A 144,179-nucleotide genomic window follows, 5' to 3' on the forward strand; every position below is an offset into this window, starting at 1 on the left:
GTTGAAAACGGTTGGAAATCATACATATGCAATATCTCAAGATAAGATTTAGGAGGTCCGATTCTTCAAACAACCCTTGATTTAGGCTTTACTGTTTTTCTAGGTTTCAACAAGGTGAGCTTTGACTAGACTTCAGGCTCTTCCCAATCATGTGGCCTATTAGAGGAGTTCTTAGTGGAGCAGGACTTATCAATCAATTCTATGCTCTTGGATGAATCAGAGGAGAGTGCAATAACACTCATATCTTTGATGTACCACCACACTAATATTGGGATATGGTCTATGTATTTATAGTTGTACACATAGCCTTACAACCAAGCAAGAAGGGATAAATTTTATAAAGCACTTTGATGGATTTAATTTTCTAATAAAAAACCAGATTGAGTCAACATCCAGCTAGCAACATGATTATAAAATGCAAGATTAGTGCTTACAAGAACTCATCTCAAGGTTTATATCATTTGAGATGTAAGATTTGGATTTTTTAATAATTAAAGAGATCCACCAAGGGTAAGAACTTTGAAATGGAGATTTCAAACCTTCAACTAGCTTTGGAGAAGACCAATCCGTGATTAGAATCACTGTTAGTGCTCATACATTGAAAATTTTGAGGAATGAAAAAATCTTGAAGCTTCTTGGCTAGAATTGCCAGGAAATAGACAGTTAGGGTTTGGTTGATTGTAGCCACCCCTGGAACTTCACACTACCCAAAACTTTTCCATTTTCAAGAAATGAGCAATGCTACCCTCCATGTTGACTAATCCATGTGTTTAATGTGCCATGATGAAGTGCATTGTGTTGGGAAAGAAGTCCTCAGTTGAAGTCAGGAGCTGAAATGCTCTCCTTTGGCTTCCCTAGGTCCTCCAAGGTCAGGGGGTCAATCTATCTATGGAGGTTGAAGGTCCAAGATGACAGAATGAAGATTTTCTTGTGCACTTAGTGAAGTTGAGGTTAGAGGAACTTGAAAGGATCTGAGGAGGCTCTGATACCATGTGGAAAATGAGATTGTAGCAAGAAGAATGTGCACAAGAGGGAGATGAGAGCTCAAAGTACAAGAACAAAATCTTGCTTACTAAGTTGCTCAAAGTACACTTGGGTACACTCTATCTCACACTTGATAGTGACCCATACGCTATTTATATAGCCTTTGCCAAGCTAGGGTTAGGGTTTCCCCTAACCCTTAAGGCCATTCACATCCATCTTCCCTCATATACCTTTGCTTAGGGTGAATCCCCATGCCTATATTGTAACACCCTATACCAGCAAGGAGTATAGATTATGTTTATTGTCAATTCATTATATTTGATGAATTTTCATTCATCTTGGAAGAGTGTCATGACTGCACTTGGGGAGGGCTTTTTGTTGGATGATTGACTACTACGTGGAAAGCCCTAAGAGCTAAATATTGGTGGTTTTCCATCTTCTAGGATGCATTTACATATGAAAATAGATGTGATATATTCTAGAGACATGATAGTAAAGAGAATTAGAAGTGCCCACTGACTCCTATTATGGATTTATTACCATTCAAAAAGTGGAGCATTGACTTTATAACTCCAATTACCTTGTTGTCCTCTACACATAAGAGGTATATCGTACTAGCGACTGACTATTTTACAAAATGGTTAGAAACACAAGCGACGATGTTGTGATGCTGTGCATCCACCACTACAAACCTGAGGGCATAATGTTTTACCAAGAATTTAAACTCATTAGACAGAATCATTAGGAATTTGTTTTTCGTTGTGTGTGTCTTTTCGTTTGTCATTTGGTTTGAACTGTCAATTTGAAAATTTTGATTGCTTGGCTCCATTCTAAATTTTTTGTATTCGTTGAGTAGTACTCAAGCACAAATAGCCATGTGTATGTCTATGTGTGTGGTAGCTCATATGAATGCTTGGGACCCTTAGGGAAGGGTATTCATTCACCCTTAGAATTGTGTGCATTGGGAAACATTTGGAGGAGAGATAGTCTTAACCCCAAATCCATGCTTTTTGTGTATGTCACCAAGCTTCTCAAAACGAGGAAGACTATTATTAGATTGATAAGAGGGGAAGACATCTACATGCTTTTTGTGGTGAAAGGAGGCTATTATTGTAAGTGGAACTGGACTAAGGTGATAGATTTTTGAGGTGTGATAGGGAAGGGAAGCAAAGGCTAATTAGAGCCTTACTTGGATTAGGATGACAAAACTACTACAGCCGACTGTGAAGACGAGGAAAGTAGTATGCCATGAGACATGACTGGAAGGTCTTGTGGCTCTCAGGGCTGCATGATTACATGGGTTTAGGGGGGAAGAACAAATGGATAACACAGGAATGGGACAATGATGGCATCCTAGCTCTTGCAAGTTGCTTGATAGGAATTCTACGAATAATCAAGATTTTGATGCTAGAAAGGAGGGCGAAAGAAGATGGGAGCAGCACTAATTGAGAAAAAGTCTTCTCAATACTTGTGGCATCATCAATTACAACAAACGTTTCCCTGTCAACTCTGTGTGGAGCTAGAGACTACATAAGATGGTCACAAAAGCCTTGTGGAGCTCTTTTTGGGGTGCTATTTGCTAAAGTTTTTGGTGGGAAGCAACAGATTCAATGTAGGTTGGCAGGGATGCATGCATTAGGCTTGTGTTTTCCATTGATGAGTGATGAGGTGAGGAAATAGCATGATCTTCCAAGACCAAGAGTAATTATCAAGTGTTTTTTGGGTTTCTTGGCATGCTGTAGCCATCATGTTGTAAGGAAAACTATAGTGTGAATGTAGGGAGGGCCACTATATCAATGTGAATGATGAAAGAGGCCACTTTTTTGTGTGCCAAAGTTGTGTGTTTGATGCTGACCATGAACACTTCCCCTAATCGACAAAGCTGAAGGGTTAGCCAACACGTGCATAGTAGCATTGTGATCATGGCCTATCATGTTCGCAAGAACTCTAACTTCATGCTAGAGAGCCGAGTGCAAGGGCAAGGTGGCGATATTTGAAAGTATGGGAGCTCATTGAGTGGGCTCATTGTTTTGCTCTTAGTTTTGGAGATTCGTCTTGTTCATATCTAAAAGGTATGCTTTATGTTTACTACTATGGGTGTACATCAGGAAAGAATCTTGAATTCATAATAGCTACAGTGATGAGGCCATTAAGATGGGATGCCAAAGGCATAAAGGAGCTACTAAAGAGAGCTTTGAAGTCTAGATTATCAAGGAAACTATAATGAAACATAGATAGATCAATAGCATGATTGATGTTGTGTGTATTGTGAAGCCAACAAAATATATTTGCAAGGGTATGTGCTTAATAAATAACTGTGCTAGTTACTTTTTTTTAAAAAGGGAAAATTTCTTAACATGAGCTTATATCTTAGAACAATGATCAAGACACTATCATTTTACTTCCCTTTGGCTTTGGATTTGTACTTGCAATACATGAAACCTTTGACATCAAATCTGTTGTCTTGAATCGATCTTGATCTTGCTTCCATCTCACATAGTGTCCCTATGATGAGTGACTTTCGCAAACTCTCGTGTGTATTCTATGCGACATCTAGTGAACTTGATGTGAAAGCATCGCTTGTGATCATTGAGATGGGAGACCCTTTGAATAATCCACCTTCATCATTGATTATTTCTTCCTTTTCGACCATTGGGATGAAGACTTTGTTGCAGACTCTATCTTTAGCCATTATGATGCAAAATTAATGGTTACAATTATCTATGCAGTAACCGATAGCAGTTGCATGAGTAGCAGTTGGATCAACAATGACTATTGCATCAAGAACATGAGCATACACTTGGTGTGACCAAGGCAATTGAGGCTATGGTTAGTGAGAAAAAATTATTTGATGGCCAGAATGTTTTAGCCTACATTAAGGTCTTTGAAAGCCAGGTGCGCTTCTTCGCAGTTTTGACCAACTTAAGCAAATATTTCTAAAAGCTTGTCATGCTTACTTTGCGGGTTAGAGTAACATATTTGTTTGTATAGGACTTTAACTGGGATGATTTCAAGAAAATGCTCAAATATTAATATTTTTTGGAGGATCACAGTATTGCTACAAGAAAGACATTCAAAAATGGGTTTATCAACCCAAAGAAGGACTTGTTGCCTCTGAATTGTTGCGGGAGTTTGAAGAGCGATACAACCAGTTGGATGCAGTAGAGAAAAGAGCTATGAACTTAGAGAAAGTGGTGTTATTCTTACACACGGTTGACCCTACACTTTAGGATGAGTTGGAAGAGCTGTAGAGGAGTGCACACAATCTATGGGATTGAAGACAAATTGGTAGGATGCTATCGATGCATTTTCTACACTGATGAAGAGGTGGAGATGGAAGGCTTGCTTGCAGAAAGGGATGCAATCACCAACAGCGATGTCTTCTCCCACCACAACTTCTCTCCTACTTCTCCTATTGTGCCATCCACTACTTCTTCTATTTCTTAGCCTATGTCTATGCCTATCCCTATTCCTGCTTTGGTTGTTAGACCAACTAAAAAACCAACTGTTGAAGGTATGGTGGAGGAGATATCAAAGAACTTAAAAGAACTACAAATCAAGATGACTAGAATGGAATAGCAGTCACTTAGTCCAGCTCCAGTTTCAGCCCCAACTTCTTCTACTCTTGCGAATTCTTCTAAGAGTAATCGTGTCCATCATTTCATGTGGTGTGATAGTCCAAATCATGAGAGGAAGAATTGTCAAGGTTTTGAAGAGGGGAGACGGCTAAAGTTGGTAGTTTAGAAGGACAAGATGATATGTTTTGGAGATTCAAAGTATCCGATCAAACCAAATTTTGGTAAGGGTGGTTAGAGGAGTCTCTTTTGCACTCTTCTTATGTGATGCAAGAGGTGGCAAGAGAAGTTGCTACCTATGGCCTTAAGTTAGAGCAGTTGCCAAAGGACAAATCTCCTTTATGGTCCTATGCACTACATGCAGAGAAAAAGGGGAAAGCTTCAACATCCGAAATTTTAGTCATAGGTGATGAGATGAGGAAAGGGACTAGATGGGATGATCGAGTTGATGTATTTTCTACCTATGCCTATATAAGTGCTTGTTGAGGACAGGCGGAAAAGATATGATGATTAGCCTGAAGATTCAAAGAGGGTGGCTAGGAGGAGTGATCTAGTTTCTCAACCTTCTTCTTCAGGACCAGAGCAGAGTATGGTTGATGTTCACAAGCTGAAAGTACACAAAGATCAAAAAGTCCCCCAAGACAAAGGATCCAAAGAGCCAAAAAAGTAACATGGTTTCAAGCTGTTTTCTAACATTGAGATGACTACGAACTTGAAGAAGGTGCTTGAGGATCGAATTCTTAATTGCAAAAGTAAATTCACTCTTAGATAAGTCTTGGGAATTGCCAAAATATAATTTCATGATGTTATCATCGACATCATCAAAAGAAAATGACAAATTATTGAAGAGCTGACACAGGATATGATCCATCAAGAGGCTTTAGTAGTTGTTGCTAAGGCTATTATCTATGGCTTGCAGATTGAGGAGATTGATGCGAATGAGGAGATTATTGAGGAGTCTGATGGAGCTTTATATATGCAGTTTGAGAAGACTCTTCAACCTTTACTTCAGCTTGTACAGTATGCGGAGAGTAATGACACGCCTAGATTGATGCCTCCTAGTAGCCATTTTTCTTGTAGTCATTGGGCTTGTGTGACTACAGAGACAGTAGTCAAGCTTGGTGAGACGAAGACCCCTTATGTTTCTCTTTTGGATCACGACTCTGAGGTTAATGTCATAGTGCATGGATTGTATGATACCGGTAGATGTCCAGTTGATGTGGATAATGGTTGGCGCATGTCTCGAGGAAGTTACTATATGTATATCCTCTACATCACGTGCGTTCAAGGCCTATTTATAAATATCTTTATCCATGAATTTTTCTTGAATAAAACATAACCCTTTTCTATTCAATTTGTAAATAACCTCTTTATATTACACCCTTCTATTTGTAAAAAATGTATAAAAATGGTATTTTAAATATATCTTATTTTGAACCTACGTGATGCACACATATATGCATGAGTAACTTACCTGAGGCGCATGTGTGCAGCCAAAAACAATTCATGAGATTTGTATGCTCCTTGTCCAAACTTGAAGATTTCTATTGGAGATGTGGATGAGACTTATCATTTCTTTATGCAGAACTCTTGTTCCTATCCTATTATTTTGGGGCAATCATTCATTGCTGACTCTTGAATGGAGACTAAGGTTCTAGAAGATGGGTCTACCTATGTGCGAATCCGAAGCAATGATGGAAAGAGGGCTATCTAGTTCATGATAGTTTGTGTCAACCATCAGTGGAATAAGGATTCTTTAAGGGATTCACCTCTTCCAGCAAGAAAGTTGGATTTTTTTTAGGTAACACGATCTTGTGAGATGATAGTGGTACAAGACAAGGAAAGCTCTCGCCTTAGTGGAAACAGTGGTAGTTTTTCCTCAAAAGTTTATGGTGTGTCTGTGCTAAAATTGCTTTGTGTTTTCAACATATTACAGACATGCCTAGAGCTTCCAGGCAGTACTTGAAGAGAAAAGAAAAATAATTAAAGCTTGCATGTCTTTTACAGAATGAAGATAGGGTAGATGGTCTCTATGATGGGTTGTCATGCTCGGATACTATGGAGGATCTTTCAATATTGCTGAAAACTAAACGTCAAGAGCTGTCATATGTCTTACAGGTCCATTCTCTGGGGATGTATTGTGAAATTGCTAATTTCATGCTGCAAGAAAATTTGGGTGCTGAGAATTCTTAGCAAAAAGTGTTCTTTGCTAAAATATTTCAATAAAAAGATTTACAAGGTGTTGATTTACTGCAGCCAACAAACAGGACTTACAATTGAAGTAAGTTGTGAGCCTTAGTATTGGGCTATTCATATGCTTTCCAAAAATGATATCGCTGATTTTTGTTAGTCAAAAGAGTTGGGTGTTGTTTATACATAGCAAAATTTGTGTTTATCAAGGTGTTTGTAGCAAGGGCTGAAAATTGCAAGTGGTAGAAAAGAAGCCAGAGTACAGACAAAATATAAGATAGTTGACAAGAAGGTCAGACCAATTGTGGCAGGACCACTACCTTTGGGTAGTGATGAGATGATTAAGAGAGTAGGTATGCAATCTTCTCTACAAGATCCTGTAGGTATTGGACATTCAATCGAGAATCTAAAAGAGATGAAAGATTGCGACTAAAGATTTTTTACTTCCAGCAGAGGTAAAATGTTTTGAGGAGATGTTGAGTAGACATGGAAGATCCTTCACTTTTTTTCCGCATGAGATAGGATGCATTGATCCTAGAGTTGTGATGCCTATGGTTATTTGTACCATTTTGCATGTCCCTTGGAATCTATGGCATATTTCTGTGCCTAGGGTTCACTTGCCTAAATTGCTGGAGCTTTTGAATGAGCGGATCAAGATGGGGATTCTAGAATCATCATTAGCTCTGTATTCTAATGGATGGTTCATAGTTCCCAAGAAGAATGGGACACTCAGATTCACACATGACTTACAATTGGTGAACATGGTCACTATATGGAATGTTGGTGCATGACCTATTGTGGATGAGTTCACAGTAGCGCTTTTGATGAATGTGTTATCTATTCACTTGGTGATCTTTATTCTAGAGGCTATGACTAGTTTTAGCTTGCCCTTGAAAGTAGAGATTTGACTATGATGAAGACATATTTAGGCGAGATGTGTACACTTCCATAGGGACCTACTAATTTGGTTGCTCATATGATGAATGGGATGAACGAGGTCTTATAGGATTTTATTCCAGAGCTTACAATGCCTTTCATTGATGATGTTCCTATCAAGGGTCGTTTGGAGAAAGAGAAGGATGAGACTTTAGATGATCATGGATGCAAGTACTTTGTGGCCCCACATATCAAGATATTGAGAGAATTCTTTGTAGGCTAGAGGAAGTGAATTTGACCTTGTCGGGACCGAAGTCTATTTTTTATGCCAAAGAGGTTTTGATTCTTAGACATATATGTTGTTATTATGGCAGGAAACCTTCCTTTGCGAAGGTTGATGCCATATATAAGATTACAGAGAATTGCTCTTCTACTTCAAAGGTTCATAGGTTTCTTGGAGATTGTGTGCTTTATCTTATTTGGATTTCTCATTTCGCTCATATTGCAGATTATCTCTACCAGCTCTTGAGGAAAGGGCATCATTTTTCTCGGGATATGAGATAGACTAGAGCTATGCAGAAGCTGAAGAGATTGTTGAGAGCTGCTTTGACTCTTCGAAAAGTAGATTATGAGTGTGGGAGACCTATTGCACTCACTATTGATACTAGTCTTATTGGCATTGGATGGGATGTTGGCCAAGACAATGCAAATGGGAATAGGTATGCCATTCGATTTTTGGGGTGAAAGTCCTAAATAAGCAGCAACACATGTATCCACATATTAAGAGGGAACTCTTGGGAGTTGTCAGGGCTCTCAAGAATGATAAAGAGTACTTCATTGGTGCCGTTGTGGTGGTTGAGACTGATTGCTTGCCTCTTCTAGGTATGATCAGGAGTTGTTCTACTCCAAATATTGCCATGCTTAGGTGGATTGGGTACATAAAATCCATGAATCTTGAGTTTAGGCACATAGTAGGTAAATACAATCCAGTAGTCGATATGCTTTTATGAGTGAGGTATGATGATATAGATTCTTCTTGCACTGATGATGTTGATGATGGGGCTGATATTTCACCCGTGCATACTGATCACACTTGTCATGTATGTACTTTAGAGAGCTTTGATGAGACTTTTTATATAGGATAGTATTTGCAGATTGGCTGTTATTTGAGTACCATGTCTAGACAGGATGGATGGACTCATGTGGACTTCAAGAAGATCAGGAGGAAAGCTTATGGTTTCTTCTTGTGGAGTGGCATGCTTTGGAAGCATCCTTTATAGCCATTGAGAGTTGTATGTGACAAAGCTTCACAAGTGTGAATCATGTGGGAGTTTCTTCAAAGTCTTTGGGCAGGACATAGAGCTGTTTGGGTGACCTATGAGAAGATTAGAGAGAACTACTAGTGGAGAGGCATGTACAAAGATATCTCACAGTTTGTTGAGACATGCACTGATTGTCAGTTGTTTTCTTCAATGAGGCATAGAGATGAGCTTCACCCTACTTACCTGCTAAATATTAACTACAAGTGGGTTCTTGATTTGATTACTATGCCTCTTAGATTGTGGAAGATGAGTTCCATTGTTTTGGAATGAGAGGATCTCATGAATCAGGTGGAAGGAAGAGCATTGAGGACGAAGACTACTTCTGTGGTCTGTAAGTTTCTATTGGATGATGTTATTTGCAGGTATGGCTGCATTGGGAAAATTATAGTAGATAAGAGGTGAGTTGGATGCTAAGGAGACTAGAGATTTTTTCTCTTGCCTTGGCATTAAACTTGCTTTGAATTTAGCATATAATCCAAAAGGCAACGGGAAAAGCGAGAGAGGTCATCCGCCAATTGTGAAAACCTTGGCCAAAGCAAGCAGTGGACAATAGCCTAGATTATTACATTATGCCTTATGGGTTGATTGCACTACCCACAGTGTGACCACAGGCTATATGCCAGATTTCAATTGATGTATGGATAGAAATGAGTCATGCCTAAAGAGACTTGCACACTCGGAGTGCTTTAGCATGGCAGTAGGAGGAGATGACTAGAGAAGAACTTTTGGCTCTTCGTATTCGTCAGTTGTTGGAGAGGAGATTTGTGGGTATTGAAAGAGCTGTCTAGAAGCTCAAAGAGGCCAGAATTTGCAGCAAAGACCAATTTGATACCAGACACAAATTAAGACCTAGAGAGATTGAGGAGGAGATTGGGTGTTGGTCTATGGCAGTAGTCTAGACAACCAGCATAGTGTTCTCCCCAAGGTTTCAAGATGATGGTTTGAGCCTAGTATTTGGTGTAGCATGTCCATGACAATGCTATGTATTCCTTATCAGAGCTTGATGGTATGGCCTTGGAGATATCGATTGTAGAAAAGAGAATCAAACTATTCAAGAGGAGAGATGATGAAGCCTATGGAGTTGAGGAGTTAGATGATGAGTTTTATCATGGACTTGAGATAGAAGTTGATATAGATGAGAATGTGGATATTGCAGATGATTTTGCAAAAGATGAAGAGATCATGTTGATCGTCAATCTTGGCCATGATGCGGATGGGTAGCTGTGGCCCATCTGGAGGATCTGCAGGTTAGGAGGGGGCAGATGTCGTGACACTACTCATCCACCACTATGAACCTGAGGGAAGAGTTTTTCGCCAAGAATTTGAACTCATCAATCAGCATCATTAGGAATTTGTTTTATGTTGTGTGTGTCTTTTTGTTTGTCATTCAATTTGGAATTTTAGTTTGAAAATTTTGATTATTTGGTTCCGTTCTAAAGTTTTTGTATTCACTGAGTCGTACTCAAGTGCAAATAGTCGTGTAAATGTCTGTGTGTATGGTAGCTCATATGAATGCTTGGGACCCTTAGGAAAGGATATTCATTCACCCTTAGACTTGTGTGCATTGGGGAACATTTGGAGGAGAGATAGTCTTAATCCCAAATCCATGCTTTTGTGTATGTCACCAAGCTTCTAAAAAAGAGGAAGACTATTACTAGATTGATAAGAGGAGGAGACATCTACATGTTTTTTTTGGTGAATGGAGGATATTATTGTATGTGGAGGACTAAGGTGACACCTTTTTGAGGTGCGACAAGGAAGGGAAGCGAAGGCTAATTAGAGCTTTACTTGGATTAGGATGATGAAACTATTGCAGCAGACTGTGAAGAGGAGGAAAGCACGATGTTAGGTGACATGATTGGAAGGTCTTGTGGCTCTTAGGCTGCATGATTGCATGAGTTTAGGGAGGAGAACAGAGGGATAACATAGGAATGGGACGATGATGGCATCCTGGCTCTTGCAAGTTGGCAAACAAGAATTCTGCCAATAATCAACCTTTTGATGCTAGAAAGTAGGGTGGAAGAAGATGTGAGCAACATTAATTGAGAAAAAGTCTTCTCAGTACTTGTGGCATCATCAATGACAACATACGTTTCCTTGTCAACTATGTGTGGAGTTAGAGACTACATAAGATGGTCAGATAAGCCTTGTGTGGCTCTTTTTGGGGTGCTATCTGCTAAAGTTTCTGGTGGCAAGCAATAGATTCAACATACATTAAGAGGGATGCATGTATTACGCATGTGTTTGCCATGATGGGGTGAGGAAATAGCATGATCTTCCAAGACTAAGAGTAATTATCGAGTATTTTTTGGGTTTCTTGGCATGCTGAAGCCATCATGTTGTAAGGAAAACTATAGTGTGATTGTAGGGAGGGCCAGTGTGTCAATGTGAATGATGAAAGAGGTTTCTTTTCTGCGTGCTAAAGCTGTGTGTTCAATGCTAACCAATTTGATTTGAACCCTTCCCCTAATCAACAAAGCCTAAGGGTCAGCAGTCACATGCACACTAGCATTGTGATCATGGCCTATCATGTTCACAAGAACTATAACTTAATGCCAGAGAGCCGAGTGCATGGACAAGGTGGCGATACTTGAAAGTATGGGAGCTCATCAAATGAGCTCATTGTTTTGCTCTTAGTTTCGGAGATTCATCTTGTTCATATCTAAAAGGCACGCTTTATGTTTACTACTATGGATGTACATCAAGAAAGAATCTTGAATTCATAATAGCTACATCGATGAGGCCGTTAAGATGGGAGGCCAAAGGTATCAAGGAGCTACTAAAGAGAGCTTTGAAGGCTAGATCATCAAGGCAACTACAAGGGAACATATATGGATCAATAGCAAGATTGATGTCGTGTGTATTGTGAAGCTATTTCAACAAAATATATTTGCAAGGGTGTGTGCTTAATAAGTAATTGTGCTGGTTACTTTTTTAAAAAAAAGGAAAACTTCTTTACATGAGCTTATTTCTTAGAGCAATGATCAACACATTTTCAGTTTACTTCCCTTTGGCTTTGGATTTGTACGTGCAATACGTGAAACCTTTGACATAAAATATTTTGTCTTATACGTGGTTGTATGGGCATACAATATGACCTCTAAATGAGCTAGTGGCCACCTCTCATTCAAATTTGTCTATGGATGGGAGTGTGTATTATCCCTTGAGATCGAGTTAGCTACAATAAGATTCAGAGTTTATTACATCAGGAGGTAGCATTGTATATCTTCATTGTAAAACATTTCAAAAAGTATATCTTCATGCCCTGGATAATGATTGATATCTTCATGCTAATTCGTAAATCATTATCCAGGGCATGAAGATATACTTTTTGAAATGTTTTACGAATTAGCATATCATCTTGATGAGCTCAAAATTCAGAGTTTATTACATCAGGAGGTAGCATTGTATGAAACAACTTCATGGCATGAAAGCAAATATGTATACCTTTAAAAAATGACAACTAGTTGGGCATTATGATACTTGTAGGGATTTTTTTCCTAGAAAACTAGAGCCTATGTGGAAAGCTCCCTACAATATAGTTAGAATAGGCTTTAAAAAATGGCCACTACATTATTACCAAAATTACAGGGATGGACTTCAAGAATAAGGTTAATCTTAATAAGATTAAGCCTTATTATATATAAACATACTAATGAGATGAATGCCCTTGTAGGTTTATGCCATGTTGATTTGAGACCTTCAAGAGAGGTTAAACCGGTTAATGGAGTAGCAAATCCCCTATTTGGAGCACCCATATGTAGAACAAAGATACTATCAGGAAATGCTTTTTTGGTGGAGAAAAAGGTATATAGTGATTGAGAAAGAAGATGAGACATTTGTTTGGGAAATTAAGGTATTTTTCCATCACTACTTGAGTATTTGACAAGCATCCTTGTAGATTTCAATGAAAAGGGTGGGATGGAGCCCTTAGTTTACCCTTTGAATATGCTGAACTTTGACTATCATAGTTATGAATAGAGGCATTGAGAATGGCCAACTATGTAAACCCTTTATGGACCTATACATTATATTTTGATGGAGCATCTAGGGGTCCCAATAAAAAAGGGCATATCAGGATAGTCATTAGAGATCCCCAATGTAGGGTTACCATGAAATTAGCTACCTATCTTAGGGTAGGATTTACTAAACAATATGGCATAATATAGAGCTTTCATAATGGGACTATGATGTTGCTAAGAGAGGTTGTATTTTTCCTTTATTAAGAAAGGGGGATTCCCTATTGATATTGAATCAACTCAATGAGATGTACACTGTACAGAATCCCATCTTTATATGTATTATCACACTACTGTAGACCTAATCACTAAGTTTGAAAGAGTGTCAGTTCAGCTGGTTCTATGACATTAGAACCAATTTTCTGATTCCTTAGTAAATTATGCTTATGAAGCATGCCTCTTTTTCAACTATGCTCCTAGCTCAAATATATCTCTTGATGATGAGACATGACCTAGTTGATTATGGGGACTCTTATCTAAACATGCTTTATATAGAAAGTGGTGGTTAGTTTGGGTAATGCAAAAAGTAGCTAAGATCCATCTAACATTATTGTCCTTGACCCATAGGCTTGTTACATGACATGTTATGCATATGCCTCTTGCTATGTATACAAGAGATATGGGCCATACTTAGTTTAGGACTAGGAGCCCTATTTTCTCCTTGGAATGGAGCATCTTGTTGCATGCCCAGTACTACTCCAAGGGGGATGTAGTATAGGCTATATTAATCTATTAGTTTAGGCCAAGAGGGCAGATTTTTTTGGATATAAATGTTATATTTCATTAGGTAGGAGGGCTATTTCTTTTGCAATGAAATGATTTGCTCTGCTAAGCTAAAAGGGCCATATGTCTAGTTGGTATAGGTGCATTTGATGGTTCTTTGTTATAGTGCTTCACTAAATAGGTTTGAAGAAGCACCTAGAGGGAGCCGATTGTTGTGTAGAAGCTTCTTGTGGTTGGCTAATCCAAGTGGTGCCTTTCGTTTTCAAGTTCTTTCCCCTTAAGCAAAATTTGTATGTGTATTTGCGGATGTTTCTTTCTTTGTTGGGGACCTATAGCCAAGGCATGAAGCTCAAGATTAGGCTAGATATGTCTAGGGAGGTTTTAGAAGTTTTTCACCTCTTGCAAATACATTGTGGGTGTATAAAGATCTCTCTTAGAGGTAGGCATAGTGACCCCATTCTCCTAGCCTATTAGGAAGTTGGTTCTGGAAACTCTTATTTTCCCTAGTTACGAGGCAACAAAGGAAGTCTAATGAATAATAGAAGCAAACAATAAATGTATCTAAAATACATACAATATAGAGGTGCGTACCCCTGAAGTAAGAACATCAAGAAGAAAATAAAAAGAGTAGATGTTCATCACCTTGCAAAGACCTAAGTTTCTTGGGGATGAGTCTTGATGCCTTGTCTTCCTAGGGGTAGCATCTAGCCAAAAGAAAATAAGGATAGTTGGAGTGAAAATAAAAGTGCATGAGAAAAAAGGATTTAGTGTTTCCTCATGAAAGCTTGGTAGGTTCTTGGGTACCGAGATTAGAACTAAGGCCGATGCCCTATTCTCCTTAGGTCACTATATGAAAAGCTCCCTCCTATTTACACATCCAAGTACCAAATAATGAATAATAAAAATTGAGAAAAATAAAAAATATATATGAATTTAAGTGGACCAAGTTATAGGAGTACTCGTGTAGTAGAAGTTCCTCGTATAGTTAGTGTCCTAGGTTAGGTGGGCAGGTCAGACCACCACTTAAGATGACCTATTTGATAGATTGTTTTTCGCAAATCTCTATTGGAGAAATTGGTGTAATGTCCCACAGAGGAACCACCCCCTTAAAATTAAACAAATGTTCCCCCTGTCACTTGTCATCACCAATGACAAGTGGCGGGGGGGAAGGGAATAGAGATGATGATGATGCCATGAATGGTGGGAAAAGGAGCCAACGATGACGAAGTGGAAGAAGAGGACGATAATGCCGAGACCACCACCCCTCCAAAACACCTATCCCAGTCCATTGTGGCACCACCATCACTACTCCACCATGCCCCTCCAATAATACCAACTCTCCCCCCCATTATATAAACCCCCCCTCCCCAATCGTAAGGGAGAAGGATATATGAAGCCTTAGAGGAGGGGCAAGGACATTGTAAGGAAGAGAGAGGGAGAGAGAGAGAAGAAGAATAATAATAGGGACTGAGAGAGGAAGAAGGAGAGAGAGGTAGAGAGAGAGAAGAAGAAGAAGAAAAAGAAGAGGAAGTGAGAGGGAGAAGAAGAGAGAGGGAGAACGAGGGGAGAAGCAGAGAGAGGGAGAGAGAGAGGAGAAGAAGAAGAAGAAGAAGAAGAAGAAGAAGAAGAAGAAGAAGAAGAAGACGAGGGAGACAGAGAGAGAGAGAGAGACTCTCTAAGGGTTCTCTTTCCCTTCTCCTACCAAAGAGGGTGGCCACACACATCTCTTTCCCCTGTAGCCGCGAACCTATACCCATCTCGTAGGATTATCCCCCAATCGCAAACTCAACTCTCTCCCAGACTACCCCACTAATCAAGCACAAGGTGAAAAAGTATTGTGTGACTTGCAAAGAACAATGATGGCTCTGAAGCAGAGAATGATGCATGTGGTTGGAAACCCCACAACGAGTAAGGAAGCCTCGGGCCAGGACATCACTACCCATCCAACTACAGTACCAATTTTAAGTAATGTATTTCCAAATTGAGAGATGCTTGCTTTGATTTCCGCACGAGATGCATTAGGCCATACTTTGCCACCCGTGAATAGGTTAACTAAAAGGATAAAGTTCATCCCAAATATTCAATAGATACAATTTGTAAAATGCTCGTATCAAGAGATGTAAAACCCCGACTAGATGGTATGTGATAAAATCCATGCATAGCATAAATATCGTATAAAGTTCCAAGGTATTTTTTATTTTCCCTTATTGCAAATTAGTAGTGATGATGTTGTAGTTTGCATGTTTGACGGATTGCTGGTAGGCAGTCTTGCCTAAAGGAAATCCATTCCCGAAAAGTTTAAGATATTTTCCCAAGCCCTTGCTAATATTGTGAACTATTAGTTCATAAGGATCTTGTTGTTGTGCATAGTTAACATAAATAACGATCATAAGGATTAAAGTTCGAATGCCTTGAAGTTTGTCCAATAGCTATTATGTTTACCAATCATAGTCGGAGTTAGGCTAGATGCAACAACAACTCTAGGGCAAGTGAAGAGATCAAGGATTGGGGAACCCTTAGTCGTCGCAGGAAAGACAGATGCTTTTGTACCTATTGGGAAGAAGGTTGGGTTATCAATCAATATAAGAGATTAATAGAATTTATGTTTTGTACAGTGTTAGAAACCTTAGTCGAAAGAAGGGAGTGTCAAGAAATTCTTATGTAGAATCTCTCCTTTGATCCCAAGGGGGAGAGAAAGCACGCAATGGAAATGTTATCGCAACTATTCTCAAAATGTTTGGAAAAGGATACCATTATTTTTGTTGATTGATCAAATAATGTCCTAAATGCTTTTACATTAAATCGATTGTTGGGATGTGATTTGGATGATTATTCCAAGTGCTTGTATTTGATGGTAAATGCATGGTAGAGTCTATGATGACAATTTTCATGGAAAATAAAGGAATATTTCCTTGGAAGATGATATTAGCCTGATTGCCTTGATTCTTAGTTGGATTAATTAAGGAAGGATATTTGCACGGGTGGATCATCTCCAAGATCGCACCATGGATTACCCCGAGAGGGCACTGATTGATTCACGGGCCGAAGATCAAGTGGTGAAAAGGGCAACCACGGAAAGTGTATTGCTCTCCCAGGTCGCTTCGGATTAGTGGAGCTCTGGACACCCCTTGCCAGGAGTTATAGATTAATGTGAGCGCAACATCTAGGGCATTGGAAGATCCTATTCTAGATGATGGATAGAAATTATGGTGTGATGTGATTTGGACCTGTTGGATAGAAGGGATACATAATTTCTCCTATATGGGAAGGAGACAAAGATTAACTAGAAGATAAGTTAAAGAACTTGTTTGTTTCAAGAACCGCTTGTTTTGTTTTCGTGTTAGTGCTGTAAATTACAAAAACAGACCCTCTTCCCTAAAAGGCCTAATTAAGGAAGCTGATTTTGAATGTCACACATAAATATGATAGGACATAATTAGAAAACTAAAGCTATCAAGGGAAGCAGGTGCCCCGACAGGTTTGTCCTATGGCAGGATGGTCCCAGAGAACTGGGAGACTTCTCACAAGGTTTTACTGTCGTTTGACCCTTAGGTATGGCTAGGTTAGAACCTGATTCATGTCATTTTAGAGGATTAGAATGGGACTATGCCTTATGGGCAAAGATGTTGAGTGGCACATCCCTCTCGTTCCCATTCTCTTTGAACCAAGTGCAGCATGGGTTTGCTTCAGAATAGGTATCTCTACGTAAAGTAGGATGTCCAAAACCCGATGTTAGAATGGTGTCAAGAGACCTTGACAACTAGGAACTAAGATTTCAGGTCGATCCTAGTGGTTTTGACCGCAAATGTTTGGTTGCAAGAAAGAATCAGGGAAGCCTAGGCGACAAACCCCAGCACAATCCATGGGAGAGCCAAGCAGCGATGCTTAGATTCGTTTCTCAATGGACCACTATACGTGCTTGGACAGCCAATAGGTGGGCACATCACAATTGGTTAGTACTTAGGTCTTAATCTCTTTGTCAGATTATGCTATGTTCTGTGTTATGTAGTATATTTTATTTGAAGCAACTTGATGCTTGTTATATTTCATTTGTGCATAGATCAAGATGTGGGTTCAACGGCTTGAGTTGCCCTGTCCCATGGTCACTAATGAGAGGTGCGACTAGATACCAAAACTAAAGAAAAAAATGAAGGGGTGTCAAAGTTTTCTTAGCAAACCCAGGTTGCCATGAACTCATTCAAAGTGTTTTTTTGGTCAATCTTAGAGCATGTTAGATAGGGCATTTAAAGAGACATAACTTTAATGTTACAAAGCAGCTACCTAATCCGAAAATAGCATTTAGGAGACTTAGTAGAGAACGATGCTAGAAACACATGTATATCTTCTAATCTCTAATTTGAGCTTCTTTGCCCTCCAATTTTAGCGAAACCACTTGATGATATTGGAAATGTAAAGGGTGTGACCTAGATATTTATTAATAAGTGATTAAGGGAGCTTACAACTCCAAAATTTCTCTCTTCTCTTTCTCTCTCACCATAGTAGGTGTTCATACGGACTAAGAGGGAGAGGGGAAAGGTGTACCAAACTATGATATAATGCAAGAAATGGAGCAAGGGAACATGAAGGTGATTGTTAGCATTTGCATAGAGGAGCATCACCGGGCTACCTACGGGATCCTAAAATAATAATAAATAATGTGTTTTTATGAAATATTTTATGCTAAGTATGAGTTTATTTAAAAATGAAGAGAACTAAATGATCTACATGCATATAAAGCATTCTTGTAGCAAAAATTGAAAAAATGATTTCTAAGTACTTAATCAATGTGCTTTCAATAATAATAATTGGTTTTTAAATAGTGTCATATGAGTAAACTTGGGAAAAGTTAGAAAAATCAAGATTTACATGAGATTTGAATGATTAGATGGATCTCAAAAATATATATTTGTGTAATGTTTGTACGAGTTCCACTCCATGAGATTGCTTCAGCGTAGCCTCACATTGTGTGTTAAGATGCCTTCTTATGTAGTGATCCGAGAAAATCACAAAAAAATATTTGTCTAACACTTTGTTGATTTTTTGTATATTTGGGGCTTTGAAATAAAGAAGAGAGTGGGAACAACCTCTTGGGAAATCCAAGAAATCACTAGATGGAAATATTTCATGGACTGGTTTACCAAGGGGGGGTGAAGAGTAAAGATCAATGGAGGAAGGTGAAGGGAAAATGTATAGTGTGAAAAGAAAAAATATGAAATGGATTTGGAGCCATCCAAAGGGCATGTGAGGCTCATAATGTCATGACTTTGGAGCCTTATGATAATTCAACCAAATGGGACCCTTCTTGGAAGCATTAGTGGAAGAAAAATCAGGCACATGATTTTGTAAGATTTTTTAAAAATACTTCCACTCTGATCCAAAAAAAACTTTTCAATATAAAAGTTGTAGCGCATGAGCTGAAGTTTCATTTGGTATTTTTTTGTAATTTTTTGGAGCTACGAGTCGAGAGATATGGCCAAAATGGTGGATGCCAACTTTTTCCAACCGTGGTGGAGACCACCTCCCAATTTTATACACACCCATACTTTCTTTCCCACACTTAACACTTCCATAAAACATTATTCATTAGACTCCCAACCCTTTCCCCTCACTTCTCCTCTCTCTCAAGCTAATAAACCATTAGAATTCCCCTCCTAAATCACCCTCAAATCATCCTTAATTGTAGTAGTAAAGTATGAACTCTCGCTACTCTCTCTCTATTATTGCTAGATATGATATTATTTTATGAAGATTCTCTATATTTTTTTATAGGAGAGCTCTTGGACTCAAGCTATGGGGGGGAGAATGGAGACAAATCACCTATGATGGAGCCTGATTAAGTACAAATTGGTCAACAAAACATCTAGATGGAGCTTCCACATTGGTGGAACCGCCTTAATGTAGCTTTGGTGGTATTAAGTCCTATTATATCTTAACCTTCTCCCTAAACACCCTCAAAGCCCAAATAAAGAGGCATTCTCCTTTGTAATTTGCAAGAAGAGAGAGAGCCAAGAGGCCTTCTTCAGCCCTATTGAGCCTTCTCCATTCTCTCTCATGAGCTTATGCAATTCCTTCCCTTACTATAGCTTATGTATGCTCTACAATGTAATAAGCCCATGATATTGGTGTCCATATTGTGTATATTGGTTATGTCCCGAGGGTTCTCCATCTCTTAAGTTTATTGATTCATCTATTTTTTTGTAGTTCTCTCTCTCACACACACTCTCTCTCTCCCTCTCTTAGTTTTCATCTCTTCTCCCTCGCAATCTCCTCTCCCTCTTGCATAGCGTCCTAGTCCGCTCTTCCATGACTGCCCTTACCTCATTCACTTTGTGGCAGAAGGGAGTTTGGCATAGTATAGAGGCTACCATACCAAATTTCCTTCGTTATAAATTGGTGCCCCCGTTGAGGACATTCTCATCCATGCGGGACGATACAACACATGGTGGTGCATCCTCTACAACAAGTGCTCCAAGTGGCTCTTCTCCAACGCCTTCACCAACTCTTTGTGAAGCTAGTCGAAGTCCACGAATCCCACAATGGTCTCCCAAGGAAGCTCAAGAAAGGAAGTATGCCTATCGGATGACGGCACGTATGCAGGTAAAAGGTGTTCACCTTAGAAATTCCATTCTCTCACAACGGAGAAGGTGTTCACCTTAGAAATTCCATTCTCTCACAATGGAAAAAATCATGTTGCCATCAATTGCTAGGTTCTCATAATTGTGGTGAGTGTTTTGCAAACAAAGTGAAGGCCCTTCCGGGAGGTCCTCGTCTCCAAATCATCAAATCCCTCTCTCTCTAGCCTAATCCACATCAAAGGAGGAAAACTATACATGAACGGTGTGGAGTTTTGTAGATGTGCAAAGTATGGAGACTACCTTCAACTGTTGTTAGCTCGAAGGTTGGGTGTAGTTGAAAAGGTGGCCATCACACCTTATGAAATATATGTCGCCGATGATGGACACACTAAGGCAAGAACAATCACTGGTGAGCAAGTTCTCTATATAGCAAAGTTGGTGGGTTCCAGAAAGAAACACTCTGGGAAAAATCCTTCATAATTCAAGAAAGTGTATTCCCTCTACTCTCTTAAGTAGTCTCCACTCATGAATAATAATAATGGCCTGAATTTCTACACCTTCCACTCTGTACAAAACATCCAAGTTTATGTATGCATCAGTAGGAAGATTTTCTTCCAACAGCATCTTGTCATGTACTTTGGGGCTGAAAGATTAAGGGAGATTCTTGTATCACCAGAACCTATAATCTTCCCAATGCTAGACTACAATTCATCCTTCAATGTACGTCTTTATCTTATTATAATAGTTTCTCATAAATCACCACGAGTTGCACTACAAGGGACTGGGGCAATAGCGACGCCGATTAGCGACGGCGTTTATCGGCGTCGCTATTGGCGTCGCTAGCGACGCAAATAGCGACGCCGTAGGGAAAAAAAGCGCGGCCGAAACCAGAGCGCCGTTTTCATTTTGTTTTCTTCGCCTTTTGAGAGCGAGAGCGAGGGAGAGAGCGAGGGAGAGAGCCAAGGCTTTGTGAGAGAAGAGGAGGAAGAGACTTGCTGCCGCCGCCGCCGCCGCCACCGCCACCGCCACCGCCACCGTCGTTGTTCGCGAAGGAGAGGAGGAGCCCTCGTTGCAAAGAGAAGCCGCCCACGCTCGCCATATCTCATTGGTGAGTCTCCCTCTCTCTTTCTTTTACTTGTTGAAGGTTTAAATCGTTCTCTTTTGTTTATTTAGGAGAGGAAAAGAAAGAGAAGGAGAGGGAGAAGGAGAGAGAGGGAGAGAAAGAGAGGGAGAGGGAGAGAAAGAGAGTGAGAGTGCATTCTCTCTCTCTCTCTCCCTTTTGCTTGTTTAATGTTTAAATTACTTTCTTCTTTGCTTGTTTAGGAGAGGAAACAAGAGAGTAAGAGAGAAAGAGAGGGAGAGGGAGAGGGAAAGGGAAATAAAGAGAAAGAAAGAGAAAGAGAAATAGAGGGAGAGGGAGAGGGAGGGGGAGGAAATAGGAGAGGGAGAGAAAGAGAAAGAGAGGGAGAAGGAGGGAGAGTGCATTCTCTCTCTCCCTCCCTCTCCCTTTTGCTTGTTTAATGTTTGAATCACTTTATTTTTTGCTTGTTTAGGAGAGGAAATGAGAGAGAAAGAGAGAGAGGGAGAGGAAGGGGAAGGAAATGAGAGAGGGATAGAAAGAGAAAGAGAGGGAGAGTGCATTGTATCTCTCCCTCTCCCTTTTGCTTGGAGGATGTTTAAATCACTTTATTTTTTGCTTGTTTAGGAAATGAGAGAGAAAGAGAGATAGAGAGGGAGAGGGAGAAAAAGAGAAAGAGAGGGAGATGGAGATGGAGATGGAGAGGGAGAGGGAGAGGGAGAGGGAGGGGGAGGGGAAGGAAATGAGAGAGGGAGAGAAAGAGGGAGGGGGAGGGAGAGGGAGCGAGGGAGAGGGAGAGGGAGAGGGAGAAAGAGGGAGAAAGAGGGAGGGAGAGGGAGAGGGAGGAGGAGGGAGGAAATGAGAGAGGGAGAGAAAGAGAACGAGAGGGTGAGGGAGAGGGTGAGAGAAAGAGAGGAAGAGAGGGAGAGGGAGAGGGAGAGGGAAGGGAATGAAATTTAAGATAATATACGTATCGATAATGGTATGCAATGTGCTTTGCATATGGCCACGTACTTCATCAAAATTAACCCAAAATTATTGTTATAGAAGTGGAGATCCCTTAAATTGAGTATAGGATAATTTCTCTCATGTCTTATGACTATGAGTAGAATTGATTGAAATAAATTTTATTACTATAGTTGTAAAATTTCATAGATGGCGCGCATTAATTTTAAAATGGATTACTTATACTCAAAGCCAAGATATAACAAAAAATTATCTACCGGGACAAACAAATCGTTGAGCATGATACAAGGCCGAGATATAACATCGGAAAATCTCTCGACTACTATATACAATGCAAGGTTTATGGTCAACTTGCAAGTTGACGTACATCTCCAAAAAGCTATTCATTTAAGCCTCATTTGCTGTAATGTAGATAAGATGGCAAACGAAGAAGGTCCTATTGTTCAAGACCGCGAGTCCTATCTTAATCAGCGTGTCCCATGTCCTTGCTCTCAATGCAAGTTGGCAATTAGACGAAAACACCGATTGTCTATAGAACACGTACGACGATTTGGCGAGTTTCAACCTGAGATTATTGATCAGGCGATTGCAGATTTTCAGCAAACGGTATTTTCAAGTTAGCATTTTTCATGCATTGTACTCTCAAGCTAATTGAAAACCATACACAATAAGATTGGGTCTTGTTGGCAAATTTTGTGTCCAGGGGGGTGATGTCTCGACCCAAGGGGGAGTGCACCCTTTGCGGCCAATTAGAAGAGTTCGTGGACGTGCGATGGATGGATGGCAGGAGCCAATAGACCACTCGCAAGGCCCATCTATATCGTCAATGCCAGAGGAGACAGACAACCTTCCCGACTTGCCTACAATCTTGGAGCCTGAGATGGAGGCAATGATCGATGCATTGATTCCCATGGATGTTGAGACATCTGACCCGCTTAGAGAGGAAGCATCCATACCATTATATGATGGGTACCGAGTATCTCGGTTGAAGACATTGCTTGCACTCTTAAGTGTGCAAGCAAAATACGGTTGGAGCGATACGAGTGTGACTGAGTTATTCAGGTACCTTGCATACAGACTTCATTGTTTTTTTTTAAAACAGTATTATTGTAAATATGGATGGATTTTTCAAGGTGTTTTATGATTTTTTCAGGTTATTGAAATATCATATATTGCCACCTGCAAACACCATGCCTGAGTCTCGTGATGATGCACGACATGTTTTACGGAAGCTTGGCATGGACTACAATAACATCCATGCATGTATCAACGATTGCATATTGTTTCGAGATGAATACGAGACTATGGAGACATGTCCAAAGTGTGGTGCTCACAGGTATCGACAGGACTTGCAAGGGCAGACCATCCCTCAAAAAGTCCTCAGACACTTTCCGCTCATCCCCCGCATAAACCACATGTTTCGCACGTCTGCCATGGCAAGCTTGACAACGTGGCATGTGCAGAATAGGTCTATGGATGGAGTGCAACGAATATCAGCAGATTCGCGCGCATGGAGCCACATTGACTCTACCTTCCCAGGCTTTGCGCGAGAGCCAAGGAATCTTCGGCTCGGTCTCGCCATGGATGGTGTGAACCCATTCGGTCTGCGCTCGACTTCTTACAGTGTGTGGCCTATAGTGCTTGTCAACTACAACATTCCTCCATGGCTTTCTACGAAGAAAGGACATCTCATCCTTAGCTTGCTCGTCCCGGGCCGCTACAAAGTAAAAAATATGGACGTGTATCTTCGTCCATTAGTCGATGAGCTTAAGATTTTGTGGGAGGAGGGGGTCACGGTGCAAGATATGAGCAGGCGCGATGGTCGGCGGTCAGCCAACATTCGAGCCATTCTCATGTGGACGATGCATGACTTTCCGGGATTGGGAGAGTGCTCAGGTGAGCAGACCTTTGTTCACGCCGGTAATATCTATATTTTATTTCATTCAATCAAGTATTCACTAGGTCGTGGATCGCCTTGCAGGTCTCGTTACCTCAGGTTATCATGCATGTCCATTGTGTGGGCCACAGTTAGACTCCCGAAGGTCACGAACCATGAAGAAGATGGTATATCAAGGACACGCCACTTTCTTGCCGAAGGATCATGAACTCAGGGAAGGTTTTCTTGGACGACCTCCAGCACGTATGAACGCTGCAAGCTGGTACGAGCTGAAAATGGTAAACCCGGAATCACATCCAAATGGAATGCGACGGTTCTCAATTTTCTACGAGTTGCCATATTGGACCCACTTACAGGTCAACCACTTGTTGGATCCCATGCATATTTTCAAAAATGTGGGCAGCTTGCTATGGGACCACATCACAGGAAAGAGAGACACTATAGGGTCACGAATGGATTTAAAGGAGGTAGGTAAGATGGAGGCGCTTTGGCTGCAGTCGAGTGCTGAAGGGGGAGTGCAGCTTCCTCGCGCTCCCTGGGTTTTGTCTACCAAAGAAGAGCGCATTGTGAAGCAAGTAATCAAGTCTATCCGCACTCCGACGGGTATGATGCGTTCTCTCAGGTCCGCATTTTCTAAAGATGACCAAATGTCTGGGCTAAAATCCCATGATTGGCATAAGATATGTCAGGTTTGTGAACAGAATGGATTTTAATTAGCGTGGACATTTTGAAATTTGAAAAGTGACCATTATTCTTAATGCTTTCTCATTTGTGGCAGTTTGTCCTACCGATCGCGATCGCGGGATGCCTAACTCCAGAAATTCGTGGGGCCATTTACAAGCTGTCGACTTTGGTGCAATGGATCTCACAGAAAGAGATTAAGACGTCCTCTATTGAATCCGCAAGGCGGGGAGCAGTTGAGACGGTCTGTCTCTTTGAGAAATACCTGCCCACTAGCATGCTCACGATACAAGTTCACCTTCTTGTGCATCTTGTGGACGAAGTGGAGATTGCCGGACCTGTCCATACGCGATGGATGTTCTTCCTGGAGCGCTTCATGAAAACCCTGAAAGGCTTTGTGCGACAACGAGCTCGTCCAGAAGGTAGCATGGCGGAGGGTTGGTTGGTGTCAGAGGCATTAGTGCATATCTCACAATGGCTACCAACGGTGGAACCAGACAATGAAATGCTATGGACGCTCAAGGACGATGACAGGCTGACTGGAGATGTGGTGGTTGGAAATGGGGTAGAAAAAAGAATGGATGCCTCAATGGAAGAGAAGGTGAATCGCTTTTGTATGTTGCACCATGCCTCCATGGAGACGTGGCTCGCCAAGTACCAAATTGCAAGGCAAGATCGAGAGGAAGCGCGAGCTGAATTCCGACGCAGTACGCGTCACCGACCGATTCGATATCCCGAAGGCATGGAGGAGATGCCGCGGTTTATGTCAACACGATGGTTGCATGGAGCCTTGATCGCAGCATCCAGCGAAGGGGCAGAGGTCTCAATGGAGGAGTGGGAGTTCTCGAGGGGATGTAGTCCAAAGGTAATGAGGGGTTTAGAATGTGTCGTATCTGAATTTGTTTGCTACATCTAATTTGAGTGTTTCAATGTGCAGTACAAAATATATAGTGCAGCGTGGTCGCGCGGACGACATTTTCGGGTGGAGCGTATTGACAAAATGCGCTCCACAATGGACTGTGGTGTCATGGCAAGGTTTGAGCAAGAGAGCCGGCGACGAGCAACGGATTCGAACACGGTTGTGGATGAGATGGAGTATTTTGGGAATTTGCAAAGTATTATTACGGTGGATTACCGTAGCTTCTCCATGATAATATTCGATGTGCAGTGGTTCAAAGTGGTACTTGGAGGAGCTGGCGCAACGGTTCGACGAGGTCCATCTGGATTTCTCGAAATAGATTCCGAAAAAAAATGGATGGATTTGCGCGACACCTTTGTGTTGCCGGCACATTGTGAACAGGTAATCTTCTAGTCATTTGCTTGCTAATTGTAATACGACATGCTTTATGTCACAATGGTTTGAAGACGGTTTGTAAGTGTTTGTGAACAGGTAATCTTCTATCCAAATCCCCGACAACCTCGATGGTGGTATGTTATACCTTCAACTCCTCGAGGTGCGAGAGTATACGATCAAAGCGATGTTCCAGGCATAGATGAAGAATATATGCAAATAGAGGGATCGAAATTACAAGGGGTGGAGGCCACCGCAAGCTTGGAGCCCGCATCGGCTAACAATGATGGAAATACAGAAGTCGTAGAATTTTTTGAGAACGAGGCAGACTCGTTCTTTTGTGGTGACATGTCTATCGACCTTCCAGTGTATGCAGAGTTATGTCAGGAGATTAACATGGGACCATAGAATACTTCATTCTTGGAGAATTGTATTACTCAATTCGTTGTTTAGATCTTCCATAAAGGTAGATAAGATATGCATTTTAAGATGGATTTTTCAAAAATGATTTATATTAATGCGCTTTGTATAGTTTCAATTGATTATTCTAACATTAATTTTTATCTCTGCAGGTATCGATATTTTCAGGATGAGTCGAGGGATGAGCGATGAGGAGTTTCAGGAGATGATGGCACGTATGTCTCCAGATCAGCTCACGAGATTCAGAGAGATAGCAGATCAGGAGCTGTCTCGTTCTTCGTCAGGGCGCTCTGCTAGATCAGCTTCAATGCGATCAGATGCTTCAGCTTCGAGCAGACGATCTCGACGCTCGCGACTTGGGCCAGAGGGAGGGACTGCGACTGCAGGAGGATCAGGGGGGTGCTGCTGTGGAGACACGGACGTGGTGTCTCCGTCTCGTCGTTCAGCTAGAGCTCGGTCACCTCCAGGATTTGTCACACCTGTGGGGACGTCCACTCCAGTTACTCCGGCTTTTGCGCAGCCGTCGGCAGATGTCACGCCTTTTGGTGGCACTCCTTTTGGTGGCACCCCCTCTGGTGGCACTCCTTTTGGTGGCACCCCCTCTGGTGGCACCCCTTTCAGTGGCACTCCGGGAGAGGGTACCCCCGTCGGTACACCGGATGTTCAGGGGTCTCCTGGATATGCCCAGGAGCGTGGACGGAGATGGGAGAGGGCCCATACGAGGCACACTCCTAGGGATTATGGATACCTAGTGGATGGCAGGTCAGGAGCTATCATCATGAATGATGAGGGGAGGAGGGTGATGGCTCGCATGAGGGAGTTGTGCCAACAAGTTTTTCGGCACAACGTCTTGGATCATTGGAGGAACATACCGGAGGGGAGCAAGGAGTACATAGTAGCATCCTTGCACGAGGAGTTCCCGGTGCCAGCCGCAGTGGATAGATTCTCTACGGGCTGGATGATGGATTGCATGCGTGCATACATGTCACATAGACGATCCGACGCACGCAAGGCAATCAAGAGTGGGGCTCCAAAGCCTGAGTGGTTAGATGCAGAGGACTGGCGCCGACTGAGGGAGGAGGCTACAAATTCGCCAGGACTTTGGAGTCAGTAGCGGGAGGCGGCGAGGGCACGAATCGAGGCCGGATCAGTACATCATCTTGGGAGTGGCGGCCACACGACATATTTGGAGGACTTTGTAAGTTTCTCTTTTGTTTTGCTTATTTGTTTTTTTGAGATGTTATTTGTACTGACAATCATGTTTCTAACAGTTAGCATTTTGTTTTCTTTGCAGCACTCCATTACAAATTGTGATCCGCAAGGCCTTGAGACTCAATATGCAGAGAGGCACGGTCTCAGATCATTGATCGACCGATTGTACAGACGCGGCGGCCCAGTAAGTCTCTCATCTTTCATGTCCGTAGTTACCATGAGATATTTGAATGCATTATTGTATGGTGGATTGATATGTTGTTTCTTTTTCTGCAGAATCCGTTTGATGCTCCTTTGCAGAGGGACGAGCTTTCGGGGGACGACGATTTGTAGCTCGCCCTCGGATCCTTAGCGCTCACATACCTTTAGTTTTTAGTCGCCCGATCTATGTAGACATTTTCTATGTATTAGTGATATTGTTTTATGATTGTACCAATCGCATTTTATGCGATATCATGTATTTATTTCATCTATCAGTTTTATGATTTCAGTATAGATTCTTTTTGTTTGCAAACGCTTTGTATGCAGCAGTGCAGAAACTATTTTGTATGGCTCTCATACAGCACACAGTGCTATATGTGGCAGGGCAGCTTGCTGCCCTGCCACAAAATTTTTTTTTTCTCTGTTACCATCGCTATTTGCGTCGCAAATTTACTGCAGGCGTCGCTATCAGCGTCGCAAAATCTCTGCAATCGTCGCTATATGCGTCGCTATATGCGTCGCTAGCGACGCAAATAGCGACGATTCTATGGCGTCGTCAATAACGACGCTTTTTGCGACGACGGGGGCAAATTTTGTTGTTTGTATTTTCGTCGCTTTAGACGTCGCTATAAGGTCTATATCTTGTAGTGTTGTATGGACCTACCCGTCCACTTGCTATGCAAATTGTGCATATTATAGCCAGCACAAAGCTTAGATTCCAAGGCATTATTAGAAGCATACTGGGGCCTAGATGTATTGCTGAAATCAATGCATCTGTGAATCCATTCATCCTTCCTCTCATAAAATACAACTTAAGTCTAGACGTGTTCATCTTTGTACTCTACTAAGGCAACATGGAATTTCCAAGCTTCTTTGGGCGCAATGGGAAAAATGCAGTGGATTTTTTGGACAACCTTGAGATGGCCTTCCTTGTCTCTAGGAGGGATCATGAAGCATTAAAGTTGAGGGCTTTTCCTTTGGTGCTCAAGGAAGAAGCTAGAATGTGGTTCCAAACTCTAAATCCGACCCAAAGAGCTGAATGGGAGGGATTGAAGGTAGCTTTCTTGCAGAGATTTCAACAAACTAACTCAGCTGAAGAGTTATGGCAACGGCTTTTGGTCCTCCTTCAAAGTGATCCTTATGGTTATGCAACTTATAAGGAAGGGTTTTTGAAGCTTTGGGAGCAGTGGTCAGATTCACTGAACCCTGGAGAGAGAGCTCCAAACTGTCTTCAAAAGGATCGATTTATTTCAGGTTTGTATCCCTTGCTCAGGGAGAAGGTAAAGGTGAAATTTTCAAACACTTTTGAAGATGCTTTGAGAATCACTAGGGAAAAGAATCTAAAGATTCTCTACTAAGCCCATGCTAGCCAAGCAGTTTTAGGAAACAACATCACAACTATGGAGGCCTCTCAAGTTCCCCCAAATGTATCTAATGCACCAAGCCTTGTTAGAGGTCAAGAAGACATGATCCAACAAATAAACAATCTTACTAATCAACTAGAGGGTTTGAGAGTGAATCTTGTGCAAGGTGCAAGAAGACCTATCGAGGGGAATGGTGGGAATTGACCACAAATGCGGCTACAAGAAAGGGAGATGTTGTGTTATAACTGTGGAGAAAATGGACATGGCATGTACAATTGTCCTCACCCTAGAAGATATGATCACCCTGCCAGAGGTCCTCAACAACAAGTAAGCCCTCCTTGTGCTAGGACTCAAGAGCAAGAGCAGTCACGACCTGCAATTTTACAACCACCTTATGTTCAAGCTGAAACCCTTTCTATTCAACCAAATGTTAATGTCATAAAAATAGAGGAGGTGTTCAAGGATAGAAGGCTCCAAGAAGAAATAGTGAGAGGTAAGATGAAGATAGATGTATTAGAGACCATGCCTATCAAGCGGGTACATGTCCAAACTGATGCAAGCAAGGAAGCAATCAATGAGGCAAGTACATCACGGGTACCTAGAGATGAAGGGAAGAAGAGAAAGACTCGAGCTAGGTCTAAAATTGATATCTCCGACTTCCCTTTGGGTTCTCGGACACAACCTTATGATCTAGTAGCAGATGTGAGCTCTCAAGGGCCAGCAATTACTTGGCCACAACTACTTCATCGCTCTCCAAAGCTATGACGACAATGGTAAAAAATAGTAAGCACAAGGGCAAGGCAATGTAAAATGGTTAGTGCAATCAAGGCATATGGACTCAAAGATATAGTGCCTATAGTGGAGGCTCAAATCAAAGATCAACAGATTCGAAAAACATACATCGATAGTGGAGCAGAGGTTTGTGTCATGACAGAAAAGCTTATGCATCAATTAGGTTTAGAAGTAATGGAATCCTCAACCTTTAGGGCAAAGATGGCCAACAATGATGCGATCACATGTGTGGGTGTAGTGAAAGCTTTGAGAGTTTCTATTTTTGGAATCACTGTAGCAGTGGATATTTATGTGATGCCAGTAAAGAGAGAAGGATATCCCCTCATCCTAGGGAGACCTTGGCTTATGGGCATCGGAGATAGGAAAGATTGGGCAATAGGAGATCTAGAGTTGAGGCCACGTAAGGTGGGTGGCCATGATCAAAAGACGGTTTACAACTTGAAGAGTGGGCGTCAAGAGAACCTTGAACTAGAAATGTCTGCCGATGAGTGGAGATCAAGTGGATGTTTCTCATTGGTAGAAGAGGAAGAGAGTTCAAGTGGAGAGAGTCATAGCACTATCGAAGTTATGGGTGTCACCTTAAAGGAACCTACCTCATCAGAAGACAACCCAAGAATCCAAGGAGAAGATGTGTGGGATGCTAGCCTAGAGAAGATGATATCCAAGGATATAAAGGATGAAGAAAAGGAGGGTTATGTGAATGTTCTCGAGAAGCATGCATCATTGTTTATTTCTGATTATACTCACATTACACGTGTCACTGCAGTGAAGCATCACATCCAACTCAAAGAAGGAAGCAAACCTATAATACAAAGATTGAGAAGACTAGGAGTTGTGCAACAGGATACACTGTTGACAGAGGTGAAGAGACTCTTGAATGCTACAACAAACAGGGACCACTTCCCTCTCCAATTTCAAGATGAAATTTTGAATGAAGTAGCGGGACATGAGCGGTATACGGTGTGTGATGGCTACTCTGGCTACTTCGAGATTCGCATTGTAGAGGAGGATCAAAAGAAGATCACTTTCATCACACCATGGGGCTGTTTTGCCTTTCGGGTCATGTCCTTTGGTCTCACAAATGCCCCAACAACCTTTCAACAATTCATGAATATGGTATTCCAACCTTACTTTGGTAAGTCCATAAGGGTTTTCATAGATGAATTTTGTATTTACAGCTCAAGGAACATATATCTACGCAAGGTTGATGAAGGATTTACTCGCTTAGCTAGGTTGGGTGGACAACTAAATAAGGATAAATGTCATATTGGGGAAAGCAAGGTTACACTACTAGGGCATGTAGTGTCAATTTAAGGAATTGAGGTAGATCCAAATAAGGTAGAAACATTGCTAGCTCTACCTTCCCCAACCTCCATTAAACAATTAGTCTCCTTCTTACAAAAGCTAAGATATTTTGGTAGATTTATACACTTACTCTCTCAGGCCATATATCCCCTGTAGCACAACTGACACGCCAAGAAACACTTGTATGGAGTGAACAAAGTGAAGGACATTTTAACGAGATAAAGAAAATGTTGGGGTCACTTCCTATAATCCTCTAGCCTTGTTGGGAAGAAACATTCTTTGTAAACCCTAGTGTGGGAGAAGAGGCCATTGGTGCTACTCTCCTATAAAAAGATCCAAAAACAACCTTCATGAGGCATGTGTATTTTGCCAGCCGCCTCATGAAAGCCTCAGAGAAGGCTTACACCTCCATGAAACAACTAGTGTTGGCCCTCATGTTTGCAGTAACCAAATTTCGGCCATATTTGCTTCCAAAGAGGTTTGTGATCATCACTGTGGAGAATATGTTTCCCTATGAACTACAACATATGGAAATCTCTGACAAAATAGCAAAGTGGGTGGTTCAACTTCAAGAGTTTGATTATACAGTGTAGGTTGAAAAAACAACTCGGGCATGCTTGGCTGATATTTTGACAAACAGGTGCTATGAGAAAAATCTCATGGTGAAAAGAAAGAACCTTCCACCACCCCCATCCATTAAAAACTCTTGTAGTTGCTTATAGCCTCTACTTTGATGGTGCATACAAGAGAACTAAGGATAAGGCATCCACAGGCATCGTTGTTTTCTCTCCTTTAGGAGAGAAAATCTATGGTGAAGGAATCATCGTGGAAGGTGTCCACTCTAACAATGAGGCAGAATATCAAGCTTTAATTCATGGTCTTTGTTGGTGTCTTAGTAATTCAATTGAGAGGTTGAATGCTTTTGGAGACTCCATGCTATTGGTAAGGCAGATGCAAGGTGTATAGGCATGCAAAAATACAAACCTCTCTAGTAAAATGAGAGAGGCAAAATCTCTTATGAGAAGATTTAGGGAGGCACAAGTACATCATGTGCCAAGAGACCAGAACAAAGATGCCGACCATCTAGCATCATCAAAGCTGAATGAGTCAATGGTGGGAGCAGTGGCTATCAATGTCAAGATTGTGGGAGAGAAGGAAGGAGTCTCACTTGTAGCTTTCTTGCTTGCACAATGAGGGAATACACACAAAGGTGGAGGTTGAAAACAGTTTTTCTCTTCTTAGTTGTGTAAGCCAAAAAGAACTCTCATACAAAGAGATAGAAGAACCCTATATATGGGTCTCAAACCAAACTCAACTAACTAAGGTGGCATACTAACTGAGCCACGAACTAGAGTAGATAAGGATAGCTATCATGTGGCTATTATTCATGGGCGGTGTACCAACCGCGTCTGCAACAACTGACAAGTCGGTGACATAAATACACAACGGTCACCCTAGTGTATCACAAGTGGAGCTCGATATCTCAACACTCCCCCTCGAGCTCAATCCCAATTCCTGCACACCAAGCAGGTCTCTGAACTTGCACAGCTTCTCTGAGCCCAATGCCTTCGTGAATATGTCAGCTACCTGATCCTCTGTGCTGACATAAACTAGATCAATAAGACCTAGTAAAACCCTCTCTCGCACATAGTGATAATGCACCTCAATGTGCTTTGTTCTAGCATGATAGACTGGGCTATTTGCCAAGTGTATACTACTCATGTTATCACAATAAATGACAACTGGCCCATTTGTAGACTGATGCATATCATAAAGTAGCTTATGCAACCAAGCTACCTCACATGCAGCCATTGCTGCGCCCCTGTACTCAGCCTCTGTGCTCGACAAGGCAATTGTAGGCTGTTTCTTGCTGCTCCAAGTGACTGCAGCACTCCCAAAAGAAAACACATATCCACTGGTAGAACATCTATCAGAAATACTACCAGCCCAATCAGCATCAGTGTATCCATGCAACTGTATCTGAACCCCAGTCTCATAAAATAGTCCATACTGCAATGTGGACTTCACTGTAATATTTCTGCAACTGCGTACCGTAAATATTGACGTCCCGCACACGACGTAAACCTTGTGCAAAGGTTATCTCTTGCATTGAAATTATTGGCAGTGTAATGTGTGACCCGCACGCGTGAAATGGGATCCTCCGCATTGGTAAATCAAAACCGGGAGTTCAAAACCGCAAGTCTCACAAAAACACCCTCTTGGGAGGGGCATTTTGAGTAATTCAAGGCAAATTTTTTTTTATTTTTCCCCTTTTTCTCCAGCCGATGCATGGCTGGAGAAGGGGGAGTGTGGGGGGGATGGGGATATGGCAGACGTGGCCTGCATGGGGGGGGGAAACCCATGCAAGGGGGCCCCGTGGTGGATGCCCTCTTCCCCACCCCCCAATGCCTATAAAAACCCCCCCAAGGCTGTGTGAAGGGAGGAGGACGGGCCGTGAGGAGGGAGGTGAGGTCGCCGTGGAGAGGAGGTCGCCGACGCCGCCAAGCTGCAGTCTGCCCTGTCCGCCAGCCGCCATAGCTGCCGCCCCAGTCCCACCAGGCCATCTCAGCCGCCGCCGCCACGCTGGAATTCGACTCCTTTTCCCCCCCTTGACGTCACAGCTGAAGCTCAGAAGCTTCTTGAAGCTTCTTTAGAAGCTTCTAAGGGGGGGGCCTCCTTAAGCCCCCTTCCCACCACATTCCCCAAAAGACCCATTCATACCCCTTCCCGGAAATTGAAGAGGAGAGGGTGAAGGCCGTAAAGACTCCCACAAGACCCTTCGAAAAAGGCTTTCGCAAAAAGGACTTTAAAGCCGCAAGCCATCCAAGAATCAACTCCGTGCCAACACGGGGTTTTCCCTAAAGATCTCCTAAAGCCCTTTTCGGCAAGCGCCATTCCGCAAAGGAATCTTCCGCATACGAGGAAAAGGCCAAAGGTCGGGAGGTTGCATTCCGAGGCAAGTAAATCCGTAGACCACAAAGGCAAATCAGAAGCCGACTCTACACCTACGATGGCCCCAAAAAGGACACAAGATGCGACTGCGGGAGGTTCATCTCCGAGTATACAAGTGGATATCTCCCCGACCCCTCAAGTCCAGGTTCTTTCGAGTTATTTTCGCATAAAGAAATGATTAGGCGCGCTTAGTTCATAAGGGAGATTGCATCTTTACGCTTAATTTTAATGCATGTGGAAATTGGAAAAAAAATACATTTGGTAAAGTATCTCTTGAAACATTAGGCAAGATTGAAATATGTCATAAATTTGAACGAGTTATCCACCTTAGAAGACTAGTTGCATGTAGTTTCTTTGGTACATTATCAAAGTAATGAGTCTAAACTTAGGGCAAAGAAATGGAATTTATAAGTGCATTCTCTTTCGTCCCAGACATGGTAGGAATAAGCGTGTGCCGCATGTTAGGCAACATCCTCCTCGTAATGATTTCATGAGGCAAGGTTAACACCATAAGATATTATCCGAAAAGAAATAATAGAGTACGGAAATGATTTTATGGACTTGCAAATAGCATATAAAATGGAATGAATTAACACTAGCTTAGTTTGGTATAAACTTCGTCAACTACATTGTAGCTAGGAGAATGTTGCGTATTGCATAGTCATCATGCGGAAACGTCATTCATTAGAAGCCGCATTTAGGAAAGGTTGCATGGTTCGTCAAAGCATAAGATTCTAAAGTATAGACTACAAGATTGTAGGCATGATTAATAGGTCTTAGGAAAAGTTAGTATCCAGATTATCACGCATTTTTGCTACACCAAGGAAAGATAAAATTATCATAAACCATGTGATGCGTAAAAGCAATAAATCGCATGTTTACGCGTATTGGTGTAGTTGTAACTATTGTTCTCCATTAGATGTAGTTTATTACCTTTAGAAGGTTCATCCTTGTTGCAATACAAGAATATTGAGTTGTCTAAGTAACCTAAAACACAAGGGATTCATATGGGCATGGCTCAGTCGATATGATAGGTATCCCAAGTGCCAAGTGCAATAAGATTTCGACCTAGTTTTACACTTGTTGCCAAGTCAAAAACCGCAAACCCAAAGATCTTACACACGTTCACGAAATGTCGAATCAATTGGATGTTCATGCATAAAATGATCTAAGGTTTTATCCTAAGGATCATTCGTTCTAATGATGAAACTCCGACGGAGTTGCAAATTTCTAGGACCATGGGCCAACATAATTAGGAATGGGTTGGAGGATACCCTAAACCCTGCTACTCGGCTAGAGGTAATTCCGTGGCCGGAGGACGCCATTCAATGGGTGGAATGATCCCGTGGAATGATCCAACGCATGTGCAAAAAGGTTGCAACATCGTATAGACTTGAGATTTGTCCACAAGAGAGTTTTGTCATCTCTCGAAATGAGGTTGGCAAGTTATTGAAAGAATTTAACTTACAAGAGGATGAGTAATCATCCTGTTACTCACTTTTCTTGGGAAATAATTGCCAAGGAAAAGGAAAGTTAGGTATTTGCCTTGAAGCAAATGACCAGACAATAAACTAAAGCGACATGGTCGCTGGAATCTACCACAACAAGACCTAAAGTATTGGTAGGGTATGACCCTAACCCAAGAATGATAGGAATCTTGCCAAGTTGCAATTGATTCCGGATCGAATGCGGGTTGCATTCGGAGAAAAGGAGTCACTCCTTAACAGTTTGCCAGCTAAACGACCATTGGAAATTGATTGTGCTTGTAACAGTTTGGGAAGCACTGTTTGCATTGTTTGCTCAATGAACTAAAGGACGAAAATATATCTAAATACTTCAGGTTGAAGCCTGAAGGGAGAGGCAGCTTCAGTTACCCCCGACTGCCTGCCTGACCCTAACCAAGGGGGTTGTTAGCCGCGCCGGGAACGTGGACCGAACCCGCCGCGAGAGGTCTCTCCGTTGAGTTCTACTTGGAGCAGGAGGACGCTTGGGTGCCAGAGGGGGCTCTGGCCGTAAATCCCTCGCCTTCCGGGCCCTGCACAAGAGGCAAACGTGACTCGGGATTGGATCTCGAGGCCCGCATACTAGTCTACGGGCGGAAACTTGGATTAGTGATCCCTGGTGGATTACTGGATAGCCTTCGGGCGGATTATGAATACGCCTACAAGGCGGGAACTCCTTGTATTTCAAAGATAAAAGGATAAAATGATAATAAAGAAGTTGTTTGGCATTGTTTTCTTTATGTCCTGTGATAAGATTACGTGAAGGAACCGGTGCATAACAGGGTTAATTCAAAGAAGCTGTTTGTATATGTCAAACTAATGTGGTAGGTAATTACATAACTAAAACAAACCGAGGAAAGTGCGGAGGATGGACCATGGGTCCGTCCTACGGATGGGTGGTCCCGGTTAGCCGGGAACTTTTCTCAAAGTCTTCGACGAACAGAAGGATGATCAACATCACCGAAATAAGTAATGAGAACGATGACTTGGAATTACCGATTACCCGATTCACGCTGTTTTAGGGGAACGGAATGGGACTATGCCTTTTGGCAGAGAGGTCGAGCCTTGCATCCCTCTCGTTTCCCATTCTCCTTGAACCAAGTGCAGCATGAATCCGCTTCAGACCAGGCGTTTCTGCGTAAAGTAGTTCGATCAGGTCTGATGCTAGTCGCTGTTAGTAAATGACCAAACAATTCCGGTCGATCCTAAGTGGGAACGGCCAGGACACTTCCGTTACGTGGCAGACGCGGAAAGTCCTAGATTGCAAAACCCGCAACATTCCATGGGAGTGCCGGGTGGAGTTTTCTAGACAACCTTTCCGATGGGCTGCTAAGACGTGTTCTAGAGGACTCTAGTGGACACGTTACATTCACATACCTGAGTATGCGTCTAGCCGCATCCAAATGTGGTTTCCTTGGAGCCTTCATAAACTGACTTACCAATCCAACAGCATAGCTCAAATCTGGCCTGGTAATAGTCATATAAATCAAACTTCCTACTATGCGTCTGTACATAGTAGGGTCTTCTAGAAGCTCACCTGCATCTGTGCTTAGCTTCACATTCTGCTCAAACGGAACTGAAATAGGTTTACGGCCTGTCATCCCATATTTGGACAGCATGTCCAATCCATATTGCCTTTGCAAGAGCTGTATCCCACTTGGTGATCTAATCACCTCAATGCCCAAGAAATAACGCAGCTCTCGCAAATCCTTCATCTCAAATTTTTGCTTCAATAGCATTTTCACATGAAGGATATCTTCATCACTGTCACCTGTGATAATCAAATCATCAACATAAATGACAAGCAGCATAATACATTTCTCTATTTTTCTCACATAAAGTGAGAAATCTGCCTTGGAAATCTGAAAGCCAATAGTGACAAGATACTGTCCTATCTTGTCAGACCATGCTCTAGGTGCTTGCTTCAAGCCATACAAGGCTTTCTTCAACCTGCAAACAAACTCAGGATGAACAACATGCACATAACCTGGTGGCTGCTCCATATAGACCTCTTCTTGCAAATCACCATTCAAGAAGGCATTCTTTACATCCATCTGATGTAAAGACCATCCCTTTGATGCAGCCATAGCAATGACTGCTCTTACGGTTGCCATCCTTGCAACCGGACTGAATGTTTCTTCATAGTCAATGCCATATGTTTGTGCATACCCCTTGACTACTAATCTTGCCTTGTATCTGTTCACAGAACCATCTGCATTGTGCTTCACCTTATAAACCCACTTACAGCCAATTGCATTTTTACCTTTAGGCAAAGGTACCAATTCCCATGTAGCATTTGCTTCCAAGGCATCCATTTCTTCATCCATGGCTTTCTCCCATTTTTTTTTTCCCATGGCTTGCTCAAAAGAAGTGGGTTCTGGTTCTGTATCACTTTGACCATATAAGCATAGTGAATGGCTGTAAATCCATCATATTTCAGCCTATCCACAGGATACCTAGCTCTTGTAGACCTGCGCAAAATAGGTTCACTCCCAGGTGCTCTCATAACATCCCTTGTCTTCTTTACTCCATGTGTAACAATAGAAGGAATACCCAACTCATCATCAATGCTATGTTCTGAGCCACTGGATTCACCATCCACATAAGAGTGACCTGCATTCACATCAAACATGGGCTGATCAACCTTCTCTTTTCCTTTTCGTGATACCTGCATACCATTATCTGCATTGCTTTGAGAAGATTCTCCTGATCTCAATCTGCCTGTCCATGGCAAAGAATGTGAACCACTGCTAGAGGATGCTCTAGGTCCACTAACATTTTGTGACTGCTGCTGTGAATTCTGTGCAGCATTACCATTTTGTGCATCTACATCATCAATCACATTTACTGGTTTATACCAGCTACTCATCTCATTGAAAACAACATCTTTGCTCACTGTAAACTTACGAGTAGAAGGGTTATAGCATCTATACCCTTTTTGCTGTAGAGAGTAACCAATAAAGATGCACTTCTTAGCTTTTGGATCCAACTTGGATCTCAACTCATCTGGCACATGTACGTAGGCAATGCAACCAAAAATTTTCAAATGAGAAATATCTGGTTTCCTACCAGTATACTTCTCCTCTAGAGTCATCCCATGTATTGCTGCAGTGGGAGTCCTATTCATTATGTAGACTGCTGTAACAACTGCCTCAGCCCAATAAAAATCTGGCAGGTCTTTTTCATTGAGCATGGCATGAGACACCTCTCCAATATGCCTGTTTTTTCTTTTTGCAATTCCATTTTGCTGTGGGCTATGACTGCATGAATATTGCTGCTTTATGCCATGCTCCTGCAAGAACCTTGCAAACTCATTTGAGAGGTACTCTCCCCCTCCATCTGACCTTAGGCATTTTATCTACAGACCTGTTTCTTTTTCAACCATAGCTTTAAGAGTTTTGAAATGCCCAAAAACTTCACTTTTTTTTTTCATAAAATACACCCAAACTTTTCTGCTATAGTCATCGATAAAAGTGACAAAATAATGACAGCCTCCAAGAGATGCAGCTTTAGTAGTCCACACATCAGAGTGGATTAATTCCAATGGCTTCTTACTCTCTTGAATATGTCTAGGAAATAGTTTCCTTGCCTGTTTTCCAAACTGACAGGCTTCACATACCTTATGCATTTCTGCAACCTTGAATTTAGGCAATCCTTCAACAATGTTTTGGGCCTACATTGATTTAAGTTGCTGTACATTAACATGACCAATGTGTTTATGCCAGATATCAATATCTGCAACTACACCGGTCCCATGTGCAAACATTGCTGCACTCAATTCAGGCATGTCTGCATCCAATGTAAACATTCTGCCCTTCTTCTTTCCTTTTGTTATCAAGCGACCTTTATTTTTCATATCCTCAACAAAGCATCCATGAGGATTAAATCTGACCTGCAAGCCCTGCTCAACCATTTGACCAACAGAAACCAGATTCTTGGTGATATTCGGGACATGAAATACATCAGACAGGTATTTCTTTTTCCCATCCTGCATAGACAAGGGAATTTTTCCAATCTGCACAATAGGATGTGCAGTATCATCACCAATCTCCACAAATCCTGGTTTTTCCATTTTCCTTTCATCCTCCATCCATTCTGCATGACCTGTCATGTGGTTCGATGCACCTGAGTCAACATACCATACATCATTGCTTTCTTTTGCACTTGTCACAGAATTGTTCATGTGCTGCACCATGAACAAATGCTCATTTCTGTCATCACCCTGTCTACTAGAAGATGCATAATTCCCTTGTTGCAGTTTTCCATTCATGATGTCATTCTACTTTTTATAGCAGTCTTTAGCCATATGACCCATTTTACCACAGTAGTAGCATTCAACATTACTGTTTGCATTTTGACCTCTTTGCCATCCACCACGACCTCTTTGGCTCCCCCTGCCTCTAGAGTTACCATTTCCTCCTCCATAGGACTGGTTTTCTTGAGTTTGCTGCATACTCTGATTTCTACCACGGCCTCCAAATCGGCCTCCTCTACCTCTGCCTCTACCTCTTCCAGCATTTGAGTAGAAGACAGCTTCTTTTGAAGTTCCTTCTGAAGAAGATGCACCACCATTTCTCTGCTCCTCAGAAATTAGAAGAGCGATCAACTCCTCAAAATCATGAAATCTTCCACTAGCGACCCAATGGAAGCAAGTGCATCTGCAATCTTCTTCACCTTTATGTGGTAGTCATTGATGCTCATATTTTCTCTTTGCACATTATGCAACTCTTGCTTGACCTGCATTTTCCTGGCTTGCGTATTTATGCTATACATTTTTGACAAAGTATCCCATGCCTCCTTTGGCGTACTTGCATCCTCAATATGCACAATCATAGAGTCTGAAATACTGATAGACAGCCAGTACATAACTTTTCTGGCTCTCTCATGCCATGCTTTGAATGCCTGCATTTGCTATTGATTGGGAACATCAGGAAGAACTGGTTCTTCTTCATTTTCTGCAACAAATTCCCAATATCATTTTCCCATAAGGAAATTCGTCATTCTAAACTTCCATGCCTGGAAGTTGTTCTTGTCAAGCTTTTCAGTGACAATCTGTGAAAGAGAACCAGATGCCATTACAAAATATTGCAAAAAATTCTGTCACTGCAAAAAACACAGCTTCACTCTCACAAGGGCAAATCTGCAAAACTGGCGAAATTGGTATTTGACCACACAGTCACTTCCTAGTGATGATTTTGCATAAACAGGAACCAAGGATGATTCTAAAACTCCCAATGTCTTTGCGCACAAGCATACGATGCAATTTCTACAGTAACTTTTCATTGACCTGTAGAATAGTGGCTGCACAGCATAAAATTGAGCCTTTTCCTGAGTGCGTACAGAAAACTTCCGCCTCCAAAACAGGCCTGGAAATGGCCTCAAATCAAAAAAACAAGGTCGCTCTTGCTTCACCGCGAAGGGCGTCTCAACCTGAGACAATGCACTCTTGCAATTTCCGGCTGTGCTACCTGCAGAGATCTGCTCCCAAAACAGAAAAATGAAAGCAATACTGCTCCTCTTACCAGAACACCGCGAGCTTGGCTTGCTTTCTTGAGCTCCTTACCACGAAAAAGGCTCTGATACCATGTCAAGATTGTGGGAGAGAAGGAAGGAGTCTCACTTGTAGCTTTCTTGCTTGCACAATGAGGGAATACACACAAAGGTGGAGGCTGAAAACAGTTTTTCTCTTCTTAGTTGTGTAAGCCAAAAAGAACTCTCATACAAAGAGATAGAAGAACCCTATATATGGGTCTCAAACCAAACTCAACTAACTAAGGTGGCATACTAACTGAGCCACGAACTAGAGTAGATAAGGATAGCTGTCATGTAGCTATTATTCATGGGCGGTGTACCAACCGCGTCTGCAACAACTGACAAGTCGGTGACATAAATACACAACGGTCACCCTGGTGTATCATGAGTGGACCTCGATATCTCAACAATCAAACCCCCACTTCGACAAGGCAAAGAAGAATTAGAAGATATTCTACATCTCTTAGAGCAAGGAGAAGCTCCCAAACACCTGATTAAGAGAGAAAGACAGTGGCTAGCTCGAAAGGCTACAAGATATCGCATGGTAAATTATAGTTTGTATTGACTTGGTAAGGATGGTGTGATTAGGAAAGTGCCTTCAAAATGGGAAATTGAAGAAATCTTAAAAGCTTGCCATGATGATGTGTGTAGAGGCCACTTTGCACACGACGTCACAAGTAGAAAGGTTCTACAAGCCGGCTTTACTCGGCCTAGTCTACACCGAGATGTCAAATATTGATGTCAAACATGTGAAGAATGTCAGAAATCAAGACCACAATGGCTCATAGCAGAACCCCAAACCCCAATCAAGGTCTATGGACCCTTTGAGAAGTGGGGAGTTGATGCCATAGGGCCTCTACCACGCACTCCATTAGGAAAAGACTATATTATTATGGGGGTAGATTACATGACTAGATGGACCGAGGCTATGCCAACTAGAAGAATCACTGCTAAGGAAGTGAGTAAATTCATATTTGACCACATTTGTTGTAGGTTTGGTACCCCGATTGAAATACTATCAGATAGAGGACAAGGGTTTAGAGCTAATGTGGTGGGTGAACTCATGCAAAAGCTAAATATTCAACGATGACACTCTACCCCTTACTACCCTCAATGCAATGGATTGGTGGAAAAGGTAAATGGAATGATTTGTAAAATCATCAGCAAACAGGTACATTCAAGGCCTCGGGATTGGGACAAGCACCTTAGTGGAGCTCTATGGGCTTACAGAACCTCCTTCAAAACCATGTTAGGGTTCACATCTTTTCATCTAGTTTATGGACAAGAGGCTCTTTTGCCTATTGAGGTGAAATTAGCTAGCCTTCGGGTATTAGGTGGCACAGTAGGCTCTTAAAAGGAGAAGTTACATCAAAGATTACTCGACCTAGAGAGGCTACAATTGGATCGTGAAGAAGCCATCAACCACTACTCCCAGGAAGCTAAGAAGCGTAGAGAAAATTTCAACAAGAAGTAACAGATAAAAATATCAAGGAGGGATCTTTAGTGCTTCGATATGACAATCGCTTTGATAAAAGAAAGGATGGAAAGTTTCTCTACCGGTGGGAGGGACCGTTTTGGGTTACAAAAAATTTCAAAAATGGCTCCTACAAACTTCAAGACATTAAGGGAAAAGTGCACAAGACCAGGGTAAATGGATGGCACTTAAAACCCTATCATATTAGGGTGGGGTCAGCTCAAGATACGAAAGAGTGTCTAGAGGCATAAATATCTCTAGCCAGGATGGGGGGGCTATATGATCCGAGAAGATCACAAAAAAATATTTGTCTAACACTTTGTTGATTTTTTGTATATTTGGAGCTTTGAAATAAAGAAGAGGGTGGGAAAAACCTCTTTGGAAAATCAAAGAAATCACTGGATGGAAATATTTCATGGACCGGTTTACCAAGGGGGGTGAAGAGTAAAGATCAATGGAGGAAGGTGAAGGGAAAATGTATAATGTGAAAAGAAAAGATATGAAATGGATTTGGAGCCATCCAAAGGGCATGTGAGGCTCATAATGTCATGACTTTGGATCCTTATGATAATTCAACCAAATGGGACCCTTCTTGGAAGCATTAGTGGAAGAAAAATTAGGCACATGGTTTTGTAAGATTTTTTAAACATACTTCCACTCCGATCCAAAAAAACTTTTCAATATGAAAGTTGTAGCGCGTGAGCTGAAGTCTTGGTTGGTATTTTTTTATAATTTTTTGAAGCTACGAGTTGAGAGATATGGCCAAAATAGTGGATGCCAACTTTTCTCAACTGCGGTGGAGACAACCTCCCAATTTTATACACACCCATACTTTCTTCCCTACACTTAACACTTCCATAAAACATTATTCATTAGACTCCCAACCCTTTCCCCTCTCTTTTCCTCTCTCTCAAGCTAATAAACCATTAGAATTCCCCTCCTAAATCACCCTCAAATCATCCTTAATTGTAGTAGTAAAGTATGAACTCTCGCTACTCTCTCTCTATTATTGCTAGATATGATATTATTTTATGAAGATTCTCTATATTTTTTTATAGGAGAGCTCTTGGACTCAAGCTATGGGGGGGAGAATGGAGACAAATCACCTATGATGGAGCCTGATTAAGTACAAATTGGTCAACAAAACATCTAGATGGAGCTTTCACATTGGTGGAACCACCTTAATGCAGCTTTGGTGGTATTAATTCCTATTATATCTTAACCTCCTCCCTAAACACCCTCAAAGCCCAAATGAAGAGGCCTTCTCCTTTGTAATTTGCAAGAAGAGAGAGAGCCAAGAGGCCTTCTTCAGCCCTATTGAGCCTTCCCCATTCTCTCTCATGAGCTTATGCAATTCCTTCCCTTACTATAGCTTATGTATGCTCTACAATGTAATAAGCCCATGATATTGGTATCCATATTGTGTATATTGGTTATGTCCCGAGGATTCTCCATCTCTTAAGTTTATTGATTCATCTATTTTTTTGTAGTTCTCTCTCTCACACACACACTCTCTCTCCCTCTCTTAGTTTTCCTCTCTTCTCCCTCGCAATCTCCTCTCCCTCTTACATAGCATCCTAGTCCGCTCTTCCATGACTAGGTGGTGTCCTTACCTCATTCACTTTGTGGCAGAAGGGAGTTTGGCATAGTATAGAGGCTGCCATATCGAATTTCCTTCGTCAGTAGTTTTCCTCATTACTAATGAAAAAAGGTTCATACCGAGCAACAAAGCTTAATGGTGAAGGATTTCATACCTAGAGAAAACCATGTACCATCTCATGAGGAAAGACCTCTGGGATCTCTTTGAGGAAGATGATGCAAATGACAAGAAAGAAGATGCTAAAGAGGAAGATGCTGCAAAAGACCAGCCTAAAACAAAGGCATAGAAGAAGATGAACAACAAAGCTCTAGGTATTATTGCCTGGGGTCTATCTGATGATGTATTACATCATATTTCTAGCATTAGGGATGCAAATAAGGCATGGGAAGATCTTGATAGAATCTTTGGCACCCAAGCAAATAACTCAAACGTAAAATTACTCATGCAATTTTATAAGTTGGATGTTAAAAACTGTTCATCTATGACTTTACACATCAATAAGTTTAAGAGCCTTAAAACTTAGCTAGCAACTCTTAAAAAGAACATTGATGAGGATGAGGAAATAGTAGTGCTACTTGCCAATGTTAATCATGAACCATATGTGAACCTTGTTTCAACACTAAGTAATGTTCCGAGTCTCTCACTCAAAGACATTGAGCACTCATCGCTTAATGGAGAAAGAAAATTTAAAAGAAATGATGTAAAAGAAACCAGCTCAAAGGATAACCTTTTGTACACCAAGGGTACTTAGCTAAATTGTGTTCAAGCCTCCATAGCTAAATTGTATTCAAGATCCATGTTTCTCAACAAAAGAGAGAAAAGAGAATGCACTTACCTCAAATCTTGAAGAAGAATCCTTTCACGCTTCTCTCCTTCTTCTTCTTCTCCTTCATGGGTTCCCTCCTTCTCCTTTGTAGTTGTCCCCTCTCTTTTAGTAGATACGGTGGCAATGGCAGTGGCAGTGACACACACACACACACACACACTCTCTCTCTCTCTCTCTCTCTCTCTCTCTCTCTCTCTCTCTCTCTCTCTCACATTGATCTCTCTCCCTTCTTCTCTCTATACATCTCTTCATCAACAAAAAGAAAGAGAGAAGTAAAGAAAAGAGAAAAACAAAGAGAAAAGAGAGAATGCACTTACCTCAAAGCTTGAAGAAGAATCCTTTCATGTTTCTCTCCTTGCTCTTTTTCTTCTCCTTCACATGTTCCCTTCTTCTTCTTTGCAGTTGCCCCCTCTCTTTTTGTAGTGGATTGGCAGTGGCAGTGGCCTCTCTCTTTCTCTCTCTCAATCTCCCTTGCGTTGATCTCTCTCACTTCTTCTCTCTATACATCTCTTCATCAACAACAAGAAAGAGAGAAGTAAAGAAAAGAGAAAAACAAAGAGAGAAGAGATAATGCACTTACCTCAAAGCTTGAAGAAGAATCCCTTCGTACTTCCCTCATTTTTCTTCTCCTTCCCCAAGTTCCTTCCTTCTCCTTTACACTTTTCTCCTCCCTCTTCATAGATGGTGGTGGTGGTGACGGCCTCTCTCTCTCTCTCTCTCTCTCTCTCTCTCTCTCTCTCTCTCTCTCTCTCTCTCTCTCTCTCTCTCTCTCTCTCTCTCTCTCGTTTACAAACCTGTGAAATGCCATGCTCAGGTTTCAACACTTTTTTATGAAGTCCCTCTCTCTCCCCTTTTTTATTTCTCCACAAGACTCTCTTTCTTCCGTCTCCCTAATTCCCTCTCCACTCTCACTCAGCGTATCTCATTGCAAGGGCAATCAAATATAGAAAATAAAAATCTTAAAAAACAAAGATATTGAAAGAAATGTCACCCCACCTCTCTTTATCTCTCTCTCCCGCCTCTCCCTTTACTTTTCTTTCTTAACCTTCTCTCTCATTCTCTCATTGTTTTTCTATTTCTATCTCCCTCTCTCTCGCTTTCTATTTTTTTCTCTCTATCTTTCTTTCTTCCTCCCTCTCTCTTATTTTCACTCTCCATCCGATTTTTACCTCACCCTTCTTTTCTACCTCCTCCTCCTCTTTACCTTCCCTCTCCCTCTCTCTATTTCTCCCTCCCTCTCTCTCTCTCTATTTCCCTTTCTTTGTTTCTCCCCCCTCTCTCTCGTTTTTTCTCTCACTCATCCTTCTCTCTCCCTCCCATCATCTCTCATTTCTCTCTTTCTCTTTCTCTTTGTTTACTTTCTCTCCTTTCTCTCCCTCTTTCTCTCTTCATCTCCCTTCCTTCATCTCCCTCCCTCTCTCCCTCCCTCTCTTTCCATGCATCTCTTTGCAAAGAAAAACAAAAAAAGATAAGAAGAGAACACAAAAATAAAGCAAAAAGAGGCAATGTACTTACCTCAAAGGCTTGAAGATGAAGCTCTTTTTACCTTCTCTTTGCACCTTCCCTCCCTTCTCCCTCGCACACTTCTCTTTCTTCTTTGGGTATAGTAGCATTGGCGTTGACGATGGTGATGAGCTCCCCCCCTCTCTCTCTCCCTCTTCCTCTCCCTCTCTCTCTCAAAAATTTAAGCTCTCTCACTCTCTCTTTCATTCTTTCTCGCAAATTTTTTCTCAAAAAATGTCACGCTTGGGTTTTGGAAACTTTTTTATCAGACCAACGTCATTATTAGCATTGCTATTTGCGGCACTAAAATTGTTGCTATATGAGTCGTTGTTAGCGTCACTATATGAGTCACTATTAGCGTCCCTATTTTCATCGCTAATAGAATTAGTGATGCATATAGCGATGCCACTTTTTTGCGTCACAAATGGCCGTCGCTATTGTCCCATTTCCTTGTAGTGGGTATTAATCTCTCTCTATCTGTTTTTTATTTTATTATAGAGATCATTTTGGATGACATTGCATAAGTGCTAATCTCTCTCTCCCTCTCTCTTTCTCTCTCTTTGTCTCATCTTTTCTATTGTGTTTTTAGTATACCTTCATGTAAATACTAACTCTTGCTATTATCTTTTGGAGAGATTAATTTGGAATATATTGGATAGGTGCTCATTTATTTCTCTCTCCAGCAAACACACACACACTCTCCTTCTTCCTCTCTGCATTTATCCTTTTCTACTAACTTTACAATAGGGCTTGATGCTAGTTCCAACTTAAGGATCAATTGTTGTTGCATCACTTAACACAAGGTAGAGCAAAGATTCTGTAGGCTGATTTATAGATAAATCTTTCTTATTTTGTGGTACCAAAATTTATTCATTTGATTAGTGACTTTTATGTTTGATGGTATTGATGTTTTCTCTTGTCCATCATTTGCAATGGGTTTTGATTAGCAATGATTCAATCTTATCTTCAACAAATCAGCTTATAGGTAAATTGGCCCTATTTTATGTTGCTTCTATTCATGTAGTTATCTAGATATTTTTTGTTAAAAGGGATTCATGCAAGTATCATAAAAGGTTTAGGTGAAGCACATAATTCTCGATTGACTATTTTGTTGTGGTGAGTGGATCCTCTGTGCTGGATGATATGGATTTGCTAGAAGTCGATGGTTCAAAAATCCTCTACTTTATTTGGTCCTATGTGTCCATTTGGATCTCCATGCCAATCGGCAATGATCCATGAAACTCTTATATTATATCATCCATATAACGCACAATGTGTTGAGTCATAGAATATCTCAGGTGTCAATCCAATGTGCCTATTAAGATTTGCATGCCATATGGCTGCTATCCTTGTAACAAATACTCTATAATACCCATGTTTCATACAATGTATTGAGTCAAATCAAACTCCTATTCATTATAATGAAATTCATCTTGGCAAAATTCTCTGAGTATTCTTGTGCTATTCTTTTCATTATATTTCATGTAAATGGTATGATTGAAGTGATGCCTTGAAATTGAATCTATACTTTGTGTCGATGTACATATCTACATCTATTTTGATATCAATGTTTGTGTATGTTTACAAAAGTATAAATATCTCTTAATGCCATGTTGATTTGTATGGCATATTTGTGATTACTAGACATACTTAAAATGCTTATTTTTTAGGGGTTAATACATACCTATTTATATCTAATGCTTAGGTTATAATGCCTAAGAGAAAAACAAGCATTCTCTCTATAGAAGTACATAATAGAAAAGATGAAGAAGGGAATTGGATCACCGATACATATTATTGCTCGTCTTGGGTACATATGCGTCCAAGTATGAAGGGAGCTTTCAAGGTGAAAGTATCTACAATTGCAGATGTATCAAAGTGTTGGAAGGGTAAATATTCAGCTCTCAAATAAAGAAATGTTGATTCTCATCCTGTAACAGAGGCATTGCTACAATATGTATTCATGCAAAAACAAATACATATTGTGCCCACTATGCCCTTTCAACAAAACATTGCAAATAGTACGTATTTGCAACTCATTGAGAATGAGAAATTTCAGAATATTTATGTAACTACTTGTCTTGTATTTACAGAAGTATACCCTTTAAATTTCTATGAGTGACAAAATGTCAAGAGTTTCATAGGTTCTTTTAAGTGTTAGCACTTGGAAATTGGTAGATTACTCTTTGAGAGGCATAAAACTAAGTAGCTCATAGAGGACCTTGATTTTTTCTATAACTCCAAGTGCATATTTCCCAAGGGGGGTCGAGAATATGGAACCCTTGAGTCTATGCACATACCAAATCTCAATAGCATAGAATGGCCATTGTGTAGTAGCGACATTTTGCACATGTGTAGCACAAAAATTACTAGAAAATTACAATGTTAATGCAGAATCCACCTGCTAGCTTCTATTTTAAACTAGATGGTATGAAAATGATGCCAGGAGGCATATTTCACGGTGGATTCCGTGCCACGGTGGATTCCGTGAGGTTTTACGGTGAATTCTATAAACTTTGTTGACCGGGGCTCATACACAAAGTGGATTCTTTGTGCGAGAAGTTGATGGGGATGCCTATCCTTTTCAGGCGTTTCATTAATTTAGTGTGTACATGGGTGATTCCATAGTGGGTGATTCCGCAAAATACATATTAAATTAATAAATGTTTATGAGTTTAGAATGCGCACTCGTGATAAATTAAGGTTAGGATTGATTTCTAACTAGTTGATTTATTTATGTAGCTGAAGACTGCTAGGTATTCACTTTTGTAGATTTAATTGTATTATTTTACTAACGATTGTGAATGCTTCAGTTGATGTGTAAAGATAGCAGCAGTGGCGGAGGAAAGCGTTGGAGGATAGCGTGTATTTGAGTTATCACTTATATTTTGATGGGCACAGACCTTAGGCATGGCGCCTATATTTTGTTGCGCCTATTTATTGAGGCATTGGATATTTATTTATTATATTTGTATGTGCATGGGCGTACAATTATGATATTTGTATTTGGACATTGTATTGGGTATGCCTGACTCTTTGGGCACCCGCCCATTAGCTTTATTTCTATTTTGTGCTAAAGCAAACTCAAAAGCCAAAAGCGTTCTATTTTGTAATTTAGGCTATTATTTGAGCTTGAAGATGATTAATACAAAAAAATACATGCTTTGTGGAGCGCTCACACAAGGCATGGGGGGAGATTACACCCAATTGGTCTCTTGTTCATGTCGTGCATGCTTTCTACCTTGAGTTTTGTGCAAAAAGTAGAGTTCTTTTGTTCTTGGGGACCTTCTGGCATTCACTACGTGAGTATACAGCATCTGATCTGCGCACCAGAAAATTCAAAGCCAAGCTAAGGATACTATTACCAGTGGAAAGTATGTGACTTCACATATTTTAGAAATTTTAGAGTCTCCCTAAAAATCCCAACACCACAAGTTGTAATATCCAACACTTGTAAATTTTTAGATTTTTTTGGCTAATAGAATTTTGTCGCTTGTAAACTTGCAATATTTTATAATTATGTTATTTATGCAAAAGCATACAGTTACTATACACTTTCCACATCAACACATTTACATATGCATGTGGACTTTACGAAGATGTTAAGTAAAGCCATAACTAAATATCATATGTGAATAGCCCTTAATGGTTTAAAACTTAAGGTTTTTAAGGTAGAACTAGTTTAGTTCTTGTTTCATTATTTCATTTCACACTTTCTCTCTTCATCTCTTTATATCCACCACATCCCTCCTACCTGCTACGATGGATGCTTACATACACTTTGACAAGTGGATCCACAAGACTATCTTTGCCAGCCAGGGTAAAGAGATATTTTAGGTTTTCTCTAAGAACTTCAACCTTGAAAGAGTGCTCTCATCAATGGATCCCCCCATCAGGTTTTGGAAGACTTTCTGAGCACCATTGCTATGAGCACATACTCCATCAAGGGATTCAACATGACTTGGGTGCCTTTGAAACAACTCATGATATTTCAGGCAAGGAAGAATCACAAAAAAGTGGTGAATCGGTGTCTCGCCCGCATGGATCCTTCGCACAGAGTATGCACTGTTCTTATGGGTAGTGCACCAGGTATAACGTCTTTGGATCTCGTAAAGTGTGATTGTGCATTTGAAATTTACATGCTTTCATTGGATACACCCTTAGAGGAGGAGAGCGATGAAGATACAACTCCACAAGTTGTTGTTATCACATACATGAGAGAAGAGCCGATTGAAGAGCTCATAAATATTGAAGAGGAATGTCCGGTGGTAGCAGAGCAAGGGTTTGATCTCATGGTGCCATCTTCTTCAGAAGAACCATAAGTTGACAAACCCAACCTTGCCGCCTTGACACCCATGGAAGTAGATTGTGTACAATACGTGCTTTTATCATATGTGTTGCAATACTTGGAAATGAAGTAAGAAGATTTATTTTTTGTCCTAGTCAAGGATTCATGGAAGATTTGATCGATAATGATTACATGTATGTACATCTGACAATGGTAGAGATTGAAAGATATGATGGTATATGCTTAGATGTAGTGAGTGCCATCATAGTAGCACAGGAGTAGATTGCCTCGGTTGAAGAAGATAACCTTGTGTTGAATGCTGAATTTAAAGCACTACAGCATGATCTGTCGGACCAAGGCCCCAACTTCCTACCAAGGAGTTTGTATATCTCTTTGCCCAAAGAGGTGCCTCGCTAACACACGAAGAATTGAAGATATAAGATGATCTAGAGAAGGTGAGATTTCTAACTACCATATATTTTTATGTGACGAAACTTGACACCAGGGTGCATTAGGTCCCTGGAGTCTACCGATGAAATCTTGGCCAAAAATGATGCCTGTAGTTGCATTGTCCAAAGTCTGGCATCTAAGGCCACTTTCATGCAAAAAATGATGCCTGCAGTTGCCCTATCTAAAGTCTCGCATCTTGGCAAGAATGTGACCCCAAAGGCAATTGCAGGCATCATTTTTTTCCAAGATTTTACTCGTGTACTCTGAGGAACCCGATGCATCCTACCGTCAAGTTTCCTCGCTTTCTGATAACTCTATGTTAGTTGCTAATTATATTTTTTATTTGAATTTTTTATTCAGGACATACTATATATAGATGAGTTTGCATCAAGGCAAGGAGGAGCTTGGCATGCGGATCGATGAAAGGATTCAACTCTCAGGGAGTACATTGGCAACCTTAGTGCAAACTTGGTGGTCTTCCATAAGAAGTGCTCACCATGAGGACAAGAAACAATCATGAAAATTCAAGCTTTGACCAAGTTGGACCTTTTCGAGTGATACATGTATCATCTAGCTTGGAGAAGGTGGTGCTAGTCAAGTGATCAAAGCTTCTTTACTTGTTTGACCAAATGTGTGGTGGAGCAATATGTGTGCTTGCTACATTAGGTGACCTTACTAAAGTGTGAGATCTACTTCTCTCAGAGAAAGAGCTAAAGGAGGAGCATGTCATTTTTAAAGCAAAGAAGGAACTTCTATTTTCATCGGAAGAGCTGGCCTCTCCTCTTCACCGATGAAAAAGCCAAGGAACGAATGAGAGTTCTTGTTGACTATCGAATTTTTGTATCTTCCATCACTATCAGCCATTGCATGTATTTTTCTTGATAAATATAAGATATTTTACTTTGTTTTTATAAATAAATATTTATTGAATAAATGTGTAGTTCATGTAAGTGTGATGATAATGTGTGGTATGGGAATGATGCATTTGCATACGTTAACATAATCCAATTTAATTATATTGATGTGTAGTACTGCACTTCTGATTGTGCATAGGCAATAATGTAACTCATATCTGTACATATTACTACTTTCGATACGTGTGTACGTTAAACAACAATTAAGAGTCGTGTGTTTCAAGAAACAAAATAAAACAACTTTACTCAATTATTTGAATTTAGTAAACATCGCATGATATATATATATATATATATATATTCCAATGTGATAGCGTATACAAAATGTTTTGGCCTTCTAAGATGTTATGGTGCTATAACACTCATTACAAAACCTTGTATCATTAATCTCATAACCTATGGAGGAGTCCCCTTGTTGTGTTGAAAGCCAAACGATAAATTTCATGTCTTTACATGTGATTGTGATGTGCTTTGCATGGATGGCCGCTAGATGTGTATCGTCAAACAAGTCGATGAGAAAGGGATTGTCTAGAATCTGTTGGAGCTGTTTGTAGGGCCTTCATAACTACAGTAATCCACCTTCCTACTAGTGGGCCATCCCGCAGTCGCACCCAAAATATTCCCATCCCTTTCAACTCGGTGTCTTGCATAACTTCTCAAACAACCTTATGAAAAGATCTTTTTAGGATAAGAAGCTCGTATGTGTGTTGGATTCTTATTATCTCCCGAAGGGTGACAATGCATGGTTTCCATCTCCTCTTCTTCTATGGTGGTTGTTGTGCTCTATGGGGAGCACCTATTGCTACACTAAAGGAGGCTCCACCTTGTGCTCCAGGTGGTGGGCCTTGGTGTGAGGCCTTCCCATGGCCGAAACGACAACATGCTTACTTGGTGCGTGCCATGCAAGCTCCAGGAGGGCAAGATGGAGAAGAGATAGAGGTTGGGAGTGCAAGAATGGAGGAAGCAAAGAAAGAAAGATGTGAAAATGAGAAGAGTAATAAATTTTTAATCCATTTAAATCCCAAAATCAAATTAATGCAGCTTCATACGCACTGTTTATCATGTGATCATAATTCCATAACCTTTTATCGCAATAATGCAACAAAACTTCACATATGCACTTGTTAGGTAGCCAAGAGCCCAAATTATTTTTAGAAAAGTGTCTCTAGATGCCAAACTTCGGATCAGAGATGTGTAGGCATTTTTTTCGAAAAAATAATAATTTAGACTCTTGGCCACCTAACGAGTGTGCGTGTGAAGTTTTGTCACATTTTGATACAGTTTAGCATAAATTTATCCCACACCAAAATTATGGATGGATTGATAATCGAGAAATCAACATTGCGACTACTGGCCCTTAGAAACTTTGCACCACATAGACTATATAGATGCATCAAGAGTAAAGTCTACAACAAGAAATGGCAAATTTTTGTATGTTTTTCCTATTGAAATTGACAGTGCTAGCAGAAACTGTATGTAAGAGTTAAAAATACAGCAAACATGCACAGTCAAAGTTGAGAGCGAAAGACAAGAGTAAAAATCTAATTCATATTTTAAGAGCTCATACAATAGTTTTACAGTGGGACATAGTCATATGTCCAATGCACGAGGAGAACACTATACCAAAAAAGATAACATTACAAACCGTGTTCATTCCATTGGAACGAATGCATCCTTCACTACTTGAAGAAATCTTACAAGTTGGAAGTCCTTGGGAGTTATAGTGATGCCCTTTGCATGTATTGCACAACACTAAGCATCAATCGTCATCAAGTCAACTAAAAAGGCCTCTGGAGCACACTATAGAGCATGAAGACATTCTTTTGTGACACAATCAGATCTATCATGACCTTGTGCCAAAAACCACATTTTGCTTTTTATGCGGTAGAGGTCTTGTACAATCTCGTGAACAAGTTTCGACAAGCTCGCCTTTAGAATGATGAGATCAAAAGAGCATTGATACCTCCTGATTTCTCTCAGGGCCACTATACTTGGCTTCCACTTGTGTTTCTTGTGGGGATGCTGAGGAAGACCCTTGTGAGGGAAGCTTGAGGAAGCTGCGTTAGGTTGAGAAGGGGGTGCATCTGAGCTAGTAGATGCTCCATGGGGTTGAACATGATATGGGGCTTTGAGTAGAAGCTTATTTGCAAACTACCTTAGGCCTAGCCATCTTTCCTACACAAGAGATGTCAGAACTCAATGAATAAGATAGAAAGTAAAACCCTCTTTTATATAACCCTAAACTATAAGACTCATTCACATAGATGCACACACTCTCTTTCTCTCTTAAACTATGAATTGCATTCAGAACTAAACACATTGTTCATCTTACTATCTTAGCCCTCTTTGAACCCATCTACTACCTTGTTGAAGCCTTGTTTCTAGCCACTTGGCATGGTTTTCTTTGGCACTTGAGGCTTCATAATGCACTCTTTTAGTGACACGACGTGATTCCATCATGTCTGAAACCAATTCATCACGACATTTCCTTCCTCATTGATAGGTGCTAAGAGAAACTTCTTAGCCTTTGCTCCTCCAAAGCAAGGCTTTTTTGGTAAGTTACCAGATTTTCATGATCTCTTCTCATCTTTTTCAATCGTCACTTGATGCTTGTGTAGCCCAATTTTTGATAGCATTCGCTCCACATTTCTACACGTTGCAATGGCTTCTTTTTCTGGTTGCATCCTATAAGCAAAGAAAATGTATTCATATACAAGTCTCTCCATGATTCTGACAAAAGCATGCAATGAACAAATCTAAATATGATCCAATGGAATGTTAAAGATGGGCTTCCAAGTGGAATCTTCTCTATTGCGCATCGATCAGCACTCATTACCCTTTGCCAATCCTTCTCTCCATCCTTTCCTTCCACCCTCTCTATTAAGCAATATAGGCATGGATTATTTGTATTTGGAGATTCCACACATGCATTTTAAAGTTTTCAAGTCTCCCGCAAGATGCCATTCAACCAAGTATTGACTATACGGAATGCTTGTGTGTGTAAAGAAAAACTGCAGTACCTCAAATATTTCTTTAGGAACTTCAAATGCAACAAGTCACCACACATGGCACTTTGATTGAACACTAAAGTTCCCTGGGTTGTTCTTGTTAAATTGTAAAGCTCTATTCATCAAAGTTACATTAACTCTTTCAAGATTTACTCCTTTGACGACCTCACTTTCATCCAATTTTATAACAAATTGCAATTTACCATTACATTCCTCAACATATATATTGTAACCATTTGTGACTGCACCTTGTACAAATCTAAATAGTAATTTTTGAGTTTGGTGAACTTCACCTCATATTCATTTTTGGTCCCAATCTTTAGTGTTTCCATGCATTGAACATACATACATGGGATCTCCTATCAGCTACAAAACCTTTGTGTTTAGTTGCCATCGGGCCTGTGTTAACTTTGAAGGTTGAGGAAGAGGCACGATTCTATTTCTCTTTAACACACGACCAAACACAGCCTTCACACCTTTGAATATATTTAAGTCATTGTGCTAATATTGACCCTGTCACAAATGGATTGTGCATCCACAGCTGAGAACTCATTTGACACATCTTTTAATGTGTAGTCAATCACCTTTTCCTTCATAGCCTTAAACTTAGGATTGCTCAAAGTGTTTTTGAAGCCCCAAGAAAGACTCTGAGGAAAAGGGTTTTCTACTGCAAGAAAATATATCTTGTAACATCAACAAGCTTTTGTTTCATTCTTTTGAGAACCACAACAAGGAAAAGAACAAATCTTCACACAACATCATAGTAGATATCTCCCACGGATTTGATAGAATCAACCATAATCTTCAACATCTTCATAGAATCCATAAATATTACAAGAAACACAAAATAATACACCATTTTTTAATGGAAATAATCACATAATATTAATCTTCATTGTCTTCATAGCTCTCTCTCTCTCTATCTCCGATAGATAGATACATTGTTTTGATAGAATTGACTATCTCTGGCTCTCTCCTTCTTTCTTAATCAATAGTACATCATCTCCTCACTACAATAATCAATAATTACTCTCAATAATCCTTCTTAGGTCGTGGATGCACCTCCTAAAAGGTATGGGAGGTATGAAAGGGCACCAGAGCCACTACAGTGTCTCTTCATAGCTCACTACTGCCACTTCACTTCAATCTTCTCTTTAGTCTTCAATAGCTGCTTCTTCCATTTGTTTTAGCTCTTTTGAACTTAGATTCATCATTTCCAAAAGTTTAAAAAATTTCCCAAAGTACACCCTCATATCATAGAACACTTATAGAAGATCTATAAAGGATTTATAGAACAAAACAGAGCAACAACAGAGGCTCTACAAAGGGTTAACAGAAGGTCATCAAAAAACATCAAAACCTCATAAGTCATACTAAAACCATTCCAAACTATCAAAAACTGTTCAATAAACTTTCAAAACATCTCAACCTTCATCAATCATCAATCCATACTTCATACAGAAGAAAATTAGAACAAAACAGAAGCTGAACAGAATGTATTAGAACCAATCAGAACCTCAACAGAATCTATCAGAACATCATAGAGCCTCATATTTCTACTAAGAATCATCATGAACTTCCAAAACATAATCAATATCATCCAAAACACTATCAAACACTTCCAAAAAAAAAAATCATCACTCCAGATCCATAAAAAATCAACCATTCAGGCCTCAAAAATCAATAAAAATCAACCAAAAAATCTAGTTATTTTAGCATTCAACATATCCCCACACTTAGAAAGAAAGAATTCTTGCGATCTAAGAAAAAGAAGAATATAATTTCAGTAAAGAGCTCAATTCAACCTTCTTTAATATCTTCAATAATCACCCAACCATGACCCGAACAAGTAACCTATATATCTGATAATACTACAACGAAAGGAAAACACCCTTGTGGATATTATGTCCACTTTTGTAAAAATTTGATAGCAACACAAACTCAGAAAGGATATAAGAGTTTTCTCTAAATCAACATAATCTTCTACTAGCTTTTAATCCAATATCGTCTTCATCAATCCAGCTTCAACTTCAGCTCCATTCAACAAAGATAAACAAGGTACACATACCACAACTCACACCACTTACACAAACAATATCTGAATGACACCTCTTTTAAAAAGGAAAAAGGTAGAGAGATGTATTCTAATCAAGCTTCAAAGTTACAAAGGATAATGGATCAATGAAGATGATCCCTTTTAAAGGATTGATGATTTTTAAATCTTTCTAGGGATAAAGATTCATCCACAAAGGTTTTTGGAGGATTTTGCAAGAACTGTAAACAACACATTCTTTCCAGTAGGATTACAAATCTACTTGGCAAGCACAAAGCATGAAAATAAAGCACATCCATCTGATGGGTATCCACATCAATATTGACATCCAAACATAACTTTGGCACTTGCTTTTGATCACCATGAGAGTGATGGTGCATAAAGGATAGATACCATGAAAAATAAGCAGTCAGTCTCACTGATGGATCCAAAGATCAAGAATGAAGTTGAGCAAAACATAAATAGTTGTGAAAGGCTTGATTTGCAGTCTTCCATTCTCTTGTAATCACCAACTAGTTAATTTGGGGTCTCATCAAAGAATCTCCAGCACTCCAACTTCTTCTTCTACTAACAATTGTTTGATCAAAACCTTCATATTCTGTAACCAACTGAGGGGGAGTCTGAATAAAAGATGAAAGAGACGAGAATGGAATAAGGGATAAAGGATGAAGAGAGGGATAAGCAAAATCATAAAACAAAGAATACGATAAGGTAGGATAATCTGGCAATTTAGCAGTATCAGAAAGAAAGTGAATAAGAAAATGTGGTGGGAACGTGGACATTAAATGAAAAGATGGAGAAGGACAAGGAAAAAGGGGAGAAAATACCCGATCAATGATGAAAGGACATTCCATAAAAATAGGAATATGGGTGCATCCTTAGGTTGAAATAGAAGGGGTAAAATGACATGTGGGGTATTCTGGAAAAGAGACAAATAAGTGTCATACCTATGAGCCATTTGTTGAAAGTAAGTCAAGGATGGAACTGATGGTCCTAAGGCAGAACATCTAGCATAGGCCTCAAAAAATAAAGGATCAAAAGGAGGTTGCTTGGAAAGATAGGACAACAAATCCACCCTCAGTTGGTTGACATTTTGCACATGAGACAAAGCCTTTAACTGCCTTTTTTTTTAAATCACAGAATCCAACATAGGATGCCAAGAATCCTCTAGACAGTCAGCTACTCTAGCAAAATACTTTTGAAACATTTCATCAATCCTAAGCTCCAACTGGTGTACATAGAGTATTGCTTGCAAGACTACATCTCCAACATACCAAGAGAGGTCTTCATCATCTGGAATTAACAAGTCACCTCTGAGGTACATATAGGACATCAACATTGAATCTGGGACTACCGAGTCCTTAAACACCATCCTGGCCACTTTAGACATCAGATCCGCAGGTCATGTTCCACTCTAGCCATCCTCTGGAGGAGATAAATCCATGGTTGAAAGTTTAACATGAAAGGCCAACTTCTGTTGTTGATAATGAACAAAGAAAGAGTGGGAGGGAGGAACAAACTCCATAAACTGCTCAAAAGTAGTCCATAAGATATCCATTCTAGGCTGCAATCTCTCAACCTTGGCCTGAAATAAAGGATATAAAGTGTCATTCCGTTGAAGAGCAGCCAAATCCTGCTAAGACATAGAATGAATCATGGGGACACTGGGACTTGGAGGAATGGATCGTGACTGCGCCAATTGGTTCTTCAACTATTTAATTTGGGAGGCTTGGGATTCCACTGTATTGTGAGAAATTTACAAGTTTGACAGTTTTGTATCCAGAAGAGTCTTAAACTCTTGAGCTTCTTTGGACATTTTCTCTTTCTCTTCAGAAACCCTAGTGACCTTCACTGAGCTTTTGCTAACTTATTTTTCGAAGAAGATATTTCTTCTCTCTAGGTCTCAATCATTTTGGTCTGATGCTCTATCTACTTAAACAAATCAGAAAGAGTATCTTTGATAGAGGCTAGCTCTATGGTTGCCTTATTCATCTGGTCTTTGGATTGCATCAATTCTTCATAAAAAGAAGAATATAACTATTGAGCACAAGCTGTTATTGAGAGTTTAATAGAACTCTAGATGTCTTTTTAAAGGAAAGGAATGGCATCCCTTGTCATTAAGTGGTTCAGTGAAGGAACTGATATATACAAAGAACCCTCTTGATGTGCCCAGAATAAATTATTGCATGTAAGGTAGGCAAGGAGTTCACTTCCAAAGGTAGCAGGAATTGACACTGGAGGAATGACTGGTGGAATTGTATCTGCTACCCACTTCAAGTGCTTCTGTTGAATGACCACTGGAGGAGGGAAATCAGTATCCTCTATATCAATGGGTTTTGAATCTTTTGAAGGTGGAGGGGGAGGGACAAGATCAAATGGAGGAGGAGGTAAAACACCCTTCTTAAGGCCTGAATATGTCAGAAAAGCATATAAATATGAACCAAAGGTTACATTGGTAACATTCCCTCCAGTCACCTTGACAAAATGCTGGTCCATCTTTGTAAGAAGGTAAGTGCTCTAGTCAATGTGGCAACCCCTTTTAAAACCATCTCGGAAGCTGTGAAGAGCTCCTTGGACAAGTAGTGAGATGGTGTCTTGGCAGGCATAAACCTGTCCTGAAGGAATGAATAGCTTCTGGAGAGGATCATTGATCATTGAGAAAGACACTCCTGAAGTATTAATCACCTTCTTGACATCGAGGACCTCTTTATTCTACTTCTGTAACAACTTGAGGATGTCTTCATTGGAGAATAATTGTTTGGCAGTGACAAAGGGTTCCTATTTGTAGGGAAGGGACAAAGCCTTCCCTAACCCTCTAGGTGTCAGGACCATGGAAGTACCATGAACCAAGCCCGATTTCTTACTGTATGACGCGAGAAACTCATCACAAAGGGCTGGATCATCTGGAATCAGAGGGAGAGGAGTAGCCACAAAAGATGCAATGCCAACTTTCGCAATAGGCTCAAAAGTCAGTAGAGGGAAGAATAATCCCTACTGATCAATGGGACATACTGAACAGGAGAAGGCGTACCAAGTGCCATTTAGATAGTAAACACACAATACAACTCACAAAAAAATAAATGCCTGCAAAACAAGCACAAAAGATCAAAGATAAAATATCAAACAAGGTTTTGAAACGAGACTCGACCAACTATCCCCAAGCAAGGCACATCCTAGAAAAAATTCAACATGACCTCTAGACATATGCGACTGAAAGCTTCATGATATGCAACAGACATGCACCCGAGACCTCGTATCAGGTAGATAAAATGAAAAATAAATTCAAATCATACCCTTAACTGTATAAATCAACCAAATCAAGCCACACACGTCATAACCAAAACACCGTTGACCGTCAGTGAGACGAGAAAGACCATTCTGAAGACTACACGTGCCCATCCCATGAAGTGTATTTATTGAAAAATGGGAATACAAAAGTGCGGTGAGGGAACTCATTTTAGTGAAGGGTTCGTTTTATTAAATTATTAAAAATGGGTGAAATTTTATTAGGTTGTAAACCTTAATAAGAAAACGATGATTCATTTTTAAATGGTTATTTACAATTTATTAAGGTGAAACGACGCTTTTAAGGAATCCCTGACCTCGATACCTAGACTGGGTCTCTAAAGGCAGATTCATTAATTAAGAATTTAATGTGTCTAAAGTGCTCTTCGTTTTCAGCGTGTGCATTTTTATGACAGCTGGTTCATTTTTATTTAAAATTAAGTTGCCTATGAAGTGCATGTAGCACATGTGGAGTGAATGGCTAGTTGAGTTTTATTTAATTAAAAAGAAGGTGTGTTTAGCGTGGATGCGCATGCCATTATGGTGATTAAGGTTCATTTTAGAAATTAATATGTGAATTTTGGGGTAGCAAAACAAAATGAAAAGGGGGAAAAGAATTACCTGAGAGTATGTGTGTGTGCAAGGATATACTGAATGCGCACGTATCAGTCCCCAATGCAAATGAATCTCAAAAGAGAAAAGCAAACCAGCTAAAAAAGATTTAAACATTGTAAGATCTGAAAAAAGCAAACCAACACCTCATTTAAAAAAACAAAAAAAACATGTGGTGTTGGGTGAGGTTTTGGAAAGAAATACTAGATTTCCCAACATTTTTCCATTTATGTTTGGCATTTAACATGCGTTTTTTCAAGAATTTGCCCAACAATAAAAATTTGGCCATGTTGTAAAGCATGTTTTGCTTTGAAAAAAAATCAAAATTAAAGAAAAATGTAGATTGAATCTTTTGAAAAAAATATAATTTTTTTTAATTTTTATTTATTTTTGAACAATTTTTGACCAATTTTTAATGGATTTTAAATAATTTTTTAATTGTTTGAAAATTTTACAATTTATTTGTGACATGTAAGCTTTGAAAAATAATTCAAAAAGTATCTATTTTGGTCAAATGAATATTCTTCTATTTTTGGGAATTGTTTATGAATTTTTAGGTATTATTATTTAAAAATTTCAATTTTAATGTGTTTTTTAGGGTGCTTTACAGTTTTTAAATGAAAAATGGGGTACTAGTTGCATGTGAATAGCAGCTTGTTCTCGAACATGCACGCACCATTGTACGGACAAGTCCACATGCACGTCCTCACGCATGAACATGTACAAGGAACTCTCGGACACGACACGATGACTCTTGCGCACGCACGACCTCCGGAACACCCTTAACCATTTGTGGGGTAAAGGGGGGCTAAGTACGAGATGGGAAACTAGTTAGGGGGGAGAGTGGGAAAGGGGGAGAGGGAAAAGAGGGTGGTTCTGCAGGGTGTAAGGGTGGTAAGGTGGGAAGGGGGGCTTAGGGGGAGGTGGGTTTATGAGGGAAAGGGGGGATTAGTAAGGGGGTGTGGAGAGGGTGGGACTGATGGGAGGAAGGAGGGCTCAGGAGGGGTGGGGGGAGCGGTGGGAATGGGGGTTGGTGGGTGTGTGATGGAAATACAATGCATAATGGCCATGCAGGTCTAATGCGTGAAGATGCAAGAAGGATGGGAGTAGCGGCATTTGTGTGGGACAAGTTGAAACATTTGGGGAATTCAAAGAAAAGATGAGGAGGTGAGAACCGAGAAAGTAAGGCAACATGAAAGCAACCAAAGGGTGAGCCCAGTTGGGAAGTTTAGGCAGGGAATCGGAGGTCAGCATGACCTGGCCGTGGAGATGATGTGTCCCCATGTGTTGTCAAAGGGCAAACAAAAATAAGGTGCCCAAGGCGTTGCGTTGGTAGTGAATTGAAAAGGTGTTGGAGGGCTTGAAAATGACCCCCACCCATGGGAGTGGATATGTGCCCATGTGGTGGTGACCCCCCCCCGGTTGGCAAAACCGGCCGACTTGATGGATAAGCTAGGAAGAAGCACTTCAAAGTAATGTACCCAAGCGTAGGCTCGTGTCGGAGAGGCAAACACATCAATAAGGGAATGCCCATGCCGCGGAGGGTATCGACTGAAAGAAAATGCGGCTCGGGTTTATGTGGTTGTGTTGATGTGGTGGTGTATGTGGTTGTTTGGTTTAATGGGGGGTAAGTGTGTGGCTTTGTGGGTGGTTGTGTGTTTGTTGTTGTGGTTTTGATGGTTGGTTTTTTGTGTTTGTGGGATTGTTGTTTTTTTGTTTTGTTTGAAAAGTTAAGTTGTGATGTGGGGACGCTATTTGGTTGGTAATGTGGGAATGGGGGAGAAAGTAAAAGAGGGGGCCAGTGGGCATGCGGTGTGTAATTATGAGTATTAATGTGTGTGTGGTTTTGTTTGTTGTGTGTTGAATTTGTGGTTGTTTGTGTGTGTGTTTTTGTGTTGTGGGTGTTTTTGTTTTTGTAAATCGGTGTGTGAGGTGGAATCTGGCGTTGGTTGTAAGGTGGGCGTGTGGTTATGTACAGGGTGGGGTGTGTTTGTAAAAGAAAAAAAAAATAGTTTTGGTTTGTTTGGTTCTTTTATTTATTGTTGATTTTTGAAAAAAAAAAGTAACAAGGAGGGGGATGTGGGCGGAGCACCTGAGAGGGGCGGGATAGGGGAGGAGAGGAGGTGGTGAAAGGAGTGGAGCAGGAGGAGGGGGAGGCAGTGGAGGAGTAGTGACGAGGGGAGAGCACGGTAGAGCAGGGGCACTCGCAACCAGCAACTTGAACGGGCGTCGAAGAAGCGACGGGCAGTCAATAAGTGACGGCCCGTGGCATTGGGAGCGGCAACGACAACGTTTGCGATGACAACAATAGCTCCCAACGATTCAGTGGTGGGCGGTGGAGGCAGACCTTCATGACAGTTCACGACCGACAGCAGGTGGCGGCTCTCCGGTGCTCCCAACAGTCTCGGGAGGAGGAAGAGGGAAGATAAGGAGAAGAAGAGGGTGGGGAGGAGGAGGGAGAGAAGGTGGGTAGGGGGGGGAGGGGGAGGTGGAGAGGGATGGGAACAATTAAGGGAAGGGGGGGTGGGAAGGGTCACGAGGGTGGAAGGGTGAAAAAAAAACAAGAAGTGGGAAATTAGGAGTAGGGGGGGTAGGACTTAGGGTAAGGGGGAAAAGCAAGGGGTGTAAGGGCTTTGTAGCTATACCATGTCGTTGCTATCGATTGCACCTATATAGGGAGTAGTAGTGACTCAAAGCCCTACCTTGTTTCCACTCTACGTGTGATTCCCTATACCTAGTAGTGAACCCTCTTATGTGCGGCGTCACAAGGGTGTAGTCCTGGGATGTGTCTATGTTGTCCCGCTTCTGGATTGAATAATACAAGAGTATACCTTGAGCTCATATCGTGTTACCTTTCTGTGCCATGTTGAGTGCGTAACGAGTGCAGGTTTATCACACTTGGTATCAGAGCAACTCTTGCTCGGAGTGAAGGAGTGCTCACGGAAGCAGGAGGAAAGATCCAGTGCCCCGAAGAGATCGAAGTCGTAATGACCCACGTCGCGACGCCCCACGTCGCGACGACCCACGCCGCGTCGCCCCACGTCGCATTGCCCCATGTCGCAATGCCCCCCCGACGTGTTGCCCCGGTGTGACGCCCCAACCTCGACATCCCACCGTCTGAAGACGTGACGCGGCTTCCCCGCGTCACGACCCACACCACCACAGGCGAAACACGGCTTCCCCGCGTCGACACCACCACCAACCACATGGAGGAAGAAAGGGAGAACATCACCCTCCCGACATTGGAGGAGAGGAAGAAGAGTAGGGGACAAGAATGGAGAGTGGCCCAAGAGGAGAAGGTGGCCGGACTAGAAAGAAATTTAGATGGTATGTCAGGCATGCTAGAATCAATATGGAGGAACATGCAGATGAAAGAGGAAGAGGAAGAAAGGAGGAAAAAACTAGAAGTAGAGCAGGGCTATAGAGAATGGGTGAGTCAACAACAAGAAGAGGAGAGGAGACACCGAATGCAAGAGGAGATGGATAGAACGGGTAGAGAGGAGTCATCTAGGAGGGCGCAAGATACAAGGAAGGAGAAGGAGAAAGTAGTAGAATTAGGAAGCAAAAAGAAAGACAAGAAGAAGGAGAAGAAACACCATCGCAAAGAAGAGGAAGATAGTAGTAGTTCAGAAGATGATTATGGAAAATTCAAGATGCTCCAACCCGCCAAGTACAAGGGAAGAGAGATGGGTTGGTTTTGAAGAAATGGATGGCAGAGGTGGATAGGTACTTAAAATATTCAAGATTCACCGAAGACAGGAAGGCGGAAGTGGCAGCCATTTACTTGGAGGAGGACGCTGCCAATTGGTACTTGTTAGAACAAGAGCAGGGCCACACAATCTGTTCGTGGGAAGAACTCCAGGAAGAACTGAAGGACTACTTTATTCCAAAGCTGGAGAAATTCAAAGTGAGAGATGAATGGAGGAAACTCAAGCAAGCACAGGGAAAGATGAAAGAGTATGTCAGCAAATATAGGCAAATCATGCTGCAGCTACCAAGCATGGATACCGACAATAAGCTACATGGATTTTTGTTTGGAATGCAAGAATGGGCTAGAAGAGATGTGGAGAGACAGGAGCCAACAAGCTTAGTAGAAGCCATGAGAATGGCCGGAACGACTGGTGGACCTGGAAGGTAGAAGAACAACACAAGGGAATCAAAACAGGTTCAACAACACCTTCAACAACAGCAACTCCTGGAACTAGAGGCCCAATGCTCCTAGAGGGGCATTCACAGATACAAGGAGTCAAAATACCACTAACACCACGGCTGTATCCCAAACCGCATTAGTACCAAGAGGAGCAGCAGGGAGATGGGGAAACAATCACTACAGGCCAACCCCTAGCACATCATATGGGCCCGCAGGATCAAACACATCATGGTGGAGACCCCCAGGCCCTTCCACCGGCATCAGATGCTTCAAATGCGGGGGTCCACACTACCAAAACAGATGCCCAATAGAAGACACAACTTCATCGAGTGGATCAAGGGTGAATGCAGCTTGTGCATATGGAGGAGAAGAACCACAACCACTGTGTATCCAGGAAATTCCAATCGCAAGTGAAGAGAGTATGGACCACCCAAGGGTAGGGTGAGTTAGTGCTCAACCCCAATGCATGGCAGCCAGAGTAGCGGCAGTCCACCATCTATACATCAAAGGTCGAGTGGGCGAAGGAAACCAACCTATCATGGTGGACACAGGAGCAACCCATAACTTCATGACACCACAGTGTGCAACAAAGCATGGACTGAAACTATCCAAAGCCTCAGAAGGATTAACAGTAACATTCGCACAAGGAGAAGCCAAAGAAGTAAAACAAGTCTTTGCAGTCCAAGTGGAAGCCGACAAGTGGAAAGCAAAACTCAACTTCTTAGTAATCCCTATGGAAGATTTTGAAGTGATATTAGGCTTAGAATTCTATGACAAGTATGTCATTACAATGTTTGGTAAGGGTGTGAATGAAATGATGCTAGATATGCAAGGAGAAGGCGTCAAAGTACCATGCGAAAGAATGCAGCTACATGGTAGGACCCCAATCAAGGTGCAAATGAAGGAGAACAAGCCAGGAGTATCATGCCAAATAGTAAAACCAGCTGCAAACCAACCAAAGGGCCAGACCCAAAAAGCACCGGTCCAAGGGACTGTCATCAGGCCACGTATCATGACATCCAGTGCAAAGCAAGTCGAGAAATCAGTCAAACAAGGAGATATGGTCTATCTATGTATGATCCAACCAATTGAAAAAGAAGAAGATGGCAAGAAACCCAAACAACAGAAGAGGAACACAGAAGTGACAAAAATACTTGAAGAATTCAAAGATGTAATGCCAGCCGAACTACCCAACGGGCTACCACCCAGATGAGATGTGGATCACAAGATTGAGTTGATTCCAGGGTCTTCTCCACCGGCCCGAGCTCCCTATCGCATGAACCACACTGAGCTCATGGAATTGAAGAAGCAACTATATGAACTAGAAGAACAAGGATTCATCCGCCCTAGCAAATCCCCCTTTGGTGCTCCAGTGTTGTTTGTAAAGAAGAAGGATGGGGGACTTAGACTCTGTGTAGATTATAGGGCTCTTAACAAAATCACCATAAAGAAAAAATACCCGATGCCCCTAGTGGAAGACCTCTTAGATAGACTGCATGGGGCCAAGCACTTTAGTCGGATTGACCTTAGATGAGGATACCACCAAATCCGCATAGCCGAAGAAGATATCCCAAAGACAACCTTCCGCACCCGATATGGTAGTTTTGAGTGGTTAGTATTAGGGTTCGGCCTAAGCAATGGGCCAGGCACATTTTGTGGCCTCATGGATGGAATTTTTAGACCGGAGATAGATATCTTTGTCATTATCTATATAGATGACCTCCTAGTCTACAGCAAGACCTTAGAAGAGCACAAGCAACACTTACGCCAAGTTTTTGAGAAACTGCGGCAACATCAGTTTTACGCCAAGCCAGAAAAATGTGAATTCGCAGTGAAAGAATTGGAGTTCCTAGGCTTTATTGTAGGAGCAGATGGAATCAAAGTGGACCCTAAGAAAGTGAAAGCTGTCCAAAAATGGCCTACACTGAAAACTGTAAGAGAAGTGCGGAAGTTCCTAGGCTTCACAGTATTTTGTCGAAGATTCATCAAAGATTACAGCCTCATCACTGCCCCCCTCTCCCACCTCACCAAAGAAGACCACTTGTTTACATGGGGGAATGTGCAACAGGAAGCCTTTGAGCAGATGAAGAAGTGCATGAGCCAAACTCCCATCCTAAGGGTGCCGAACTTCACCAAACCCTTTGAAATCTCTACAGATGCATCTGACTATGGCATAGGGGGTGTACTGGTCCAAGAGGGGCACCCCATTGCGTATGAGTCAAAGAAATTTACTGATGCTGAAACAAGGTGGAGCACACATGAGAAGGAAATGTTGGCAGTCATCCACTGCCTTAGAAAATGGAAGCACTATGTTCAAGACAAGCATACAATAGTCTTCACCGACAATATCTCCCTCAAATACTTCCAATCCCAACCCAAGTTATCAGCAAAGCAAGCCCGCTGGCTAGACTTCCTAACCGAATTTGACTTGGAAATGAAGCACAAGCCCGGCTCTACTAACAAAATAGCAGATGCCTTGAGCCGAAAAGCTGACCTAAAAGCTGTCAGTGTTGTCAGTAGCAACTTCATAGAACTTGTCAAAGAGGCCCTAGAACAAGATCAAGACATGCGCAAGATAATCAAAGATGTAGAAGCAGAGAAGACCCCCCATAATCAAAGATGTAGAAGCAGAGAAGACCCCCCATGGAATGTACACTTTAGAAGAGGGTATTCTATTTTTAGGAAAAAGATTGTATATCCCCAACAATGTGGAATTAAAGAAACTCATCCTACATGAGATACACGACGGCAAGATTGGAGGCCACAAAGGGCAAAGCAAAACCTTGGAGGCCCTTAGGAAGTAGTTCTTTTGGCCGAACATGAAGGAAGAAGTGATAGACTACATCAAAACTTGCCCCACTTGCCAAATGGTCAAAGCACCCAGATCAAGACCAGCCGGACTACTACAACCATTACCAGTACCTAACCGCCCATGGGATGTCATCAGCATGGACTTCATTGTGGAACTACCGGAGTCCCATGGGTACACAATCATCTTTGTAGTTTGGTGGACTATTTTTCCAAACAGGCCCACTTCATCCCGGCCAAACCACCACTGAATGCCAAGGAGGTAGCACGCCTCTTCTTCACACATGTATTCAAATTGCATGTCTTACCACTGGCCATTGTATCAAATAGAGATGGAAGATTCATGAGCGACATGTGGAAGGAACTCTTCAAGACTCTGGAAACCCAACTGAGATTCTCATCATCCTTCCACCCGGAGACAGATGGACAGACAGAACGAGTCAACCAAGGCATCGAAGATTATCTCCGCAGCTATGCTAGAGTGGATCAGAAAGATTGGGCCTTGTACCTTGATGTCTTGGAATTTCACTATAACAGCTCCATCCACTCGGCTACAGGGTACACTCCCTTTGAGTTAGCCACAGGAAAAGAAGTCATCACACCACTGGCCTTAGCATCCGGAGTGGCCAAAGCGGAGGATCAAGATGCAGAAGAATTCTTGAAGAAATGGAGAGATCGCAATGCAGCAGCTAACGAGCGGAGCAAGATAACAATGACAGAGCAAGCAAACAAGAAGAGAAAGGCTGTACTATTCGCCAAAGGAGACATGGTCCTAGTGAGCTCTAAGAATATGTCACTTCCCAAAAACATGACCCCAAAGTTCAATCACCGCTACTATGGACCCTACCGAATCACTCAAGTGCTGAACGAAGTCACTTACAAGCTGGACCTGCCAGAGGGTTCTATCCCGACAACCAATGGGGACGGTGCATACCAATGCTCCATTCCAATGGTCCCTTCGAAGTAGAAGCACTCCTTCGACGCCGGGAACAAAGAGGCTTCCCCGAATACCTCACCAAGTGGCGCGGGCGTCCACTCAAGGAGGCCACTTGGATCTCAGAAGCGGAGGCCCGTGAACGCGGAAAGGATGCCTTCGCCCTTTGGCTCGAGGAGAAACCCCCTGCTCCTTCTACCGACCCTTGAGCCGCCCCAACACTCCAACAAATAATGCAGTTCTTAATCATAGACCTCAAATGTGCCTCCACTCCTCAAATGTAATCGAGTCGAGGGTGGACTCACATGGTAGCAATCATCACAAATAACTCCATCAAAAAAGAAAAAGCCCCAATGTCTTAGAGCGGCAGACACTGGCCAGTCTGATAGTATAGACTGTGTTAAGACCCGGGGGTCCCTTTAGAATGGCAGACATTGACCAGCTTGCTAGGAAAAGCTGCGTTAAGACCCCAGTAACAAACACTACCCTTAGATTGCTGAGGTCAGCAATCCAGTAAGCGGGGGTGAGTGTAAGGGCTTTGTAGCTATACCATGCCGTTGCGACTGATTGCACCTATATAGGGAGTAGTAGTGACTCAAAGCCTTGCCTTGTTTCCACTCTACGTGTGATTCCCTATACCCAGTGGTGAACCCTCTTATGTGCGGCGTCATGAGGGTGTAGTCCTGGGATGTGTCTATGTTGTCCCGCTTTTGGATTGAATAATACAAGAGTATACCTAGAGCTCATATCGTGTTACCTTTCTGTGCCATGTTGAGTGCGTAATGAGTGCAGGTTTATCACAAGGGGGGGGGGGGGGGGGGGGGGAAGGGGGATGAAGGTTGGGGTTTGTTGGTGGTCTTTTTTTTTGTTGGGTTAAGTGTTTGTGTTTTCTTTTTTTTTGAAGTGTTTTGTTGTTTGTTGTTTCATTTTGTTGTTTATTTTTTTAAAATTTGTTTGTTTGTATGGGTGTGTATGTGTGTATGTGTGTGTTTTTGTATTTTTTTTGTGTTTGGTTGGGGAAATAAAGGATCGTGAACGTCCTTGGCCCGCATGAGTGTGTAGGGTGAGGGTTTTTAAAAAAAATATAGTGACAAGGGTCGGAGATGGCCGAGACACCACCATGGGGGCGAACGATGCAATGGACACATCAGAAGTCGTTTAGTTGAAAAAGGAGAATGGTCACGTGCAACGCGGGAGGCACATACACACATAAAAACACAAAAGTAGTAGTAGTAGTAATAATAATAATAATACGCAAACCATGCATCAAAATGAAAGGCCATAAAAATGAAAAATGGGCCAAAGGCAGGGAAAGACTATGGAAAAATGCAACAAGGGGTTCAGGGAGAATGTAGGCTGTTCACATGGAAAAAATGTGAAAAATGAGCCCAAAAATATATACGGTGATTAATATCAAAAAATCCGCTGCTCAAAATGAAGTGTGGAAAGAAGGAGAAATGTGAAAAATAATGTGCCCGATAAACTTATCATGTCAAAACACGGGTTCGACTGAGATAGGATGCATGCACATAGGGAAAAACCCAAAAAAGTCACGAAAATGGACGCAAAAATTAATACGGGAATAACCGAGTATAGGAACAAAGGGTAGTAAAAATAAAAAATGTCTAGGGGAAGGGGATTCACACGGCTAGCACATCAAAACTCATATCCACGGGAATGAGTAGGGGTGCACATGCAAAAAACACAAAAAAGATGCTCGAAAATACAATGAAAAATTAATAACTAAAAATCCAACGGGAAAAATAGAGGGAGGAAAAAACAAAAGGAAAATGTGGAGAAAGGTTGGCTGGATAGGGATGTCAAATTGAATTGGAATTTTGATTAAAATATGGCATGTTCACATGGAAAAATGTAAAAAAAAATGCACAAAAATATCTCGAAAACCCGCAAAAATTAATAAGCGACGATCTATGCATCGGAATGATGGGCACTAAAAAGGAAAAATGTCAAGGGAAATGTGTAGGGCAAGGCTAACACAACAGATTGGTGTTCTGAAATAATAAAGGAGAGTTCACATAAAAAAACATCCAATTGGTGGAAATTGCTTCAAAAATTAATGACGCAAAAATAATAAGCCGGAACAGGGGGATGTAAAAAGAAAAAGTGTGGTATTCAAAGGGGCAAACTAGACTATAACATTGGATCGGGAAGGTGGTGAACGTAGGGTGCGTTCACATAGAAAAGGAAAAAAATGGCACAATAAAAGTAATCGCAAGGGAAATGGCCTTAACAACAGGGGGTACGAGGATGGGTAGGTGGGGAAGGGACCCCATCAGGGCAAAAGTAGTACATGGTAGACACGCATGAGTGGGTAATGACATATGCAGGGGGTATGCACAACAGACGTCCAGGAACGCGTCCCCACACTTAAGACCTTACCAGTTAGGGTAGATTGATCGACACGGCCTAGGACTTGTCAATGGACTACGAAATGAGACAAGTCCTTTGCCATGCCATGTCCTACGAAGATCTAACACTTGGCCCATTTCGTAGATGGTTGAAGGAAATCGTCGTTGTTGATGTAGGAAGATCGAAGCCGTCGTCGGACGGCAGGAGGGACCAAGACGCGCCATAGAACACGTCTAGCATGGCAGGGACCATGCAACAACACCCAGGGACGTAACTGATCCGGGTTTTTTACAACCCGGATCATTACCACAAAATTTGGCCAAAGCCCCTATCAAGAGCTTACCATATCACTTTAGGTTTACTCTTCAAGCACTAGGTATACTACATTGCTTCTCGATTATGATAACTCTAGCAAATGGGGGGAACAAGTTCTTAGAAGGCATGTCAATGTAAAGGGTAAGTGGGATGGTTATCTTAGTGAAGATGAAAATGGATTACACCTAGGAGTTGAGTGAATGCATAGATTTTTCAAAGGACTAGCCTCCAACTACATATGGGCTCCGTCTGCATCACTAAGATTTGGAATCTATCACCATCATTAGAGGACACCTCACCCTTGCACACAAGTCAATATCCACATCATGGTGTCATTTGGATCTTGCACAAAAGCTTACAAGCATGGACCCCTTTTGTCACATGCTTATATGTATTTATATACATATGGGATACTAAAGTCAAAGCAGCTTTTGGAAGCCCTTTTTTATAATCTCAATAACTCCCAAGAAAAAGAGAATTTCAAGAAAATTCCCGCTTGGGCCGATCGGTTTCAATCTGGTCTACAAAGTTGCAGAAGAAACTTTTTCCAAATTCCTCACGGATTTGAAGTTACAAAGGCGCAGACTGCTGGCTATATGCAATTTTCTTCTCTCTTTCACCACACCAACTTTCCACTCTATCCTTCTTGTAAATATATTATAATAATGTGCTTTGGGCATCCACCTCTTGTAATCTAGCTCCATTTCTCTATTTTGTCTACCACCACCCTTGGCTTCTTGCATGATGACCAAGGTGGGGACTTGTCCCATCCACTACTCTCCATATTTTCAAAGATGCCATACATCATCTAGGATTATGTTAATCAAGAAGATTAGCTTAATCTAATCCCTCATGAAGGCTATATAAAGAGCCCATGGAGAATGAAGAAGGGGGAGGAGGGAGAATGACAAGTCCATGAGAGCACTCTACAATACCCTCATCTCTTTGCGGTAAGCTATGAGTGAGTTCTTTTATTATGTAGTATAATGGCAAGCTTCCTCTACCTCTTCTCCTATTATCTCCCTCTCTTCTCATCTTCTCATTCCATGTAGCATAATGGCAAGCTTCTTCTATCTCTTCTCCTCTTGTCTCCCTCTCCTCTCATCTCTCTCTCTTATATTTCAATATGGTGTCTAGTACATATATTCTCTCTTGTAAATTTGTGTCTTGGTTCTCTTGATTCTCTTTGAGAAAATGGATGTCCTAGCCCATCCTCCCTTTGGCTAGGTGGTGCCCCTCTTTAGTTCTCTTAGTGAGGATTGGAGGTTGGATGGGTAAGAGGCAACCCGTTCATCATTTCAGCCCTCATTTTTGGTGCCCCCACTGAGGAGTTCTCAAGCTATGCTCTACAACTTCCATGAAGAAAGAAACATCTAAGGAGTTGTCCTCTTCTTCAACGAGTGTTTGTCAAGAAATCACTAAGGAGGAATCTTCATCAAACCCTATTCAAGGGATTCGCCGCTCAAGAGTACCGCAATGGTCTCCAAAAGACGCTCAAGAGAAGAAGGATCTTTATCAACAAACGGCACGTATGCGGGTAAAGCAAGTTAATTATACACATCCTTCTTTGCTTCATGAGAAATCTTGCTCTCATCAAGTCTCTACGTCAAGGCATTGTGTTGAGTGCTTGGTGTCTAGTGTAAAGACACTCCCTACGGAGCTTCGTCTTCAAGTGGTGAAGGCGCTTTCAAATTCGGGGATTAACAAGTTTTTGGAGGGTGAGTTACACATCAATGGTGTGCGGTATTGGCGAGAGGCTACATATGGTGATGCACTTCAACTACTACTAGCAAGAAGACTCAAAGTAATTGAAAAGATAGCTATCAAAGCCTATGAACTTTACAAGGCTGATGATGGTCACACAAAAGCTACACTAATCAGTGGTAAGCAAGTCCTTCGCATCTCTCGAATGGTGGGATCTAAGAGGCCATAGCTTCAACGACACGCTTCATGAAAGTTTGTAGTGTACATTTGTAGTTAATGCATAAATGACTACTCCTACTTTCTACAACTTTCAATCGGTTCAAAACATTCGGGTGGATGTGTGCATTAGTAGAAAGATACATTTTCAGCAAAGGTTGGTCTTCTATTTTGGAGCTGAGAGGTTGAGAGAGATCTTGTTGTCACCTAATCCCATAATACTCCCTATTTTGGATTATAACATCTCCTTTAATGTACACATATTCATTCTACTCTAAGTGTATCCCATGAACCATAGGGACTTGTACGGACCTATCCGTCCACTTGCTAGACAAATCGTGCATATAATCGTTAGCACAAAGATCAGGTTTCAAAATATTATAAGGGGCTTATTGGGCCCTCGTCGTCTTGCTGAGATTAATGCATCTGTAAATCCATTTATTCTACCCTTAATAAGATATGACTTGGGCCTAGACGTGTTCATCTTTATTTTGTATTGAGCTAGATCAACATCTTCCTATCATGGCTTTTCCAAGTTTTTTTGGGCACAAAGGGGAGAAATCTCTGGACTTTTTGGATGACTTAGAAATGGCCTTCCTAGTCACAGGCCGGGATGACGAAGCAACCAAAGTACGGGCCTTCCCTTTAGTTCTAAAGGGTGATGCTCGAGTGTGGTATCAAGCTCTCCCGGAGGCTACAAGGGGTAATTGGGAGAATCTCAAGACCGCATTCATGCACAAGTACCAAGATACAGAGCCACCTGAAGATATTTGGAGACAACTCTTAGATCTTCGCCAAACCATAGCAGGGGAGTACCAAACCTATGAAGGCATGTTTATAAAATTGTGGGATAAATGGACAGCCTCTTTAGCCGAGGGAGAAAGAGTACCTGATTGCCTTAAGAAAGATTGTTTTCTAGCCGGACTCCATCCTCTACTAAGGGAGAAAGTCAAAGGAAAGTTTCCCATATCATATGAAGAATCAGTCACTTATGCGAGAGAGAAAGATAGAAAATTGAAGTATCAAGCCCAAGTGAAGGGGGGAGTTGAGCCCATACAGGTTTTACCAACCATGCCAAGGCCTAGAGAAATAGCAGAGGCCCCACCTGAACCAGAGATACCACAGCAAGAGCTCCTACAACGCATTACTAATCAACTCGAAAGCCTTTCATTAAATTTGGTGCAAGGAGTGCGGCCCCCTCCCCTCATAAATGAAGGCAATCGAGGTCCAAGAAGACAAGAAAGAGAGTATGTTTGCTATAATTGTGGGGAGACTGGCCATGGTATGTACTTTTGCCCTCATCCTAGGCGTTTTCCAGGAAATGGGTTCCAACCAAGAAGGAGGGGACAACAAGTGACACCACCTAGGGAAAGGTTTGTTCCACCGAATCCAAGGCCTTCACCACCGGTTCAAGTTCTCCAGCATCCTCGACCACTTGCAGAGGTGCCGCCCTTGCCTGTTCAACCGCCAGAGAATCATGATGTTAGGATAATTAGTTTAGATGAGAGTGATGTCAAAGGAAATGACAAAGTAGTAGAGGTTGAAGCAATGCCGGTGAAGAAAGCCCGGAGAATTGAGAAGATGGAGCCTACACCACAAAAGGAGGTTGAAAATATGGAAGAGGAGGCAAAGTCATCAGTGGCTGCAAAGACACGCAACAGTAAAAAGAGGAGGGCTCGCTCACGCCGACACATTGAGCCAGATGATTTTCCCTTGGGTAAAGGTACTAGAGCTTATGATTTGCTTGCTGATGTGAGGAATCAAGGGCCAAAAATTTCATGGCCACAATTACTACATCTATCTCCAACAGTGCGGCGACAATGGTCAAAGATGGTAAGCATTAGACCCATGAAGAATAGACATGTGAATGCAATCCAGGCTAGAAAGATGAAAGATATTGTACCTCTAGTGGAAGCCGAAATCAATGGACAGAGAGTGTCAAAGACATATGTGGATGGAGGTGCAGAGATTTGTGTCATGACGGAAAATTTGATGCATCGTTTGGGATTAGAGGTAAATGAAACTACTAAATTTGGGGCCAAAATGGCTAACAATGTGGTAGTAAATTGTTTGGGAGTTATAAAGAAAGTCAAGGTAAAGGTGTGTGGAGTGCAACTGGAGCTTGACATGTATGTGATGCCAGTGAAGGAGGACGGTTATCCGCTCATTCTTGGGCGACCATGGCTAATGGGAATGAAAGCCAGACAAGATTGGGAGACAGGGGCTTTAGAGCTCAGGCCACAAAAGGGGCTGCATAAAAAATGGAAGAGCACTATCTACAACATGAAGGAGGGCCGACAGGAGGATCTTGTGTTAGAAACCACCGCTGATGAATGGAGTTCCAGCGAGGGTTGGTCATCTATGACAGAGGGAGAGTCTTCTAATGAGGAGGAAGAAAGCTCTCTAGAAGTGATGGGGATTACATTAAAAGGGCCTTCTAGTAGTGAAATTCCGCAGCAGCTTCCAAAGGTCGAGAATGAGGGGTTAGAAAAAATGTTGGCTAAGGATCTATCAGTTGAGGAGAAGGCAGCCTACATGGAAGTGGTGATAAAACACTCTGCACTTTTTATTTCTGATTATGAACACATCACAGGTGTGACAGCAGTACAACATCACATTAATCTAAAAGAGGGAGCACAGCCAGTGGTGCGGCGACTACGACGATTGGGAGTAGTTCAACAAAACGCTCTACTCACTGAGGTGCAACGACTTTTAAAGGCAGGCTTTATCTATCCAATAGGGGATTCAGAGTGGGTTTCACCTGTGGTGGTGATACCCAAGAAGAATGGAAAATGGAGGATTTGTGTGGATTACAAGCCGCTAAATGCCACAACTAAGAGAGATCACTTTCCTCTTCCCTTTCAGGATGAAATACTCAACGAGGTGGCTGGGCATGAGAGATACACTATTTGTGATGGGTATTCAGGTTATTTCTAGATCCAAATAGCTGAGGAGGATCAATAGAAGACCACCTTCATTACACCTTGGGGTTGTTTTGCTTACAAAATAATGCCATTTGGATTAACAAATGCCCCAGCTACCTTCCAGCGATTCATGAATTATGTCTTCCAGCCATATTTTGGGAAATCCATCAGGGTCTTTATTGATGATTTTTGTATTTATAGTTCTAAGGCTCTACATTTAGGGAAGGTGGATGAAGCTTTCAACCGACTCGCACAAATGGGGGGGCAGTTAAACCATGAGAAGTGTCGCATTGGTGAAAGCAGTGTAACTTTGTTAGGGCATGTCGTAAGTGAGAGGGGCATTGAAGCTGATCCAAACAAAGTTAAGGCCCTATTGGCGGTGCCATCACCATCTTCTATGAAGCAACTAACCTCTTTCATTCAGAAGGTGCGATATATGGGGCGGTTCATTCATCTCCTCTCCCAATTAATATTTCCACTGCAACAGTTAACCCACTCTGAGGAGCTCCTGTGGAGTGACGAAAGCGAAAGATGCTTTCACGAGGTGAAGAAGGCTCTTAGCACCCTTCCTATAATTTTATAGCCTTGTTGGGATTAAGAGTTTTTTGTCAACCCGAGTTTTGGGGACAATGCTCTAGGGGCAGCACTAATACAAAAGGATGCTAAAACTGGACTAATGAGACCAGTTTACTTTTCTAGTAGAGTAATGACAGCATCAGAACGAGGGTACAAGAAGGTCGAGGTAATGGTTTTGTCTCTAATGTTTGCTATAAGAAAGTTTCGTCCTTATCTTCTCCCTAGGCCATTCACAGTGATCACGACAGAAGAGCGTTTTCCCTATGCCTTACAGCACATGGATGTTTCAGCTAGAATCGCTAAGTGGATGATACAACTCCAAGAGTTTGACTACACCTTCAAGGTGGAGGATTCTACTCGAGCTTGCCTAGCTGATTTGTTGACCCATAGATGCCATCAAAAGAAGGAAAAAGAGAAAGGAAAGGTAAAAGAGGAGACACCTCCTCCTGAGGAGCCACCGCGGGTAGAGAATGCCCATGCCCTCTACTTTGATGGAGCCTACAAGCGTGTTAAAGACAAAGCGACAGTAGGAATAGTGGTGTTCAGTCCCGAAGGTGACAAAATTTATGGAGAAGGTATCAGCTTGGAGGATGTCCATTCTAACAATGAAGCAGAATATCAAGCCTTGCTTTTAGGTTTGAAGTGGTGTCTCTCACATGGTATCACTCGGCTTAATGTTTTTGGGGATTCTATGCTCATTGTTAAGCAAATGAAAGGAATCTGGGCTTGTAAAAATGATAACTTAGCAGTGAAAATGAGGGAAGCTAAAGCTCTCATGAGAAAGCTACAGAAAGCCCAAATCTATTTTGTGCCAAGGCGCACAAATGGCGACGCAGATGCTCTAGCAGCTGAAAAATTGAAAGAGGCAATGGTGGGCATTATTGCCGTAAAGCTTCCCTTGTTTCAAGGAAAGTTTCAACTACAAGATGTGCTTTATTTTCTCGAGCAAGGTGAGGCACCTACACATATGAGTAAAAGTGAGAAAAGGTGGCTAGCTACTAAGGCCACTAAATACCGCTTGATAAATGATGTGTTGTATTGCAAAGGAAAGGATGCAGTGCTTAGAAGGGTGCCAACAGCAAAGGAGATTATAGATGTGATTAAGAGCTGCCATGAAGGGGTTTGTGGTGGACATTTTGCTCAAGAAATAACCAGCAGAAAGATTCTCCAAGCCGGTTTTGTGTGGCCTAGTCTACATCGAGATGTGCAACATTGGTGCCGCACTTGTGACGATTGCCAAAAGGCCGGACCAAGGAAGCTAGTGCATGAGGAACAAAATCCCATAACTACATATGGCCCATTTGAGAAATGGGGGATTGATGCAATAGGACCACTCCCACGAACTCAATCTTGCAAGGAATACATCATAATGGGAGTGGACTACATGACGAGGTGGGCAGAGGCTTCAGCAACTAGTAGGATCACAGCCCAAGAAGTGGGAAAATTTGTGTTTGAAAATATTTGTTGCAGGTTTGGCACACCTTTGGAAATTATCTCGGATCGGGGTCCTGGTTTTAGGGCAAACCTAGTAGGGGAGCTAATGGAAAGGCTAAAAATCAAGCACGGGCATTCTACTCCCTACTATCCACAATGTAATGGTTTGGTCGAAAAAGTGAATGGGCTGATTTGTAAGATAATTACCAAGCAGGTACACATGCACCCCAAGCACTGGGATAAAAAATTGAATGCAGCTCTTTGGGCCTACAGGACTTCATTTAGAACCTCGCTTGGCTATACTCCATTTCACCTCGTCTATGGCTAAGAAGCTTTGCTTCCTATAGAGGTGGAACTGGCCAGTTTGCGTGTTTTAGTAGCCAGTCAAGAGAAGAATCAAGATAAGAAGTTAGAGGAAAGGATCTTGGATCTAGAGAGGCTGGAGTTAGATAGAGAAGCAGCAGTCCAACACTATTCCATGCAGGCTGAAGAGAGGAGGAAGACCTTTAATAAGAAGCTGGCTAGCAAACACATAAGGGAAGGATCACTTGTGCTACGCTATGATAACCGCTTCGATAACAGAAAGGATGCTAAACTTGTGTTCAAGTGGGAAGGGCCATTCATGGTCATAAGGAGATATCCAAATGGCAGCTATAAGCTAGGTGACATGGATGGGAAGGTTCACAAGACAAGGGTAAATGGATGGCGACTGAAGCCTTATTTTCAAAGAAATATGAACACTTTGGAGCAGTCATTCAATGAAGAGCCACCAATGAGGGGGTGCAGTCCTCCTTGCTCTATTGGACCATCATTATCAAGCTAGAGGCATGAATACCTCTAGCCTAAGGGGAGGGCTAATGATCCGGGTTTTTTACAACCCAGATCATTACCACAAAATTTGTCCAAAGCCCCTATCAAGAGCTTACCATATCACTTTAGGTTTACTCTTCAAGCACTAGGTATGCTACATTGCTTCTCGATTATGATAATGTAATATTTCCGCACACTGCGTGCCGTAAATATTGACTTTCCGCACGCCGTGTAAATCCTGTGCAAGGTGATCCCCTACATCGTATTATTGGTAGCATTATCCATACAGTGCATGCTCAAAAATGAGGCCGCCACATTGTAAATACGAGGCCGAGATTGGAGACCGTAGAAGCCGCAAGGGAACACCCTTTTTGAAGGGGCAATTTGGATAAATCAAGGCAAATTTTTTTAATTATTATCCCTTCCCCCAGCCGATTCATGGCTGGAGGAGAGGGAGTGTGGGGAGGAATGGCCAAGGGAGGAGAAGGTCAGATATGCATGAGGAGTCCTCCACGTGTGTGGAGGCCCTCTTTCCCAAGGCCTATAAGAACCTCCTTTTGGGGAGGGGAAGGTAGGAGAATGGGGGGCAGAAGGCTGTCGTGTGACGGCCGGACGTGCGGGAAGGAGGTCGCTGTGGATGGTGCCGGACGTGAGGGAGGTGGACGGGCTGCTGCTGTCGTGAAAAAAGGGACGACTGTGGAAGGAGAGGACGGGCTGCTGCTGCTGTGAAGGAAGGGGTAGGTGTGAGAAGGAGGAGGCCGGACGTGATGGGAGGAGGACGTGTTGATCGTGCAGGAGAGGAGGGCGGACCGTGTGAAGGAGGGGTCGCCGTGTGGAAGGGAGGAGGACGGCTGGACGAGCTGGGGGAGGTCGCCGTGTGAGGAAGGGCGCCGTGGAAGAGGACGCCATGCAGAGGGGAGCCGCCAGCCGCCAGTCCGCCATAGCACCGCCACAAGCTATCACGCCGCCGCCATCCCCAGTCAAACCACCCTTCTTCTGTACGCCGATTGATGTCATCTTATACCACGTGGTATCGTGGTTGCTGCCCGTGATCAGAAGCTCCTAGAAGCTTCTTATTAGGAAGCTTCTAAGGGGGCTTCCTTAAGCCCCCTTCCCACTACATTTTCCCCATAGGTCTATCCACACCCCCCGGGCTTTGAAGAGAAGGAGGCGACGAGCCTTCTCACCAATCACCCAATTAGTCCAACCCGGGACTTGAAGAAGAGGAGGCTACAAAACCCCTTCACGCCAGTCATCCCTGGGCCGGGATTTTGATGAATAAGAGATGAAGCCCATAAAGGCCCTTCCCACCAATCACCCATAAGGCCCTGGGCTTGGGATTCAGAGTTCCCTTTTCCGCAAGGCCCACAAAATCCTTCCTAAACCCGGAATTTCAAGGTGGATTAAAAGCTCTCAAATCTCCATTGTCCAAAGGACCTCATAAGAACCCTAAGGCCTTCCCAAGTCAAATTCCGCAAGTCGGAACTTCGGTCAAGGAAGCCATATCTCAAAGGAAATTGCGCATACAAGGGAGGCGGACCAAGGTCATAAAAACTGCAAGCCAAGGCAAAAAGTTGAAATCCACAAAGGCTAACTGGAGATCGAATTCGCGATGGCCTCTAGAAAGATCACAAGGTGCGATGTGGGAGGTTCACCCCGAGCATACGTGGATATTTCCCGGAGTCCGCAAGTCCAGGTTTTATCTATTTGGATTCCACACAAAAGTATTGAAATTATTTACGATAACTTCACGAATTAGGAAGCACTCATGCATGTTCGAATTCAACTAGTCAAGTTAAATGCAATTGGAAAATGAATTGGCTATTTGAACACTTATTAGAGATAGCTTAAGATATGAAAATTGATCATTGGTACGTTCAATGGAGTTAATGAAAAGAGCATAAGGTGTCTATGCATTTGGAGGACCTTATTAGTAAGTTTCCTTTTGTGCATTCAAAAGCGACGAGCCTAGGACAACTGTTGCCTCATTACAAGGTTGAAATTATTGAGGTACACCTTTTTACTAGGCATGGAAAGATTAATGGCATGTCCCATTTTTAGATAGATCTTCCTTGTAATGATTCATGAGGGAAAGTTAACACCCATAAGACGTTATTCGAAAAGGAATAGAGGGCATGGAAATGATCTATGGACTTGCAAGTGGAATGATTATTTGATGTAAGTCCTAGTAGGACCTAGGGAAGTTAGTGTCCGGATTATCAGGCATTTTTACCTTACCAAGGAAGGATAGGGTTATTGTGAACCATGTGATGCGTAGAAGCAGTGAATCGCATGTTTACACGTATTGGTGTAGTTGTAACTATTGTTCTCCATTAAATCTAGTTTATTACCTTTGGGAAAGGTTCATCCTTGTCGCAGGACAAGTATATTGTGTTGTCTAAATCACATAAACCACACGGGATTCATATGGGCATGGTTCAGTCGATAAGATAAGTATCCCAAGTGCTAACTAGGGTTTAGTGCGATAAGAATTCGACCTAGTTTTACACTTGTTGCCAAGTCAAAACCCGCAAACCCAAAGATCTTACACCCATTCACTAAATGTTGAGTCAATTGGATGCTCATGCTTAAAATGATCTAAGGTTTCATCCTAAGGATCACTCATACAGATGATGAAACTCCGATTGAGTTGGAAATTCCTAGGGCCGTGGGCCAACATAATTAGGAATGGGTTGGAGGATACCCTAAAACCCTGCTACTCGGCTGGAGGTAAATTCCGTGACCGGAAAACGCTAAGCAATTGGGTAGAATGATCCCGTGGAATGATGCAACACATGTGCAAAAAGGTTGCAACATCGTATAGACTTGAGATTTGTCCACAAGAGAGTTTTGTCATCTCTCGAAATGAGGTTGGCAAGTTATTGAAAGAATTTAACTTACAAGAGGATGAGTAATCATCCTGTTACTCACTTTTCTTGGGGGATAATTGCCAAGGAAAAGGGAAGTTAGGTATTTGCCTTGAAGCAAATGACCAGACAATAAACTAAAGCGACATGGTCGCTGGAACCTACCACAACAAAACCTAAAGTATTGGTAGGGTATGACCCTAACCCAAGAATGATAGGAATCTTGACAAGTTGCAATTGATTCCGGATCGAATGCGGGTTGCATTCGGAGAAAAGAAGTCACTCCTTAACAGTTTGCCAGCTAAACGATCACTGGAAATTGATTGTGCTTGTAACAGTTTAGAAAGCACTGTTTGCATTGTTTGCTCAATGAACTAAAGGATGAGAATATATCTAAATACTTCAGGTTGAAGCCTGAAGGGAGAGGCAGCTTCAGTTACCCCCGACTGCCTGCCTGACCCTAACCAAGGGGGTTGTTAGCCGCGCCGGGAACGTGGACCGAACCCGCCGCGAGAGGTCTCTCCGTTGAGTTCTACTTGGAGCAGGAGGACGCTTGGGTGCCAGGGGGGCTCTGGCTGTAAATCCCTCGCCTTCCGGGCCCTGCACAAGAGGCTAACGTGACTCGGGATTGGATCTCGAGGCCCGCATACTAGTCTATGGGCGGAAACTTGGATTAGTGATTCCTGGTGGATTACTGGATAGCCTTCGGGCAGATTATGAATACGCCTACGGGCGGAACTCCTTGTATTTCAAAGATAAAAGGATAAAATGATAATAAAGGAGTTATTTGGCATTGTTTTCTTTATGTCCTGTGATAAGATTACGTGAAGGAACCAGTGCATAACAGGTTTAATCAAAGAAGCTGTTTGTACATGTCAAACTAATGTGGTAGGTAATTACATAACTAAAACAAACCGAGGAAAGTGCGGAGGATGGACCATGGGTCCGTCCTACGGATGGGTGGTCCCGGTTAGCCGGGAACTTTTCTCAAAGTCTTCAACGAACAGAGGATGATCGTCAACACCGAGACAAGTAACTAGAAAACCTTAATTCCGGTCGATCCTAAGTGGGAAACGGCCAGGACACTTCCGCTACGTGGCAGACGCGGGAAGACCTAGATCGCAAGTCCCGTAACATTCCATGGGAGTGCCGGGCGGAGCTTTCTAGACATCCTTCCCGATGGACTGCTAAGACGTGTCCGGGATGATTCTAGCGGACACGTTACAGATAACTCTAGTAAATGGGGGGAACAAGTTCTTAGAAGGCATGTCAATGTAAAGGGTAAGTGGGATGGTTATCTTAGTGAAGATGAAAATGGATTACACCTAGGAGTTGAGTGAATGCATAGATTTTTCAAAGGACTAGCCTCCAACTACATATGGGCTCCGTCTGCATCACTAAGATTTGGAATCTATCACCATCATTAGAGGACACCTCACCCTTGCACACAAGTCAATATCCACATCATGGTGTCATTTGGATCTTGCAGAAAAGCTTACAAGCATGGACCCCTTTTGTCACATGCTTATATGTATTTATATACATATGGGATACTAAAGTCAAAGCAGCTTTTGGAAGCCCTTTTTTATAATCTCAATAACTCCCAAGAAAAAGCGAATTTCAAGAAAATTCTCGCGTAGGCCGATCGCTTTCAATCTGGTCTACAAAGTTGCAGAAGAAACTTTTTCCAAATTCCTCACGGATTTGAAGTTACGAAGGCGCAGACTGCTGGCTATATGCAATTTTCTTCTCTCTTTCACCACACCAACTTTCCACTCTATCCTTCTTGTAAATACATTATAATAATGTGCTTTGGGCATCCACCTCTTGTAATCTAGCTCCATTTCTCTATTTTTTCTACCACCACCCTTGGCTTCTTGCATGATGACCAAGGTGGGGACTTGTCCCATCCACTACTCTCCATATTTTCAAAGATGCCATACATCATCTAGGATTATGTTAATCAAGAAGATTAGCTTAATCTAATCCCTCATGAAGGCTATATAAAGAGCCCATGGAGAATGAAGAAGGGGGAGGAGGGAGAATGACAAGTCCATGAGAGCACTCTACAATACTCTCATCTCTTTGAGGTAAGCTATGAGTGAGTTCTTTTATTATGTAGTATAATGGCAAGCTTCCTCTACCTCTTCTCCTATTATCTCCCTCTCTTCTCATCTTCTCATTCCATGTAGCATAATGGCAAGCTTCTTCTATCTCTTCTCCTCTTGTCTCCCTCTCCTCTCATCTCTCTCTCTTATATTTCAATATGGTGTCTAGTACATATATTCTCTCTTGTAAATTTGTGTCTTGGTTCTCTTGATTCTCTTTGAGAAAATGGATGTCCTAGCCCATCCTCCCTTTGGCTAGGTGGTGCCCCTCTTTAGTTCTCTTAGTGAGGATTGGAGGTTGGATGGGTAAGAGGCAACCCGTTCATCATTTCAGCCCTCAGTAACTTTATCAGTAGAGTCTGTCGATTCAAATGTCGATGACAAAGAATAGAACTCTCAGCTCACGAGCACGCACGAGGATAATAGAACAGTTGCTCACCCCATGACGCACATCATTCAACAAATAAGCATGAAATCGCATAACTCACGTCTGTTTTAGAATTGAACTAGGGGAAAATGATTTGGAGGGAGTATGCCAGTGTGCACAAGTGATGGCGCATTCGTGCGTTCCACCTGGTGTTGGCATACAATGCAAGAAGGAAGGCCAGGGAGCCTTGTCGTGCAGTGTACAAAACAAGGGGACGTGGCTAGTGATGGTGGTAGAGACCCATCTCGTGGGTGCATGGGGAAACAAGAATGTACATGACTCCAATGTCGTAATGTCCCTCAATGCACCCACGAGTGGTCACTTACCCCACCCTCTATCTCACATCATTGATAGATACACATGGTAGACTATACTCACATCCCCATCCGGTTAGGATGAAAGCTCGCAGCACTTATGGGGTTGTCGATGAAGATCACTTTGTCTATTATTGTCATCATTGTGTTGAAGATATAATCAGTATCTAAAGGTGTTTCACTGTACAATAAGAAGATATTGAATTTTCAGATGCCCATGTATAGATCCTTAGAAGCTTTATCTGATTCAGCTTCAAAAAGCTATAATACTTTTCTGGCTCTGGATCCTCAAGCTTTGGAAAGATATTCTTGACTTGCTTGAATGATGCATTTAAAGCTCGTTAAACATACAATTTCAACCCTTAGCCTATCAATCAAGCAAAGAAGCTCATTGAGAAAGGTGGCTACAGTAATAAGTCGGTCCAGTTCTATTTCCATGAGTAGTCTAACTGACCTGAATGGCGACTAGGCCGACACATATCATCAAACAGACGTCATTGATTATGTCCATCTCATCCAATGAAAATAGCGGGAGCTGCTTTAACATGGCAACAAAAACGTGTGACAAGAAAAGAAAAGAACATGAATATTAATAGCTTAAAAGATATGATGCTTTCTTGGAAATTTTGAGGTGGCGGGAAAATATATAAAGGGATCGGCAAAGACTGCAAAGGGGACGAGGCCGTGAGAAAGAAGATGACAGCAACAAAGGAAGGACGAAGGGTGGAAGCATCAACGAGCTTTGAAGAACAAAGGAAGCAGATGAAGTAGCAGAAACGAGTGGGAGCAAAAGAGGAAGACGAACAACGATGAAGGTGGTGGGGAGAAGCCAACAACGAGGACATCGGCGGAAAATGAGGAAGAGAATCGAACTACGAAAGATGTTGAGGAGTGAAAGAGGGACGAGACGACCCAGGAAGGAGAGTAGTTGTGGAGCTGAAGTCAACGATGAGGACAAGGCCGCAGTAAAGCTGAAGGATGAGAAGTTGAAGTAAGCGACAACTCAGACAGTACCTAACCATTTGCTAATACACCGTAGAGTCACACTTCTATTCGAGATCACTGGCATTCTTATGCTTATAGAAACTAAGCTGCCCATGCAACGAGACAATCACTTCTTCCTTTTCTTGAAGTCGTTGTTGAAGCCATTGAACACACTTCTTCAAGAATGTAATAATTATCTCTGCATCAAGATCTCCTGGCCTATAGCTGGGCTCTGTAGCAGCCACTGTGCCTAATCTACTCCAGGGAGTTCCATCCATGTCCACATACCTTGACTCCTTTTCATATGTTCCAGTGGCTCTAAATAGTCCCATTTTGCTAAAATATGCCTTTGATGACTCATGTTTGACCACCTCCTATTGGACCCATTAAATATCCCATTAATTGGCAAGATAGAATCTAATGAGCATGTGGATGAGCTGCCATCAAGAATGATTTGATGACCCAACCATCCATTCTGAACAAGATTGAGACAATAACCTTCACTGAAGCTAGCTTCCATCATATTATGTGTTTTAAATCCTTCTCGTTCCCACATTGCATTATTAGCATCCCCATCATCAACAACAGGCCTTAACGTACTACAATGCCATCCATTGTGTCCAAAACACTTGAATCATCATCTTTCTCTCTAAGATCTGCATTGGAGACTACTACCCCTTTCAACATCGACACATCTGAATCTCTATTTTTTCCAAACCCTCTCTATGCTACAATTCTTAGAGTTGAGTCCTCCTCAAGAAGATCTAGAGTGCTAGTACTCAGCTCCATGACATCAATCCCAGCATTAGTACAATGCTTTGAACTTCAGACTATTAACAATATATCCAACTTCCTTCAAAATATCCTGGATATAGCAATACTCCACTTAAATTTCCATAATATGAGCGGATAACTTTTAGCTTTTGTAGGCTGCTAAATGTTGACATATTATCTATGCTGGCAACATCTGGATTATAAGTTACATGAGAAAAGTCCAAGCGAAGGATCAAGATTGCATTCTTTTCCTCAAGTCCTTGAGACTTCAAAACAAAAATCCTTATGTGAATCAATTTTCCCATGAATTGTGCCCTATCAAGAACATGATTCGGAGAAGAACTTCGTGCCCAATCACTCATGCATTTTGCAAATTAGAGTCCATGTTATGCAATCAATCAAGCGATGCTTCCACAAAAAAAATTAATGAATGCATTGAAGAAATCCTGCCTAGCCTAACTACATGTGCTCGTGCATCATGCCATTGCAAACAAAGAGACACACACAACGGAAAATAAATCTGTAAAGACAATGACTAATGTTTTCAAATTCTTGGTGGAAAACTCTACCCTTAGATTTTCAGTGATGAACGTGCAACATCACGATAACGTGTGGACATTAATGTGTGGACATTGATCATGGACCGCTTGGCTAGATAGATAGATCTGCACGTCTACACTTAGTACGGTGGTCATTATGATACTCACATGGCCACTGACTTATCACTTATTATATTTAGTTTATTGCACCTACCTACAACTGGCAAAGATATAGCATGAGTCAATTAGTGTAGTCTGTTATGCACTGTTTGACTTAGTAGGCCACTTTTCTTTATGTTGTATCCTATCTATACTTTGTGTGCATTGTATAGTATGTGGAAGAAGAATAAATAAATCAGCAAGAAAACGTTTTGGCCTCCATCTCTCTTCTTTTGTTCTTGAGTGACTTCATCCTGTGTATATAGTGTGTGTTTAGCGCAACAGCTCAAGCAAGTCCCCCCACCACGCGATTCTTGATATGGTATTAGATCCACACCACTGAGAGAGGCTAATTTTGAAGGCTAAAGTAAAGGAAAAGAAGCAAGGTTCGAGCAAGAAAGCAATGGGTAAGAAGTTCTCCCATTCTTCCACTCTTTCTCTTGAATAGTGCCTATGGAAGCACCGGAAGTAGGGTAGAGTGAAAATCTAAGATTGTTGTGAGATTTGGTGTGCGAATAAGGCATTTAAAGCCGTTTTATGCCCTATTTTAGAGCTGCAAGGTTGTGGACATGAGTTTCAGGGTATACTATGATTTCAACTGTATTGTGACCAAAAGTGGATGCACAGGTTACAGATTTTGAATCGATAATTTTTAAAGTATTTTCTAGAAAGAAAACATAAGGTTTATATGCAAACAAGTTGTAGATTACATGTACTATTGAGCAATCAGTGAAAAAGGTTGCTTGGTGTATTGCCGTGCACTTGTTGTGAAAGGTTGCAGAAGACTAGCTTGATGTGTTGTATCCTTTTTTGTCATAATGGCAGAGAACAATGGAAATCCCATTATTGAGAAGCTCAACAAGAACAACTACCCTTCATGGAAGTTCCATTTAATGAACTTCCTCATTGGAGAGGGCCTTTATGAGTTTGTTTCAGGTGAAGAAAAGAAGCCACCATTGGTGGGTATCCCTCCAAGTGCAGATGAATTAAAGCCATGGAAAGAATGGAATGAAAAAGATAAGAAAGTGATGTACTGGCTATTTGTAGTCATTGATAATACTATGTTGGGACATATCAGGAATGCAGAAACTTCACATGTAGCTTGGACAATTTTTGAGAATATGTTTTCAATAAATACAAAGGCACGAAATATTCAACTAAAGCAAGAGTTGAATACCTTGAAGAAAGGATAAATGTCTATCAATGAGTATATTTTGAAGGTGAGGAGCATTGCAGATGATTTAGCAGTGATTGATTTATTCATTTAGTATATGTACGGAAGTCATTTCCATATTTTGATGAGCTGGTTTCTCTCATGATTACTGAAGGGATCAATATGTAGGGTGACTCATCTGAAAGAAATGGTGAACACATCCAAGCATTTTATTCAAGTTCAGGAAGGGGACGTGGTAGATCCTCTTTGAGAGACCGTGGTATGGGATGTACTGGCGATAACTAACAAAATACGTTCAATTAGCAATTTGGTGAAATACAGGTTTCAAGAGGCCGAGGAAACTTTTGAGGCAGGGGGAGCTCTAGAGGAAGAGGCAGATGGCAGAACAGAGGTTTTGGAAATTCTGCTATTGTTTGCCATTATTGTGGAAAACTGCGATTTATGTCAACACGATGGTTTCATGGAGATTTGATCATAGCGTCTCACGAAGGGGCAAGGTTCTCAACTGAGGAGTGGAAATTCTCGAGGGGAAGTAGTCCAAAGGTGATGACGTGTTTAGGGTTTGTCGTATCTATATTTTATATGCGACAAATAATTGAGTGTTTCAATGTATAGTACAAGATATATAGTGTGGCGTGGTCGCGTGGACGACATTTTTGCGTAGAGCGTATTAACAAAATGTGCTCCACAATAGATTGTGGTATCATGGCAAGGTTCAAGCAAGAGAGCTGACAACGAGAGCAACAGATCCAAACATGGTTATAGATGAGATAGAGTATTTTGGGAACTTGCAAAGTATTATCGGGGTGGATTACCGTAGCTTCTCCATGATCCTATTCGATGTGCAATGGTTCAAAGTGGTACTTAAAGGAGCTAGAGCAACAATTCGACGAGATCCACCATCTGGATTTCTTAAAATAGAATTCGAAAAAAAATGGACAAATTTGCACAACATGTTTGTGTTGTCGACCCATTGTGAATAGGTGCATGAACTCATGTGTTTTATAATTGTATTACGACATGGTACATGTCACAATAGTTAAATCTCTCTTGTACATGATTGTGAATATGTAAATTTTTATCCAAACCCCCAACAACCTTGATGGTGGTACGTTATACCTTCAGCTCCCCGAAGTGCAAGAGTATATGATCAAAACGATGTTCGGAGCATAGATGAGGACATTATGCAAATAGAGGGGTCGATATTGCAAGGAGTGGAGGCCACCGAAAGCTTGGAGCATATAGAGGAGCCAGCATCAGGTAACAATGATGAAAATACAGGAGTCCAATAATTCTTTCAGAACGAGGTGGAGTCATCCTTTTATGGTGACATGTCTATCGACCTTCCAATGTATGCAAAGCTGTGTCAGGAGATTGACATGGGACCATAGGGTACTTCATACTTGGAGCACCCATCTACTCAATTCGTTGACGAATTGCTTATAAGGGTACATAAGATATGCATTTTAAGTAAGATCATTTTTTAAAGATTTATATTATCATGCTTTGTATGATTTATATTGATTATGCTAACATCAATTTTTGTCTGTGCAGGTGACCTTTGTGGATATTTAGATCATTAGATGAGTCGAGGGATGAGCAATGATGAGCTATAGGAGATCTTCACGTGTATGTCTCTAGATTAGATGGCAAGATTCAGAGATACAGCAGACCATGAGCTGTCTCAAACACCATCAGGCCATTCTATTAGATCTACTTTGGCACACACTTTGATGCTTCAATTTCCAATAGATGAGGTCGACGCTCCAGACTTGGGCTAGACGGAGGGAGTGGTTCAAGGGGATGTTGCAGAGATTTGGATGCAGTGAGCCCACGGTCGACTCGAGATACAAGTGCTACTCCTCGCTGTCATGGTGGTTTGAGAGAACGTGGCTCAGGTGGTTGCTGTGGAGGTACCAATGCAGTGTCTTTGTCTCGTCGTTCTGTTGGAGTTGCATCACCTGTAGGATTTGTCACACATGTGGGGACGTCTACTCTAGTCACTCCAGCTTTTGCTCAGCCATCCGCAAGTGGCACCCCTATGGGTACTCATCCAAAGAGATACTACCCTCGTAGGTACACCAGATATACAAGGTTCTCCTAGATATACCCAAAAGCGTGGTGGCAGGTGGGAGAGGACCCATCTTAGGCATACTCCAGAGGGGTATGCCTACCTTGTAGATGATACGACATGAGCCATCATCATGAATGATGAGGGGAGGAGGGTGATGGCTCGTATGAGAGAGTTGTGACAATAAGTTTTTTGGCACAACTTCTTGGATCATTGGAAGAACATACCAGAGGGGAGCAAGGACTACATAGTAGCATCCTTGCATGAGGAGTTTTTGATACCAGCCGCAGCAGATAGGTTTTTCATGGGTTGGATGATGGAGTGGATGCGTGCATGTCACACAGATGATTGGATACACGCAAGGCACTCAAGAGTGGGGCTTCAAAGCCCGAGTGACTAGACGTGGATGACTGGTGCCAACTCAAGGAGGAGGCTACAGATTATCCAGGACATTGGAGACAGCAGCACAAGGCAGCGAGGGCATGACTAGAGATCGGACTGGTCCATCATCTTGGGAGTGGCAGCCATAGGACATATCTGGAGGACTTTGTAAGTTTTTCTTTTGTTTGCCAAATTTTTTTCATATTACTGTCGCTATTAACGTCGTAAATTTACTGCACGCGTCGCTATTAGCATCGCAAAATGCATCGCAAAGCATCGTTATCAGCGTTGCTATTTGCGTCGGTATCAGCGTCGCAAATTTATTGCACACATCGCTATTAGTATCGCAAAATACGTCAGAAAGCGTCGTTATCAGGGTCGCTATTTGCGTCAGTATCAACGTCACGTTTTGTCAATAACGACATTTTTTGCGACGATGGGGAAAATTTTCTTTATGAACATTTTCGTCGCTTTAGACGTCAGTATAAGGCCTATATCTTGTAGTGGGCTGTCATAAGGCCTCATTAAGTATGTAGAGGCTGTAGTAAAAAGGTTACATGAGGAGTACAATAGCTTATGATAAGAACATTAGGAAAGTACACATGAAGAATCCAAAAAAGTCTATTAGAAAATGAGCTGCAAAAGAGGAATTGATGGGTCCTCTCCTTTTTCTCTTGAGTGTCTTATTCTTCTCTTCATCTTCTTTGAACATTGGAAGATATGCTCTTTGAGATCTTTTCCTAGAATGGAAAAACCTCTTGATATGTCCAATTCTTTTATAAAAATCACAAACTATGTCCTTCTTCCCCTTTGTCTGTGACATAAAGGAGTTGTTGGTCTCCTCTTGGGGTGCTTGCTTCTCATTTTCTCTTGATCTTGTTTTCCTCTTCAAGAAGAGAGGCTTTGATGTCCACTAGCTTTGTCTTTGGAATGTTGATTAATGTGGTAGACACATTATCATACTTGGGTGGAAGACTTTTGAGGAGTACTCCAATGCAAATGCCTTCATCCAACTTCAAGTTGATTCTTGCAAGTTGTGTCAACAAACTTTCCATATAATTCAAATGAGTTGCAACTAAATTACTACTCTTCATATCAAGCCTAAAAAATTCAATTAATAATCCATGTTTGGAGGAATTGGATTGTGCTCCAAACAAGGTATCTAGGCATTACCAAGTTGTGTGAGAAGTTTCACAAGCATCTACATGATGAATGTAGCTATCATCAACCTCTAGCTTGATAATAGCTTGAACCTTATCATCATTTTTGTCCCATATTACTGAGAGTGCAACTTCCCTTGGATTCTTCTCTTGACCACTCGTGATTGACCACAAGCATTTCTTCATCAAGATGAGTTTGATCATTGTTTGCCATGTGTTGAACCCAACACCTTGAATTGGCATAAGGATGAATCTTTACTTATTTTGATAGCAGGAGCAACAACAAATAAGTAAGAGTAGACTAATAAAAGAGTTGAAGTTGAATGTGTCAAAGGACACAAGAAGCACTAGTGTCAAAAAACACTATATGAGTATTAAGAGATACTAGCAAGTTGAACCTTTGACGTTGGATCTTGATGATGAAAAGCTTTGCTGGAATTTGAGTGTGGCAGCATATGAGAGAGTTAGTGTTGAGATGGCAAGCTCAACATGTGCACACATTGATGATGGACCGGTGTTGTGACATTGCACGCCTACCACTACAAATCTGAGGGTGGAGTTTTCTGCCAAAATTTTAGACTCTTTAGTCAGCGTCATTATGATCTTATTTTCTATTGTGTGTGTCTTTTCTGTTTGCATTTGCATTATGCACGAGCACATGTAGTTAGATTAGGTACAAATTCTTCAATGCATTCATATTTTTTTGTGTGGGAACATCTCTCGATTGATTGCATATCATGGATCACAATTTTTTTGTTTCCTTAAAGCATGAGTGATTGGACATGAAGTTCTTTTCCAAAGCATGATCTTTGATAGGCACATCGTATGGAAAAACAAGTTTATATGAAGAAATCTGTTTTTGAAAACTCAGAAGGGTCATGTATGTCAAGTGTTCAAGCATACAAGAAGCATATGAAGAGTTTGATAAGCTGCCAAGACGAAGCATTGCAAGCATTGCATCAAAGGGCATAATGATAATTGAATTGGTTATATGTACACTGACTTGGACACAATTTATGAGTATACAGGATGAATCCAAGGAAGAGAATGATCCATTATACAAATTCATATCTTGATTATGCCAAACGATGATACTATTTATCCTCCAGTTTCTGATTTGATTGGATATAATACTAAGGTCAAATTTATATTGATCAACAGTAGATTTGTCCTTCAACCAATGATCTTCTATTCCTTTCACGATTAATGAAGAGTGTGATCACAAGAAAAACTCATGTGAATGTTTCAAATCAACTCTAAGCTAACTATGCAAATGGAAAGACCATGCAAGTTAAAGCATGAGAACTAAAGATGATAACTTTTGGAAAGGAAGGAGGATTGCATGGAGTGTTTCTTTTTTAGCATACTTGAGTGGTTATGTGGGTGGCTTGCATCAAAGAATAAAAAACGTAATCTCTGACATACATAAGAGATGAGTTTATGAATTCTTTTTTTTCTTTCCGACTGGCGCCTTAAGGAAAAGATGTCGAATGATATTTTGGTTGAAGCTTTTCTAAAGCTTTTGTGAGCTATAGCTTTTATGGCTGCAATAGAGAACAACGAGAAAGGGGGGGGGGGGGGGGGTGGCACTAATTATATAAGAGGGGGGAAGGAGAAGCTTGGAACATGGACGGAGATGAACAAAGAGACAACGATGGAGGTGAAGAGGGAGACACAGAATCCAAGACGTCGTGATGAAGAACAGAGCCTGATTTACTTTTTACCCTCCTCTTCTTGCTTCTACTATTTGCACTTGCGGAAGAAAACTTTGCAACCTACAAAGACGTGGATGACCCTTCATCCTTTGCTACCCTCCATTAGCGAGCGACGACCACTCCTGCTAGATTCTCAATAGCATGGAGTGGAGAAGACATCAACACAGAAGGTGATGCTGCAGTAGCTGAAGACGAAGTCGTGAGGACAAAGATGACGACATATCGCATTCATATTTCATGAATTCACATTAAGTTGAGTACTCTTCATCATCCTTTGCTCCCATCTCACAAAGTGTCCTTGCGATGAGCAACATCACGAACTCCCGTGTGAATCCCCTGTGACATCGCCTAGCTAGATGGATTCACATATGTACACTTAACACTTCAATGGTCATTATGATCCTTACATGGCCACTGACTTATCACTTATTGTATTTAGTTTGTTGCACTACAATTGGCATAGCTATAGGAGTAGTCAATTAGTATAGATAGTTATGCACTGTTTGGCTTACTAGGCCACTTTCCTTTATGTTTTATCTTATCTATACTTTGTGTACATTGTATTGTGTATAAAAGAAGAAGAAGAAACCAATAAGAAAACGTTTTGGCCTCCATCTCTCTTCTTATGTTCTTCAGTGAGCTTCCTCTTGTGTGTATGGTGTGCAACAGCTCAAGCAAGTCCCCCTACCACACAATTCTTAACATGGTATCAAAGTGATGCCACTGAGAGAGGCTGGTTATGAAGACTGAAGTGAAGGAGAAGAAGCAAGGATTCAAGCAAGTAAGCAACCTGGTAAGATTCTCTACCGTTATTCAACTCTTTCTCTTGGATAGTGCCTATGGAGGCATCAAAAGCATGGGAAAGTGAAAATCTCAGATTGCTATGAGATTTGGTGTGCAAGCAGAGCACTATATATTCTACAAATATAACCTTAAGGCCTTTTCACTATTTTTTTGGATATCTGAGACCGTTTTGGGCCCCCTTTTAGACACGCAAAGTTTTGACAATAGTTTCAGGGTATACTATAATTTCAGTTGTGTTGGCCTAAAGTGAGAGCATATGTTACATATTTCAAATCTATAAGCTTTGAGGTGTTTTCCAGGAAGAAAACATAAGTTTTATCTACAAACGCGTTGCAAATTACATGTACTACTAAGCAATCAGTGAAAAAGACTACTTGGTGTATTGTTGTTTACTTGTTGTGAAAGATTGCAAAAGATTAGCTTGCTATTTTGTACCATTTTTGTGATAATGGTAGAGAATAGTGGAAAACCTATCATTGAGAAACTAGACAAGAAAAACTACCCACCATGGAAGCTCCATGTGATAAACTTTTTTATTTGAAAAGGTCTTTGTGAGTTTGTTTTAGGTGAAGAAAATGAGCCAGAGTTGAGTAACCCTGCGACTGTAGATTAATTGAAGGCATGAAAAGAATGGAATGCAAATGACAAAAAGGTGATGTATTGATTATCAACAATCATTGATAATGCTATACTAGGGCATGTCAGGAATGCAAAATCTTCACATGCAACTTGGACATTTTTTGAGAATATGTTTTTAGTAAATACAAAGGTACAAAAGATTCAACTCAAGCAAGAGGAATTATTTGAAGAAAGGAAAAATATATGTGAATGAGTATGTTTTGAAGTGAGGAGTATTGTAGATGCTTTAGCAATGATTGATACAATGCATGATGATGATAATCTGGTTTCATCTACTTTGGATGGCCTTAATAATAAAAAGGCTTGGAAATCATTTGCCACTTCTGTATATGTATGGAAGCAATTTTTAGATTTTGATGAGTTGGTCTCTCTCATGATTACCGAAGAGATCAATATGCAGGGTGGCTCATTTGAAATAACTGGTGAAGATGTCCAAGCATTTTACTCAAGTTTCAGAAGGGGATATTCTAGATCCTCTTCGAGAGGCCATGGTATGGGATGTGCTATGTCAAGAATTGCGTAGTGGGGGGATTTTCTCAAGATGCTGCGCCGAACACACAGAGAATGCACAAGGAGAAGCTCACTCAAGAGACAAGAAGAGAGATGGAGGCCAAAACGTTTTCCTGTTGGTTTCTTCTCCTCCTCCTCTGCCACCTCCTCCTTCTAAGCTCCCTCTCCTACCCCCCTTCTCAGCTGCCCCTCCTACCCCCCTTCTAAGCCCCCCCTCCTATGCCCTCTGCTAAGCCCCCTCTCCTACGCCTCCTTCTAAGCCCCCTCCTCTACCCCCTTTTTAGTCCCCCTTTCCCACACCCCTCTTCAGTCTCCCTTCGTGTGTCGTGGTTGCGGCCGTGTTTTTTTTTTTTGGACCGGGTTACGTGTGGTGGTCATGGTGTTGTCGATGGTGCTTGTTGCGGGCGTTCACGCGGGTCGGACTCGTTCGTGGGTGTGCGTCGTTGCTTTTGTTCACACGCGATTGTTCACCCGCGCGTTCGTGTATTCATTTTTGAAATTCCGCAAATAATTCCACAAACTAACAAAAACAAAAAAACCATAATTAAATAAAATACATAAAAAATTTCAAAAAATTACAAAAAATCACTGAAACTTTTTTCCACGGTTTAAAAATTTTCTTCATGAAAAATGCCATTATTTGATTACTGAAAATTCCAAATTGCCTAAAATTATTCATAAAATAATGGAAATTGACAAAAAATCCAAGAAAATACCTAAAAATTAGAGAAAAATTTCCCAAAAATTCCAAAAAATCGCATTCACTTTCTTTCCCATTTTGGACATTTCTTGAAATGAAAAACTTTTAAAATTATTTTTAAAAAAAAATTCTTTTTGAAAAAATCTTATGACAATGTAATTATCATAAACATATCCTTTGAAACTCCGAAACATGATAAGAACATTTCCATCACATTGAAATAGAATGGTTTTCAGCCCTCATAGTGGGAAAAATTGGTTTCTTGGTTATTCTTTGAAAAAAAAATCAAACAAAAACAAAACAAAATACACAAAAACAACATAAACCAAACCAATGAAACAAACATAAACAAACCCTCCTTTTCATTTAATGTTTAATAAATTAAAAAAAACACACAAAAAGGTAAAATATAAAAAATAAAGTTTAAAAAAACACACAAAATAAAAATAAGAAAACCACACCAATCAAAATATCCCACTAAAATTTCAATCTACATTTTCTCCTTTATTTTGGTCATGTGTATCATTGTTTTTGTTTAGTCAAGCGTTAGTTAGTTTTCATTTTTTTTTCTATTCAACAGGATGACTATTGTCAATCAACCTTTTGTCTTTTTTTTTGGATTTGCGTGGATTGCACATTCCATTTTGGGGGACGTGGTTTTAGACCTTGCGAGTGTTCACCCACACATTGCCAGGTTCCTTTCTTTTTTTACTCTCTCACTTCCATCATAATACACTATTAATTGTAAATAAAATCAAGTGATCGTTGTACACACCCAATTAACAGAATGCACCTCATAAAATTATAATTAAAACGAACTGGACGTTAATTATAAAAGGAATCCCGCCGTTGAACGTGCATCTTTGCAACCTAACTCATGTAATTTGTCAATTAAACTCCATTCGCAAGTGTACATGCACACGCCTTACAGACACATTAAATTGTAATTAAAATAAACCCCCTAAAGTCACGCATGCATGCACTCAAGTACCACACATCATGTAATTGTAACAATGAACTGCATCAGTAGAGACCAAGTTAAGTCAAGTCGTGTCAAGTCTGAGAGGGACTGAGCTACATTTTTGACTCACCATGCATTAACGGATTAACTTAACAATGAATTGTGTTTAATGGATTATCTAATAAAAATGAGTCATTAGTTTCACCCACCCACTTCACCGCACTATAGGACACTAAACATTACGTGGCATTTGGGATTATTAATATGACCTTGGTCCATATGGTGTTTATTCTATTTTTAGTCAGAATATTTGGTTCAATCATGATTTTTTCTGAGTCCCTGTCTGGGCTACGGTATGGGTGTCATTTTTTTAAATTTTGCATGCTTGATACGGGGTCTCTGGTGCATGTTTATTGCATAACATGAAGCTTTCGGTCGCATATGTGCATAGGTCATATCAAATTTTCCGTAGGATTTGTTTTTTTTGGGGTGGTTTGGTCTAGTCAGTCTGGTTCTTAGTCTATTTTCTATCGATGGTCTCAGTGGAGGTTTTGCTTGTGGGTTTTGCAGGTTTTCTCTTTGTCTTCCTAGTTTTGTGTGTGTGGGTTTTTTACTATAGTTTGAATGGCACCTGCTTCTACCCCTTCGATTGTGGTACAGCATGTTTCCCTCGCAGTTCATGATTATTCCCTCCTTTTAGAGGAGGATTGTATCCGACCTGCAGGCCTCCACCCATTTGTTACCCTCACATTGTCGTCTGTGGATGAGAAACTTTGTTACTCCTTTTTGGCTTCTTACAAAAACTAGTCTGGTCTAGTTTAAAATCACACCTTCTGTTTATCTGTAGCTAATATCAGTAAAGCGCTGTGCTTGCCCATTTTTGCTTCATTTGTGCCTAGCGGTAACCAGTTACTCATTGCTGAAGAGATTGTTACATTGATGAAGAAGGAAAATTCTACCCCCTTGCTCCTTAACCATCTCATTAATAGTTCAGGGGTATTTGTTGCACGTATCTCTTCTCCCATATGGAAGCAGCTATGTCAGTTCCTCCAGGACTGATGTATGTCGAGCAAGTATGTATCATCCAAGTATCTGTCCAAAGAATTGTTCATAACTTTTGTAAAGATTCTAGAGGGTGCTAAGTTCAATTGGGCATGCTTCCTATTATCCAAGATGAATCAACATTTCTAGCGATTACGGAAGAGTCAAAACAATAATGTTTCCTATGGTGCCTTATTACAGAGAGTCCTCAATTTTGCACCTCCTCCTAGTGGTGTTCCAGTGCCCTATCCTACTCCTTTACCAGTGTATCCTACATCTTCAGTTCCTTCTTCTTGGCCTATGCAACCCAATTCAGAAGATGAAGACTCCCTTGTTATGTTTTATCACAAGAAATGCATTCGCATGAAGGGTCCTTCCAATCCTCCTGTACTAGATTCCCTGGTACAAACATCCACTCCTATTGTTTGTAGTGCCCTTCCTTCATTCCTCTCATGTACCAATCTTTTTGTAGCCCAAAAGGAAGGACAATTAGATTTTTAGATTCCTTCATCTTTGCAAACCATATTATCTGGACCCATGCTTCCACAGATGGTTTCAAATGTCCAATCTACTTTAGAAACCTCCCTCACTTCTTGTCTTCAGACATTGTACACAAGTGTTTACACCTCCATGCAAGACAAGGTGGATTCCTTAACTAATTAGTCGAGTAAGGCATTGGAGGATCTACCTTCCGAAAGGGCTACACTCAGTGATATCCATAACCAAATGACTATTGCCACAGTCTTAATGGATTCATAGAAGGTAACTATTCAAGAGCTGGAATCTAAGATTGCTAAATTGGAGGAGGGGAATGCATCTCTGATGATTGAGAAAAATTCTGCCCTTGAGAAAATGGTCACTTTAGCTAGTAAACTTTCTATTAGTGAGGAACATATGCAGCACTCTTAGGAAACTATAGAGTCCCAAAAGAAACTTATTGAAGAACCTAACCAAAGAGTGGTTGTTCTTTCTGTTTCTCCTCCCGCTCTTGTATCTTTTGCTTTGTCTTCCAAAAGAGGAGCTTGATCAGTTGCAACAAAAAGCTAAACTATGTGATGGGTTCTCAGTTAAGGTTGAATGCCTTCAGCAGTGTATGGATTGTATGTAGAATGATTTTGTCAGTTATACTGAATTGGTGTCACCTCCTACTTCCTTTTGGGTAAAGTGTAACCAACAGAGATTTGCTTTATATATATCCTTAAGCAATGTGGATTTGGAGTCTCCAGATGATGGATGGCTAGATCTCTAGCCTGCGGATCTCTTGAGAGTTGTTTTTGATCGCTTTAAGTAGCTCTCCTCTTCTTCTTCTTCTTCTTGTTCTTGCTTGCTTAAGCTTGTGCTTGAGAGAGGGAGTGTGAGAGTGTGAGGGAGTGAGTGTGTGAGGGTGAGGGACCGAGGAGGAGAAGCTCTCCATCTTCTCCTCTCTTCTTCTCTTCTCTTCTCTTCTCTTGTCTTGCTCGCGGTAATGGAGCTTGGAGCTTGGAGATGGAGGAGGATTGAGCTTGCTTGAAGCTTGCACTTGGATCGTGGAGCTATCGGAGTGCGCGGGAGAGGAGGTAACTCGAACGGCATCAAGGTAAGCTCACTACACCCATAGATATGGATGGCGTGTTTGCTATGTGAGAGGTAGCCATTAGTGCTCGGCTTGGAACGCTTGAAACAATAAGCGGTCCGTGGGTCTTGGCGGTTGAGTGAAAGCTCCCACATTTTGGTTCCGTTGCCGGGACCAACGGATTGAAGCCTTGAGCGCTTGCGCGCTTCGAATCGAGCATCAAAGTAAGGGGTTTCCCCCGAACCGGTGCTTGAGGTAGATAGGTAGGAAGCGAGGGGGGTTGAAGATGGTATTCGATCTCCTTGGCAAGTAGGTTTGTTGCTTTCTGAGATTTATATTGTGGAATGGAGTAGTGTAGGTATTTATTTTGTGATTTGGATGCATTTAGGGTAGGAAAAAACAAAGAAAAAGAAGAAAAAAACAGGCAAATAGTGGCATTTTCTGTTGCTGTATAACAGGCTAAAACAGGGAAACTGGGGACCAGATTCAAGTTTCTGGGTAAGATAGGGATAGGGAACTAGCTGTGAGGTTCTGCAGTGCTCGAAAAGGACCTTAAGAGGCCTGGGAGGCCAGGACAGACCTCATTTCCTTGGTTTGCCGTGAGAGAGAGAGAGAGAGAGAGAGAGAGAGAGAGAGAGAGAGAGAGAGAACTTCTGGTTCACATGACGAGGAAACGCTGCCCCGATTCCTAGGCATCGGTGATTCGTGCTGCTCCAGGTGAGTTTGATGTTTTCCAACAAGTGCCCTGATCAAATTTAGAAATTTTGTGGTGATTGTGTGCACCAGATAGTGAGGAGGGGTCAAACGCACTGGAATAGCGCCCGCCACCGACGCACTTGGACCAACTCGCTGTGGTCCGATTCCCAGAATCGGACCACCTGAGTTTGGGAGTCGGACCGTCCGATCCCAAGAATCGGACCAACCCGATCGGATGTGCCACATGGCACTCGGACCAACCCGTCCGATTTTGAGAATCGGACGCTCAGACCACTCGGACCAACCCGTCTGACTCGAACACTCGGACACTCGGACCACCCAGAATCAAACCACCTTGTCCGATCCAATTCCCAGAATCGGACCACTTTTTTGATCCGACTCCTAGAATCGGACGTGACCAAAATTGGACCACTGGTCCGATCGGACTCACCCAAAATCGGACGTCCGATTCTGATAATCGGACTCCTGAAAATCGGACATCTGAGAATTGGACAAAAAAACTGTCAAAATCGGACACGTGCCTAGAACACAAATTTTGATATATCTAAACCCCGAGATCGACCCCTAAGGCTACATAGAGCTGAAGGCACATCACAGATCCATAACCGGGCTAAAATTTAGAGCACGTAGTTCAAAATTTGGCTATAAACGGTCCTCCAAATTGCATATGGCGTCTACCGTAACGGCCCTGCGGGCTGGGGGGGACTGCCTCCCCCGGACCCTCGTAGAGGGGGCTCTGCCCCCTCCGCACCTCCCCCAAGTAGATTGGAGAGAAAACACGCACCGTGACAGGTCTTCCAAATTGGACCCTAGTGAAGTAATGGCTCTACACAAGCATGGATTCTGACTTGCAAAAGAGCAGCCAAAAGCCCATGCTCGAACAAAGAGAAACAAAGACCCTAGAACATCAATGGGCCAATCTAGCCATCAAGAGCAAAAAGGCCACACCATGAGAACACAAAGACATTGTGTTCAAACCGTGTCTAGTCAGAGCAAAATGCAACTTCAGCTAGCTACAAATGCGAAGATGACTAGACATGACACTCTTGATGAGAGATGTACCTTGAATAGCACTGCAATGACGATCCAAGACAGCAGTGGAGAATCCACATCTGGTCGTGCAGTCGAGAACTCAAGGGCATGTGTCAGAAGGCTTAAATTTACAAGCCAGGACCTGGAAGATGAAGACATAGTACCACCTGCTTATCTTAGGGTCAAACTCACCGCGAAAAGAGAGCATACTATCGATGCTCTGATTGATGAAGGAGCAGATTTTAACATCTTGACCTATGAATCATGGACCCTACTAGGCCAACCAGAGCTCACATCGACTAGTGCAACTCTTAGCCCTTATGGGGGACACCCACAAGCACTCATGGGGAAGTGCAAAATCCTTGCGACAATTGAAACAGAAAGCTTGCCTATCCTATTTTATGTTCCTCCAAAAAGTGCTAGCTGCAGGAAGGAGACCCTCTTAGGAAGACCCTTCAAAAGGGCGACCAAATGTGAGGCTGACTATGTAGCACAGAGGATACACCTGACACTACCGGGTGTGAGGATAGTCACTATCTTTAGCAAGGGTGACCTCATCGAACCTCAAGGGAAAGGCAAGGAAGGTGATGACATAACAGTCATGCCTACAAACGAGGGCAAGGACTTGTTGGAAGAGTTGATACAAGCACAGGTCAAACAACGAGAACCAGTGAGTGAGGCCATGCCAAAAATAAGAAGGTCAGGAGACAAGGCCAAGGACAGGGTTTGGACTCACAAATATCGTAGAAGACCACGAAAGAAGCCCAAGCCTTATAGGCGAAGGCATCGATGGAGAGCTAGCACAACGCCGCGATGGATATCCAAAGCGTTGCTTCGTGCTCAAGGGTATTATGCAGGCAACCAATGGATTTGGGTACCAAAACCCCCTGCTAAACCGCCTCTATCAGCTGAAGGCCAGAGTGCCTCAAAAGCATGGCACAGGAGGAAATCTAAGAGAAACTCTAGGTCTCAAGGCAAGAAACCAGACATGAGTGTTTGAAGGAAAGAGCCCCAGCCTAGCATTCTAAATAGACAGATGTCATACGTAGCCATTAAGCAGGCACGAAAATCGTTAGCACCCAAGGAGCCTTTGATTCCCCAAGGGGAGAACAAGCATCATAGGCACAACATTGCTCAAGGCAAGGCTGATCGCTCAACAAAGCAAATGGCACAATCGTCTAGTAACCTCGAGCAGATCATTCAGCGAGTGCCAAGTCCACCCAAGAGTCCTAGATCTCCTACGCCCTCTTCTCCCAAACAAACACAGGAAGCACCACAGCAGTTGTCAAGGGCGACTGCTCAAATCCAATCTCTATCTCCATCTAAGCTTCCAATCGTCAAAGAGGTAGGACATGATGCCATCCGTAGCTCTTGACCCAAGAATATGCCTGAGCCATCTAATGCGACTAGATCAGCTCATGTTTGATCTACACAAATGAGTGCTCAAAGGCCAATGAAAGACACAACCACTTCTGATCGCCCTAGGGACTTGACACCACAATCCACAAAGGGTAGCCAGCCCACTGAACTAGTTGCTACTACTTCCAATCCGGGATCACAGCAGTCACAGCCCTTGGCCGTGACAATGCCCCTTGTGGAACATGTCCTTAGTAGTTTACCTGTGGAGGAGGTGTCGCAACCAAATCCCTCAACAACTCCAGCACTTTCAAAGTGCCTAAAGCCTAGGACGGGGGAGTTAAATGCAGGGGAGTTGGTTGAAAAGCTAGACTCTCCGAAAAGGGTGGCAATTGTGCCCTCACAACCGGGCAAGGCTATTCAACAAACCACGGCCATGTCCGATAAGGATACACTAGAGAAGGGAAATGCTGAGGCCGGACCAAGCACATCAATGGTCAATATAGCCCAGGGTCCTGAGTCGTTGAGAGAGGCACCTTCATTGACCAAGAAAAAGAGGAGAAAGCAGAGAAAATAGCAACAGATGCAAGTGGTTGTGGACCCAAAGAACATTGAGACAAAGGGCGCTGGAGAGCTGATGAATAAAGCATCGAGTCCATCCACCAATGAACCCACTGATGCCTCTCCTAATAGCGGTGAAACCTTAGACACATCCGTGTGTTCTGAAAAACCAAAGCAACCGTTGCCATGAACAGTTGCTTGCAACACTCTATCCACTGACAATAGAACTCACATTGATCAATCAAGGGTGGATACAACGCTGTCACAACACGGTGACAAATCTATACCAGTCACATTCGAGAAGAACCATGACGAAAAAACAGCAAAACCTCAGGAGAAACGTGAGAACCCCAAGAGCATAAGAAAACCTAGCGTGGACCAATCTTGCTCATCTAGGCCTGAGCCCCCAGCCATGCTAAAGCCTAAGGAAACTCTTAGAACTTTGCATGAGATAGTAACCGAGCAAGCCCTCGTTGAACATAGAAGTGTCACAGAATGCTTAACTGAGTTGGAGGCTAAGCTCAAAGTGGTCGCGCGGGTCTACGTCCTTGCGGACATGGACACAATCCCCAAGGCACAGCTTGGAGATTACTTGACCTTTCCTCTATCATGGGAAGAACAAGAACATCTTAACGGGCACTACGACAGGCTTCTGCATGAACATATGCGACTCATCCCTGACGAGGAGGCTGACAAATTGCGCTTAACCATCACGTTCAATGAAGTGCTCTGCCGATCGAATCTCGTAGACAGAGAGCTACTAAAGCGACGGTCAGCAGGCCAGAGTCAATTTGAGCAGCGTTGGTGCAAAAGCTGCGTTGCAATGGCCGAATTAGGGGCTCAGATCATGACGGTCTCAGAAGAGCGAGTGGCCAAATGGTGATCCCAAAGGGACCCAATCTATGTGGCACCAACTTCCCTTCGAGTACTCATTGACATTCGGGGTATGGACTTAGCTGGGACTAGGCTTCAGGGCCCTTTGATTGATATAGTTCTCACTGAGGAGGAGTTACATATTGCCAGTAGACTCGGTCAAGGTTCCATGCTACTCGACGTGGCAAAATATCTATCAATATTAAGTCAGTTGCCACGAATACTAGATGTGTGTGCCACGCTCCAGTACAACCCCGAGTTCTACACTTGGTTCTTATCCTCGTGATGTGACATGGATTCATAGATATGTATATAAATAAACACTGATTTTTGTGTCACCATGTATAAACAATATCAACACACACAAGCAATGATAGTCAAGCGTAGGGAGAGGAGTCGGGTTTGACAGGCTAAGCTCCTTAGGTCCTTCTCACATCACACTTTTAAAAGTCATGTGACCAGCCCCACCTCCAAGTGAAGGGCATGCAACCCATATTGCCGCCTTAGGAGGCCTTGACTAACAACTCTGATGGTGTAGACAGGGTGTAGTCCCTTCCTATACACCTTCTTCCCTTTTTGGTCTATCCTCCCGAGGATGTACCCTGTCCCACTCAACGACAATCAGTCCACGCGACTTAGCATATACTAATATCCGCTAATGCCTGGAGGCAATGCAAACATCAGCATGGGGACCATTCCCCTACAACAAACACCGCATGCCTCACCCCTCCCCTTCTTGTCATATGCGCTTCATAAACCACACTAAAATCCCTTCCATGCAAACAGTTGTCTCCTATATCAAGGTCTAACCCTTGGTTCGCACCTTGCAGGTTTCCTTTTTTGGCGGAACGCATGGAGAATCATGAAGAGTTGGCTTGCAAAGACGCTCTTCGCAGAAGGCGGGAGCATGTGGCACGCGCCCCTCCACCAGAGCGCTATGTGCCCACCATCAAGAGGTATGCCAAGAAGCGGGGCCCTAAGCGACATTGCCCAGGGCGAAGGCCGAAGAACCCTCGAGTCCAGAAGGTCGAGACTCGAAACTTGCAACAGGCCACAGCACTAGTGGTATGCACTCCCAGCTCCCGCTCGGGCCCCAGATGCTCAAAGGCAGAAAAGGCAGCTCGGGAACGAGAAGAATTTAATGAATTATTTAAAGAAATTCTGGAGACAATAGCGAGCCGGGATTACACCATTCATATCCCGGCCGACATGTTCCCTGCTCACCCTCACGCGAGCCCCACACCAGCAGAGCCCCAATCACCCGGCCATCCAGACTCGCCCCGCCTCATACAAATCGAGTAGCCCATAATGCATAAAGGGCTTATCAATGATAACTGGCCAGGACTTTTGGTTTTTAATGGTTAAGTGTTCCCGACTTGTTAAGTGTTGACATGTTCCTGACTTGGATGAACTTATTATATCTGCGTTTAATATATGCTACGTCTTTAGAAAAAGAAAAAGCTAATCAAGCGCAGGTGATAAATGTCTAGTCAACACCATAAAATTCAAATAAGTGATGTCTCCCTACATTGCACTGGTTTATTATAGTTGCGGCATACACAATGCATATGCTCTCATGAAGCGACAAGTGGATGCAGGATAATACAGGTCCTTGTGCAAAAGTGTTCAATGCCCAAATCACCGCAACACCCACAACCCCACAACAAGCCGCGGCAAAGCCATGCTGCCGAAAGCACCCTTGCCAACCGCCCACATTGCATGGCCCACAAAACATTCTTGGACCACGCCCCCTTTTTGGGTCAAGCTCTATAGTTGGCTCACAGTAGCCGTTACCTCAATTGTACCCACATCGCATGTACCACAAGGAGGGTTGCAATAGCTCAAGTGTATCTCCCCCTTTCGCCAACTGCTTCTGTAACAACGAGGCTAGGGCACCATCATCATTGTACTATTCATTTTCGGAGCCTTCGAAGCTTAACATTTTCCAACCCATTGGAAGGCTGATAGCCTCAACAGATTGTAATGGTTGTACTCAGGCACAAAAAAAAAGAAGAAGAAGAAGAAGAGAAAAAGAAAGAAAGAAGAAAAAAGAAAAAGAAAAAGAAAAAGAAGCGAAAAGAAAGGAAAAGAAAAGGAAAATAAATGAATGGAAGAATAAGAAGCACCCACGATCACAGCACAGCACCTAGGGGTCCTCAAATTAGGTACGTCTGGTGACCTTGGTCGGCTGGCTTCGTCCCTAGTCCCCTAGCCCCTTACAATCACCCACAATTGTTTAGGGCACCTCAAGGGCAGGACATACCTGGGGAACTTGTCTCGCCTAGGGTTAGACCTGTCACCCTGACCCACTTGCACAATTTTCTTTTGCACTCTGCCTTAGTACCATTGCAATCAGTGGTGATAAGCACCGCACGATTGGCCATGAAAAGCACACCGTACTCATCAAGCAAGTCCAATAGTTCCAGCTACTGAAAGTGTGGTGTCCTTGTATTCAATTATGCTACATCGTGCAGTCACAATGCAAAGGATGTCTCATATACCCTCATGTGTACTCCTTCTCCACAGGGACAACTTTGCTTCACCCACTCATTGTTATGAGAAACTAGCCACGGTCTTCTAACTATGTAATATCTAAGTATGCACAAGCACTCACATAATATCGGCACCAAAGTATATCCACAGTTTGGGTCCTCAAGTGCAGGACAATACTCTAGGCTTGCTTAGAGTTCGACCTGTCTCCCAAACTAATCAAAATATGTCTTGTGCACGATGAGAAGCCGAGCACTACCCCTTAAGGAGAGACCACATGCGAGGTTTTCCAATTGCAGGTATAAGGTGTTGTTCGCTCTTCATCAACACTCAACTTTGAACGCTTGTCCCTTACCATCCGACAAGCCTGCAAAGAAGCGTCATGTGCAGAATCCCCAACAAACCAACACTTGTGCTGGCCATCAATGCAACCCCTACACAACATAGCCGTACCACCAACTCCACCAACCTTCCACCAGTCACCTTGACCACCAACAAGCCCCCAGGACCTTTTGCCACACCACCAGCAACACTCCTCCACGGAAACCACAGGCATCCTTGTCACCCACGTCTTTGGTGCATGCTATAGCCTGCTACCTACGACGGCGAGTGCCATGGGATTGACACTCGTCTAGGAGGGGGGTAATGTTAACCCCAACACGAAGAAAACAAAAAGAAGTGAAAAAGACGCAGGGAAAAGGCGGAAAAAAAGTAGCCCGACTGAAGAAAGAAAAGGAGAAAAGGCTAAAAGCACAAGGGCAACCTTAAAAGTCCAAGGCAAAGGAAAAAGGGGAAAGGTGCATTTTAAAATAAAAAGGCGCACCCTGAAATCTTGTAAAAGAGCGCCGGGCTCTCACCCGTGCAATTTGCAAATGTAGACGGGCGGTGCAAAGAAAGCTAGAAAGATAGAAGGACAATGGGAAAAAGGGCCTAGGCTATGGCCGGCCATGTAAAAAGGGAAAAAGGGGATGACCGCCCAAAAGGGATTTAGGGTTTTGTATATAAAGTTGAAAAGTGAATGAGAAGCTCATTCTTGTGTGTGGCCAAAAGTAGCTCTCCTCTTCTTCTTCTTCTTCTTCTTCTTGCTTACTTGAGCTTGTGCTTGAGAGAGGGAGTGTGAGAGTGTGAGGAAGTGAGTGTGTGAGGGTGAGGGACCGAGGAGGAGAAGCTCTCCATCTTCTCCTCTCTTCTTCTCTTCTCTTCTCTTCTCTTGTCTTGCTCGCGGTAATGGAGCTTGGAGCTTGGAGATGGAGGAGGATTGAGCTTGCTTGAAGCTTGCACTTGGATCGTGGAGCTACCGGAGTGCGCGGGAGAGGAGGTAACTCAAACGGCATCAAGGTAAGCTCACTACACCCATAGATATGGATGGCGCGTTGGCTATGTGAGAGGTAGCCATTAGTGCTCGGCTTGGAACGCTTGAAATAATAAGCGGTCCGTGGGACTTGGCGGTTGAGTGAAAACTCCCACACATGGCTGCTGAAAATACCTTTTCAGTTACTACATATACTGGTCCAAAGCTGAAAAAAACAAGATGGTCAACTAGAAGCCAGCATGCTCATTGCATTGCTCAAGTTCTTGTTCATTTCCTTGAAGAAGATTGCGGCCAATATTTGAGCATAATGAAGAAGAAGGAGTCTTGGACTGATGAGGAGTTCAAGCATATCAAGAGGAAAGCTTATGGCTTTTTTCTTAAAGAAGGACATCTATGGAAGCACGCAAAGAAGAAAAAAGGAGTGCCTATCCGAGTTTTAGATAACAAAAGATTGCAACAATAGGTAATGAAGGAATTTCATGAAAGCTTGTGGGCTGGCCATAGAGGCATATAGGGAACCTTTAGTAAAGTCAAAGAAAAATAGGTTACAACTGACTTATCCCTTGTCTATACATTATAGATGGGTTATTGATCTTGTAACCATGCCTACAGGAATATGGAATATGTGGTATTTAGTGCTTGCAAGAGAGGATCTAACCAATCAAGTTGAAGGCAAAGCCTTAACAACCAAATCCACTCAAGCTGTTTGTCATATTTTTCTTGAAGAAGTGTTTTGTATATTTGTTGTGTGGGTAAAGTAACTGCAAATAGAGGAGGGTTGGATGCTAATGAGGTATGCAACTTCTTTGCTCAATTGCATATTAAGTTGGCTTTAATATCAGCCTACAACCTTGAAGGCAATGGAAAGAGCGAGAGAGGTCATCAACCTATTCTCAAAGCTCTAGCAAAGTCTTGTAGAGGAAAGATCAAAGAATGGCCTAAAATACTACCTTTTGTATTATGGGCTGACCGGACTACTCACAGTTCACTGACTGGCTATATGCCAACTGAACTTATGCATGACAACAACCAATTATGCCAATTGAAAAATCTATTCTCACATGGAGTCTTCTACCTTGGGAGTAAGGCATCAGTAGAGAAGAGTTGCTGACTTTGCGCATATGGCAGCTAGAAAGAAGGCTTGAAGATGTTCAAGCAACTATTGAGAAGCTAAAGACATCAAGACTAAAGAACAAACGAAGATTTGATAAGCATCATTGACTTCGGCCAAGAGCAATTCAAGAAAATGACAAGGTGCTTGTCTATGATAGTAGCTTAGACAATCAATAAAGTCCTTCTAGGAAGATGGTGAAGCGTTTGTTTGCCCCATATGTGGTAAAGGTCATTCATGACAATGCCACATATTCATTACCTGAATTGGATGGAACAAGTATGAAGATACCCATAGCTCAAAAAAGAATCAAGCTCTTCAAATGAAGAGAAAGTTTAACATATGAGCTAGAAGCTCGGGGGGGTCACTCATGAATATGTGCATATATAACGTGAGTTCAAAATAAGGGGTTTTTTTAACACCACTTTTATACTTTTTTACATATAGAAGGGTGTCATATAAAGGGGTTACTTATAGATTGAATAGAAAAGGGTTGTGTTTTATTCAAGAAAAATTCACAGATTAGGATATTTATAAATTGACCATGAACACACGTTATATAGAGAATATATATAAGGGTTCCTCACGCAGAGGGGGGGGGCAGCTAACTGGCGATGAGGAGGGGGGAGGTTTCAGTCGAAAGCCCTAGAGGGGGGGGCACTATTGCTGCTAAACGGAGGGGGGGGGGAGGAGTTACTGTCGGAAGCCCCAGGGGGCCGCGCATCTGCCGCAACAAAAGGGGAAGGTGATGACAAAGCAGGGAGGGGGCGCTGTCTGTAGCCGAGAGAGGGGGAGGGAGCTCCCTTTATAGGAGTGGGAGGAGGGTGGCATGGCCGCCACCCCCCCACCTGGGGGGCTACATGCCCCCATACTATCACTTCACTCCCTCTATCTCTCTCCCCAACATGCTGTCGGTGATGAGGACAGAGAGAGGGATAAAAAAATTTGAACTAAACTTAATAAAATTTTTATTTTCAATTAAGGGAGGGGGGATTTCCTATGGGGAGTCACGGGGATATTACAGTATCTACATTTAAGAATGGTGGTAAGAGAATGGGTGTATGCACTTGATTGCTAAAATGATTGACCAATGATGAGAGTGTGTGAGGATCCCCAAGTTGTAGGATAGAACGACTATCTTTGGGGACTCTTATTTAAGGAAACAAAATCATATCCTAGAATGCTTTATCAAAAGTGGACAATCTTATGATTGTGTTTTACATTTATTAAGTTGTAGGAGAGCCATACGAGCTAGAGCACTGTGCTAGGGAGGAGCTCTTTATGTATGTGATACCAGGTGTTGATCACCTGTATGCTTGGATACTCCCTTTGTTGGAGTTGAGAAGGCGTAAAAACATTGAATTACAAATTGATACAAATGTATAATTTAGCTAGAGTAGTGTATAGCCTCCAGAGGCTCCTAGCTGTGAGGCTGTGAGAGTGGTTTGGTAAGCATAGGAGGCCCACCCGCTAGAGTTTAGAGCTAGTTGTCGAGCCCATTTTAGGTCCCAATAAAATGGTTGAGAAATCTCCCTTGTTTATCTTACATTCTAGCCTCAACAAAAATCATGCACTCTGCACTACTAAATATCTATACTAAGATTGTGAGCATCCTTATTTTCCTATAGAGTTCAAGAGCTATATGTTAAAACAAGGAGGGGTTACCTCACTACGATTGCAAATGGAGCTCTTTTCCACTGCTATATCAGTACAGATGACATCAATCTTCGCTCGAGTATGATTGGAAGTTGGGGCCTTGGTCTAGAGCTTTTGGGATAATCCAAATGATGGGTTGATCCATACTCTTGACTCACCAGAATTCCCAGCTTATTGAAATCCACATTATCGAGATAGGTCAGAATCCACACTCTCAGCTGGTTAGAATATGTACACCTGACCAATACTCTTGACCACCTCATACTCTCAATCGACTGGTGCTCCTCCTAGCAACTTGGAGCTCCTAACTACATGATGCTCTCCTGATACTTTGGTGCTTGCAATTGATTGGTGCTTCTTCTAGCCACCCCACACTCCTAGCCACATGATGCTCGTAGCCACCTATTGTTCCTACTCGATTTACGCTCATGTTTGGTGTGAAATCTTGATTGTCTACCATGGTGTCTTGAACTGGAAAATGGTGGATAGCTTAGGCATCTAAACTCCACCATGATGGCTTCACTAGTCCAAAATATATACACTATCCTTAAAAATAATATAGTTTAAGATGTGGGCCTTTTGGATTTTCCAATAAGAAGGCTAAATATTGATATCCATGGAGGGTGAATCTTCTCTCTACAAATATTGGGTTTTTTATTAAAAAAAGGGATAGTGGGGGATTTAAAAAAAGGGAGAATGAAGGGTACACAAAATTTGAGTTTCTCTCACCTTGTATTTCAACCCCTTTTTTGGAGATTTTTTGTTTTTTGTTTTTTTTCCCTCTCATGAAATCTGTTTGACCCAAAAGTTGAGTAGCAAACCACTTTTCCTCTCTTCTCTATACTAGTGACTTTTCATCTCCATTGAAGCTCCCTAGTGAGAGTAATTAGGGTTTTGAGCGTTCTTCTTACCTCTGTACTTTCTTCTTCGTGAAGCTCCATATTTTGGGCAAAATGTAGGTGTCTATGTCTCTTTGCATTTTCTCTTGTTTGCTATTTTTTCGATAGGGTTTGATGTCATTTATTATTGTTATTTTTGTTTTATTGCAGAGGCTGCGCTACAAGGATACGAAGGCATAGCAATGGCGCATTCCAATGCAAAATAGTGGCGTCCCTATTTGCATCGCAAATGTGATGCAAATAGCGACAGTGCTCAGATGAAAAAACGTGGGCCAAAACCCAAGTGCATTATTTTGTGCGAACAAACGAAAGAGAGAGTGAACTCCATCTTGCATTTGAGAGGGAGAGGGAGAGAGAGAAAGAAAGAGGGAGAAGAAAAGCTTCTCACCGCCACCGCCACCATTCGCAAAGAAGAGGAGGAAGTGTACGGAGGGCGAAGAGGAGCCGCCGAATCCATCCTCGGTCCTTTATGGTGAGTGCATTGTTCCTTCTTGCTTTTTTTTTTTGTTTTTTCTCTTTTTCTTTTACTTATTTTTGTTAAAAATCATGTGTATTGAGAGAGAGAGAGAAAATGAGAGAGGGATAGGAAGAGAGAAAAGGAAAGAAGGAAAACATAATAAGGAAAGAGAGAAAGTGAGGGAGAGGGAGAGGGAGGGAGAGGTTTTGTTTTTTTTATTGTTGTTTCATTTCTTTATTTATTTTTTTATTTTTTGTTGTGGTAGTGGTAGTGGTAGTGGTAGTTTAATTTTTTATTTTCTTTGTTTGTTGTTTTTGTGGTAGTCATAGTAGTAGTAGTAGTAGCGGTAGCAGTAGTGGTAGTTGTTGTTTAATTTCTTATTTTCTTGTTTATTGTTGTTGTGGTAGTGGTAGTAGTAGTTGTTGTTTAATTTCTTCTCTTTTAGTTTGTTGTTGTTGTGGTAGTCGTAGTCATGGTCGTAGTCATCATAGTCATGTTTGTAGTAGTAGTACTAGTAGTAGTAATAGTAGTTTTCTTGTTTGTTGTTGTTGTAGTAGTAGTAGTTTTTTTTCTTTCCTTGTTTATTGTTGTTTAGTTTTCTTGCTTGTTGTTGTTGTTGTTGTTGTTGTTGTAGTATTTTTCTTTTCTTTTCTTGTTTGTTGTTATTGTAGTAGTAGTAGTTGTTGTTGTTGCTGTTTTTTCTTCTTTTCTTGATTATTGTAGTGGTAGTGATTTGTTGTTGTGATAGTCGTAGTCGTCGTAGTCGTGTTTGTAGTAGTAGTAGTAGTGATTTTCTTGTTGTTTGTTGTTGTTGTTGTAGTTTTTTTTCTTTTCTTGTTTATTGTTGTTTAGTTTTCTTGTTTGTTGTTGTTGTTGTAGTGGTAGTAGAAGTAGTTTTTTCTTCTTTTCTTGTTTTTTGTTGTTGTTATAGTAGTAGTTGTTGTTGTTCATTTTTATTCTATTCTTATTTATTATAGTGGTAGTGGTAGTGGTAGTGGTAGTGGTAGTGGTAGTGGTAGAGAGAGAGAGAGAGAGTTATTGTGGTAGTCGTAGTCATGGTCGTAGGCATCGTAATCATGATTGTAGTAGTAGTACTAGTAGTAGTAATAGTAGTTTTCTTGTTTTTTGTTGTTGTTGTAGTAGTAGTTTTTTTTCTTTTCTTGTTTTTTGTTGTTTAGTTTTATTGTTTATAGTAGTGGTAGTGGTAGTGGTAGTGGTAGTGGTAGTAGTAGTAGTTTCTTTTTTTCTTATTTTTTGTTATTGTAGTAGTAGTAGTTGTTGTTGTTGTTGTTGTTTTTTCTTCTTTTCTTGTTTATTATAGTGGTAGTCGTGGTGGTGGTGGTAGTGGTGGTGATAGTGGTACTGGTAGTGGTAGTGGTAGTAGTAGTGGTAGTGGTAGTCATAGTCGTGGTTGTAGTAGTAGTAGTGGTTTTCTTGTTTGTTGTTGTTGTTGTTGTTGTTGTAGTAATAGTTTTTTTAGTTTTTTTGTTTATTGTTGTTTAGTTTTCTTGTTTGTTGTTGCTGTTGTAGTAGTGGTAGTAGTAGTAGTTTTTTCTTCTTTTCTTGTTTGTAGTAGTAGTAGTAGTAGTAGTAGTAGCAGTAGCAGCAGCAGCAGCAGCAGCAACAACAGTAGTAGTAGTAGTTGTTGTTGTTGTTATTGTTTTTTCTTCTTTTCTTGTTTATTGTAGTGGTAGTGGTGGTTGTAGAGAGACAGAGATGTTTTGTTGAAGGAAATGAGAGAGGAGAGAAAGAGAAAAAGAAAGAAGGAACAAGAGAGAGGAAATAAACATACAACATAATAAAGAAAGAGAAAAAGAGAGAGAGATGGAAGGAGAGGAGAGAATGAATGGATAAAAAACAAAGAGAGAGTGGTGGCGAGGTCCAGTGCAATACCACAAGACCGCAAACACTCTGATATATGTTAATTTGTGGGTGGGTGACTTTACATACGTTAATTTTGCTGAGTCACAAGAGAAGAAATCCCTTCTCAAACAATTTAAGAAAGAAAAAAATAATGATAACAAAAACAAATTGTTTGTCGTAACGTAGACAAAATCGGTCATGATATTCAAGATTACGAGGCGTATCTTAATCAACGTGTCCCATGTCCTTGATCTCAATATAAGCTGGCAATTAGACAAAAATGTCGATTGTCTATAGAACACGTACGACGCTTTGGTGAGTTTCAATCTGAGATCATTGATTAGGCGATCTTAGATTTTGAGCAAACTTGAGCAAACGGTAAGAAAAGTGTATATCAATCATGCATTGTATTCGCAAGATAATTGAATACCATATACAAAAACATTAAGTGTGGCTGGCAAATTTTCTATCGAGGGAGGTGATGTCTCGTCCCAAGGAAGAGTGCACCCTTTGTGGCCAGTTAGAATAGTTCGTGGGCATGCCATGGATGGAGTGCTTGAGCCAATCCACCACTTGGAAGGTACTACCCAATCTATACCATCAATACTAGAGGAGACAGACAGCCTTCCAACTTTACCTACAATCTTGGAGCCTAAGATGGAGGCAATGACTGATGGATTAATGCCCATGGATGGCAAGACTTCTAATCCACTTAGAGAGGAAGCATCCATACCATTATATGATGGGTGTGGAGTATCTTGTCTAAAGACACTGCTTGCACTCCTAAGTGTGCAAGCAAAATATGGGTGGAGCGACGCGAGTGTGACCGAGTTGTTCAGGTACCTTGTACGTACGCTTCGTTGATTTCTTTTCGGCACTATCATTAAAAATATTTGTGCTTTTTAAATGTGTTTTATGATTTTTTTTCAGGTTATTGAAGTATCATATATTACCACTTGCAAATACCATGTCTGAGTCTCGTGATGATGCACGACATGTTTTATGAAAGCTTGGCATGGACTACAACAACATCCATGCATGTATCAATGATTGCATACTATTTCAAGGAGAATACGAGACTATGGAGACATGTCCAAAGTGTGGTGCTCACAGGTATCGATAGGACTTGTAAGGGCGAACCATCCCTCAAAAATTTCTTAGACACTTTCTGCTTATCCCCTGCATAAACCACATGTATCGTACATCCGGCATGGCGAGCTTGACAACGTGGCATGCACAGAATAGGTCCACAGATGGAGTTCAATGAATATCAGCAGATTCATGCGCATGGAGCCACATTGACTCTACCTTCCCAGGCTTTGCTCGAGATCCAAGGAATCTTCAGCTTGGTCTTGCTATGGATGGCGTGAACCCATTCACTTTTCGCTCAACTTCTTACAGTGTGTGGCCTATAGTCCTTGTCAACTACAATATCCCTCCATGGCTTTCTACGAAGAAAGGACATCTCATCCTTATCTTACTCATTCTCGGTCACTACAAAGTCAAAAATATGGATGTGTATCTTTGTCCATTAGTCGATGAGCTTAAGATTTTGTGGGAGGAGGGGGTCACCATGCAAGTTATGAGCAAGCGCGATGGTCGACTGTCCGCCAATATTCGAGCCATTCTCATGTGAAGGATGCATGACTTTCCGGGATTCGAAGAGTGTGCTCAGTTAAGTAGGCTTCCATTCTCGTTGGTAATATATGTCATAGCTCATTCAAGTTTGTATTCACTGGACGGAGGTGTTGGGACATGTCTAGTTACCTCAGGTTATCATGCATGTCCATTGTGCGGGCCACATTTAGACTCCTGAAGGTCACAAACCATGAAGAAGATGGTATATCAAGAACACCCACTTTCTTGCCAGAGAGTCATAAACTTAGGGAAGGTTTTCTTAGACGACCTCCAGCACGTATGAATGCCTAAACCTGGTACAAGCTGAAAATGGTTCACACAGAATCACATCCAAACAGAATGTGACGATTCTCAGTTTTCTACGAGTTGCCATATTGGACCCACTTGTAGATCAACCACTTGTTGGATCCCATGCATATTTTCAAGAATGTGGGAAACTTGCTATGGGATCTATAACGTGTCTACTTGTATCTTCTGGACATGTCTTAGCAGTCCATCGGAAAGGATGTCTAGAAAGCTCCGCCCGGCACTCCCGTGGAATGTTATGGGGTTTGCAATCTAGGGCTTTCCGCGTCTGCCATGTAGTAGAAGTATTCCGGCCGTTCCCACTTAGGATCGACCTGAATTAGGGTTTTCTTTATTGGTCATTTCCTAACGGCAACTAGCGTCGGACCCAAGTGAACTACTTTACATAGAAACGCCAGGTCCGAAGCGGATTCACGCTGCACTTGGTTCAAGGAGAATGGGAAACAAGAGGGATGCAAAGCTCAACTTCTCTGCCATAAGGCATAGTTCCATTCCGTTCCCCTAAAATAATGTAAATTGGGATCAATCATAACTCTAGGTCAACGCTTTTGTTGTTCGTGTTCTTTGACGATCTTCCTGCTGTCCATCGTGATTTGAGAAACGTTCCCAGCCAACCGGGACCACCCATCCGTAGGACGGACCTATGGCCCATCCTCCGCACTTTCCTCGGGTTGTTTTAGTTATTTAATTACCTAACACATTAGTTGGACATGTATCAATCAACTTCTTTAATTATCTCGTTAGACACTAGTTCTTTCACGTAATCATATCACTTGACATAGAAAAACAATGTCAAACAAGTTCTTTATTAATGGGTTATCCTATTTATCTTTGAAATACAAAAAGTCCATCCCGTAGGCTTATCCACAATCCACCCGAAGGCTATCCAGCAATCCATAGGGATCACTAATCCAAATTTCCGCGTGTAGACTAGTATGCGGGCCTCGAGATCCAATCCTGAGTCACATTAGCCTCTTGTGCAGGGTCAGATAGGCAAGGGATTTACGGCCAAAGCCCCCTCTGGCACTCAAGCATCCTCCTGCTCCAAGTAGCGCTCAACAGAGAGGCGGCGGGTTCGGTCCACTTGCCCAGCGCGGTTAACAACCCCCTTGGTTAGGGTCAGGTAGGCAGTCGGGGGTAACTGAAGCTGCCTCTCCCTTCAGGCCTTCAACCTGAGGTATAGATATCCATTTATCTTTTAATTCATTGATCAAACAAAGCCAAACAGTACTCTAAAATCTGTAGCAAGCACAAACATTTCCATTGATCATTTTTGTTGGCAAACTGCTAAGGAATGAATTCTTCCTTTCGAATGCGTCTAGCACTCGATTCGGGATGACTTGCAACTTGGCAAGATCCCTATATCCTGGGTTAGGGCGTACCCTAGTAACCTGACTTGACCAAACCTTAAGTTCATAGGTTATTTCATTTTATCGATTGGTCTTTAGCTTCCAATCAATCTTCTTTACTCAAGAAAGATACTAAATTAGGATGATTACTCATCCTCTTGCAAGATAACTTGCGTAAGGACCTGCCAATCTCATTGCGAGAATTTGGCCATTCCCTTGTGATTCAATCACAAGATTATATGAATCCACACTTGCTGCACAAGTGTCGCATTGAACTATGAGACTTATTCTACTCATTGAACGGAGTCATGAAACAATCTGTTCCTGATTACGTTAGGCTGATGTCATCAATCCTAGAGTTCCAAGTTCCATCTCGTAAGATTCTTGGGGACAAACCCTAGTTCACTTTTCAATTACATTTCACTATCTCTACATTCAGTGAACGTGGGCAAGTATTTAAGGTATAGGAGTTTCAGTTTTTAGCGATATGTAACTGGAGGGGAGCTTCAAGCTCTACCCCGAGACCTACGGACCACTTATTACTCAAGTATTTCGAACCGAGCAGCCATGGCTACCTCTCACATAGCCGACGCGCAATGCCTACCTTACGGGTGTAGTGAGCTTACCTTGATGCTTGATTGAGTACCCTCCTCTTTCTTGTACACCGGTAGCTCCATGATCCTTGAGGCAAGCTCAAGAAACCTCAATCCCTCTCCCATGAGCTTCGTCCTCCATAGCCACGCGCGAGACAAGAGAAGAGAAGAGAGGAGGAGAAGATGAAGGGAGAAGATGGAGAGCTTCTTCTCCAAGATCCCTCACTCTCACACAATCACTCCCTCACACTCTCTCAATCCCTCTCTCAAGCACAAGCAAGAAGGCAAGAAACAAGAGAAGAAGAAGAAGAAGCTTTTTCCACACACAAGAATGAGCTTCCCATTCACTTTTCAACTTTATATACATGCCCTAATTTCCATGGGCAGTCATCCCCCTTTTTTTACATGGCCGGCCATTAGCCTAAGCCCCTTTTCTCATTGTCCTTCTATCTTCCTAGCTTCCTTTCCACCGCCTATCTACATTTACAAATTGCAGGGGTGAGAGCCCGGCGCTCTTTTATAAGATTTCAGGGTGCGCCTTTTTATTTTAAAATGCGCCTTTCCCCTTTTGCATTTGCCTTGGACTTTTAAGGTTTCCCTTGCGCTTTTGGCCTTTTCTCCTCTTCTTTCTTCAGTCGGGCTACCTTTTTTCTGCCTTTGCCCTGTGTCTTTTCCACTTGCTTTTGCTTTCTTCGTGTTGGGATTAACATTACCCCCCTCCTAGATAAGTGCCAGTCCCATGGCAATGTGGTGGGAAGTAGTGGTATAGATGATGCTATTATTAGGAGGGACTGGTGGGTAGATGATACTGAGGCTTGTGAATGAGAGGTGATGGAGTTTGATGACGATGACCAGGAGAGATTCTGGCGTGCTTTGGGCTTCCAGAAGATTCTCGGCATCTTTCACATTGTTCTGGCGCCCCTATGGAGCCGACTTTTGAGTATCCGAAACACTTGAAGCAATAAGCAATCCCTTAGGAGGATGGTATTTGAGGGATTTATTCTGGAGAGACCCCCCGAACGCTGGTTGCCTTGAAAAGCCGTGGCCTGGGCTGAAAACCCTTGTTTGGGAGTAGAGGATCTTCAGTTTTGAGTTGAAAGTCTTCAGGCTTGTGGTATCAATAAGTGATCTATAGATCTTGAGGCGGTGAGCATGGATCATCGGACGATGAGGTTCCAAGATCTATGCCAATGGCAGCCCATCACGGGGTGTTCCTTCTGCTTGATGTGGTTCAGTCATGGCAGCCATCAGTAGGCGGATGATTGGCAACATGAAATCTGTTGAGCCATTTAAACCTTCGCAGCAGCAAAGCTCCTGAAGTTGCAGTAATGGGGTCGTATCCGACTCCTGGAAAAATTCCTTGTCATTGGAGGATGTAGTAGATGATCTCCTTCAACCAAGCTGCCCATTCTTGAAACATGAACATAACCTGCAAGAAAAGTGGTGCACTTCCTAGGGGGTGTGTCTGTCTCACTGTCAGTGCATGTGCATGTGCCTGTGGAACTGGGAGATGGGTCTAACCTTGGGCAAGCCCTTGGTAATGTCCCACACTTAAGGACCCAGTTCGTGCGGCATTGGAGGTGCGGTGCAAAACTTAGGGTGATAGGTCTGAAAGTCCTACCCTTGATGTGCCCTAAGTGTAAAGTGGGGGCAGGGCTAGAGAGGACTCTAGATACAATAAGGGTGGTGCACCATAAGAGTGAAGGAAGACTGCAAGCACTTTTTTTTTTTGGGAATGAGAGAGAGTACATTGGGCAAGGTATGGGGCACCTATTTAGTCACGGGGCGGTCGCAAGCATTGTGATAAAAATACGCGACTTTGTAGGTATTCTTTAATACTGGCTCTAGCTCTTAAAGGAGTGGTGGACAAAAAGGGGTGATTACACCTTGCAAAAAAGGTGTCACTCATATTTTCTAATAGCTCTAAGCAGAAGACAGGGAGGAGAGTAGCGTGCATCATCAACCTCGTCATGGCTCTACTATCTATTCCTTCACCAGCACTGGCTGATAGTCCATCAGGACTGGGTTGCCCTCTTCGTCGTAGGATACATACAAATTGACATATGCCTCTTCCTCATTAGGCTCCTCCACAAAGTGAACAGGAGCATCGCTAGGTGGGTGAGTCACAAAAGGCCCTGGTGGCCTGGGTATACCAGTTGGGTTCATTTCCAGCCTAGGCATGACAGGTCTTGGGTCAGTCGGTGCTGGAAGAGCTAACTAGGTTCCCCTGCTAAAGAAATTAGGTGGCCTATTATCTAAGTATGGAGGGTTGTACTGCTGTGTGTATGGGAATCTCCACAGCATTCTGCAATGCGCTGCATCATGTCTGAATCTACCGCAATTTGAGCATGGTCGAGATCAAGGATCTTGGCACTCCACTGGGAGGTGATTGTCGCCGCAGTACACACATTGTACATGCGATCTCATAGGCTTTCTAACGAGCTCTTGCAACCGCGTAATCTCCATTCTCATCTCTGCCATCCCTTGATCGTGGTCTACACTCTTGCCCTTGTCCTGCGCACTAGCAGTTACTTTTTCCCCTAAGGTGGTTGATCTCTCAGGGTCCCTCTGGCCTATACTATCTTGGTTGGTAGCCCTCATGGTGCGTTCCCTAAGTTGATCATCTATGTGTATTGCCTCCTCGAAGACTCGAGCTAGCACGTCTCATTGTAAGGTGGAGTTATTGGCCAAAGCCTTGTAGAGCTCCTTGCTCTGAATCCCATTCATAAATATTGTGGATACTGCCCTCTCAGTAGGTCGCTCATTGGAAGGGATTCTCTTGTAGAGGCTACGCACTTGAGTAACGTAATCTCTAACGTCCTCCTTCTCCCTTTGATTGATATTCATCAACCTAACAATGAGGTTATCCGAATACCCTACCTCCAAAAACCTCTTGATGACGAGGCCCTTAAGGTAAGCGAAGTTTGTACGCTTTGCATCATCCAGACTAGAGTACCAGGTCCTCCCCTAGTCACCTAGGCACAGGCCGAAGGCTTGAGTTTGTTGCGCCGGGTCAGTAAGACCGTTCGCCTCACATACTTGCTCAAACTGCTACATGAAGCTGTACGGGTCACTACTAGGTTTGTATCGAGCTAGTTGTTTTGCTACTACGGGGATTTTAGCCTGCCCTTTAGCCCCTTGCGTAACTCCCAATCCTGACAGCAACGCGGTGGCGAGGGTAGTAGCACTCTGTTCCATAGATGTATTGTCGATGAGTCACTTTGCCACTAGTTCACTCAACGTCATGCTAGCCTCTGCTGCCCGTTCCCTCTCTACGTTCGGTCTGGACTTGGCTGCCCCGGCTAGGTCTAGTACTTGTCTAGCCTCGTACATATCCACGTCTTGCTGCAGCCTTCTAGCCCTTTGCTCATGGTTGTAGGCAATTATGCCTTCCAGCGCTCTCTTGATAGCTCTTCTCTCTTCTTCCAGGTTAGGCACTACTTCCTCTATAGGTCTACCTTGGATCACGGTCCTAGTGAGTAGATCGTAGTCGTGGACCGAAGTTGGAAATTCTCCTAAGTCTAATTGGTCTTCACCTTGGTTGCCTCTTGTTCCCGACATCGTTTCTGCTTCTAGCTCCACGAGATTGTCGATGAATCCAATCAGCTCCGGCAGCTTCCACTCCTCTATCTTGTTGCTTCCCGTGTCTTTGTGTTTTCTTCAGGTACTACTAGTAGGGCGCTCAGGCACCTGTCTAAGTCTTGGGGTCTTCTCCTACTAGTGGGTTTCTCAATGTTATTAGGTATCCAGATGTGTTCCTTGTTATTTGAAAGCAGCGGCAATCCTTACTCACATGTTGTGCTTAGTGCTTTTGTGGTGCTTGGTGCGAAAACAAACTCTTCTCTTTTCTTGCTGTGCACGTTTAGTGGAGCACAAAAGTGAAATGCCGATGCAGAAAGCGTTTAATAGAAACTCCACCTTGTTTCTACCCACGTTCTTAGCCTAATTTGAGTTTTCAACTCAGTTCCCAGCTATCTTACGGTCTTTCTGCACCCTAAGTTCGATTAGTCTCTGTGGTCCTAATGGTCGAACTAGGTCTTGGGGGTGTTCAGGGTTGCGTCCTAGGGTCAAGTCTGTGGCAAGGTCAGCAAAATATCTTTATATTTTTGTTCTGGCAAGATGGTCTAATTCTGGGAGTTGGACAGGGCTGGTCTGACTCTGGGAGTCGGACGGTCCGATTCTGGGAATCGGACCGGTCTGGTCTGACTCTAACAGTCGAACGGGGTTGGTCCGATTTTGGGAATCGTCCGACCCTGGTGGTCCGATTCTAGGAATCGGACCAGGAGGATGGTCCTACTTTTGAAGTGGTTCAACTATGGACTGGTCCGAGTCCATCCCCAATGGTCCGACCACAACAGTCTAATCCTAATGGGCAGTCCGAGTGCCATGTGGTACGTCCGATCGAGTTGGTCCGATTCTTACGATCGGACCGGTTTGGTCTGACTCTCTCAGTCGAACGGTCCGACTCTAGAGCTCAGGTGGTCCGATTCAGGGAATCGGACCACTGGGGGTTGGTCCGACTGCGTCGGCGGCAGGCGCGATTCCGGCGCATTTGAATCCTTCCTAATGCTAGCTGCATTCAATCACCACAGACTTCCCACAACTGATTAGAGCACTAATGGAACACACCGGAATCACCTGAAGCAGCACGAATCGAATGCACCTAGAATTGGGGTCGCGTTTCCTCGTCCTGTGAACCAGAAGCTCTCTCTCTCTCTATCTGTCTCTCTCTCTCTCTCTCACAAGGCCAACTAAAGAAATGAGGTCTGTCCTGGCCTCCCAAGCCTCTTAAGGTCCTTTCCGAGCACTGCAGAACCTTACAGCCACTCCCCTGTCCCTGTTTCACCCAAAAACTTGAATCTGGGCCCCTGTTTTCCTGTTTCTAGCAGCAATCAGAACCCCTGTTTTCTATTTTCTTACCCTAATCTAACCTTAATCTAGTGCAGGCAATATGAAAAATAGAAATGCAGAACAGTAGTCCTGATCTAATGCTTCCAACAAACCCAAATACTTACCTGTTCCACAGATTAAACCCTCCTAAATCTCCTAGTTATCTCGAGCACTGGTTCAAGCTGCAAACCCTACTGCCATGCTTGATCTGATATGTGCGGCACTCAAGGCTCGATTCCGTCTGTCCCGGCAACGGAACCAAAATGGAGGGGAGCTTCAAGCTCTACCCTGAGACCTACAGACCACTTATTGCTCAAGTGTTTCGAACCGAGCAGCCATGGCTACCTCTCACATAGCCGATGCGCAATGCCTACCTTACGGGTGTAGTGAGCTTATCTTGATGCTTGATCGAGTACCCTCCTCTTTCTTGCACACCGGTAGCTCCAGGATCCTTGAGGCAAGCTCAAGCAACCTCAATCCCTCTCCCATGAGCTTCATCCTCCATAGCCACGCGCGAGACAAGAGAAGAGAAGAGAGAAGGAGAATATGAAGGGAGAAGATGGAGAGCTTCTTCTCCAAGATCCCTCACTCTCACACAATCACTCCCTCACACTCTCTCAATCCCTCTCTCAAGCACAAGCAAGAAGGCAAGAAACAAGAGAAGAAGAAGAAGAAGCTTTTGCCACACACAAGAATGAGCTTCCAATTCACTTTTCAACTTTATATACATGCCCTAATTTCCATGGGCAGTCATCCCCCTTTTTTTTACATGGCCAGGCCCCTTTTCTCATTGTCCTTCTATCTTCCTAGCTTCCTTTCCACCGCATGTCTACATTTACACATTGCAGGGGTGAGAGCCCGGCGCTCTTTTACAAGATTTCAGGGTGCGCCTTTTTATTTTAAAATGCGCCTTTCCCCTTTTGCATTTGCCTTGGACTTTTAAGGTTGCCCTTGCACTTTTGGCCTTTTCTCCTCTTCTTTCTTCAGTCGGGCTACCTTTTTTCTGCCTTTGCCCTGCGTCTTTTCCACTTGCTTTTGCTTTCTTCGTGTTGGGGTTAACAGTAACGATTAGGTCACGTATTAATTTCCTAGTGAATTTCTTGGAATTTAACTCATTCTAAACGAGTGCTCTGCTATTTAGGTGTTTTAGGTTTATGCCAATTTGTTTAACTCTAGAAGATAATTATGCAATTATTTTCACATGTCTCGTTGTCTATGCATAAATTGATTTTTCAACCCTAACTTATGGATTTGAGGTCAAGCATAGGTTAGGTTAATTCCAACTAATCTTCCTATAACTTTGAGAACAAAATTCATGCTAAACAAGCAACCTTTTACTTGATAATTTATGCAGTTGAAAAATGGTAATTTCCGAGAGTTATGCATCGTAAGAATCATTTCATGCCTTGCACTTTCCATGATGATTCATTGCGAAGAGGATATGGGTTAATAGTGCGATATGCAGTTTATACTTCTAGGCTTAAACAAAGTATACTATTTTAATGGACATTAATCTAATTTTTAATTCATTTCAATGCATAAATCTATTTGCTAGAAATGCATTTATGCTTCCTTTATTTTGCTTGTTTTATTGAAAGTATTAGCATTTAGGACAAAAATGTATCCTGTTTTCCAACAATTATCCTTGCATGATTGAATTACAACAATACTAAATCAAAATTAGGAAGGAAAACCTGGGCTTGGGGTGAGATGTCCACGTGGATGCTGGGAGACGACCCTCCTGCGGCTGCACCTTGGACTTTCTTAGGAGGCATCGCAATTGTAGTCTTTCCGTCGTGGAAGCAACTTTATAATTCCTTTTTGAAATTCCACCGTGGCTTCCTTTTGCAATAACTTGCACCGTCCATCGAAAGAATTTTTAGAAGGCTTCCTCCTTGAAGTAGGGAATTCGGAAGGGGGTGATTCAAAATCTTTCACGACTAAGACCCATTGAAGCCATGGGAGGGGCTTAATGGCCTTGTAAAGACTCGCACAAACGGGGAATAAAAAGGTGTGGAATCCCTTACGAGAGCTTTTGAGTGGGAAAGGGAGGTGTCAAAAGACCCTCAACACTCTCTTTTCTTTTACGTTTGGGGGAAAAACAAAGCTCCAAGGGGTATTTTACATGGGGAAAGAAAAGGGCTAAGGGGGCCCTTAGGGGGGATTTGAGATGGGGGGGGGGGGGGGGGGGGAGGGGAAGGCCCTTTAAGGGAAAAACTTTTGGAGGGAAAAAGGGTCTAAGACCTCTTAAAGGCCCCTTCAAGGAGAATTTGGGGGGAAAAAAAGAGAGCTTATAGAGGCCTAAAGGGAAGTTTCCAGGGGGGGAGAAAAAGGGTAGTCCAAAAGGTTATAGGAAGGAGGCTTAAGGAAGATTTAAATCACGCAAGGGGGTAAAATAAGACATTTATGGTCAGGTTCCTTCTGGGGGGAAAGGGGGCTTATAGAGCCCCCTCCCTTAGAAGTTTTAGAAGCTTCTGAAGACATGTGGGGCAGGGGGAAACACAACGCCGATTCGACGGCGTTTGACGACTGGGGTGGGGATATGACAGCAGAGGGCGACTGGCGTAGATCAGGTGGCTCCTTCCTTGGCACAGGCGGTGATTTGCAGGGTCTCCCCTCAACTCCTCCTCTCCCTCAGACAGCGGCAGCAGCGCCTTAACCTCTCCCTTCCTCACGGCGTCTCTGGCTCCATCTCGTCCACCTTCCCAAGCTACCCTAGTAGGCTAGCTTCCCATGGTTTATATAGGGGGAGGGGATAGGATCCTCCCCCGCCTGCGTGTCAGCGGGCATGCCACAACGCCTTGGCAAGCTCCAGTTAGGAGCTTGCCTACTTACTAATCCCCTCTTCCTCCAACTCGACAGTCGGCTGGAGGAGAGGGGAAATTTAAAAAAATTGCTTTTATATATATATAAATTATCCCTATGCCTTATTCACGTGTGAAAGGAGGAAAATAGAATTAGATCGTTACATTCTCTCCCCCTTAGAGGAATTGAGATGTCCTCATCTCGAGATAAACTGGGGATATTGATGGTTGAGAGTGCCTTCATCTACCCAAGTGGCATCCTCTTCGGGATAATATTTTCGCTGGACGAGGCATTATCTCAAGGTTCTGGATCTTAATTGTCTCTCCCTAACATCTAAGATCCTGTGAGGCCTTAGTTCAAGGACTCCTTGACTAGGCATTACAACTTGTTGGTCATCAAGTACATGGTTAGGATTAGGTACATACTTTTTCAATAGGCTAATATGGAATACATTATGAACTTTTAGGTTCTCATGGAGTTGTAGTTTATAAGCATTAGGTCCTAGGAAATTGAGGATTTTGTATGGTCCACAATACCTTGGACTTAGCTTCTTGTAATCTCCTAAGGATAGGGAACTCTTCTTAGGGCATACGCGAATGAAGACTCTGTCTCCTTCTTTGAAGACTCTATCTTGACGCTTCAAATCCGCGTAGGCCTTCTGTCTATCCTTGGCAGCTTGGATGTCCTGTCTTATTGACTTTATTTGGTCATCCATCTCTTCCAACATCTGCCTTGAAGCTTCAACACTCAAGGTTGGATCTGAAAAGTTTAGGGGACTTCTACAGTCATGACCATACAATGCTTGAAAAGGGGTCATCTGAATGCTTTGTTGGTAAGAAGCATTGTAGGCAAATTCAACTAAAGGCAAGTATTGAATCCACCTCTTCGGCTCACGACAGCAGTATGTCCTAAGCATGTCCTCCATGACTTGATTTACTCGCTCTGTTTGTCCATCCATTTGGGGATGGTAAGCGGTGCTAAAGCAGAGTTGAGTCCCAATGGCTTCAAAGATAGCTCTCCAAAAGTGTGATGTGAAGAGAGAATCACGATCACTAATGATTCTTCTGGGTAACCCATGTATCTTGAATATCTCCTTGATAAAAAATCTTGCAATGTCTGAGGCTTTATAGTTTGTATTTACTAAAATAAGGTGTCCAATCTTAGTAAGCATGTCAACCACAACCATGATGGAGTTGTATCCTCCTTGGACTTGGGATAGGCCTACATCCACAACCATGATGGAGTTGTAACCTCCCTGGACTTGGGGTAGGCCTACAAAACAATCCATACTGATGAGTTCCCATTTCATTTGGGGAATGTCAAGCGGTTGCAGTTTCCCTGGCATCTTGACGTCTTCGGCTTTGATACGTTGACAAGACAAACACTCGGTGACATATTTGAGAACATCACCTTTAAGCCTCTCCCAATGGTAGCTCTTCCTAACTGCATTAAGAGTCTTGGCATAGCCAGGATGTCCTACAAAAAGGGAATCACGAGCTTCCCACAATATCTTCTGCTTAAGTGACTGGCTTGCCGGTATACATAGCCTTGTTCTATAGTAGACAAGTCCACTATTAATAGAGAATTCATGATACTTAGCCTGTAGCTTTTGGTTCTCATCTTTGATAGAGATCTCCCTTAGCATTGTTTGGTAGGCCAGATCATGGCATGCATCCTCTCTAGCTAACTCAAGTATAGGGTTGTTTGGCATAGATACTTTTGTAGCTAGAGATCTAACTGTTGATGGATTTTGCAAGATTAGGGAATTAAGGAATGTCCTACGACTAAGTGCATTGGCAACTACATTCTCTTTTCCTGGTTGGTACTTGATTTCAAAGTCATACTCCTCCAACACCTCAATCCACCGATGTTGCCTCATGTTGAGCTCATTCTGGGTAAAGATCCATTTGAGACTCTTATGGTCAGTTACTAGAGTAAACTTGTCACCCAACAGGTAGTGTCTCCAAAGCTTTTTTGAGATTCAACAATTACACTCACTAACAGCCTCTTTGTATGGAGCTTCACGGCCAAGGACATGCAGGCTTACCTATCCCATATACACAGTGGTGCCTACTACAGTTTCCTACTTCCCTATAAAGCATTGTACTTGCTTCCTTTTCTTAATGCAATGATAGTAATCTTTTCTTATCAGTAAAGTGTCAGTGTCATTTTCCACATACACAAGATTGTGTTTATGAGTCCAAGTCTCAATCTTGGAATCTAATTCACTTGTGTAACAAATAGTGTCTTTGTCTCCTCCATCATGAGTTTTCTCTTCTCCTTCCATCCACCATAACTCACTACCATGTCCTAGATCCCGCTCACTCTAACATGGTATCAGAGTGCAGTCGAGCATGGCCTAGCTCATTTCACTACTCTCTCAGCTCATCTCCACCTCAATCTAGCTCAATGTCAGCTCATGACTCCATTTTCAACTGGACCTTCATCTTGAACTGTTGTCTTCCATAGCCAAACCTGCACCTTGCCTCCTTGGAGCTTCTTGATCTCCCTCCATAGTCAATATTTCAACACGCTTTCTTCTGGAGATATCTTGCCTAGGTTAGGGTGCAACCTCCTATTACATCACAGTTCAACATTGCGCACATCAGAGGCATCATTGCGGAAATTCGAGCTCGCTGTAATCTCTGTGCCCGTTTCCAGTCTATACATCGATTCTCTCTCCATGCTACATGATTTACTCTGCTACCATAGGGCTTTGTAAGCCCATGTCCTAAGCTACCTCCAGCTTGATTTTGATGCCAAATGATTGTGTTTGCGGGCTGCTATAGCAGAAAAATCAGTCAAGCTGAAAAACCCTAACCATGGGACACCATAGCCACAAGCTCAAAAGCTTCATCTTTTACTTCATTTTCACACTCTTGACACTCAACCCAAGCCTTTGCCACTCTGATCCAGTGTGCTACTAAAATTCCCTGCAAGATTCACCACTCAAATCATCAAGGATGGGAAGCATAAAAGAATCATCATCAGCATCAACATCTAGTATCAATTATTCAAGATAGTATCTCTTGAGTGTTGATTAACACTACCTTCACTTGTGTCTTTTGACACGTTAAGATTTCAACTCTGTGCTGGAAAGTTTCAGAAATTTTAAGTTGATTCCATCATGGAAATGCCAAGCATGGAGTCTCTTGGGTGGTTACCTGTCATAAAGAGTAACATTACTCTTGTTGCCCATTTACATTGCATGTAAGACTTGTCTATCTTACTTGCAGAAAGACATGGAGCTGTCTACATCAAAGATTCAATCAATGAATCCATTGAAGATTTGAAGACTCAAGGAAGAAGATACAAACATAGTGTCCATTGACACTCATCCAGTGCTCTTAGCACTTGTGTCTTGTGACACAACCAACTCCTCTGCTGCTGCAAACTAAGAATTTTGGAGCTGATTTGCTGCTGATCTTGCAACCTCAACATGGGAAAAGACTCTCCAAATGCTCGATTCAAAGGAGTCGGGTTTCACACCTGGAAAACCCGCATCAAGCTCATCTTGATGAAGAAGGGTCTTTGGGCCATCACAAATGGCAAAGAGAAGAAACGTCAGGATGCGGACCTTGCAACTACTTGGCAAAAGAATGATGACAAAGCCAAGCCATTATCAAATTGGAGCTAGACGACAGCTATATCCACCATGTGGATAACTGTGAGACCTCACAGGATACATGGAAGAGACTTGACACCTTGTTCGGTGCACAATCTAAATCATCAAAGTATGGTCTCCTGATTGAGTTCTTCAGGCTTGAAATGAAGTCCAGCACATCACTTGCCACACATCTAAATTACATGGAAGGACTCCTAACCCAACTTGTAGGAATCAACATTAAAATGGAGAAGATGTTTACATCGGTGCTCTACTTAAGAGTTTGCCTCCTGAATATAATAATGTATCAACAACTTTAATCAACATGCCAAATCCTGAACTTGTTGATATCGAGGTATCAATATTAGAAGAGGAAAAGAAGCTAAAAACTAAGGAAGAACCAAGTACCTCTAGAGATGAGCATGCATTATATGTTGGCAACAGGTACAAAGGCAAGAAGGCTCAGCTCTTCTGTGACTTCTACAAAAGGACCGGACACACCGAGAAGTTTTGTCACGCAAGAAAGAGGTCCCAAAAGGACTATCTTGCTGTGAAAAGAAGAAGAAGACCATGGACCAAAAGATGGAGATGAAGACCACAAAGATCGAAAGGACAAGTCTCATCAGTCCTTCTACTCTCATTACTCTGATAAACTGTTTTAAAAACCTTGTATTTCCTTGCCCTAATGCTTCCTGCCATAAGCTTTGTAAACTCCTTATGTAACTTGGCATTACAGTCCCTGTACACTTTGTGAGGCCCTGTTACAGCCTCTGGATTTCCATCATGTTTTGGTGCCCACACTTAGCCTTTTTCTGTGACAGCGTCTGGTGTCTACCATGTTTGTGGTGTGCCCACACTTTGCAGGTGGTTCTCATTACAGCCTCTACACACTTTGCGCCTTTCTAGTTGTGATTGAGGAGGGGTGTTGAGATTTAGCAATCACACTCACTAACAGCCTCTTTGGATGGAGCTTCAGGGCCAAGGACATGCAGGCTTACCTATCCCATATGCACAGTGGTGCCTACTACAGTTTCCTACTTTCCGATAAAGCATCGTACTTGCTTCCTTTTCTTAATGCAATGACAGTACTCTTTTCTTATCAGTAAAGTGTCAGTGTCATTTTCCACATATACAAGATTGTGTTTATGAGTCCAAGTCTCAATCTTGGAACCTAATTCACTTGTGTAACAAACAGTGTCTTTGTCTCCTCCATCATGAGTTTACTCTTCTCCTTCCATCCACCATAACTCACTGCCATGTCCTAGATCCCGCTCACTCTAACAAGCTTTAGAGCATGGATGATAGCTAGCAATTCCAGATCATGTGTAGCATAATTCTTCTCATGACTCTTCAATTTCCTTGAAGAGTGTGCTACACAATGACCTTCCTGCATGAGTATACACCCCAAGGCAAGTATGCTAGCATCAATTACTACCTCGAACTCTTTATTGAGGTTTGGAAGTTTTAGAATAGGTACTGATACCAAACTTTGCTTCAATCTGTCGAAGCTATTTTGTTCGGGAGTTGACCATGCAATGGCTATTTGCTTCTTTAGTAAGTCCGTTAGAGGTGCTGCAATCAAAGCATAGTTTTTTATGAAGACCCTATACCATCCTGTCAATCCAAGAAAGCTGCGTATCTCTTTGACAGATGTTGGTATTGGCCATTCTAGCACATCTCTGGGTCCACTGAGATTCCTTTTGCTGATACTATGAATCCCAGATATTCAATCTGACGTTTGAAGAATGCACACTTCTTTATCTTAGCATACAGCTTATGCGCCCTCATTGTCTCAAGGACAATCTGAAGTTGGTATTCATGATCTTCTTCATGATTCCTGCATTAACCTATTGAAAGTAGCAGGTGCATTCGTAAGCCCGAATGACATAATTATGAACTCAAAATGCCCATATATTGTGTTGAAGGTTGTCTTTGGGATATCCTCTTCCTTGATCCTTATTTGATAATAACCTAACCTGAGATCAATCTTGGAGAAGATCTTTGCACCCTGAAGATGATCAAGAAGCTCATCTATTCTAGGAATAGGGTACTTGTTCTTTACCATTGATTGATTCAATCCTCGGTAATCAATACATAGTCGAAGTGTCCCATCTTTCTTTTTCTGGAATAATACTAGAGCTCCCCATGGTGAACTGCTAGGCCGGATGTAGCCCTGATCTAGCAATTGCTTGAGTTGTTCCTTCAGCTGAGTTGCTTCTAGTATGGACATTCTATAAAGTCTCTTTGCAATTGGCACAACTTCTAGCACTAACTTAAACTCATGATCCACTTCCCTTTGAGGCGGGAGCTCTGTCAACTCTTCAAGGAATACATCCGCATATTCCTTTAGCCAAGAAGGTCCTTCACTAGACTCTTGCTTCTGATCTAACTTGTTGAGATTAATTAAGTAGATAGGTAATCCTTTTCTGACTCCTTTTATGATCCGAGATACTTTGGCCAATTGGATTCTCGGCACTCCAGCCTCACCTTGAGTTGTGACTAATTCCCTTTTAGAGTTTCGAAAGGAAACTTGGCCCTTTCCACAATGAATGTGGGCGTCATTAGGCTTAAGCCAATTCATTCCGAGTAGACACTCATGGATACCTAAATTCATGACTCTAAATTTGACTGAAGTCTTCTTTCCTCCCAGAAAGAATTCCACCTTAGCAGTTTGCCTGGTACAAGTAACCTCACGACCATTTGCCAATTCCACAAGCAAGGTAGGTGCTTCTACTGTGGCTATTCCTAATCTTTTTGCACAAGCTGGTGAGATAAAGGAATGTGTACTACCACAATTAATCAAGGTCTTGAAACTTTTACCTTGATAGTCCAACAGTGTCTAATCACTGAGAACTGGTGATTCGGCCCTTTCTTGTGTAGAGTGGCATAGATTGTTGCCCTTTCAAACTCTGCTTCCATGGTCGGATCTTCTTCTTCTTCTTCTTTGCACATTTGCCTATTGGCAATGTAGGCGGTTCTTCCTCTGCCTCGGGTAGTGGCTCCTTGACCACGGTCCGTTCCTTGGAAAGGTGCTTGGCGATGTCCTCCACCAAGCTTGGGACATTGCCTCTTGAAGTGACCGGGCTCATTGCAGTGGAAACAACGGAGGTTTCGGCCATTGCTTTGAGTAGGAACAAAGTTGTTGACATTGTTAGTCCTTGCTTTCTTTCTTTGTCCCTGATTATGACCTTGAACTCTCTTCATTTGAGGTCTGAATGCTCCTCTGTTCGGGTCATTATAAGACCAAGCTTTGTTACTCCTTGGTCTAGACTTCACCTCTTGAATTTGTAATATTTCCGCACACTGCGTACCGTAAATATTAACTTCCCATTTCACGCGTGCGGGTCACACATTACACTGCCAATAATTTCAATGCAAGAGATAACCTTTGCACAGGGTTTGCACGGCGTGTGGGAAGTTAATATTTACGGTCCGCACACTGGTCGTTGGAATCTACCACAACAAGACCTAAAGTATTGGTAGGGTATGACCCTAACCCAAGAATGATAGGAATCTTGCCAAGTTGCAATTGATTCCGGATCGAATGCGGGTTGCATTCAGAGAAAAGGAGTCACTCCTTAACAGTTTGCCAGCTAAACGACCATTGGAAATTGATTGTGCTTGTAACAGTTTGGAAAGCACTGTTTGCATTGTTTGCTCAATGAACTAAAGGACGAAAATATATCTAAATACTTCAGGTTGAAGCCTGAAGGGAGAGGCAGCTTCAGTTACCCCCGACTGCCTGCATGACCCTAACCAAGGGGGTTGTTAGCCGCGCCGGGAACGTGGACCGAACCCGCCGCGAGAGGTCTCTCCGTTGAGTTCTACTTGGAGCAGGAGGACGCTTGGGTGCCAGAGGGGGCTCTGGCCGTAAATCCCTCGCCTTCCGGGCCCTGCACAAGAGGCTAACGTGACTCGGGATTGGATCTCGAGGCCCGCATACTAGTCTACGGGCGGAAACTTGGATTAGTGATCCCTGGTGGATTACTGGATAGCCTTCGGGCGGATTATGAATACGCCAACAGGCGGGAACTCCTTGTATTTCAAAGATAAAAGGATAAAATGATAATAAAGGAGTTGTTTGGCATTGTTTTCTTTGTCCTGTGATAAGATTACGTGAAGGAACCGGTGCATAACAGGGTTAATTCAAAGAAGCTGTTTGTATATGTCAAAGTAATGTGGTAGGTAATTACATAACTAAAACAAACCGAGGAAAGTGCGGAGGATGGACCATGGGTCCGTCCTACGGATGGGTGGTCCCGGTTAGCCGGGAACTTTTCTCAAAGTCTTCGACGAACAGAAGGATGATCAACATCACCGAAACAAGTAATGAGAACGATGACTTGGAATTACCGATTACCCGATTCACGCTGTTTTAGGGGAACGGAATGGGACTATGCCTTCTGGCAGAGAGGTCGAGCCTTGCATCCCTCTCGTTTCCCATTCTCATTGAACCAAGTGCAGCATGAATCCGCTTCAGACTAGGCGTTTATGCGTAAAGTAGTTCGATCAGGTCTGACGCTAGTCGATGTTAGTAAATGACCAAACAATTCCGGTCGATCCTAAGTGGGAACGGCCAGGACACTTCCGTTACGTGGCAGACGCGGAAAGTCCTAGATTGCAAAACCCGCAACATTCCATGGGAGTGCCGGGTGGAGTTTTCTAGACAACCTTTCCGATGGGCTGCTAAGACGTGTTCTAGAGGATTCTAGTGGACACGTTACAGAATTATAGGTGCAGCTCGAATGAGTGCATCCTAAAGATCTGATGGACGCATAGATTCAAGACAAGTGTTTACTGGTGGATTTAAACCCGCACAAAATTTAGACACCTGCTGTGTCATGTCCATTTGTGGTGCATACTTAAGAAGTGAGATAAATTTAGAATAGTATGCGTCAAGAGTGAGTCCCAGCTGTTTTAGCTCGTAGAACTCATTCATTTTCTACATGCAATATGCAGGTGGTAAGTATCTTCCTTGCACGGTTTTCTTCAGCTTCTCCCAGGTAACGGATCCCTCCGCGATCCCTTGATCCCTGCACCATTGCTTCCACCAAAGCCTGGCTTCACTAGTGAGCTTTAGCTTGGTGAGCATAGCCTGATTGGTGGGTGTAGTACCGGCTGCTTCAAAGTAATCCTCCATGGATTCAATCCAAATTTCAGCATCAGCTTGGACGGACCTGCCTCTCCCATCAAACTCGGGTGGCTTAATCTGCTTGAGAAGAAACTTCTTCTCCTGGATTGCAGCAGTACTTGATGTAGGAGGCGAACTAGGAACCTGTACCTGGGGTTGTGCCTGGATAAAGGTTTCTTAACGTCATTATACGATAAACATTATTGATTTATATTACATCTTCATTCCGCTATCACCCAGGCAATCTAACCACTTAAATTTTTATCAATTCTAATGCACAATCAGACATTGATAAAAAGAAGTCTTATTTGTATTTATATGGGCATAGCCCTTTCGGAATACAACATTTCTTGTGATGATAAGACAACTGTTACATTTAGTTTGGGGAGAACAATGTTGTATTACATGTTGAGATATCGAGCTCCACTCGTGATATGCCAGGGTGACCGTTGTGCATTTATGTCATCGACTTGTTAGCTGCAGATGCGGTTGGTACATCACCCATGAATAATAGCTAGATGACAGCTATCCTTATCTACTCTAGTTTGTGGTTCAGTTAGTATGCCACCTTAGTTAGTTGAGTTTGGTTTGAGACCCACATATAGGGTTCTTCTATTTCTTTTGTACTTGAGTTCTTTTGGCTTACACAACTAAGAAGAGGAAAACTGTTTTCAGCCTCCATCTGTGTATGTATTCCCCCATTGTGCAAACAAGAAAGCTACAAGTGAGACTCCTTCCTTCCCTCCCACAATCTTGACATGGTATCAGAGCCTGGTTCATGGTAAGGAGCTCAAGAAAGCAAACCAAGTTTGCGGCGTTTTGGTAAGAGGACCAGTGTTGCTTTCATTTTTTGAGTTTGGGAGCAAGTCTCTGCAGGTAGCACATTCGAAAAGTGCAAGAGTGCATTATCTCAGATTGAGACGCCCTTCACAGTGAAGCAAGAGGGCAGTATTTTTGATTTGAGGCCATTTTGGGGCCTATTTTGGAGGCGGAAGTTTTCCACACGCACTTAGGAAAATGCCCTGCTTTTTGCTGTGCGACCATTGTTCTACAGGTCCGTGAAAAGTTGCTGTAGAAATTGCATCGTATGCTTATGCGCAGAGACATTGGGAGTTACAGAATCATCCTTGTTGCCTGTTGATGCAAAATCGTCACTAGGAAGTGACTTTGTGGTCAAATACAACCTTTGTCAGTTTTGTAGATTTGCCCTTGTGAGGCTGAAGCTGTGTTTTTTGCAGTGATAGAATTCTTTGTAGTGTTTTGTAATGGCATCTGATTCTTTTTCACAGATTGTCCCACTGAAAAGCTTGACAAGAATAAATTCCAAGCATGGAAGTTTAGAATGACGAATTTCCTTATGGGAAAAGGATATTGGGAATTCGTTGCAGGAAACAAAGAAGAACTAGTTCTTCCTGATGTTCCCAATCAACAACAAATGCAGGCATTTAAAGGATGGCATGAGAGAGCTAGAAAAGTTATGTACTGGCTGTCTATCAGTATTTCAGACTCTATGATTGTGCATATTCAGGATGCAAGTACGCCAAAGGAGGCATGAGATACTTTGTCAAAAATGTATAACACAAATATGCAAGCCAGGAAAATGCAACTCAAGCAAGAGTTGCACAATGTGCAAAGAGACAGTATGACCATCAATGACTACCACATGAAGGTGAAGAAGATTGCAGATGCACTTGCTTCCATTGGGTCACCAGTGGAAGATGATGATTTAGTTTCTGTGACCTTGAATGGTCTAGGAAAGGATTATGCATAGTTTCAAACATCCATTTCCGTCCGTGAAAGATTTCCTAATTTTGAGGAGTTGATTGCTCTTCTAATTTCTGAGGAGCAGAGAAATGGTGGTGCATCTTCTTCAAGAGGAACTTCAAAAGAAGCTATCTTCTACTCAAATGCTGGAAGAGGTAGAGGCAGAGGTAGAGGAGGCCGATCTGGAGGCCATGGTAGAAATCAGAATATGCAGCAAACTCAAGAAAACCAGTCCTATGGAGGAGGACGTGGTAACTCTAGAGGCAGGGGGAGCTAAAGAGGTCGTGGTGGATGGCAAAGAGACCAAAATGCAAACAACAATGTTGAATGCTACTATTGTGGTAAAATAGGTCATATGGCTAAAGACTGCTATAAAAAGCAGAATGACATCATGAATGGAAAATTGCAACAAGGGAATTATGCATCTTCTAGTAGACAAGGTGATGACAGAAATGAGCATTTGTTTATGGTGCAGCACATTACCAATTCTGTGACAAGTGCAGAAGAAAGCAACGATGTGTGGTATGTTGACTCATGTGCATCAAACCACATGACATGTCATGCAGAATGGATGCAGGATGCAAGGAAAATGGAAAAAATAGGATTTGTAGAGACTGGTAATGATACTGCACATCCTATTGTGCAGATTGGAAAAATTCCTTTATCTATGTAGGATGGGAAAAAGAAATACCTGTCGGATGTATTTCATGTCCCGAATATCACCAAGAACCTCGTTTCTGTTGGTCAAATGGTTGAGCAGGGCTTGCAGGTTAGATTTAATTCTCATGGATGCTTTGTTGAGGATATGAAAAATAAAGGTCGCTTGATAGCAAAAGGAAAGAAGAAAGATAGAATGTTTACATTGGATGCAGACATGCCTGAATTGAGTGCAGCAATGTTTGCACATGGGACCAGTGTAGTTGCAGATATTGATATCTGGCATAAACACATTGGTCATGTTAATGTACAACGACTTAAATCAATGCAAGCCCAAAATATTGTTGTAGGATTGCCTAAATTCAAGGTTGCAGAAATGCATAAGGTATGTGAAGCCTGTCAATTTGGAAAACAGGCAAGGAAACCAATTCCTAGACATGTTCAAGAGAGTAAGAAGCCATTTGGAATTAATCCACTCTGATGTGTGGACTACTAAAACTGCATCTATTGGAGGTTGTCATTATTTTGTCACTTTTATTGATGACTATAGCAGAAAAGTTTGGGTGTATTTTATGAAAAAGAAAAGTGAAGTGTTTGGGTATTTCAAAACTCTTAAAGCTATGGTTGAAAAAGAAACATACCTACAAATAAAATGCCTAAGGTCAGATGGAGGGGGAGAGTACCTCTCAAATGAGTTTGCAAGGTTCCTGCAAGAGCATGGCATAAAGCAGCAATATTCATGCAGTCATACCCCACAACAAAATGGAATTGCAAAAAGGAAAAATAGGCATATTGGAGAGGTATCTCGTGCCATGCTCAACGAAAAAGACTTGCGAGATTTTTACTTAGCTGAAGCAGTTGCTACAGCAGTCTACATAATGAACAGGACTCCCACTGCAGCAATACATGGAATGACTCCAGAGGATGTTAGAAATCAAGCTCACCGTCAGTGAGTCTTCATCTATGACCGACATCTATGACAGCTAGTGTGTACAACTGTCTACATGTGACTACATTAAATAAGTCGGGTTAGTAGTCAGTGACCTGACTAGAGTTAGTCAGACTAGTCTACATTTACACTAGGTCACTTTATCTTGTAGTGTGTGTGTGCTTTTCAGTTTAGTGTGTGGAAATGAAGGAATGAGCTTGAGAGCCTGAAGGCTCATGGATATGGAGTCTTTCCCTTTCTCTCTCTCTACTCTTTGAACATGGTATCAGAGCCTCATCCATGAGGCTGTGGGAGAATGGGCATGACAACTTGCAGTGCAAAGGAGATGGAAGTAAGGAATGAGGAAGAAGATGGACACTTGCAAATGAAGCCATAGTCAAAGGAAGGAATCAGCGTGGACTGCCTCCTGAAAATCAGCAACCTGTGTCTGAAAATCAGCGCCTGCTGATCTGAGTGGACAGCAACCTGTGTCTGAAAATTTGCGCCTGCTAATCTGAGTGGACAGCAACCTGTGCCTGAAAATCTGCGCATCCTGGTCTGAAAATCTGCGCCTGCTGATCTGAGTGGATAGCAACCTGTCAATCTTCAGTGGGGCACCTGGACAAGGTTCATAGAGCATGTATGCTCACTATTGAAGGTATTTGAAGTGTGCAAGGAGTAAATGCTTGTGTGGGAGCTCTGTTATGAGCTCGAGTGATAGACATAGACCTGTAATCATTTTCGAACTGCTGTAAACATGAATGGACAGCATGCATTCAGTCATTACTGACACGCAGGAGCCTTGTACTACACTCAGAAGGCATCTTTGGAGGACAAGAATGTGTTAAAGCATGTATACATTGGATCAAATGTCTTGGAGCTGAGATCTTTTGCTCAGAATACTCAGATCTGAAAATCAATGACAGGCTGAAATGTAACGTTCTAAAAAAATCTTTTTCGCGTGGACTACCTCTTGTTAGGAAATAAGGATAATGAAAATTATTTTATTCCCCTTATCCCCCCAGCCGACTGACGAGCTGGAGGGGGAGGGGAATAGAAGGAATAATTAAGCTCCTTGGTGGAGCTTGGAGAGAAGGGGGAAGGCATGCGTGATGCCACGCAGGGGAGGGAGTATCCCCCTCACCTCCCCTATTTAAGATCAAGGGGGTGCAGGCTGAAGTGGGTGTGGCCGCCGGAGATCAGGAAGACGATGCTACTACCATAAGGAGAGGAGGGAATATACGAGGAAGGAGCCTGGGGGAGGAGTACGAGGAGGAGCTGTGATGTTGCGAGGAGGGGAGAGGTAGAGGCGCTGCCACCGCAGTAAGAGGGAGAGGAGTTGAGGGAGAGTGCTGCAAATTAACACCAGGAGGGCATTGCCTCCCATCTTCCGTGCCACAACCTCCTGGTTGTCGCAGCAGTGTGACGGCCTCCAATTCCCACCCCCCCCCCCACGTGGAGATCTTAGCCTCCCCCTCCACGTGGTCTTGAGCTTCTGGAAGCTTGGAAGCTTCCAAAGGGGGGACCTCTTCAACCCCCTTTCCTATACCTTTTACTAAACCCCCCCCCCCCCCCCCCGCGTGTTTTATTCCTTAAAACCCCTTTCACCCCGTGTCATAAAACCCTCCAATGGCCCTACTTGTGCCTATTATTACCCCTCCCTTGGGATTTTAAAGTTCACTTAGGCTCCCTTTCCTTGGGCTCCCCTCCGTGTTTTTATAAACCCCTTAGCCGTTCCTTGCCCTTTTCAAAATACCCTTGGGACTTTGGGTTTTTCCCCTACTCGAAAAAGAGAAGAAGAGTATTGAAGTGCAAGGGAGCGATGGTGGAATTCCAAAAAGGAGTGTAAAGCTTCTTCTACGTCTGAAGGACTACAATTGCGATGCCTCCTAAGAAAGTCCAAGGCGTAGCCGCGGGAGGGTCATCTCCCGGTATCCATGTGGATATCTCACCCCAAAACCAGGTTTTTCTTCTTGGCTTTAATTCCGTTTTAAGACAATCATGAAAAAGGGAAATTGTTAAGAATAGGATATATTTGTCCGAGTTATTTGTAATGAAGGAGTTTAGCTTATTTGAATGAATGATAATGTATAGAACTTAGTTTCCTTCGAATTGCATCAAGCATTATAAATTACGAGCAAGATTATCCATTTACTATAGAAGTATATTTTAGTTAAATCCTAAAGATATAGAAATTATATCTTGCACCATTAGTCTTATTCCTTTTGCAACGAATCATTGTAAATGATTAAACTCATGAAAGGTTTCTTTCGTTGCTCAAATTACTAGGAAGTTATCATTGCTAATTGCATATCGTAGCAAGGGAAATGTTTGTTATTTGGCATGAGTTCATCTGCAAGGAAAAAGGAAGATTTAAATTGAACTGTATTGACTGAAAAGTAAATTGTCACAAGATAGCAAAACTATGACAAGACGATTAATATTACCTTCCAAAAGTTATCCAAACCAATCTAAACATAGAAATATTCATACCCTAAGCACTTGACTATTTTCCTTATTGTAGGGTCAAACAAATTCGTAAAGATAAAGAACTAGGGATGTCCCCGAGATCCTTAAAAAAGAAACCCTAGGCCCGGCTTAAAGGATCTAAAACGGATTACTCCATTGCAAGACTTGAGCAGCAAGTACGAAATCATTTAGTCTTGTATTGATTCACAAGGAGAAAGGGTAAAAACCTTCATCAAGGATGGCAGATCCCTACACAAGTTATCTTGCAAAAGGACGTATTTTTGGATATCCTTCTAAATAAGGAAAGTTACAAACCGGAAACTAACATATCTAAGAAACTTTAGGGTTGACCAAGTTGGGTTAATAAGGTACGCCCTACACCGGAATGTAAAGGATCTTGCCAATTTACAAGACACCTTGGGAACGAGTGCTGATACACTCAAAAGGAAAGAACACTTCCTTAGTTGTTTGCCAAACAACACGGTTGATTAATGGAAATGTTTGTGCTTGCAAGAGATTTTAGGGCTCTGTTTGAATTATGAATTACAAATTAAATGAGTACCTATACTTCAGGTTAGAGGCGTGAAGGAAGAGGCAGTTCAGTTACCCCCGACTACCTGCCTAACCCTAACCAAGGGCATTGTTGACCGCGCCGGGAACGTGGACGGAACCCGCCGCAAGAGGTCTCTCCATTGAGTTCTACTTGGAGCAGGAGGACGCTTGGGTGCCAGGGGGGCTCTAGCCGTAAATCCCTCGCCTTCCAGGTCCTGCACAAGAGGCTAACGTGACTGAAGATTGGATCTCGAGGCCTGCATACTAGTTTACAGGAAGAAGCTTGGAATAGTGATCCCTGGGGATTACTGGATAGCCTTCGGGCAGATTATGGACAAGCCTACGGGTGGAACTCCTTGTATTTCAAATATAAAATGATGAAATGTTAAAAAAAGAACTTGCTTGATATTGCTTTTCTATGTTACGTGATAAGATTACGTGAAGGAACCAGTGCTTAACAGGATTAATTAAAGAAGCTGACTGTTATATGTCAAATTAATGTGTTAGATAATTACATAACTAAAACAAATCGAGGAAAGTGCGGAGGATGGACCATGGGTTCGGTTGGGTGGTCTCGGTTAGCCGGGAACTTTTCTCAAAAATCTCGAAGAACAGCGGGATGATCATCAAAACCAATAACGAGAGCGATGACCTAGAATTACGTCTTACCCGATTTACGCTGTTTTAGGGGAACGGAATGGGACTATGCCTTATGGCAGAGAGGTTGAGCTTTGCATCCCTCTTGTTTCCCATTCTCCTTGAACCAAGTGCAGCGTGAATCCGCTTCGGACCTAGCGTTTCTGCATAAAGTAGTTCGCTCAGGTCTAACGCTAGTTGTTGTTAGCTAATGACCAATCAGGAAAACCCTAATTCTAGTCGATCCCAAGTGGGAACGGCCAGGATACTTCCGCTACGTGGCAGACGCGGGAAGACCTTGATCGCAAAACCCGTAACATTCCATGGGAGTGCCGGGTGGAGTTTTCTAGACATACTTTCCGATGGACTGCTAAGACGTGTCCTGGATGATACTAGTGGACACGTTACATGAAAACTGTCATACACAGTCAATGACAAGTACTGTGCATTACTGAAGCAATACAGGTCATCTTGGGGGTTCCATAATCTATATGAACTGGCCTATACATGCTGAATGCATGGAGAATTGAAGCAAGCAATGAGCATCATTGAAAACTAAATTTTGAAGCTGAAATAAATGCAGTTGCACTGTCCTGGTTAATTACAAACAGCTCATGAGGTTTATGCCATTGGTCAATGAAGACAGGTTGTCTATGCCTACTCAGATGCTCATGTATTGAACTTGCCACTACAAAGGAAATGTATGACATGGTCAAAAGACATTTTAGAGCTGCTTAGAGCTTGGTATGTTGAATTCTGGTTGACTGCAACCTGAAACTGAATTTGTTGACACTTGTATGAGCTGGTTATGCACTATTCTGTGCCCTTATGATCATGTCTTGACTGCCAAATGTACTAGCAGCTACTTGGGAGATTTTGGAACATGTATGACATGATTACCACTCAGTTTTGGACTTGAAATTGCTGCTGGTTACTCATAGTTTATAGTTTTCGAACTGCATGTATGTACCCTGGCAGTGAGGTTACATAAGCTTAAGCTGAAGCAAACACATAGCTTATGTATTGACAGTTATATCTACAGTTGAGACTACTTTTTTGAGGGTTGTTTTGGGGTGTCAGTGGGCTGAAATACCCTGGTTTTTTTTCTGCAATTTAGTGCAGAAAACTGTCATAAACTGTTACGGACTGAACTTAGTCAGTCATACTTATTGGACTGCAGGGAGTCAGGCACTTGATAGACAGTCTATTGCATCATGGATAATGCACATGGGACTGACAATATCACTCAGATAGTTGGAGAGAAGTTGGATAATAAGAACTTTACATTATGGAAATTCAGAATGAAAAAAATTCTAGTTGGCAGAGGTTATTGGGATTTATGTACAGGAGATGAAGTTGCTCCTGAGTTGCCTGCACACAATCCAACAAATGAATAGAAAAGAACCTACAGGCTATGGAATGAAAGAGCATGCAAGGTGCTGCATTGGTTTTCCTTATGTATATCTAATGCTATGGTAATTCAAATCACTGGATGTGAGACTCCGAAGGATGCTTGGGACATACTGATGAAAAATTATGGAACCATGAAACATGCAAGGAAGATCCAGTTGAAACAACAGTTCAACAACATGTCTAGGAATGGCAAGAGCATCCAGATGTATACCACGGAGATTAAGACCATAGCTGATCAACTTGCTACTATTGGCTCAAGTGTATCAGAAGATGATATGATTGTTGTTGCTTTGAATGGCTTAGGCAAAGAGTACAAAGCTTTTGACACTTCCATTTCTATCAAAGAATAGCCCCCTAGTTGGGAAGAGCTAGTTGCTTTGTTGCTGCATGAGGAAGTCAAACTTGGTTTGAATATAGGTTCTAATGCATCTCAGAGTAGAGACACTGTGTTGTACTCTAGCCAGCGTGGCAGAGGATCTAGAGGTCGTGGTTCATTTCGAGGTCATGGTGACACTCGTAATACTTA

At 42.2% G+C, this 144,179-nt stretch overlaps 1 protein-coding gene across 1 annotated transcript; it reads left to right on the forward strand.

The window, feature by feature from the left end:
• The first annotated feature begins 25,625 nt into the window (after nucleotides 1-25,625).
• LOC148017276 (uncharacterized) lies at nucleotides 25,626-85,740 on the forward strand. Its single transcript, XM_087662734.1, has 3 exons — nucleotides 25,626-25,751; nucleotides 25,824-26,012; nucleotides 85,639-85,740. Exons 1-3 carry the CDS (start codon nucleotides 25,629-25,631, stop codon nucleotides 85,738-85,740), a joined length of 414 nt encoding a protein of 137 aa, XP_087518860.1. The 5' UTR covers nucleotides 25,626-25,628.
• The last annotated feature ends 58,439 nt before the right edge of the window (nucleotides 85,741-144,179 follow it).

The sequence above is a fragment of the Lygodium microphyllum genome, chromosome 22 (genome assembly GCF_053477565.2).
Source record: "Lygodium microphyllum isolate KBCC chromosome 22, Lygodium_microphyllum_v1.1.10, whole genome shotgun sequence".
Classification (NCBI taxonomy): Eukaryota; Viridiplantae; Streptophyta; class Polypodiopsida; order Schizaeales; family Lygodiaceae; genus Lygodium; species Lygodium microphyllum.

Coding starts and splice junctions, on each gene's coding strand:
- LOC148017276 (XM_087662734.1), top strand. CDS start 25,629: ATGGAGGAGATGCCGCGGTTTATGTCAACACGATGGTTGCATGGAGCC. Junction 25,752..25,823: donor CGAGGGGATGTAGTCCAAAG/GTAATGAGGGGT, acceptor TTCAATGTGCAG/TACAAAATATATAGTGCAGC. Junction 26,013..85,638: donor ATTTGCAAAGTATTATTACG/GTGGATTACCGT, acceptor TTGAATTTTCAG/ATGCCCATGTATAGATCCTT.